At 50.6% G+C, this 143,622-nt stretch overlaps 1 protein-coding gene and 1 non-coding gene across 2 annotated transcripts; both read right to left on the minus strand.

Annotated features, from left to right (window-relative positions):
* Positions 1 to 33,804: 33,804 nt before the first annotated feature.
* On the minus strand, positions 33,805 to 99,060 carry WNT7A (Wnt family member 7A). Its single transcript, XM_045812394.2, has 4 exons — positions 98,887 to 99,060; positions 93,984 to 94,210; positions 74,502 to 74,773; positions 33,805 to 36,229 (listed from the first exon to the last, which is right to left on the minus strand). The coding sequence occupies exons 1-4, from the start codon at positions 98,955 to 98,957 to the stop codon at positions 35,750 to 35,752; spliced, it is 1,050 nt and encodes a 349-aa protein (XP_045668350.1). The 5' UTR covers positions 98,958 to 99,060; the 3' UTR covers positions 33,805 to 35,749.
* Positions 99,061 to 109,468: 10,408 nt separating this feature from the next.
* On the minus strand, positions 109,469 to 109,570 carry LOC123802072 (U6 spliceosomal RNA). The gene has a single exon (XR_006782421.2). It is a non-coding gene; the product is annotated as a U6 spliceosomal RNA (small nuclear RNA).
* Between the last annotated feature and the right edge of the window lie 34,052 nt (positions 109,571 to 143,622).

A 143,622-nucleotide genomic window follows, 5' to 3' on the forward strand; every position in this document is an offset into this window, starting at 1 on the left:
AGAGAAAGAGTGTGTGTGTGTGTGTGTGTGTGTGTGCGTGTAAGAGGGATGGGAGTGATGCTGTACTGGGAAGGACTGGTTAGATTGGGGATATATCTGAGCACGTGGGTACGCATCTGTGAGTATCTGAGTGTGTTTGTCAGGGGTGTGTGTGTGTGTGTCTGAGTGTGTCTCATAGGAGGTTTAGTGTTTCTTGGGGTGCGGACAGCAAAATCACAATACAGATTCCTGGGCCCCATCCTTCCCTGACAGACCCAATCCAAAGCCCCAGGGGACAAAGTTCATGAATCTTTATTTTTGGCAATTCTAATTTTTAACTTCCTCATAGAAGTGACCCAACGATTCGTAGACATCTTAAATTTTGAAAATCACTGCCCGATTCTAGCATTGTAGAATCTTTGGCAGTTTGGGAACTTTACCATGGTCAGATTCTTTGGGCTGTTAAAATCTTTAGAAGTCTGGAATATTCCGATCTTAGGGGGAAGGGAGAATGTTTAGAATTGTTACAACTTCCAGGTGTTTTCATTTTTGAAGAACCATTCAAAGTCTAGAATGTTCAGATGCCTTGGAGCAGGGTTCTGCAAATGTCAGTTACTCCTATACCTCTTCAAACGTCTGCCTTCCCCACATCACGCCTACTATATTTTTTTCTTTTTTGTTCAGTCAGGTAATCATTTATCTTCTTTTTTAAAAAATTTATTTTGGAGTAACTTTAAACTCACAAAGAGAGTACATAGAGTTCCTATGGAGCCTTCACCCAGCTTCCCCTGACGTTGACAATCTTGAGCGTGAGTGTAATTGCTAAAACCAGGAAATGAACACGGATAAAAATGCCATTTACCATTCTGAGGACCTTACATGAATTTTTGCTCTTCCCCCCTCCCCCCTGCCGTGTCCCTTGTCTTGTCCGGAATCTGATCAAGAATCCCATATGGCCTTTAGTGGTCATGCCTCCTTCCTCTCTACCAGTTTGGGACAGCTCTTCAGTCTTGCTGCCTCACTTCTGGTTTGTTCCATGTTTTGAAACAAGGCTGAGCAGTAGTTTGCTGAATGCCCTTCAGTTTGGGTCGGTCTGGTATTTGTTCTCTCATGACTGGAAGGGGCCAGAATGCCACAGGAGAGCTCCTTGGAGCATCATATCAGGGGGTACACAGGGTGTCTTCTCACTATCTGCCTCTGCTATCATGTTTTTACTTAAACCGACCCCCCCCTTTTTGCGTACTACCTGATTTTATCCAACCATCAGAAACAACACCCCCGGGTGTGACAGGTTTCACACTATAGCTGTTAAAATGGAACATCACCTAAAATTGTCTCGCTGGCCTCCGGGGCTCGGTGCACCCCTTTGACAAAAGTTGCTTTAGATTGTGTCGGATCTTTGGAACCATGCAAAGCTGATTTGGTTTATTTTATTATTATTGTCCTCAAGGAGTCATCAGAACCATCAGAACTCTGCCTGTTGATCCAGTCCATCGAGAATTTTTAGAAGATAAAGGCTGAGTCTTCCATGTCCACGTTCCAACCTGGTTTCCTCAGCTCCCCGATTGCCTTGGGGGGCTGTGGCTTGTTAAAACTTCAGATTTCTTGGGGCGCCTGGGTGGCTCTGTTGGTGAAGTGTCTGCCTTTGGCTCAGGTCATGGTCTCGGGGTGCTGGGATCAAGCCTTGTGTCGGGCTCCCTGCTCAGCGAGGAGCCTGCTTCTGTCTCTGGGCCTCCCACTCGTGCGCATGCTCTCACTCTCTCTCTCACATAAATAAAATCTTTTTTAAAAACCCTGCAGATTTCTTGGCACCAAGAAGTTTAGCCTATTTAGTACTTTCGGGATGAGGCCCTGGACTCTGCCCCTTTATCGGGTCCTGCACCCATGGATGAGAACCCCGGCCGTGCCGAAGTAACCCCATCCCTCCAGCGTCCTGCAGAGGGATTTATCACACCTCGGCGGATACGGGGACCTCCGTACAGGAAAAGCGCAGAAGTCTGGGAAGTTACGGGGTTTGGCTCCCCAAAGTACACCACAACATGGAAGCCACCATGTCAGCACGGGCCACTACACCTGCCCCTGCCACGCCTCAGCCACGGCTACTCTGTTCCACATCCTATAGGAATACCGCTGGCCGGAAGCTCTTGACCACACCAGGCAGGGAAGGGACCCTGGGAAGCACTGTTCCCAGACTTTGTGCTGTGCCGAGGTGAGCGATGGGCAACCCAACACAGCCATGTTGTGTCCAGTCAACATTCCAAGGACGGGTTTGACCATATTGCCTTCTGAATAAGACCTCGACAGCACCGCATGTATACCGAGCCCAGCACAACTGCCCTTCAGCCCATGGGAAGGCATGCTCCGCCTGTCTCCCAAGGGGGAAGCGACGTCTCTGATGTCACCCGGTCCCTTCCAGCTGAGCCACATGCCTCCTTATGTGTGTGACTTACAGGCTGAGATATGGGGTACCGCCATCAGTGTACCTTACATCTGGACAGGATGGAGATGGGAGAGGAGGAGGAGAAAACTAATGACTTACTATATACAAGTATATTTGTATGAAAGCAGAGGGAAATACACAAATTCTACTGTCTGCATTTCTGCAGTTAGTCGCGTGGCCTCTGCTGCATCGATAATTCCTTCTTCCCCTCCGGAGCCCGCTTCCCCTTGGTCCTCACCTGAGCTTGGTTCCCGGCCTAAGGCTGTATTCCCGAAGGGGCTAAAGCCACTAGTGGTTCTACCTATATGGACTGCTAGTTTTCTGTTCACCACAGGACACGGTGTAACCGGGGGAGGGGGGTGCAGAGAACCCCTGATCTCCAGGGGTCCGCGATGTGATTCTGCTGTCAACACTCCAGGAGGCCCTCAGAAACCCTCTGCTTTAGGGATCCCAAGGTGCCATCCCACTCAGCCCAAGGCGCAGGGACCAGCCCGACCTGGAAGGGGTCATATGGGGAACAGAAGGTGGGGCATTTTCTGGTGGGTACCGAACAGCAGCCCAGCAGACCCCATCGGTGCCAGGTTGGAGCCCCGCTGCTCTAGGGGCTGAGGGGTGGATGGGGGTCTCTGGGGACTCAGTTGGGCCTCTTTTATCCCACCCTATCCCTGAGCCTTGCCCGAGGGCCACTCAGGAAGCCGGTCCCACTCTGGGGCTGGAGTGTGTGGGGAGGGCAGCCCGGCAGGGCCCACAGAAGGTGCTGTGTCTTGGGGGCGCAGAGGGCATGCGCTATGGGGTCGGGCAGGAGCCAGGGCGCGCGCGCAGGTGGCAAGCAGTGCGGGCCCGGGCATGCAGCAACAGGCCGTGGTGGAGACACAAAGCGCCCATTCACTGTCTCCCAGGGCAGTGGCGACTCGCAGGGGAATCCCTCAGCAGCCTGGGGCTGTGGGGAAGCCAGTTCCCAGGAGACAGTTTCGTGCCCGTGTGGCATGACATCTCGGGTGGGGTGAGACTCATTGGACCTCCCCTCCAAGACTGTCACACACAGAGCCCAAAGCCTAAGCCCCTGCCCAGAACAGTGCCAGGCCCTACTCTCAACACCTTACCTGTGCTTAGCCACTGAATCTTCATAACACCCCGTGACCTGGGAACTGTTAGAAATGGGGAAACTGAGGCCCACCGAAGCCAGGATTCAAATCCATGAAGTCAGGCTCTGAAATCCACAAGCCTGACTCATTTGCTGCTCTGTCTCCATAAACCTGGATACCATGGAGAGGTGAATACTCATGGATGAAGGGCCCAAATGCCAATCCTGGGCTGGAATTTGCTCCCCGGCACCCCTGCAGGCTTCCCTCTACTCCTGCTTGCATTCCTCTCTACCACTGACCCACATACCTTAAGGAGCCCATTTAATCCCTACCTACCTCTAACACTGAGGATGTGCTTTCTTGCAAGGAGCTAGAGTCAACTCCCTGTGACTTTCCTTATAGTTCTGGCTCCACCCAGGCTGGGGTCTGCAGCCCATATCCTCCCCTTTTCTGAACATACTTTAGGATATTCCTGCTTCACCTTCACGGTAGGACTTAGTTCCTTGAAGGAAGACTCTGCATAGTACTGAACAGAATTGAATAATCACCTCCCTTATGCTGGGTATAGCTCTTAGTTAATATGACCTCAACTAGGCACTTCCTTCTTTACAGGTATGGTCCCATTGGTGATTTCAATTAGTTCTCAAGGAGGCCTGAAAATACTTTTCACTTGACATAGCTATGACTTCAAGTTTTGAGAATTTTACTTTTGCCTCTTTTCAGCCCCATCATGCTCAAGGGCATCAGGAGGGCATTTTGGAGGAGGGGGCTGGCTCTAACGTCCTTACCGCAGTGATAACCAACACCGCTTTTCCCACCGGTATCTCATGAACACCCCACAACCACTACATTAGGAGGCATTCTCCAAGGTCGCCCGTCCAGAGAGGGGCAGAGCTAATGGTAAAGCTAACTTATGCTTTTTTTTTTTTAAGATTTTATTTATTTGAGAGAGAAAGAGAGTGAGAGAGCACAAACGCGGGGGGGGTGGTGGGCACAAGGTGGAGAGGGGCAGAGGGAGAAGCAGGCTCCCTGCTGAGCAGAGAGCCTGACGCAGGCCTTATTCCCAGGATCCTGAGGTCACGACGTGAGCCAAAGTCAGACGCAACCCACTGAGCCACCCAGTCGCAACCTTCAAAGGTAAGTGCTTTTTTGTCCCCTTCCCACAGATGAGAAAACCGAGGCAAAGAGCGCCTTAATAATCTGCCCAAGCCGCTCAGCCGGCGTGAGGCTGAGCTGGGATTTGAACCTGAGCGGGCTGGTTCGGGTGCATGCTCTCCACTCCACAGCCGCCTGCCTCCTAAGGCTGTAGGGCACAAGGTGCAGCTCCAATAATGATGCTGGGCCAGGCTGGTCCCCTCCAAGGCACGCTTTCTTCATTGTGATTTGGGAATAACGGTATCTTCCCCATGGGGCATGGGGCAGTATCCACACGGTCCTGGGCTGGCCTCTCGGGGCAGAGCTGAGCACCCAGGGCTAGAGAGTTTGCAATGAAAGAAAAAGAAAAGAAATGTTGAAAAGCCTTTTTGGAATTAGACTGCCTCCCAAGTTCTTTCCAGTTTATCCATTCATTCCTTCAACTGATATTTTTTAAATGGCTGCCAAAGTCTCCCTGGGGCCTCCAAGTCCCCGTGATCCCTCTCACCTCATCCCCTGCACTTAGGCCACACGGTCTGCCTGGTCACTCCTTGGCTTTACCTGGCACACTCGTGCCCCAGGGTATTTGCACCAGCTGCTCTCGCTCCTAGAAAGCTTTCCCCCAGATGCCCCCTTAGCTCACTGCCTCATTTCCAAAGACCTTTCATGGTCTTCGTCAGGGAGGCTTCTGTCAGGGAGACCTCTGACTCCCATGTCTAAAATTTCAACGCTCTCTTCCATGCAATGTCTCGGGTCTCCCATCCCAGCTCCATTATCTCTCTTTAACCTTTATGGTGCTCTAAGATACCACATACATTACTCATTTTTGTGGTCATCGTTCTTTGACTATCAGCTCTGCCAGAATGGGGATTTTTGTCTGATACATTCACTACTGTGAGCTCAGCACCTAGTGAGTGCCCTGCACATAGAAGGGTCTCAATAAACGTGTTTGGAATGGAGGCACACTGTGTGCTTGGAGTAGATCTGGAGGAAGCCATCTCTGTTCTCAAGGACTTGACATTCTTGTGGGTGATGGCAGATGCCCATGCTGGCGACCACCATCTGGGAAGGAGCAGAGCCTTGGGCGGAAGCCGGCCCAGGGTCTCAGAAAAGCCCAAGTGGGCCTTGGGCCCGAGGCTGGCAGGAGAAGGGCATCAGAGTTGGGGGAGGGGCCAAACTTAGAAATTTGACATTAATACCTCAGGACCTAATTCATAAAAACATCTAATTACAGGGTGCCAGTGTTTAATTGTCATTTAGGTAATGACCTGCAACTGCATACAAATTATAGGGTAATCAACTCAAACGTGCTTACAGCTGCTGTAAATGCCATTTAATCTAACACGGAGCTTCCCAGCCAGCGTCTCCGGGGCTCAGACAAGGGCAAGGTGCTGGGGACATCCTCCATTTGGCTTGAAATGGCACAACGAGGTAGATCGCATGAAGCTGGGCTGCAAATGCCAGCTGGCATGAGTTTCTACCCACCCCCCATCCTGCCCATGAACAGTGGCTTCCCCAGAAGCCCCAGTTTGAACCATAGCAAGAGGAATGGAGGTTACTGAATCTGGAACGGGAAGCTCGGCCTCCCGGTTGGCTTGGGGCAGGTGGGGAGCCCGGAGACAGGCATGGCTGGTTTGGCTTCCTCTCTGCCGGCAGGGATTGGACCAAATTAGAGGTCAGATACCAGTGGCCCCTGCCGAGTTTTCCCTGGGCCTCCCAGTGCTCTGGAAGAATGCATCTGAGAGCCTCAGACGGGGCTCACGCTCTCCTGGACCCACATTCCCCGCTGTTCCCTGTTACCTCCCCTGAAGCCCACCTGCTTTCACTTCCCCTCACACCTTTTCCACTGGGTGCTGTTGGCTCTGAGTCGCCTGCCCTTTTTCAGAAGCAGGTGCCCGTGGTAAGAGCAACGTGGGCTTTGGAGCCAGACCCGCAACGGTTGCTCTCTGCAGTCTGTCCCTTGCCAGCTGAGGTGGCCTTGGGCGAGGGAAAGGATCTCTCTGAGCCTCTCCATGGGCCAGAGAGATGACGTACGTATATAAAACGCCTGGCTTGCAGGGTCTGGCCCACACGTTTTCAGCTGAAGGAGGCAGTACAGTGTACTGGGGAAGAGAGCGGGCTCCGGCGCCGACTGCCCAGGTTCGCAGCCCAGCCCTGGTACCTGTGAGCACCCTGAACTTGCACACGCTCCTTGACCGCTCAAAGTCCTTGCTTCTCCACCTGTAGAATGGGGATAACCGTCAAGAGCTCCACCTACCTCTAGAGTTTACGCACGAGTTCGTGAATATGAAGTGCGGAGAATAGTGCCCAGCACGCAGTGAGCACTCAAGAAATGGTAGCCGTGAGCACATCCCGTGCTGAGGAGCGGTGGGTAGTGTGGACGGCAGTGTAGCCCAAGTTCCTGCACTCGTACACACATGTGCACACACACACACACACACACACATGCACACAGTGCATGCTATACTCTCTCCCCTCCGCTCCCCTTGAAAATTCTCCCTTGCCGATCCATCTGGAGAATTCTTATTCATCCTTCAAAACCCAGCTGGCTTCTCCTTCTCCGGGGCAATATCTGGTGGACGCTAGCTGCCCTTGGGTGTCCAGCTTAAGAAGCCATCGGCTTGTCTCTGTCTCTGAGTGGGAGTGTTTGGGGGTATTTGGGGGGCTGGCTTCATAACCACCCTGGGCATGGCACTCAGAAGAACTTGCTAAATGTGGGTTGAACTGATCCTATCGAGTCAGCAAGCAACGAGGACACTCAGAGGACTTCTGTGCCGGGGTTGATGCCTTTTAATTAACTTTTTAAAAAAGGAAATATATGCTCACAGGGAAAAAAAATATATAGCAACAAAAAAGTACCTAGGGTAAAAGTGACATTTTCCTTTTCAACCTCTTGAATGTTCTAGAAGTAGCCGGTGTGGATAGTTTCTTGTACCGCGCTGCCCGCGTATCTCTGCGTCTATGCGCAGGAGGCATCTCGCTCCGAATGGACCCCTTTGTCTGCATCTCATTTTTTCACTTGCTACTATTTCTCGAACATCCTTCTATTTCAAATTTCACAGACCTCCCCCGTCCATTCTATAGCTCATGGTGTTCCATGATTTATGTAGCTGTCCGCTGTTTAGAGGCACTCGGGCTGTTTCTGATTTCTGGCGAGTGCGAGCCAGGCTCGCAAACATCTCTGTGTACACACCTCGGCGTATGTGTCTGCGAGCGGTGACGTGTTTGGTGGTGACGTGCTCCCCTGAACTGACTAGGCCAGACCCCCGACCACAGGGCCTTTTGGTTGCTTTCAGTTCTTCGGCATTTGACTCGTCTTCTGGGTGCCGAGTGCTAATTCTAGACTGCTTTGGAAATAGCCTTATCCCGATGGCTTCCTGCCCCGGTTTATGAGCTCCAAGGTTTTGCTGGGAAACAGCACCAAGAGTGAGAAGACGGACAGACAGGCACCTCTCTCTGGCCATTCCCCACCCCTCGTCTCCACCAACCAACTGTGACAGCTCTGCTTTGCCCAGTTTTCGATGGATTTTTCATTGTGAATGTGGAGTTTCTCAGCTACAAAACCATGTCCAAAGGCATTTATTTAGTCAGGAACCCACTTCCCCCTCCGTGTTTGAGATCCAGGGAAACTGAGGCCCAGGGAGAGGTGCTTTGTGCATGTGAGGCCCTGCCCAGTTGGGGCAGACAGCAGCCGACACCCGCCTTCCCGGGCGACCCCATCGGGGGCCGTCAGCCCCGTCCCTTGGCCTAATCCCGTTTTCTGCCCAGCTGAACAGCTGAGGAGGCTTATTTCTCATCCCATTTTAATGCAAAGGAGGCTGCGAGGCCTGGCTTGTTCTGAGTGTGGTGACAGTGGCCGTGAATGGGGACCCCAGTAACGGGGACAAAAATGTGACAGGGCCCTCCATCATGGCATTGTCCGACAATCGGGACATTATGGTTGCTCCTGGAACCCTCTCCGGGAAGGGCAGGGGCCCCCGCCTAGTATGCTAAGCAGACAGAGGACAGGCCCGCCTTGGGCCACCCGGCCTTGGCCTGGTCAGTAATTCCATTGTGTCAAAGCGCTTGGACCCAAGCAATTCAAAGCGTCCCTCCAGCTGCCTTCCTCCCTCTACCTCCCACCACTGAGGCCTGGACGTCTGGGGTGTGGGTGGAGGGGCTCCCAGACCCCACCTTGGGGAGGCTGCTGGTCCCACTGCCCTGCTGCGTGACCCCAGGACAGGTGTTTCCCTCTCTGGGCCTCTGCGGGTAACAATAGCGGTGACAACAGGGACAATCCCCATACACTGTGTGTCGGCTGTAAGCACTTGACGTGCATTCTCTCTACTAATTCTCACAGTAACCTTGGGGCGGAGCTTTACCACCCCCACCGGACAGCGGAGGCACCCCGAGGGAGGTAACCAGGCCTGGGGTGGGGGTGAGGGGGTGGGGGAGTGGGCACTTGCAGAACGCAAGTGTTACACGGCGCTGCCCGGCAGAAACGCAGCCATGTGTGTTAAAATCTCGAGCTTTCTGGTAGCCATGTTAAACAATGTAAAAAGAAGCAAGAGAAATGAATTCTAATAATAGAATTTATGTGACTCTACCCAAAATATTATCATTTCTGCATGTAATCTATATTTAAAATACTATTGAAAAGACATTTTACGCTACTTTTCTTCGCACTAAGCCGCTGGAATTGGGCGAATAGTGGGCACTCACAGCACGCCTCAACCCAGACTTGTCACATCTCAAGTGCTCAGGGGCCGCATGTGGCTGCTGGCTGTCCTGCTGCACGACGCGGCTCTGCAGGGGACCGGCAGGTACTTCTACTCAGCCTGGACTGCCTTCCTGCTCTGAACGCCCAGGCAGGGAGCTCCAGCTCCCCGGGGATCAGTTTCCTTCTCCGAAGCTCCCTTCACACCCCGGATGCTGGAGAGGAACAAAGTGGTGCCCAGAGCCCTCCCTGGCTCATGGTGACTTGGGTGTCGGCACTCTGGCAAGGCCTCTTTGGGACCCTGGATCATTCGGAGGCTCCCCTGCAGGGCCCTTCTCCCAGACCCTGGCTGGGGCAGCCCCTCCTCCTCTCAGGCCCAGCAGAGCTCACGCAGCTTCTGTACATCGCCCTTCTGGAGTACTGGGATGGGGGCAGTGGGGAATGGCAGGTGGGGGGGGAACTAAGTCGGGGGGAGTCCCAAGACTGGTTTCTTTGACGAAACCTCCCCATGCTGAACCCATTTTGCAGAAGTGGAGACAAAGGCCCACTTACCCAAAGACACGAGGAGGCCGTGGCTGGGTTGCTTGTTCACCAGCCTCTGGTGAAGTTCAGCTAGGTGAGTCCTCCCCGCTCCAGCTTCTTCAGAGATCTACGACACCCCTGCATTTACAAGCGAAAATGCCACTCCCCGGAGTGAAACCCAGGGAGAGGCAGCTGGGAAGAGCCTGTGGTCAGGAACTGGGTCTGCCCAAACTTAGCTCCGGCGGGCTCCGTGCGATGAGCAACTTGCGGTGACCCACTTACCCTCTCCGCCGGGTTTGCTCGCGGGGAGTGCAGGGTCTCTCTCTGCATCAGGGACAGGAAGGTGGGCCCGTGCAAGCGGTTCCAGGTCACAGGTGGAAGGGCAAAGGGAACAAGCGTAGACACGGCTTCTTTTGCTCCCCCTACACCACCCTCCCCAGATCCCATTGATCAGAGGAGGCTCCTGTCCTCAGAACCGCAGGCCCGCCAGCTCTGCCAACCCCCGGCTCCTTTCCATTTGCGACTGGACAACTTCCAGGGCCGGAGTTGGGACAGGCAGTAATGGACCACAGAATGAGTGATGGAGCCCTGGGAGCAGACTGGGAGGAAATGGGGGCTGGGGTGGCAGAGGACAGGGCCGCTGGGCCTCTGTGCAGCTCAGGAGCGGTGTGCCCCCTGTCCCCCACTTCCTCTACATCCCAGCTTCCTCTGAGCCTCCCTCCCTCCAGTCTTCCCTGGTTGGCGCGGCAGCTCCATTTTCCAGAACTGAGGACTGAGGCCTGGAGAAGAGAAGGGGCTTTCTGTCGGTGACACAGTAAGTGAACTCTAGGGTCCCAGAACCTTCTCCTGGTCCAGTGGCCTGTGCCGTGAGTCCTCCCCGTCTGCTCTGGTGCTGCGGAGCCCAGCCCTGAGGCTCCCAAATCTGCTTAGTCTCCAGCCTCGGACTGGGTCTGCCTGATTCAGGATGCTGGTTGCTTCCCAGCTTATGTGCCATGTGCCTTTGGCCAAGCCACTTCTCACTGAGTCTCAATTTCCTTATCCACGAAATGGGGAGCAGGACTTTCGCACCTGCTCCCAGAGCAGTTGGAAACAATGTGAGAATAATTATTAGGGCCTTGGCCCTTCAGGACATGCTTGTCTGAGCCTTGACACTGGGGCCTCCTGTATTGGAGCCCAGATTCAGACTAGGGGTCCTGATGAGCCCTGGGCTAGCCCCAAGAAAGATAAACCTGCATCCCCCCACCCCCGGGCCTCCAGAGCTTCTGGGGCCCAGACCATGGCCTCTGAGCACAGAGACTTTGTGAGCTCTGCTGTGAGTGGAGGGGGGAGAAGCTGTGCCAGGCACAGCATGGGGGAGGGGCCCAGTGGGGGCTGCACAGTGAGCCAGGGGTCCCAAGAGAGGCCCTGCTGGGGTGCCTCCACCCGAGCAGCCACGAGTCAGGGCTCCAGGAATCCCTTTGCTCCCCTTCATCAGCAGGTGGTGAAGGGAGCCTCAGAGGGGAGAGGGAACTGCTCCTGGGAGAGGCAGAGCGGCCTGCCCGGGGTCACGGGGCACATGGGCAGCCCAGGCAGAGCGTGAGCGCGTCCCCTGGCCCTGATGCAGATGGTCTTACGCTGCCTGCCGCACATAGGGACAATGTGGAAGCCACACACGCGTTCTCAGAGCATTTATTGAGCACTTGCTGTGTATTGAGCACCAGGTACTAGGGTAGACCGAGCAAAGCAGTCCCAGGCCTGTTCCTAGGAACACCCAGCCCACTGGGGACCGCATCAGGCAGGTAGGGACAAAGGAACAAAAGGCATCATCGGTGATAGAGGAATTGAAAACCATGCAGGGGTAGAAAAATCACTGAGCTTGGGGGGGCAGGGGGGGAGCAGGGGACCACCCGGAGGGGCTTAAGGAGACCCCTCTGAGAGGAGACTAGAGCTGCCTCAGGGCAGCATAGCTGGGAGAAGCGTGTCCCAGGCAGGGGCAACATCAGGTGCCAGGGTCCCAAAGCGGGAAGAAGCTTCTGGGAGCCCGGGCACAGAATGGGCCTGTGTGGTCACAGCGCAGGGCTGAGAGGAAGGGCAGGAGCGACTCTGGAGACTCGGTGAGGCCCAGGAGAGGAGTCGGACTCCCTTCCCACTGGAGCGGGGAGCACTGGGCTGTTCTAAGCAAGGTAATGACATCTCTGATTGCTCGGTGAGAAGAGAAGCGAGGAGGCTTGCCAGGAAGCTCTTGTAGCCACCTGGACAAGAGCTGATGGTGGCAGGTCCAGGGAGCGGTGGAGGAGAAGGAGTCGACGGAGGCCGGAGCTGTTTAGGAGTGGGAAACAGTAGCTCAAGGGTCAAGCATGCAAGGTGAAGAAGCAAGACAGGTGAGGAATGATGCTGAAGTTTATGGTCTGAGCAGGAAGATCTGGAGTTCACACTGGCCTCATGGACTTGCCTGTGAGACCTTAGAATGGATAGGACACAGGTAGTGGGATGCCTGATTTCACTGGGGTGGATGTTTCATACCAATGGATGATCACCTGGAGACAGACACAGGGAGAGTAGGGAGGATGGGCCCATGGCCAGGCCAACTTGAGCTTAGGTCCTATTAATCAAGGTCTATACCTAGAATGATGGAGGTGACATTTTTGCTTTGTGCTGCTCAGACTCTTCCTGGATCCTGTGCCTGGGACTGGTTGAGAGGAACCCACCAGGATTGGGAGGAGTCTGCAGACACCATTTGGTAAGTGGGGCTGGGGAGAAGCCACGCTCCGTCTTGAGTCTCTGCAGGCTGCCCCAGGCAGGGGGAGGAGGTGGGGCTTAGGGCTCCAGTGCCCAGAGCATAGAGAGGCAGGCTCCTGTGTGGTGTGAAGGAGACTTTCCTCCCAGACAGGCTCTACAGGCATGGGGCAGGCTGACCAACGAGAAGAGAGCTCTGCATTCAGGGCGCTGTGTGAGCTGGGGATGGACAGCCTTGCACGGAGGGTGATGCAGATGGCCTCTCGCATTGGGTGGGGGCTGGACTCCGGAATCGGCAGGGCCCCTCCTGCTCAGCCATGCGGCCTCCGAAGGGGAACAATGTTCCCAGGGAGCAGCAGGAACCACTGCTGATTACAAATTGCTCTGTGATTTTTCTCTCGTTACCAGGGCGACAGCAGCCTGAGCATCTCAAGCAGCAGCAGGATGCAGCCGGCTCTTTTAAAGCCATAGATGATTTTCCTTCAGGGTTCACTTTCCCCGCTTCCTCATCCTCCCTTTCCCCTTGCCCTCCTGTCTTCTTCAGGCCGTTCCCTCCCTCTCACCCGCCCTGTACTCGGCATCAGGGATCCTACCTGTCCCCTGCTCGCCTTCCAAGTACTGTACCTTCTTCTTGTAACTCATGCCCAGGGTTCTCGCTCACGACTTCTCTGGGCCTTGGTTTCCCCATCTTCAGAACAGGAAGGACATGAGCCTGGAGGACCCTACCCACCCCCACATATGCAAATCCAGCTCCCCCGTGGATGTCCAGGGCCGATACTGCCTCTGGCAGGAAGATTCCTGATGTCCCCGCCTGAAGTATGTTTGCGCGTATCGCATGCGTTCATCGGCCTGCGCGGGCCAGCGCCACCGCCTCTGGCCACAAGTGACCCCTGAGCCCTTGAAATGTGGCCTCTTAGGTTTCACGCGCTCAAACATTTGAGATATATTGGGTTAAATGACATTACAATTCATTACACCAGTTTATTTTTACTTTTTAGAAAAGCTTGTAATGACCTACGTGGCTTGCATTCTGTTTCTATCGGAAGCGACCTCAAGCGGACATCTGCGAATGTGGGGTCGCAATGACAGTAGCAGCTGCTGTGGACGGAGCTCGGTGACTCACGCCATCCTGACGAAACCCCGTGACATTCTGTTCGTTTTCCTATTTAGTATTCCTATTTGATGGGGGGATTAACAGGAGGCTTGGAGAAGGAGCCCCGTGTCTGAGGGCGCACGGCTCAGGCGGTGGTGGTGGGGGGAGCCCCCCAGTCACCATGAGAGGCTCGAGGAAATCAAGCCGACAGCCGTGGCCATTGAGGCAGAGGCCGGCAGATTTCACAGCTGGGGGGGCGGACATGCAGGTGGCTGGCAATGGCCAGATGCCGTCCAGGCGTCTGTGGTGTCAGGTCGTGGTAAGCCCTGAGGGGTTCATCACCAACCCTTTACCCCCCTTCTCAGTGCATCACCCCCACACTCCGGCGTCACCACTTCACCCGGGTGGACCTGCCATTCAGGTGCCACCTGCCATTCTGTCCACAGGTTACACAGAGGTGACCTGGCCCCACCCCCGCACAGCCCCACTGCAGCTTGCACGACAGCCTGGTCTGTGTGCTTGGTGCAGCGTTTCTGAAGCTGCAGGTCTGTAGGCTAGGGACAGAACAGGAGGGCCACAGCCCAGCCCGGGGGGGAGGGGGAGCTGCCATCCAGACTGTCCATCTAAACGGCTCCAAAGATCTTGCTCTTAAACACCCTGACTGCAGCCCACTAGGCCAGCTGCTCGTCTTACCCTACCCTAAACTCCCTGCCCTGCTCCACGCTGCTCGGCACCCAGAGGCTGACCTCCGAGGCCCCATCATCCAGGCTCTGTTGCCCTCCTGCTCCCGGCGGGGCTCGGCCAGTGGAAAGGCAGAGGAGGGGCGTGGGTGCGCTTAGTCCCGTCTTTCTCGTCCAAGGTCACCTTGGCGGCCTTCCTCTAGAGCTGCAGCTTGGCATGGGCCCCCTCCTGGGGCTCCAGCCCCCACCAGGCAGCACTCTGTCCTACCCCCAGGTCCGGGGTGCTGAGGCCGCTGCTCCGGCCACGGGGGCTGAGACCGGCCCAAGCCCTGTACGTTGTGCCTCCATCGGGGGCTCTTCAGGCACCCTGCAGAGGGGACGTCGGTGTCCAGCCCGGACTGCGTGAGTCTACCTGCGGCGCCGCACGGCCCGGAGCTGGGCAGGCCCCCTGGTGCAGTCCAACTACGGCAGCCCCATCTCGCTCGCCACCCCTCTGCATCTGGTTTGCTGCACGTTCTGCTTCCTCTTACCGCCGTCAGTTCCTCTGAGTCTTGGCCTCCTCACTGGGTCCTGGCCTCACTCAAGGCCTATAGGTCGTTATCGCTCCATGACAGGGTCCTTGACCCAGGTGAGGGCCTTCTAGAGACATGGTCTGCATCCCGTTCTTTCCCCATTTCCTGTATCCCAGGGCCGGGCGTGCAGGTGACCCCAGTACATTGTGTTCGATGGCTGAGTCAATGAAGTAATACAGCGTATCCACAAAGTCTGCAAGCAAAGACAGGTACGTGTGTGTGGGTACGTGTGTGTGATACATGTGTGTATAGATGCCCGTATCTAGTGCCTACACACCTGCATGCGTGTACATGCCTATTCACACACAAACACACACACACATATGTACGTATGTATATAAAGCGTCGTCAGGGACATCATTTAAAAATGCCATGTAAGGGGCGCCTGGGTGGCACAGCGGTTAAGCGCCTGCCTTCGGCTCAGGGCGTGATCCCGGCGTTACGGGATCGAGCCCCACATCAGGCTCCTCTGCTATGAGCCTGCTTCTTCCTCTCCCACTCCCCCTGCTTGTGTTCCCTCTCTCGCTGGCTGTCTCTATCTCTGTCAAATAAATAAATAAAATCTTTAAAATAAAAAAAAAATGCCATGTAAGTGTCAGACTCCAGCAGCTCCGTGCCCTGCAGATGCCAACTGGATGCCTGTGGCCTCACGGCTTCGGGTTTACTCTGTCCAGCAGCTTCTAGCACAGGGCCTCCTGCACACTCTGCATGAAGAAATGGTCGGGAAATGGACGAACAGACCCTTGCTGGAGGGAGGCAGGATATCCTTGGGACTTTGTGTCATTTCTGGGGCCAGTGCCAGGCCTGAGTGGTCCCCAGGCAGTGCGGCGGGCTAGTGGACCTGTGGGAAGCACAGGTGGGTGTGTGCACCCTGTGGGAGCCCGGGCTCTGGCATTCACCAGCTTTGGGGAGACGCCAGACTGGCTATTCTCCACAAGCCCCTCCAGATCCGCTCTCGGCCCTGCTCTGTGCCCTGGGGCACACCCTGGGGCTGCATCCATGGCCTCCCAGCCCACTGGCTTCACCTGGCCTGAAAGGGGATCAGAGGGTGGGTGGGGCTCCCTGGCCTCCCCTGCTGGGTGGCCGGTGGCGGTGGCTGCGTTCCCCGATGCCTGTGGCCCCTGTCCGGCAGCCACCCCTCCAGCTGCAGCTGCCCAAAGCACGTTCCAAGAAGGGCTGCTCTGCCCCAGGCTTCAGGAGGGAGCAGCTCCCCACTGCTGGCAGCCCCTGGGGGCCTCACCGTCCCTTGCTGGTTTCTCTGACCCTGCCCACACCTCTGTAACAGGCCCCTTCATTTATTATTCATTGGATTGTGCTGTCTGTTCCCTGCTATTACCCTGCCTCGTTTTCCAGGCACATCACTTCCCAGAGTTGAGTGTTGGTTTCTGTAAAATGGGAGCAGCCACCAGATAGGGTAGTTGGACAGGATAAACGAGAGAACTCACCTGGGAGCATGGCCAGCTCATTGCTAGCACACAGGAAAGGGCTGTTGTGTCCCCATGCTATGAGGGGGGGGCAGGGGCTGGGAGCAGGGTAGAGTAGGGATTAGCAGCACGGACTCTGCAGTCAGATGGGCCGGATACAAATCCCAGCTCTACCCCATCACAGCTGTGTGACCTTGGGCAAATTACTCAGCCTCTCTGTGCCTCCTGCATAAAATGCAGGTGGTAGTTAGGCTAATATCTATCACACCAGGGCTGAACACAGTAACAGCACGAAACACTCGAACAGCAAGGGCTGTGACTGCCACTACCTAGTGGCCACAGAATCCCCACATGTGCCGCCTAGGAGTTCAATGTTGGCGGCGGGCCTGGCAGGCTCCTGCCAGCGTTTACACCGGGGTCATTGGCAAACACCACAAATGAGAGTCTCCTCCTCTCCTCGCATGAGGTTTAATTGTCCCTCATTTTCCTGGACTTCTTGTTCCGTGAGGACAGTTGGACCATGGGGTCAAGCAGTCCTGGACAGCGTGTTCATGTCCTCTCCTGAGTGAGTGAGCGATCTGGGGGAGGGGGTGCCCTGTGACACCCGGCACCCACCCCTGCGGCCTCACGGTCCTCACTCGGGGGGCTCAGTCCATCGTGTCTGCCGTGGACATGCGGGGGGGTGGGTACCTGTAGCCGGGCCACAGCTCCCCAACCCGACTCGGCCGGTGCGCCCCCCTCACCGCCCTGGCTGTGTAACCGGAGCCGCAGCCGGGGGAGCTGCTCCTGCCGCCGGATCGCACAGGTATCGGCTGACCGCCTGTGTCCCGTTTTCCTTCGCTCAAGGCGCAGGTAACAATGGCCGACAGTCCTCGCCGGGGGCCCGGCCCCCCCCAGGGAGAGGCCCCGCCATGCTATCGGGCCACACGATCTCCCCCCTTAAAAGACCTGCCCTCCCCGCTGACGGAGCGCACAAACGGGGCCTTCACTCGCTGCCAGCCGCCGTCTGCCGCCCGGGGAGTGTGGGCCGGAACCCGGGCCCCTGTGCCAGCCGGGCCGCGCCACTCGCCTTTCCCTCCATGTGAACCTGCCTCTGATACACCTGCCCATTCTTCTCCCCTCGGCCTGGATTACGCCCCGTGAGAGCCCTTTGTTCCCCCGTCCTGGTCGAAACCGGGCCTGGCACGGCCAGGGGCTGCGCTGCACCTGCCAACGGAGCCATCGGCCCGCGGGCGGCCCCTCGGGCCCCTGCCTGGCTGGCCCTCTCTCCGTGGGAGCTCCGGGCTCGGCGAGCAGACTGGCGCTGGTGCGCGGGGAGAGGGGGTCCTGCTTTGCCTCAGGCAGCCCTGATTCTGTCTCCTTCCTGCCTCAAGGTGCCGGGCTCCTCTGCTCACCAGGTTTCTCTGCAGCAGCCCCCGAGGCATGGTCTAGTGGTCTGGTTCTGCCCCGCTTCCTGGATGAACTGGGGAAGTCTTTGGCGCTCACTGGGGCCTCTCTTCCTTATCTCCAAGGTGGAAATAATGAGACTCACCTCCCTGCGTTGTTTCTAGGAACGAAAGCCCACAGCCCACAGTGGGCCTTCAGGAATGCCGGCTGGAATGGTGATGGCAGGCCTGTGACAGGTGCGACAAGGCCGGGGGACAGGGAGAAGGACTGGCTCGGTGGTAGGCATTGGGCTAGACACCCTTACAATGGAATCCGCTCAGAGGGGTGGGGAGGGGAGGCTAAGGAAGCCCAGTTTCAGGCCAGGTCTTGGGGTTTTTGAGAGAGAATTCAGCCTAAGTGAAGTCACGCTCGCCATATTTGAAGGACTCCATAGCCATGCTTGGCCATGGTCCCAAGCTGGGCAGTGCAGCTGCCCGTTCCCGGCACTGCCACACATTCTCTTGGATGGCGCTGCTGGAGAGCCTGGTGGGTGACTTAATTCAGCACACACTTGTTGAGCCCCTACAGGGTGCCAGGCCCCACCTGGGCCAGCCACAACCTACCCGTCACAGGCACCCTCTGAGCGCTCGTGGCTTGATCTTTCCACACACGTTTATTGGGCGCAGACCATGGGCTAGCCCCAGAGGGAGGGGGGTGCAAGCTCTGCCCTTGGCAAGCTCGCAGAGGGCAGGGAGCGAAAGCTTGGACGCACATCCCAGGAGACAAACCTGGGTGTGAGAAGTCCCCTGAGAGCTGTAAGGAGGAAGGGCTCTGGTGGTGACGTCACCCCCACTAGAGCAAAGGATGCTTCCATTTCTCCATCTGGAAGTGTACCACATGGTCTGCGATTACTCTCCTAGGTCTTCAAATTCTGAGTTAAGCACCCATGATTCCCACTGCCAAGGTTTTAAGTGGGGCTAAGATGTGCTTCCATACATCCAAGGATGGGGAGCTCATTATCTTCACTTTAGCAAAATTTAACCTAATCTAGTGATGGTAGGCAGGATAATGGCCCCCCAAATATGGTCGTGGCCTAATTCCTGGGCTTTGAACGTGCAAATGACTGAAGGATCTTGAGATGGGGAGATTATCCTGGATTATGGAGAAGGACCTACTGTAATAGTAGTGGTCTTATATGAGGAAGGCAGGGAGGGGATGTGAGGACAGAAGCAGAGACTGGAGGGATGTGGAGAGATGTGCTCTGAAGACAGAGGAAGGGGCCATGAGCCAAGAAATACAGGTGGCAGTAGAAGCTGAAAAGTCAAGGAAAGGGTTCACCTCTCAGAGGTTCCAGAAAGATCCAGCCGTGCCGACACCTCGACGTTAGCCCAGAGAAACTGATTTCAGACTTCCGACTCCCAGAATGTGAGGGAATAAATCTGCGTTGTTTTAAGGCACGAAGTTTGCGGTAATTTGTTACCGAGGCCATAGGAAACGAATATACTAGCATCGTGGTTAACGTCATGGGTTTGGGCACGCGACTGAAATAGGTGTGAATCCCAGCTACTACCTTTACTAACTGAATAATCTTGGGGAAGTGGCTCCATTTCAGCGTGCCTCAGTTTACCTTCGCTGATAAATGGGGCTCATAATGAGACCCGCCCGATAGGGTCACTAAGGGACTTGAGAGAAATCATGAAAGCAGATTCTTCAGAAAGTGCTCCCTGCTGGCCTCATTATCATGACCTCGTGAGGAGCAATGTGTAATTTACTGAGAGTGTAGTGACCAGAGGCAGACCATCTGGGCTGCAAAATTACTCAATCCTGCCCCCGTTTTTTCACCTGTAAAATTACAGCAATAATGGGGGTGTTCCGAAGATCACGTGAAATACTGTGCATCCAGCACTGAGAATAGAGCCGGCCCCTGGTAAGCATTTAATCAACACTAATTATTATGATTGATGTTGTACTCGCAGCCCTAGTGCCCCAGCCTGAGGACCGTCCGCCAGGCCTGGCCCCCAACAGCCAGTTCCGTAGGCCAGAGCCGAGGACGCGGTCAGGTAGGCTGCATGGCGATGCCCTACGGGGGCACAGGCAGAATGGGCCTGCGACTAGCCAGACCAGGCCTGGCTCTCTGTTGCTCCACTTTCTCTGCCCCCCACGCCCCTCAAGCTGTCCAAACACTGGCCAGGCGCCCGAGGAGGACTCCCAAGGAACAGCTCTGGGAAAGGATGGTCGTCCGCAGCATGCGGCTGGAGGAAGTGGCCCTTGTTTGCTTTCCTGCAGCCCCAGGAGCTTCCTTCCCTCTGCGTGTTTGCTTTGCTTTCCAGCAGCTGCCTGCTGTGGAGGGCTGGCCGCCCAGCGGACCCAGGTCCTGGAGCCGCAGACACTTCCAGACCCCGAGAAGCGGCTTGGTAACAATAGCTCAATCCCTGGCCTCAGCTCCCAGAATCAACTCTTGGACTGCCCGCCCTGGAAACTAACGCAAGAGCAACCAAAGCCAGCCAGTGTTTGCTGAGCACCCACCGTGTGCCAGGCTCCCGTCTCAGCCTGAGTATCCACGTGTATCAGCTCCTCGAACCCTCGCGGAGACACTAGGAGCCAATACCTTGCTGTCTCCATCTACCAGCTGGCAAACTAAGGCGTGGAGCCGGCAGGCAGTGCGCCCCAGGTTCCCAACACTCCCAAGACTTGGATCGGGTCTCCAGGAGCCCCGCTCCCAAACCACCTGCCCTGTGCACCCCTTGGAGCTTTAACAGAGAATCAGGCTCAGAATCATGACATCAGAGCATTTCAAAACAGAGTCCTAGAATGCAGGCACCAGATGACAGAAATTCTCAGCAGTATCACGGGATCTGGTAATCAAGTCAGAGATCTGTATTCTCAGGCTCGTTACATCTCATTGCCAGGAGACCCTACATGTCCCACGCCCCTCCTTCTGCTCAGTCCCTAAGATGCATTTTCTAGCACAGCCCCCGTGTGGGGCTCTCCTGCCTCCCCTAGCCCGCCCATCCTCCAGCAGCTTCCATCCCCCCTCCTCTCCCTCCTCCTTGCCTGCATCAATTAGCACCCCTGCCTCTGAACATCTGGTGACAAACAGTGGCACTGATTACAAGGCTGTGCACTTCTCGTGCGGATTTCACAGGGCCGTCCCCGGGGAGGACGGGGGAGCTGCCTCCTCAAGCCGGGGCTTGGCAGGAGGCTGCTCCAGCTCCCCCAGCAGGCCCCCAGCAGAGGGAACTTCAGGCGGTGGCCATGAAGGAACCTCATGCGATTCTCAGCCAGAATCGGCCCCAGAATGTTTGTATGGAAATAAAACACGCTAGTGGGAGCAAACAAGGGTTGTCCGGGGCAACCCAGACCTTGATGGAGGAGCCCCCCCTGCAACACCCTGGTGGGTGCTTGTCCAAAGCCCCTGGGATTCCTCCAGCAAAGGAAAGCTCACTACCTCACAGGCCTTCCACGGTTTATCCAGGAGCATCCCGCGGGATGATCAACCCCCTTCTCGGGGGATCCTTCAACATGTAAAAGCCGCCACTGTTTGACCCAGAACCCCCACTTCTAGGAGACGAGAAGACTTTGCAGCAAGACTCACAGCAGTGCTGAAAGATAAATGTTCAAGGACATCTGTTACCATGTTGTTGGTGATGGTGGAAAAACCAACGGAATCCTTTTCCAGATCCATCTACAGGAGGATGAGGACATATATTTGGGGGCCTCCATGCTATGAAATCCTCTATGACTGTTAAAAAGAATGAGGCAGGTCTACTTATGTGTAATGTGGAGTCGAGAAAATAGCTTGGGGAACAAGCATGTCTCAGGGACATGTATGTCTATGTTCGTATTCACACACACCGAGTGTGGTCCTAGCGGCTCCCTCTGGGGGAGCAGGATTTTGGAACGCATTTTCACTTTTACTATAGACACTTCTGTATATTTTTAAACCAGGGAGGGCATAATACTTTTGTTATTAAAAGATAAAATGAAGTAGACATCCTTCCTTACCCCGAGGCAGTGTCTGGAGAGAGCCCCGAGCGGGAAGGGCGGGCTCACTGACTCCCATCTGTCAGCTCATTTGCTGAGACTCTGGGCTGGACACCTGCCTCTAGCTACAGATGGGCGAGGCTCCAATCTTCCTGTTCTAGTAGGTAATTCCAGTTGCTCTACCAGCAAAACCTGGGGATCTTGGTGGCTTAGTGCAATTGAGGTGACCCCTCGTGTTTCTGCAGTCTAGAGTGGGCCTGGGGCAGGAAGCAGGCCCAGGCTCCTGCCACCTTGTGGCTCTTCCATCAAGAACCCACCGGCTTCTTCCCCATGTCGGCTTGGATATGATGCACACCCACTGCTGTTCCCGGTTGCCTGGGGGGACGCAGTCCTGCAGAGCCGTCTCCTAGACACAGGAGGGCTGGGACCCCCGGGAAGTGGCTCTGCTCTGACGCAATGAGCACAAAGGCTCTGGGCCTCTCTGCCTCCACTAGCAGCAGCTCTGCTTGTGCAGATTAAACGCCTTGACTTCAACGCAGGCCGTGGGGCTCAGGAGAGAAATTAAGTGGGCTCACCTAAATATCCACATGGATCTGAGTTAGAGCTGCCCCAGGAGCTGTGTCTGAGCGGTGCTGAGGAAGGTGCACCCGGTCTGTGTTGAGGCTCCTGCCAGGGGCTACTCTGTGCTTGCCGTGGACTTGGCATGTGCCAGGTTCCTCACCTCTAAACCCATTGAACAAAAACACAGGGACGCCTGGGGGGCTCAGTCAGTTAAGTATCTGCCTTCAGCTCAGGTCATGATCCTGGGGTCAAGTTCTCTGCTCAGCGGGGTGCCTGCTTCTCCCTCTCCCTCTGCCTGCTGCTCCCCCTGCTTGTGCGCTCTCTCTCTCTGTGTCAAATAAATAAATAAAATCTTAGAAAAAAAAACCCAAAAAACAAAAACTCCTGCAACATAGTGACCAACGTGCATAAGTGCCAAGAAGAAAAATAAATCTGGGTCCAGGGTTACGGGGCAGTGGGTAATGGTGTGCTGGTATCTTAGGCAGGGCCGTCCATCAGGGGTGGCCTCTGTGTGGAGGTGACTTCTGGACAAGGACCTGCCTGTGGGGAGGGAGCCATGTGGCAGCCCCGAGGTTGGGGATGAGCATGGCAGTGCAGACCCAGCCAGGAAGCCTTGGTTTGAGCCAGTGAGCAAGCCAGGACATCGGGAGAGGGAGGTGCAAACGGGGGCCAGATCATGTGGATCCTCGGGGTTGGCCATGGTGTTTGAATCTTATTCCAGTTGTGCTGGGAAACCGGTAGACGAATGAATGAAGTGGGAAGGTCACAGGGGGAAGAATGCAGCACAGACAGGCCAAGTGCAGGGAACTGCAGGTGTCCCAGGAGCCCCGTGGACGTGTGGCCAGCGCAGGCTTCCTCAGGACAAGATGCCTGTGGAGCAGGAGAGGCCGGCCAGGTAGCAAGCTCAGAAAAGTTCTCCCAGGTAGTGGGCCAAAGACTTAAACAGACCATTTACAGACGAGAAGACAGAAAATGTCAAGAAGCCCACGAAGAGTTGAGCAAACTCCTTAGTAGTAACCAGAGAAGCCCAAGGTATCACTTTGCAATGATTAGACCCGCAAGCATTGAAAAGCCGGGTACTGCCAAGTGCCGGTGTGGGCCAGGCAGAGAGGACCCCCAGGGCCCCTCATGGGGACAGCAGCTGGTGGAGCCAATCAAGAGAACCACCTCCCAGGGCTCACGCAGATGAAGTCACACCTACCCTAGGCACTGGGACACGGCAATTCTGTTCCTGGATACTTACCCCCAGGCATTCTCACCCAGGTCCCTTAGGCGACATCTGATGTGTAAGGAGGCGCCCTGCAGTGCTATCCGGGCAGTGGGCATTACAGCACGGATGCCACCTGTCCGGAGTTGATGGCCACGTCCTGAGCGCCTACTACTTGCCAGACACGGTGCGGCGCACTTGACCTCATTACTTCATTGCAGAAAGAGTCCCTTCCATCCCTGTTTACCGCTGAGGAGGCTGAGGCTTAGCAAGTCCCAGAGTTAGGAGCTAAGGTCTATGTCACTTGGCCTCCCCCAAAGTCAGCTGTCTGATTTCACTCAGCTCCCTATTCAAGGGGCAGCTCCTGCAGAGATGGGGGGCGGGAGGCCAGGCAGGACCTGGTCTTGCAGGACACACCCTGGCTACGGTCAGGAGCCCAGCCAAGCGGGTCTTGGCTCTGCTGCTTAGCAGCCCCATGACTTCAGACAACCCGTCCCTTTGCGCGACATCCTCAGGCTTCACACTTGTGAAAGGGGCACAATGAGACTCACAGGAGAGACTTTAGTGAGGCTTCTCGGGTCAATGTTTGTTTCCCTTCTCCCCATTGCCCAGATGCATAGGGGAAATCTCTCATCACCATGCCAGATTTAAATAAGAAAGGCTTCTCAGAGGGAGCGTATCTAATCGTGGAAACTGGCTTTGCAAAAGTTAGATCGGGGCAAACCGAGCTCTCGAGCTCTCTCGTTCCAGCTGTGCGGCCTTCGAATAGTGCCTGTCCCTCCCCCATTGTTAAACCAGCTGGTCCAGGTGAGCAGACACTCCGACCCAAGAGCTGCTACTTGGTCAGGGGCCAGGAGCCCTGGGGGCTTTCTGTGAAAGAGCCCGGCTAGGGGAGAGGCAGAGCCCTGAAGGAGCATCGATGGATCGTGTGGTCACGATGAAGGGGCTTCCCAGCGGCCAGAGGTGGTGCTGGTGCCCGCTAGGCCCTCATCCCTTCTCTGACCAGTAGACCCTCTTCCATGAAACCTCCCTAGCTAAGATACTAGGGTTGGGCCTGCCCTACCATTAGCCTGGACCCGAATATACCAGAGAGGCCTGGCGTGGAGCTGCACACCCTCCTGGTGGGGCGAGCCGGCACTCGGGATGACAGAGGCAGGCATGAGAACCACCTCGGGCTTCCAGGCCCGGCCCCGCCCCCTCTCAGCAACCTGGGCAATATCTCACCTCTGTACCTCCAGTCCCGCCCTGGGGACAATAGCAGTGCCTACTCACTGGGGTGTTGTGCCCATACAATGGGGCAATCAAGGGGCATTAAGCATAGAGCCTGATAAGCCACAGTCATTGTTATCCTGGCAAGTCCCACCCCTGCCAGAGCAGAGGGGACTGAGCCCTCGGGGTACCCCTCGGGCTGCAAAATCCCATTTGTCAGGACCCTCAGTCAGGAGAGGGTAAGTTATGCTGCTGTAACAAAAGCCCCAAATCCCACTGGCTTAATACAACAAAAGTTTATTTCTCACTCATGCAAAATGTCCCAAATGGGTCAGCTGTGGCTTTGTTCCGCGGCATAACAGAGCAGCAACCACCGTGGGGCACAGGGGACCAGGGAGTTGGGAGGTGCGACCGGCTCTTAAAATGTCCGCCTGGACGTGAGACACATCACTGCCCCTTCCGTTCAAACTGGCCAACGCCAGTCATAGGCTGGCCCTATGAGGGCGCACAACCCTACTACGTGCCTGGAGGATGGAGAGACAGAATCTTTGCAAGCAGTGCCAGTGACTGCCGTACCATCCAACCTTCGTTATTACTATTGTTGTTGTTGTTATTTTCAATATGGGATCGAGGAGTCAGCCCCAGACCAGGGAGCAGTCATCGGCAGAACAAAAGCCATCCCCTTAGTCAACAAGTGTTTATTGAACAGCTACTATGTACCAGACACTGTCTTAGGCATTGGGGAAATCATGCAAAATAAAAGAGTCAAAAAGCTCTGCGTTTAAAACTTTTTTTTTCTTCTGGTGGTAGTGGAGGCACAGACAAGAAGCAGTCAACATAATAAGTGAAGGAGAGCATAAGTGAAATGATAGAAACAAGAGCAAGGGTAAAAAGGTTGGAGTCCTGGAAGGATGAAGGCCCTTTCAGTCTTAAATAGGGCGGTCAGGCCTCACCGAGAAGGTGACACACGGGCGAGGACTTGAAGGAGGTGAATTGGTGAGCCATGGTGGTGTCTGGGAAAGAGCATTCTGGATAGAAGAAGCAGCAGGCACCAAGCCTTGTTTTGTTATTCAATTGACAAACATTGTTTATTAGGGCCCACTCAGGCTGGGCAGGTGCTGAAACCTTGGCACACAGAGCAGAATGAAATAATCCCTAACTGTGAAGACTTCAGAACCCAACAGGGAAAAAAGGATAGGCCTGGTCATTAATGAATTAACCATCCATCCATCCATCCATCCATCCATCCATCCATCCATCCACTAAGCATCTATTCCGTGCCCAGAGTGCCCTGCCCTGCTGGGGCCTCAGTGCAAGATAAGACACAGTCTCTGTCCTGAGTTGCTCCCTGTCTGGTGGGGGAGGCAGGCACAAATGGGCAGCTACTCTCCAGGGTGAGAGAGAGAAGCATAGTGGTCAGAGGAGCCCAGGGAGAGCTGGGAGGCCAGGGCCACAGTCCTGAGGCCCGAGTGGGGAGCAACAGTGGAGGCAATCTTTGATCAGAGGCCAGACATTGTGAATTTCACCTTGTTGGGTGCTGGATATTTTCTGTGCTCCGTGAATCTTCTCAAACTTTATTCGGAGATGCAGTCATGCCACATGGAAATAGTTTGCTTCCTTCGGTTCTTGCTCTTATGATCCAGTCGGTGACCTGGAGCAGTGCTCAGTGTAGAGCTAATCATGCCTCACTACTGAGGCAAGACCTTCCAGAAGGCTCCACCCACCTCCCTGTGAATTGTGAGACTTTCAGTCCTGTTAGTGGGAGCAAGTACTGTTCCCAGTCTTGTGTGACACCAGGTGACCTTGTCTCTAACCCTTTCAGACGATTCCTCCCCTGGCCTCAAGCAGTGTCCTGCGTATGCAGTGATGGCTCTGCTGGGATCTCGGGCCACTCTGCAGATCTGGGCGACTCTCTCCGCTGCTGCTCTGCCCTGTGAACCATGGCAGCCTCAGTCTCTATGGACCCCAGGGAACTCTAGTCGCTGAAGCTCCCTGTCCTGTGCCCCAGCCTGGGAACCCTCAAGGCAGCAAGCTGAGCCACCATTGAGCTGACTACATTTGTTCCCCGTTTTGCAAGGATTATTGTCCTCCACGGCCTGAAATCCTGTGCTTTGATCATCACTGCTTCATGCGTTCTGTTTTGTTGGTTTTAGGCAGGAGGGTAAATCAGTCACTGTGACTCCATCTTGGTCAGAAGTAGACACCCCCATGGGGCGCCTGGGTGGTTCAGTCCATTAAGCAGCTGCCTTCAGCTCAGGTCATGATCTCAGCGTCCTGGGATCGAGCCCCACATGGGGCTTCCTACTCATCGGGGAGCCTGTTCTCTCTCCCTCTGCCTGCCGCTCTGCCTACGTGTGCGCTCTCTATCTCTCTGTCAAATAAATAAATAAAATCTTAAAAAAAAAAAAGTAGACACCTCAAATAATTCTGTACCTTCCTCATCTGAATTAAACTAGATTCTTCTCTCCTCCATCTCCTCTCCTTCTGCTAACTCAGACTGATATGTGCTCTGGGTCAGACCCTTCACTGTGCCCTGAGGGAGGCCACAGGGACGTCAGAGGGCCTCAGACCTGGAGGGGGCCCAGAACCCGGGGAGAAGGGGGAAAGATAGTGCCGTCCTGGTGCCCGGCAGCGTGTACTCAGAAGACATCCAGGAGCCCAGAGGAAGCCTGCTGTGATGTCTAGGGAAGGACTGTCATCCTCCCCGCCTTTCACAGCTGACAAAACAGAGGCCCAGAGAGGGGAAGCCCCTCCCAAGGTCACCCGGCACAGGAGGTCAGAGCAGGACTTGAACCCAGGCCTGGCAGGCCCTGATATTAATAGCTAACATTTGTTGGTGACTTTTTCTATGCCGGGGACTATTCTAAACACTTTCCACGCTCTGCTGTGCAGTCCCTGGCACAGCCCCATCAGGCAGGAATGCCTGGCTCAGTTTCCAACAGGCAATGCTGCTGAGCGTTTCAGAGTAGTGGGCTCCAGAACTGAGGTTTGAATCCCACTTCTAGCTTTTGAAGCATGTGTGATCTTGAACCCATTACTTAAACTCCTTGTCTCAGTGTCCTTACCTCTAACTAGATGTTAAAAGTCAGGTTGTATCTCCCCCCACCCACCCACCCAAATTCGTATGCTGGAATCCTAATATCCAGGGCCTTAGAACATGACCTTACTTGGAGATCTGTCTTCAAAGAGGTGATCCAGTGGAAAGGAAGCCATTTGGATGGCCCTAATCCAGAGAAAGGGGACATTTGGATCCAGAGAATATGGAGGGGAGACAATGTGGAGAGGCTCAGGGAGAAAGCAGCCATCTATGAGCCAAGAAGAGAGGCTGGGAATGGACCCTCCCCTACAGCCCTGAGTAGTAGCCAACCCGGCCCATGCCTCGATGGCGCCCTCCGAGCCTCCGGAGCTGTGAGGAAGTCAGCGTCTGTTGTTTAAGGCCCTGGGTCTGCGGGACTCTGGTCCGGCAGCCCTAGCAAACCCCTATACCAAGGCTGCTACCAAGCTCCTGTCTCATACAGTGAGTCTCACATGAGAGTATGTGTAGGGTGTTTGGGAAAGGGCCTGGCACACACTAACTCTCAGGAATCGTGTGTTGGAAGGAAGCTCAGGCCCAGAGAGGTGGAGCAACTTGCCCGGGATCACACAGCTCACAGTGTCCAAACCCAAACCCTGCGCTCCGGACGACTTGCGCGGCCTGCCCAGACTGCCCTGTAAGCTCTCTCCTAAGTGCACTTTGCCGGAGCTCCTGCCGCCCTGTGCCTCCTTGGCCCGTAGCTGGTGCTTAACCACATTCATCGATCATCCTCTCAGAGGTCAAAGGGGAAGAAAATGAAACAGCAGGGAAGAGGGCCAGGCTGGCAGAGAAAGGATCTAACTCGAGGAAGTAATTACATATTAAGTGAAAAAGTCCACCTAAATCAGCTCACTGATTTAGCCCCGCCGCGTCCCCGATGGCTGTCGGCCCTGGCCGCCTTCCAGTGGCAGGAGCCGTGTCAGGGTGTCTGCGGCAAGTCACGTCTCTGCCACCGTCCAGGTGCGCTGGCCAGCAGGTGGGGCCTGCCAGGTGGGCTGGAGGCTGGGCAGGGCACAAGAAGACATTCCTGTGGAGAGGAGGGCCTGGCGTTCCAGGATGGAGCCGCCTGGCGCCTGACTAAGTGCTAGATGACAGGCCCTGGGAGCCGAGCCTCAGTTTCCTTGTCTGTAGAATGCGTGTTACTGGGCTGGGGAAGCCCCAGGACCGGGGGTGTTCAAGAGCCTGTTGCTGAGTGGCAACTCCCAGCCATGCCTTGTTGGAGGCCAGAGAGGGTCAGGCTGAGGCTGCAGAGAACAGAGTCCTCTCTGGTCACCCACGGTGGAGGAGGAGGGGTGCGGGGCAGGGGGGTGGCGTGCAGGGGGGTGTGATGGACAGTTAGGTGGGTATTGAGAAGGCTTCCCCAGGCTCTGAATTTGACGGCCAATGTTACGAGCATGAGAAGTACCCAAGATCATCACAACCAGCTCCCCCCACCCCTCATCTCTGCCCTGGGAGAGGGATCCCGATGCATGCCGGAGATGGAAGGCATGACAGCAGGGTGTACAGCCGGAAAGTGACAGGGTCGTGCTGCCCGGGGCAGACACCCAGGAGGCTGGGTCCCTCAGCCCCCGGAGGCCCCAGGTACAGTTTGGGTCACCAGATTCAGCAAATAAAAATATAGGATGTTAAATTTGAATTTCAAATGAACAATGAATTGTTCTTGGTATAAGTATGCCCCGTGTTAACATAGGGTACCTGCCTGCGCTCAACCTTTTGTGGCTGGTTATCTGCCATTCAGAGTTCAGTGGGCCTCTCCTGTGCCACCTGACAGCCCTAGGTGCGGGAGGGGCAGGAGACTGGGTTTGAGGAAGGTGGCACTCTCCAGTCGGACTGCATGAGTTTTGGTCCTGACCCCACCACTTAACTAACCCCACAACCCCATCCAATTGCTGGAAACGCAGCCTGGGTTTTCTCCTGTCTTTATAGTACCGACCTCATGAGACTGGCGTGGGGAGTCCACGAGATCCTTCTAGAGCCCTTAGAATGCGGCCTGGCACACAGTCCAGACTCAATATGTGCTCCCTCTTTGCCTTATTGGCTGAATTTGGTGAGCAGAGGAGCTCTAGTCAGTTGCTAGCCATGCGTGTCAGCCCACAGGTCTCAAACGTCGGGGTGTCGGGACCCCTTAACATTTAGAGAAGTGATGGCAGACCCAGAGCTATTCTCTGTGTGTGTGCTTTATCTCTCAGTTGTTACAATCACAGAAACGGAAGCTGAGGAAAAATGTAAACGTCTATGCGTTCATCTTCAATGATAATGAGCCCACTGCGTTCACATAAATAGCACATTTTAAATGAAAATAGCTCCATGTTTTAAAACCGATAAAATAAAGCAGTGAGAAAAGTGGCATTTGTTTTACATTTCTGCCCATCTCTCCCCTGTGTGGCTTCATCGAAGTCGGCTGGGTTCTCACATTGGCCACCGCACCCGGCCTCCTACGCGTCACCTGGCCTCTGGAAGAGCCCACCGTTCATGGGCTTTGAGGGCATGAGGGTGAAAAGGGCAAGTATCTTAGTATTACCATAAAAATAGTTGTGACCTTCTGATCTCCTAATCCCCAGGGAGCTCTGCAGATCACGCGTTGAGAACCCCGTCTGCGGCCCATCTCAGGCAGAGGTCCCGCCGCCCTGGAGCCACCCGCACGCCCCGGTGGCGGGGACAGCATCCGGGCTGGTGTGAGGCAGTGCTGGCGCGGTCTCGGCCACGAGCCACGAGGAGCCCGCCTGCGGTTAGAATGCACTTCACAGCGAGGTCACCAAGGCCGAAGGGCCTTCTTGGCCCAGTCCCTCCACAGTCAGAGGGGGCAGAGCTGTGAGTGGAGCCCAGGAGCGTCCTGGGTGCCCTCCAACCTGCACACCCCTGATTCCCGCCCTGCGCCTGCACCCAACACACACACACACACACACACACACACACACACACACACGCACACACGCGCGCACACACACACGCACGCACTGGGGGACTGACGCCAAGCAGGTGCCAGGGATCATAGGTGAGCGGTGAAGGTCAAGCCCACTTCCAGGTAACAGGTTGCTCAACCTGCGAGCAGCCGCTGGGTGTATGTCTTGTGAATATGACCAGTACCCCTCGGGGTGGCCTGTGTGCACCCCTCAGGGCCTGTCAGTTCTGTCTAGGGCTCCCGTCATGGCGGATGTGTGCCGGCACTTCCCCTTTGTGAGTGCCTGCTCCCTCCGGGTCTCTCGCTCAGTGTCCTGTGTGACCGTGGGTCCGTGTGCACACACATGAGCCTGTGGCATGACGCTCTCTCTGGGTCAGGGGTGGCTGGCCGTCTTGGAGGTTGAGCTGGAGGATGGCGGCAGAGTTCTCCTGTTATCTCCAGCACGTTCTTCTGGGGCCAGGAGCATCGTCGCGGCAACAGGGGCCACCTTGTCAAAGAGCAAATGTGTCTGTGATTGCAGTAAGAGGGCTGGGTCTGTCTCTGCACTCCCAGCTGGCCCCTGAGCAGGCAGGAAGCACTCGGGACCTGCCAACTCTCGTCCCCCAGCTCCTTCGTTCTAGAAGCTCGACTGAGCCCAAGCAGGGGCCTGGCGAATCTGGGAACAGGTTCCAGATCTTCAGTCATTCTGAGTCAACCAAGATTTATTAAGCCCCACTGTGTGCTGGGCAGTGCAGACCCAGCGCACCAAAGACGGATGAAGTCCTGCACTCACAAAACTTAACAAATGTACTGATACCCACGCCTCACACTCCTCGGCCCCGACAGCAAGCCACGCGCTGTGTTTGCGGTTTACGTGTGTTGGTTCAGTTAATCACCGCACTAATTTCATTACTGTTCCCATTTTACACGCGGGGAACTGCACGCACAGGTTAACGTACCAGCTTGCGTAAACCACGCAGCAGTAAACAGCAGAGGCAGGCGTGAGCACAGGGCACCTGGCCCCATGCTCTTAACCGTTAATCTGCACAGCCTCTAATAAATGAGAAATACCATTTCATATAGTGGTATAAGCCACAAAGAAACAAAAATGGTGGATGAAAGGGGCTGGAAGCCAGGGTCGCTGGGGTTATACCACTGAGGTGCTGGCCTTGGAGTTGAGTCTTACAAAAAGCCAGCTATGCCAAGGTCAGAGGGAACAGCCTATGCGAAGGCCTAGAGGCAGACGGAAAATGGCACATTTGGAAGAACGGAAGGAAGGCTGCTAGCTGGAGCCTCGTGAGGGAGGGGCTCTGTGCTGTCACAGATAAATTCCCAAATCTCAGCAGCTTCCACAACAAGATGTGTATTTCTTGGTTGTCCGTGTTCCTGATCAGAAGGTGGCTCTCCTCCAAGTGGCCATTCAGGCGCCATTCAGAGCCCTTCCTTCCATGGTTCCACTGCCCATACTCTATGGCCCCAGTGTGGTTGTGTCAGGCTTACGGAAGGGAAAGAGCCTGTGAAGTGTTGATGGTCTGAGAGTGGAGCACATCGCCCCCACTTCATGGTCCAGAGCCTAGCCCCCCGGCCACTCTCAACTGCAAGGGAGACTGACAGGTGCTCCAGCAACGTGACCCGGAGTAAGAGGACCCAGGCCTGGTGAGAAGTAGTCAGACTCTGCCACCTATGGCTGCTGGGTGTGCCCACACAGAGTGGTCAGATTTGGGTGTATTTACATAGACTAATGGGATTTGCTGATGGATGGGGCTGGGGGTGGGGGTGGAAGAAGACAAGATCCAAGAATGACTCCAGGACCAAGCAGCTGATGGAGGTGGAGAAGCTGAGGCTCTGGGGTAGGGGAGAATGGGAAGATTTGGGGTTCCCTTAGCCAGCTGCCAGGGCACCTCCTGCAGGCCTATCCCTTCAGGGCCCTTGGGAAGGCCCAGATCCTGCCCTACGGAGCCTTGAACTAGGTTTAAACTTAAGTCTGGAGGATGTGTGAGTGTGTGCACACACACGTATGTGCACATATATATGTCTGAACAACAAATAGGAACTTTGCCCCTCCCAGCCCCGCTCCAAACTATTTTGCTGCTGCTAGGGAGCACTGTGTTGATGAAAGCCCTTTCCCAGGAGGTACAAACCCCAGCCTTAATCTTCTTTCCGCTAGACTTGCTGTGTGCCCTTGCATAAAGCCCTGCCCCTCTCTGGGCCTCAGTTTCTCCATCTAAAACAAAAGGTTTGGTCCAAATCAGAGGCTGTGTGCTGGTGGTCCAAAGGCCAAGTTCAGCTTGCAGCCCGCACTGTCCTTGTGGTGTTTGACGAAATACCAAAAAAGTGGGAGATTTTCCTTAAAATTTTGATTTAGTCTCTTAAGATTTGGGCCTTTTTAATGTCTGTTTTGTTGAAAAGCCACTTCAGGAATAAACCAAAGAGGGGAAAATACCTTTGCCCAACACAGAGCCCAATATTTTTTACCATTGTGTTTGAAGAATCTTATCATTATGGAAAGAATAGTAACAGTGAATAATGATTTCATTTATCATTCATCCATTGCTCTGCAACTCAAAATGCCATACAGTCATCTCTTAGGAGGACCCCGTGACATAAATATTATTATCCTACTTTTACAGATGGAGAAACTGAGGCTCAAAGCTCAACTGAGCTGGGGAACCTCAGAGAGGGAGCAGGCCCAGGGTCGGGAACTAAAAGTGCTGAGGGACCAGGGGACAGGCTGGCAGCCCACCTGGCCATTCTCCTAGTAGGCCTCGCTGCCCTCAGGCCAGACACGCTCTTCATCTGGATAGTAAGGAAGGACATGGGCGTAATCTCTGGCATCTTGGGAGGCTGGTCAGAGCCTTCCCAATTCTCAGACACCATGAGGCTAGGAACAGAGGGACTACAAGCTTGGGAACTCTCTTTGCTCGTGGTAGACTCTGGTTTTCTGAGGCAGAGATAAACTGTGACATGGGATCTGTAAGAAGCTTCCGGATATATTCTCCTCCCTTACCTATCCACCCACCCACCCACCCCACTCCCCATCCAGATATCCACCAATCTACTTGCCCACCCCCCTACCCATGCCCCCGTTCATCCATCCACTCACCCATCCATCCACTCATTCCTTCACATCCCTACCCATCCTGACACCTAAGTAAAGAAGAAATAAATGGTCCAATGGAAGAAATCAACCAACCATCCAGCCATTTTATTTGTCCATGCTGTGATCCAGGCCCAGTGCTGACACTGGGGAGTCCAACACAGCCTAGACACTGAGGGGCTCCCAGTGCATGGGGCCATCAGGCTGTGGTCTCAGAGGTATCTGAGTTTCACCAGTGTCTGTGGGCACAGAGTTCAGAGGTGCCATCTCTTGGTGGCTCAACACAATCGCCAAAGGTCCCTGTAGTCTGCCTCACACCACACCTCACCCGCAAGCAGAGATACCCGGGGACCAGCAGACGCACCGGCACACCCACATGCACACCCACCCCAACCTCTCGGGCACATGGAGAGCGACGCATGCATAGCCGGGCATAGGCAGGAGCACCCACAATGCGGGCACGTCAGCGCCCGAGACGTGCTTGAAGTTGCAAAGTCACGTGACTACCCCAAGACTCCCGAAGGTCACACACACACGCACACGCACACGGAAATGCAAACGGACACATATTAGAACACCCACAGCCTCTTGGAGGAGAGCTCTGCAGGGTGACAGGCACTGGATGTGGGTGGACCCAGAGCAGAGAGGCCTCGTCCACACCTCTCTGCCTGTCTGCCCTAGGACTGCGACATCCAGGAAGCCCTGCCGCTCATGGGACCCCTCACCCCAGCTTTTCTGCCCCATAACTGAGGATGGTGCCTCAGCTCTCAGGACACATGGCCATGGCAGGGGCGTCCTGGTGAGGAGCTGGCTCCCTGAGCTGGTTTCTGCCATGTGGCGAACTGTCAAGCCGTGTGATGGTCACCCAATGCCAAGGGCACGGGCCTGCCCACCACACGGCTCGTCACGAGGTCACTGCTCGGTGACCCTGCTCAAAAGGCCTAGACTGGGGATCTGATTCCTTTCCCAGGTAATATCAATGACACTCCAGCCCAGGGAACCAGGGGCCACTTCCACCCACTTGGCCAACAGAACTCGAGAACCCAGCTATGTGAGGGTCCCTGTGGGTACCAGGCCTCGCTCCTCCTTTCCGCAAAGCAAGTACCAGAATTAAGAAGAAGCACAGGCCGTGGAATGATACAGGCAGACTCGATATAAATAAAATATTCATATAAAAATAGTCTCTTACAAAATATTCTCTCTTATCCAGTGGCTCACTTTCCAAAAGATGGAAACTGCTGGGAGTTTTATTATTATCTTTCCTCTCTCTCTGTATTCCAAACAGGATTCTTCTACTGGTGTAAGTTGGAGCTGGGGAGGACTAAAGGATGGGAATCGTAATCTGGGAGACGTCTCCAAATCTGGACCAGCTTAAATTTCTGGATAAGTAGCAGCAAACAGCAAAAAAATAGAAATGTGTGTCTGTACATCTATATGTGTATAAAGGACATCTGCTCTCAAACATCTAGGGCTGCAACGAGGGGGTACTTGCGAAATCAACTAGTAGAAACATCTGCATAAAGGATAATTATGTACAGTTCTACTTGGCTCCTTGTCCTAGCGACAAAATTATCCCGCAAGGAAAGCAAGCAGTCCACTTTGATTGCAGAAAACGGATCCCGACGAGGTGGAAGGATTCTTTTTAATTAAATAAATTAATATTAATTTTTATCAGAATAAATTGTTAAATATTGCTATGTTGAGGCCCCAGGGTCCAGAGCTCCTGGTGCGAGAGGCTCTGCTCCAGCCGAGGAGGGCCCCCCCAGGCGGTGTGTGGGGTGGGGCGGAGCAGCAGTGGGTGTGGAAGTGAACAGTCCAGGGCTCTGGGGAGATCTTTCGCCCGGGCGCCTGCGGAAAACCCAGGAGAGGTGTCCCCACAGCAGAAAAGACAAGCTCAGCATTCCCCCGCGGAGATCCCGGAAGAGACCTGGCAGGGTGACTGCAGCCCAGAAGCTGTCCGGTCCCTCCTGCAGTCTGACTTGCAGCCGGAGGCACCCAGCCGGCCCGAGGGCGGCGCCGCCGAGGCCCGGGCTCACTTGCACGTGTACACCTCGGTGCGCTCGCTGCAGGTGTTGCACTTGACGTAACAGCACCAGTGGAACTTGCAGTTGCACTGCCACACGCGGGCGTACTGGTGGGTGTTGTAGCCGCGGCCGCAGCACATGAGGTCGCAGCCGCTGGCCTGCGGGGCCGTCTTGTTGCAGGCGCGGCCCTGTGTGCCCACGCTGCCCGTCACTGGGTCCTCCTCGCAGTAGTTGGGCGACTTCTCGATGTACACCAGGTCTGTGTCCATGGGCTTGCGGTACGACAGCGGCTTCTTGATCTTCAGGAAGGTGGGCCGCTTGTTGCGGCTGGCGCGCACGGGCTCCACATGGACGGCCTCGTTGTACTTGTCCTTGAGCACGTAGCCCAGCTCCCGGAACTGTGGCAGCGTGGTCCAGCACGTCTTGGTGGTGCACGATCCAGACACACCATGGCACTTACACTCCAGCTTCATGTTCTCCTCCAGGATCTGCAGGGGCGGGCGGGGAAGAGCACAGCGCACGTCACTGCACACAGCGGCCCGGGGCGGCCCCCAGCCCGGCCCACCCCCACCCCGCCCAGCCGGCTTGGGCTTTCGTGGTTCTTTGCAGTGGGGGGAACTCAGGCCTGGATTCAAATCCCTCTCACCTCCGACCTCCGTGTCCTTCTACCTGGAGCCCACTTGCTCCCCCGGCCCCTCCCAACTCCTATCTGGTGCTTAGATTGGTGCTCAGATCAGTTCAGGCCAGTCCAGGGCACACAGAGGGTTCTCTTTCACCTGAACAGGTTTTTTTTTTTATTCTATTTTTTAAATTTTTTAAAAAAGATTTTATTTATTCATTTAAGAAAGCGAGAGCAAGAGAACAAGTAGGGGAGGGGCAGAGGAAGTGGGAGAAGCAGACTCCTTGCTGAGCTGGGAACACCCCAGGAGGGATTGGATCCCAAGACCCCAGGATCATGACCTGAGGCTAAGGCAGATGTTTAACCGACTGAGCCACCCAGGCGCCCCTGGCCTGCACAGGTTTAAAAATCATTATTGAACCAACATTTAAAAACCAGCAGAAAGACCTCCAGGGTTGGTTGGTTGGTTGGTTGGTTGGTTTCTGTGTTTTGGCAAACCGAAAGGGCATCTGGCAACTCTAGGGTGACATTCAAATTGTTTACTAACCAGTACGGCTAAGGGCTGACCTACTGGGAGGGAAGCTGGCCACAAATGTCCGCATGGCAGCCCTGTTCACCACAGCCTCTGCCAGCACTGTCACGTGGCAGCAACACCTGGAGCTGTCCCAGCAGCTGCCTCCTTCACAGGCTGGCATCCGTCAATTTGCCACAGTCCCCACCACTCCATATTGCCTCCCGATCTCGAGTATGTGTTTTCAGAGGTCAGCTGGTTTGACCACATCTGCCGGGCACGGTGAGCACCCAAGGCTGGGAACCGTGGCTCTGATTTAGTCCTCCCTGGCGGCTTTCCCTGACCTCCAAACTATATGGTATGCCTCTTCTTCTGAGTTCCCAGTTCCCCCGGGGGGCTCCCACTGCCATAGCACTGAGACGCAGTACTGTACGGGGAACGAAAAGCACAGATGCTGGATCCTGGGTTTAAATCCCAGATCTAACACGAACCTGCTGTGTGCCCTTGGGCAACTTCCTTGAGTCCTCTGTGCTGCAGTTTCCCTTTATGCAAGATGGGGTGATAATTATAATTAATCGTAATCATACAATGAAAATACTTGACAGCAACAGAAAAGAATGAACTAACACACACAAGAAGAACAGACCTCTAAGGTGTAATGCTGAGTGAAAGAAATTGGATGCCGAAAAGAACATACTGTGTGGTTCCACTGATAGGAAGTTCAAGGACAGGCAAAACTATGGCTGGGTTTCGTTCATCTTTACATACATGGGCAGTGGGGTACAGATGGCCTGTGAGCCCTATTTTGCTGACCCCTGCCCTTGGAACATCCCTGCAAGCAAAGAAGGCGACATTTACCAACCCCCCGTGATACTGGATATTTAGGCTGGTTTCAGGTTTGGGTTTTTTTTTTTTTTAATCCTTTTCCTCCCTCCCTTCTTTCTTTTTTAAAACTATATCATCGAAGGAAGTATCTTCATCTTCGAAACTAAAGCTTCTCTTCCTTTCTCATCATCTCCAGCCTGATTTTATCCCAATAGACATGTATGAAGCTCCAAATGTGTACCAGGCACTGGGATGGGGATGTGCTAGTGAGCATGTTTCTGGGTCCCAGTGTATGAGCATTTTCACGGTCTTCATCTGGACTGTCAACTTCACTTTGCCTGTTATACAGTGAAAAAAGGTGGATTAATGAGTAAATGACTGAACATTTATTAATCACCTGTACACGCACTGGGCCCATGCTTTTGGATGTGGCATTATTTAACTCCATGAGGTTAGCACGATGCCATTTTACAGGGGTAAAAACTGAGGCTCAGCTAAGTCCTGGAGACGGTCTGTGGGGCATTCAGAGGCAAGGGTCTTTCTGCTGAGGGCTGTGAATCAATTGCTGTGGCTGCTTACTTGCTTTGTGACCTTGGAAATGTCACCCCCCCCCCCCCCCGCCGGGCCTCAGCTGCCTTCACTGAAACATGGAATGAAGGCAATTCCATCTTTTTTGGCAAAAGTCAGGGTGCTGGCTTTTGACATTCAAAAGATAGGACATTCAGAATCAGATATTCAAAAGATAGTCATTAGTTCTGCCTCTGGGCCTGAGCCGGTGCAAGTGCTGGGGACACAGAGGTGACAAAATATAGTTCCTGTCTCCAAGGATGGGCTCGTGTTCAGGGTCCTCCCAGTCCCAAGAGCTCTGCTTCCAGGAGGAGGTGACCAGTGCTTGGGTCAGTGGACTCCACAGGAAGGGAGCAGCACCCTGTTTCAACCACAGTATCTGCAATCAGATGAGCCAGCAATGCCATAAGCATCCGGAATGTTCAGGAACAGAGATTCCAGTTGGCTGAATGCTCGGATTGCAGGACACCTAGTGTGACCGAGCACCTACTGTGCGCTGGCGCCCTCACACGCCCTACACACCCATGGTGCAGCTGCCACGCAGTGAGCACCCCCAGATAACACAGATGTCCCTCTCGGTTGTCAGTGAGGCCGTAGTTCCGAAGCGTCCGGCCCTCCTTCCCGCCTTGGCCTGAGACGCTGGGAAGAGAGCAAGGCTCAGCGGTGTGGCGATGCGCTTCCGGGGCAGGGTTAGGCAGCAGGTTCTGGTTGCAATTTCAGCGCAGGCGCAGATTTCAACACACACATGCTGGAGAACGCTCAGAGCGGATTCTGACAGTACGGAGGCTGCAGGGCACCTGGAACCCTCGTCGTGGCCGGCGGGTGTGCCTACACTGCACGGTGTCTAATAAGACATGCTGACCTATGGCTCAGAAATGTCACTTCCAAGGCATACACCTGAGAGAATGAAACGCTTGTGTGCACGGGAAACAGGTTCAAGGACGTTCACAGCAGCAGCACTGATGGGCATATGGAGAGCGCCCAGTGTGGACTCATGGTATCTTCACACTGGGCACTGTCCATATGTCCAGCCATGGTGGGATGGACAAGCTGAGGGGTGCGCTCGGCGGGATGCTACAGGACAGTGACAGTGAACAGACACATTAAAGCACACCAACGGAGGTCAAGTTCAGAAATACAGTGGGGAGGGCAAAAAGCAATCAGAAAAGACATCCACTGAATAAGTTCATCTATACCAAGTTCGAAGGTAGGCAAAAGTGGATTGTATTGTTCAGGGGCACCTACAGAGGGGGGAAGTATCATAAGAAGTCAAGAAATGAGAGTCACAAATATCAAGACAGTGGCTGTCTCTGGGGTGGGGCGCGAGGGGCTGTGGTTGACAAGGGTCACCTGGGGCACTTCTGGGGTGCTGGCAATGTCTGTTCCTTGATATGGGTGCTTTATAATTCTTCTTTTAAGTCAACGTAGATGTCCTCTGTGCTTTTTTGCACATAAGCTGTATCTCACACTTTATAAAAATGCAGTGGTTCCAACAGCCACTAAGCACATAGGGTAACCAGCATCATTAGGAATCAGGCAAATGCAAATCAAAGTCGCAATGAGATACCACTTCACACCCTCTAGGCTGGCTGGCAGAAGAACACAGACGTAGCAAGTGCTGGCAAGGGTCCGGAGAAACGGAAACCTCCACACACCGCTGGTGGGAATACGAAATGGAGCAGCCCTGGGGAAACCTGTCTGGTAGTTCCGCAAAATGTGAAACATTGGGTTATCATGTGGCCCAGTGCTATGACCTGAATGTTTGAGTCCCACCCCCCAAATTCACGTGTTGAAATCCTAATCCCCCCCCCCCAACCGCCCCAGGGAGACAGTAAGTGGAGCCTTTGGGAAGTTCTTAAGTCATGAGGGTGGAGCTGTCCTGAATGGGATGAATGCTCCAGAAGGACCCCTGAGGACACAGCAAGAAGGCTCTGGCTTTGAACCAGAAAGCCGGCCCTCACCAGAAGGCGACCATGCTGGTACCTTGATCTTGGACTTCCAGCCTCCAGAACTGTGAGACATAAATATCTGTTGTTTACAAGTCAGTCAGTCTGTGGCACTTTGTTATAGCCTCCTAAAAAGACTAAGACACCCAACCAGCAATTCCGCTCCTAGGTATATACTCAGTAGAAACGAAAACATACGCCCATACAAAAACTTGTAAACCAATGTGACCGGCAGTATTCCTCATAATCGCCAAAAAGTAGAAACAACTGTCCATCAACTGATGAATGGATAAACACATGTGGCACAGCCACACAACGGGACATTATCCAGCCATGAAAAGCAATGAAGTGCTGACACATGCTACAACATGCATGGACCTTGGAAGCATTATGCTCAGTGACAGAAGCCAGACACAAAAGACACAAATTGTATGATTGTCTTTATAGGCGATGTCCAAATGGGCAAATCTGTAGAGACAGGAGGTAGATCAATGGTTTGGGAAGAGGCTGGGGGACATGAGTGACTGCTAGAGGGTACAGGCTTCTTTCTGAGGTGGTGAAAATATTGGAAAATTATGATGGTTGAACATATCTGAGACTATGTTAAAAAATGTCGAAGTGTATACTTTAAATGAGTGTACTAGACGGTATGTGATATATACCTTAATGGAGTGGATTTGTTCAAAAGTCCCTGGAAGGCTTTAGTGAAAAAGCAATAGGTTGTATTTTTGAGGCTGTGGCACCAACTGTTTTCGTGTGGCGGATGCTGGGCCAAGAGCACCAGTGCCAGAGGTCAGGCTCCGGGGTCAGGCTGGGTGCAGCTGCCACTCCCGCTGCATGCAGCCTCCCGCACATTGCCTCCCTCTTCCTGTGAGGCCACAGCTGGCCTGAGGCCATGGTAGTATTTGTGTGGGCCCCTAATCAGATGATGTCCAGCCTGTTAACCCTGCAAACTCTGCGTTTTCAGAGCCTCAGTGATTGCTTTATATCTGTGCTAAGCTGGGCATAATCACAGCCGCGCTGGCCAGAAGTGGCCACCCAGACAGGCATCCGGATGGGCACCCAGCCCTCTCCCCGAGGCAGGGGACAACAGCAGAGGAAACAAGTATGGGACAAAGCCACGTTCTCTGCACCCCCTGCCCCCACCCCCGGAGGCCAGGCTGGCTCCCAGCTTCTCTGCTGTCCAGAGGGACTTCAGGGCTCCCTTGACACTGGAAGAGTCTGGATCGCGATTCAGTGACATGTAGTTAGAAGGTCTGCGGGCTCTGAAATGACACAACCCCATGCACCTTCCCAGTGCTTGGCCCACAGCAGATGCCCAGGAAATGCCCAAAGGTAAATTCACCAACAGGGTGCATTCAAACTATTCCACGGCCGGCATGCAGGGAGCCTGAGCAACCCCCCTGAATGTTCAGGGTCCCGGGCTGGATGGAGGGGAAGTCCGGAGGATCCCAGGAGCAAGTGTGATGTGGGGAGGGGCGATCAGAGGACTTCGAGCAGCTGGGACGGACCCATGTCAATATTTTATGTCCCTGGTTGCACTGGTGGGTTCCAGCTTGCAGCGCAGCCTCACGAGACTGCTTGCGGTCTGCCCTTTACCATCCTGTGGCGCACAGATGCCGATGCAACAGCAAAGTAAAGGAGAAAATAAATCCGTGAGGCCCGGGGTCTGGCGTCCCAGAGTGTCTCTGGAGAACACGGAGTTCTCCCACCTCCCACCCCACCGGTGGCCTGGGCTCCGAACACAACAAGAGGCCTCAGATTAGTGGGCTGGGGGGACGTTGGGGGAGACAACAAGCGGCTGCTACAGGGTTCGCGTTTTACCTGCTGAGGGGCACGTGTTCCCTTCTCTTCTCCACCTGTGGTCGCTTGTCGGCTGGGAGACGAGATTTATCGTGAATGGACGGGGAAGCCAGTGGAGGCCAGGAACACGAGTCAGGATTTATAAAGACCTCATAGCAGTTATAACAAATGAGCCTGTCTGTGCAGAGAGACTGCGTGTGTGGGGGGCGGGGGGTGTATGCGAGGTCTCTGTACCTTCCGCTCACTTTTGCTGTGAGCCTAAAACTGATTCAAAAAATAAAGTCTATTTTTAAGCAAAAGATCTCAGAAGAGAAGTCGTATGCAGGGACAGTGTCCAGTGCTGAGACTGGGCTGTCGCTGCTGCTGACTGGCCAGGGACCCTCGCTGGCCCTCAGTGTCCCCATTTTGAACTCAAGGGTCTGAACGAGATCATTTCCAAAGCTGCTTCTGACGCCGTCTCTCTGTCTTCCGGCTCTGTCTTGGCTTTGTATCCATACTGCTCTCTAACCTGATACAGTGTTTCCAGAGCCCTGTCTGATTTTCCTGACATTCCCTGGGAGATGGCTGCTATCATCCCATTTCACAGGTGGAGAAAGTGAGGCTCAGAGAAAGGGAAGGACTTAAGCAAGATCAGAGTGTGTGTCTGTACGTCTCTCCAGACCACTGCTCATGCTTCCGCCTCTGGCTTCACGCCGCAGGAGACTACCCGGCCCCTGACCATCGCTATTGGTGACTGGTTGGTTGGGCCTGGTGCATGGGGGTCATGGGACAGTTTGAATGCAGCTGTCACCTCCAAGTGGGCCTGACCAGTGGAAGCACTGGTGGGAGATTAGAGGGCAGGAGGGACGTCCTGACAGGTACTCCTCCTGCTCGCTCCTCACTGGGCCCCTCATTTTCATCTCCCTAGAAATACATTCCATACCTGTTAGGGTCACTCCCTATTTCTCCCTTCCCTTCAGTCTCAGGCAGCCACTATGTAGTATTCTGTCTTTATGATTTGCCCATTCTAGACATTTCACATAAATGGCACCATACAATAGGTGGCCTTTTGAGGGTCTAGTTTCCTTCGTTCAGCATAATGTTTTCAAGGTCCATCCGTGTAGCACGGTGTAGCATGTAGCAATACGTCCTTCCTTTCCGTGACTGAGTAATACTCCCTTGTGTGGCTATGCCACACGCTGTCCCCGGTTCATCAGTCGTTGGACAGCCATCCCTTCCTAAACTCTCCTTAATTTCCTAGTCCGAGTGTGCCCAGTGCACTGGCCGTGACCCCAGCGGCCACGTGCCGCTCCTCTGAGGTGAGCTGAGAACGAGCCCCTTCCTCTTGACTGCCAGGCCCGTCCGTGCCCACCTCGTGGCTCTGGCCCCCTGTTCCTTGCCTGGCTAATCTTTACTGCCATCTCAGAGGCTCGACCCAACAATTCCACCACCAGATATGCACCCTTTAGAGAGGCTCACACATGCGCCAAATGACCGAGTGCCTCACGGAGGCGTTATCTGAAATATCAAAAGGCCACAGAATCAAAAGATCCCCCAGTGGGGACAGGTTATATGAATTCTGATGCTTCTGTGAACTGGAATGTCCTGCAGCTGTTACAGAGAACAGGGCAGTTCTGTACTTCCTAATGAAGGCTGATCTGCCAGGGACACGGTGAAGAGAACAAAGCAAGAAAAGTACGTGTGAGGAAGAAAAGATGTGTGCATTGGTGTTAGTAAGAGCACAGAATAATATCTCTGGAAGAATGCCTGAGAAATTGGTAAGAGTGGCTACTTCTGGGGAGGGCAGCCAGCGCCAGGGGTCTGGGGAGACAGGAGCCTTACTTCTCATGGGATTGCCTTTTGAATATGCTCTCATGTCAGAAAAAAGTCACCTCATCCAAGAAGCCTTCCTTGATTGCCAGTGACTCCCTCATGGTCTTCATGGCTGTCCGAGGCTATTGATACCTGTCACCCTGGCCCAGTGAGACTGTCCAGCTGTCAGCATCTCCCATCTGGCCGGTGGGTCTTTGTGGTGGACACGGAGATATACCATTCAGTTGCCCCTTCAACGGAAGTCGTGGGTCAAAGCTACAGCTAGTGATGTGCTAGTAAATTGGCTCAGGGGAAGAAGAAAAAAAAAAGCCCTTTTGTACCTTTTGTAGTGTTTGCTAATTTCTTTGGCATAAATGTTCCTATCATGGCTGATTTTAAGCTACGAATGATTTAACAATTGGCTCCAAATCCCTGAATCTCTAACACCGGGTCTTATGAGCCCATGGGAGCCAGCTCCAGCGCATCATGGGACCGGGAGTGAAATCAGCATAGAGCCCCCAGCTGTCAGACAGTCCAGGGCCTGACCCAGCTACAGAACTGTGGCCTCCCCGGGTGGGCCGCAGCCAGAGCCTGAGAGAGGCGGGGGTAACAGGTCTGGCCCCGTTGATGGGCAGGACCTGCTCCAGAGTTGCTCCCAAGGCTTTGTCTGGCCAACATCGCGGCACCACCCCGGCCCCGTCCTGCAGCTCCCCTTCCCCTTTGCCGAGCGCTGCTGAAGGCTTGAACCTGCAACTCCATCTCAGCCTCTGCTTCTGGAGAACCCCACCTGTGACACTCCTCGGAGGCTGGGGCCAGGACACTCACCTCCACCTCCCCGGCCTCTGGCAGAGAAAGCCCGGCTTGGAGGGGGTACTCACCAATAGGAAGCAGAAAGAAGGACCTAGTGCATGCCCGTTCATGTTCATTCACTGACTCGTTTTGCATCGAGCACCAACTGTGTGCTGTTTCGTATCACCTCTGCGGCAGGGGCCCTGGGAGGACTGTGATGCAGGGAGATGCTATCCCCGCCTTCGCTGGGCTGCAGATCCAAGCCAGGAGCAGCCATAATAACCCTCCGGGATCTAACTATAACGTGGTGCGTTCTATGAAGGGGTGGAACAGAATGCAAAGAAAACTTTTGATCCAAGAGTAGCTGCTCTTGTGTGCAGCTCCAGGAAGCCTCCCCCAAGAAGGCAGAGGCTGAGCTGGAGGCCAGATAACAGGAAGGATCCAACAGAATCAGCCAAACTTAGCAGGAGGGGGAAGGGCATCTCAGACCAGGAAACAGCACATGCCAAGGCCTGGAGGTAGGAGGGATGGGGCCTGCCACGAGAGAAATGCGAAGGGGCAGGGGGGCTGGCCACTCAGGGCAGGGAGGAGCCTAGATCACCCGCAAGCCAAGGGGTGCCACTGAGGGCCTTTCAGGCAGGGGAGTGGCAAGGTCCGAATGATACCTTTACAGATCATTCCAGACAGAGCAGAAATTAGGTTAGAGAAGGTCAGACTGACAGGATGGAGATGTGGAAAGAAACCGTCCCCATCATCCAAGCCAGAGACAATGGTGGCTCTGACATAGATGGTGGCAGGAGGGGATGAGAGGGGAAAATCAGCAACACTTGGTGAATGATCCACGGGAAGTCTCTTGAGGGCTCAGGGCAACTCACGGGCCCCTCATGGATACGGAGACTATGCACTGAAACAAGGAACCCAAAGAAGGACCAGGCTAGAGGAAGAGCATGCATTGAGGGCATGATGGGGAAATTTCTGGCACTGTGAGTAGCCCGGAAGAGGGGCATCTGGGAAACCTTCTGGTGCCACTGAAAGCTGGCCCTAGTCAGCATGGGTGCCCACAGGAGATAATGTGACTATAGTCCCAGTCAGGATTCAGTCACTTCCACAGACTAAAACACGTGGTTGAAACCAGCCAGAAGTGAGGTAAACACCTATAATCTTTGGTATTAAAAAAAAAAAAAAGATAACAAAAGCAGAGGATAGGAGAGACTAAGAAAGACTGAAAGCTTTCCATGACCACAAGTTCAATATGAACTAATAAGCTACTAAAACACCTGAGGACATATTAACTGAGGTCTGGGGCCCACAGTAAGGGAGGAGATTGCTATGTGATTTTCAGAACTGAGCTACGCCCCAGCAGATAAACAGAGAGTATGTGTAGGGGAAAGGGCTGGAGATCCCATACCGAAGGAACTGGAGCTGCTCAGCCTAGAGAAGACAGTTTCTGGGTGTCCTTGGTCACTGCCCCACCTGCTCTGGCCTGTGCTGGGGCTGGGTGAGTAGAGGGACTGTGTATCTCTCCGGAGTACAGAACTGGGACTCCAGGGGGAGAGGAGTCACAGGATCCCTGCTCAGTGAGACGCCAGCCCTCCTCACCAAGCTGACCAGACCTGGATGGGGGCTGCTGGGGAGGTGATGAGCTTCCCAGCCTGGAGAGTGTGGCAGCAGCAGCTGGGGTCTGCAATGGGGATTCCTGCACAGGGTAGGGTGGGGCTACTCTCAATCTGCTTCTCTGCCCCCCAACCCGACCCCAAATCTGTGTGGACAGCAGGAAGGATTTTCCACACCGCTGGAGGGAGAAATATCCATCTCTTTCTGACAAGTCCCCCAGGAAGTGCCAACAATGTACCAGGTGCTGCCCAGAGCCCAAATTACCCAGGGCAGGATTCTTAGGCCTGGGAGGGGCCTTGGGAGAAACTTGGCTCCAGAAAACTCCTTGATTCATAACACCAAATAGATACCATTGGAATGGGCCTCCTGGGCCATGGCAGACTCTTGGGGCTGCCCAGAGGATCTGGGGATGAGTTTCTAGGAGGTGGAAGGGGTTCTGAGGGGAGGGAGGTCGGACAGCGACCTCGGGCTCCACCCAGTCCAGCCACATGGCACTCCTGTGACAGGGAGCCTCGGTCACCCTCCGAAGCATTTTGAGGGGCATCGAATTTTTAAAAACCAAAAGCTGTTTCTCAGCATTGACTTCCACTGCTCCCCCTCACAGACCCTCCCGCACTGAGGCCACTGGGAAGACCATGAAGGCCCCACGCGGTCCAGGAGGATATCCCATGTCACAGCGGTCCACGGCTCCTGCCACGCCCTCCTCCAGGCGTGTAGCTCCATTCATCCCCCCATGGTCCGACCCCTCCCCAACCCTTCAAGGGCCGCCGAAAATGGCCCTCTTCCTCAGAGTAGCCTGCCCTGCCCACCGAATGCCAGCAGGACTCGGCCGGCACAGATTTCTGCTGCTCCCAGTGCCCTTCTCCTTGTGCCTTGTTTCACAGCAAGGCTGCTGTAGCCTTCAGAGCTCTGCGAACACTGACTCCTCAGTGAGGCTTTCCCAGCCACCCCGACTATAGTCATCCTGTCAGCGATGGCCCCCAGCTCCTGCCGGTCATCCCTCCCAGTTCCCACGCTCATCCCTCCCAGTTCCCACTGCTCATTACTCCCAGTTCCTACTGCTCATTACTCCCAGTTCCCACAGCTCATTACCCTCAGTTCTGACTGCTCATCCCTCCCAGTTCCCACTGCTCATCCTTCTCAGTTCCCACTGCTCACCCTTCCCAGTTCCCACCAGTCATTACTCCCAGATCCCACTGCTCATCCCTCCCAGTTCCCACTAGTCATTACTCCCAGATCCCACTGCTCACCTCTCCCAGTTCCCACTAGTCACTACTCCCAGGTCCCACTGCTTACCCTTCCCAGTTCCCACCAGGCATTACTCTCAGATCCCACTGCTCACCTCTCCCAGTTCCCACTAGTCACTACTCCCAGGTCCCACTGCTCACCCTTCCCAGTTCCCACCAGTCATTACTCCCAGATCCCACTGCTCATCCCTCCCAGTTCCCACCAGTCATTACTCCCAGGTCCCACTGCTCATCCCTTCCCAGTTCCCACCAGTCATTACTCCCAGATCCCACTGCTCATCCCTCCCAGTTCCCACTAGTCATTACTCCCAGGTCCCACTGCTCATCCCTCCCAGTTCCCACTAGTCATTACTCCCAGATCCCACTGCTCACCTCTCCCAGTTCCCACTAGTCACTACTCCCAGGTCCCACTGCTTACCCTTCCCAGTTCCCACCAGGCATTACTCTCACATCCCACTGCTCACCTCTCCCAGTTCCCACTAGTCACTACTCCCAGGTCCCACTGCTCACCCTTCACAGCTCCCACTAGGCATTACTCTCAGATCCCACTTCTCACTCCTCCCAGTTCCCACCAGTCATTACTCCCAGGTCCCACTGCTCACCCTTCCCAGTTCCCACTAGTCATTACTCCCAGATCCCACTGCTCACCTCTCCCAGTTCCCACTAGTCACTACTCCCAGGTCCCACTGCTCACCCTTCACAGCTCCCACTAGGCATTACTCTCAGATCCCACTTCTCACTCCTCCCAGTTCCCACCAGTCATTACTCCCAGGTCCTATTGTTCATTGTTCTCAGATCCCACTGCTCACTGCTTATGGTTCCCATTGCTCATTGCTTCCAGATCCCACTGGTCATTGCCAAGGATAGGATCTTGACTCAAGCCAGTCAGGGCCAATCAGAACAAGTCCTAGGGATTCAGTATGAAGAAAAGATAAGAACTTTTTGGTTATTTCCCACCAGATGTGAAGAAGGACTGCAGGGGCCAGAGCTATGGATAGGCATTTTGTAATCATATGGGTGTGAGAATGGAGTTGACTGGGAAAGCAGAGTTGAGGAAAAAAGAGAGGGTGATGGGTATGTGCAACTGGTTCCTAGGAATATCATCTGCATCCTGGATCAAGCTGGACCTGAATGCATTACCCAGGACCATTCAGTTCCATGAACTGATGAATTTCCTTTGATTTGAAGCTGGCTTGAGTTGGGTTTCTGTCTCCTATATCTTAAAATATCCTGATACACAGCTCCCTTTATCTGTGTAGGAAGGAGAGATGCTTTTGTAAAGCTGATAGACAGTCCATGGGTTTTAAGTCACCGAATGGAGCAGATCGGGGGGGGGGGCGCAAAGACTGGTTTGCTTGAAAGGGCCTTGGGGAGGCCAGGACCTTGAGGGCTGGAGACTGAGGTTAGCTGGGTATCTGTTGCTTCCTCTCCTTTGACCCCTCCACTGTTGGCCAGCTGGCTTCTCAGCAGGAGGGGTCAGTTCTGGACCATTTGCACCCCAAGTAATGAGCAGTGACTCAGGCAATCAGAATCGGTCTCTACATGACAACGTGTTGTGATGGAAAGCAGCCTAAAGCTACCTAGGTAGCCCAAGAGCCCTGGTTCAAATCTTACCTCTGGTCACCGCATGCCAGTGATGACAGAAATGACCAAAGGGAGAAGGGCCCACTCCCTGTCTGGCTGTCCATTTCCGCATCACAACCAGCCTGCCTCTGACCACAGAGGCTGAAAACCCAAGATACCACTTGATAAAAAGAGAGGCCTGAGAGTGACTTCTCGTTTACTATCTTTGGATGCTGTGGTGTGAGAGCATGTTTCCTGGAGCTTAGGCAGCCATGTTGTGACCAAAAGGTAAGAGAACCAGAGGCCGACAAAGTGACAATGGCAGACCAGCAGGAGGGAAACAACCCGGGCCCTCGAAGAGATTGGTGAGCCTCTGAAAAATAAAACGTCATCCAGACTTTACTTTGCAAGAAAAAGCCAAGCCCTATCATTGCAACCACTCCTACAAGATGTTTTGTTACTTGTAACCAAATGCAACCTCAGTGATTCACTCCTTACAAAGTAGGAGCAAGTCGTTTCTCAGAGGGAACAGTGGGGATTAAATGGGAGAAGGGCAATAAGGGCCTGGTGCAGGGCTTTTCACACAACAGCCCTAGCCTGTGTGAGTTTTCCTGTTCCATTCATGAATGCTGAGACGCATGGGCAAGCCCTGGAAGGGCACAGGCGGGGAGCAGTGGTGTGGGGTGGAGGAGCAATTGGCTGGAGGGCCTGGTGCTGCCTCTACCCTGCTGTGTAGCTCTAGGCAAGTCCCTTTACTTCTCTGGGCCTCGGTTTCCCCCACCTGTACAATGAAGGGGCTAGAGAAGGATCTCCAAGAGAGAAGACAGGGACACAGAGGGCCAAGGAGGACATGGGTGGGAAGGGGAGCAGTTGGCTGAAACTTGCCACATACTCCCAGGTGTCCCCAGGTATGTGTCAATTTCAGTGTGGTGCCCTAGCCACATAGACACGGAGGGCACTGTGAGTGCTGAGTAAGCCCCGCTGAAGAGGCTCTGGGCCTTCATCCTCCCTCCTGCCTCCTCCCATAGCTAGGCCGACTCACCCCAGAAATCTGTCTTGTTGTAAACACCCCCAGCCCAGCTCCTGAAGCTTGTCTGTGCTGCTGGCACCCGGCACAGGAACCCAGGGCATCTTTATGAAGCCCCCAAGCTGGCCACCTCTTCTCCCCACACACCACTCACTCCCGGTGCCTGCAGGGTCCCCCCCATCCGTGTTAGCGCTGGTGCTTGCTCCCACTCTCAGATCCTAACCACCCTCTCCCCAGGACACCTGGTTCCAGAACCTTCTCTGGACAAAGCCCGAGTGAGCTGGATCACCTGGGAATGCTGTCCATTGGTCAAGGAGAGGCACAGAAAGCAGGGGGCAGGTCTGCGGGGCATGGAGGCCTCATCTCCCCAGAGCTGATGTTTGGTTTCCACAGAAGGGAGGTGACCTGAGGCAGGATGGTCACCTAGTCCTGCCGGTGTCCTCTCCCAGGCCTCATGCCCTAGCCACCCCAAGTAGCATGTGACCCAAACCACCTGCATCAGCTGAGCTGAACACTTGTCCCTCATCCTCTGTGTGTGATAAGGGGTCCGCCTTACTGCACATGGGCCACTACCTCATGGGCACATTCCCAAGGAGCCCGACAAGATGGGGGCCCTGCTGGCGTCAAAGCTGGCTCCCTTGCTCACCTCCCGTGAGAGCCTAGGTGTGCTGGGCAGTCTGTCTGCCCCCTTCGCCAGCCCGGAGGGTCACCTGTGAACACTACACCCATGGGCCCCTGTTCCCCAGCCTCTGGTCAGGCCCAGCCAGTGAGAGACCCCACAGAAGGCTGGAGGGCAGGAAGAAAGAGAGGCTGGGACAAGTATTCCCCAGACTCCCTCTCTGTGGGGCCATATGGTGGCTCTCACTGCATTCCCTTACCTATAACCACGGCTCCCCTCCTCCAGCTGTACTCTCTCCGGTGACATGTTCCCTTCCCTGCCGCTTCAGGCCTCCAGGGAGTAAGAGCTCCCCAGTGTCGCCGAGCAGGCCTCACGGGATTCCCCGAATGCTGCCCACACCCCTTGCAGCAATCCCTTCATTACACTCTCTTCTGTTACCTGTGTCATCTACCAGACCCTGGCTGGGACACTGGTGGGTAAGGTATACCGCCTCCGTGAGCCTTGGTTTTGTCTCCCCATTCGGTGGAACTCACCCCCTGGAGGCAGGGCCAGGACTGAACGACCAAAGGTCTAGTGCCAGGCCGAAGGAGGCTCTCAGAGATGCGGCTGCTGTTACTCCGACTTGTTAAATTATTTACAGCGCCGCATGACGCTTTGTGTTGGCCTTGGATTAAAGTAGGGACAATTTCTCAGAAAAGAGCTCCGGGCTGGCTTCCCGCCCAAGCTTCACCCGGTCCTCCCAGCAGACCATGAGCCCCCTGAGGGCAGGAAACCATGCTCCACCCCAGTAAAGCCCCTCGCTTCGTTCAGCGGCTGTTCTAAATGTTTCACGTAGAGCCGCTCACTGGCCCGGCACAGCACGCCCCCGGCGGACTTATTATCCTCTCGGCGTCCCACAGGCGAGGAAGCCAGGCACAGGGAGTCACAGAGAGGAAGCGTGGGGACGGGTCTTCCACTGCAGGCAGTGTGCGGGGCAGGTGAACAGAAGCCAGGCCAGGGCCAGGATGGCCTTGTTCCCTGAGGCTGTGGTCCGCAGGGCGGGTTTGTGTGGTGGGCACTGTGCTGCCCACCTGGGTCCTCCTCCAGGACTCATACTCACTGCCCCTCCGCCCGGGCGGTGGCCGCTGATCCTCCCGGGCGAGCTCCTCCTCCCAGCCGCTCTCCCAGCATGGAAGCCACCTCACCCAGGGTCATGCCACTCCTCAGGGCAACTCCAGCCAACAACAGCTTGATGCTGGCTACAAAGACCCGGTCTCCCTGTCTCAGCCGGGGACACCTCGAAAGGGCCACTGCAGCCCCAGAGCGTCTTGCGGGACCAGCCGAAGCCTCTGCTGGGGCTACAACACAGCCCACCTGCTCTCCCTTGCTTCCTTACAGGTGTACCTCCCCGGAGCCCTTCCTGGAAATGCCCTGCACGTGAATTTCCACGTCGGGGGCCCTTTCCAGCGGCCCTGATCTAAGGCAGTGTGTAACTCAGTGGAGAGCTGGCCGTGGACCGTGCCCCCCGGAGACCACCCCCGGAGGTGTGAGCACGGCCCTGGGAGGAGAGGCTGCAGGCTGCCAGCCCACAGTCAACACAGCCTGCACCACCTCCTGCTGGTCCTCCCCCTCCTCCTGCTGGTCCTCCTCCTCCCTGTCCCCTCTTGCCCCTCCTCCTCCTGTTCCTTCTCCTCCTCCGGCTCCTCCCCCTCTTGCTCTCTGCTCCTCCTCCTCCCCGAGCTCCCCTCCGCTTGCGTGTCGATCCATCATGAGCAGAAAGCTGCGCGTCATTCAGCTGCAGCTGTATTCCTCTGGGCAACTCAGATGAAAGAGAGGAAAAGGCAGCTTTTTTTGGTAAACATTTGGAGTATTTTCTTCTCGGCCACATTCTTTAAGTCATATTGGATGCACCGACTTCAAGCAAATATTCCTGTCTGCCGCGGGTGGGGACAGCAAGGGCAAAGCCGCGTTCCGTAGAACAGAGCCACTGGAATGCAAGCAGGTTAGCCCCAACTGCGAGGCCGGCATAGCGTCCGGCCAGGGCCTCAGGACAAGGAATGTCAACCCAAACCGGAGAGAGAAGTTTCCTGGGACCTTCTGAAATTCAGTGCTGGCCAGGTTTCAACTGCTCCAACACCATCTATGGCTCCCTGTTGCTGGAGTAAAAGCCCAGTCTTTTCCCTGGCTCTCCAGGCCTCCACGAACTTGGCCTCTGCCCAGCTCTGGGGACTTGAAGGAAGCCAAGTCTCAGGGATAAACACCCCCTCACCCCTAGACTTGTCTCCTTCTAGGTTCCCACTCTCCCCAGTACACCTGTATGCCGCCGCACAGAGTCACACACGCCCAAACACACCCCACGTGTTACATGCACACACGTCCCCTCATATGCATAACCCCCAACGGTATCCGCGCTGTTCACGCCTCAGTCACTGACACACACTCTATCACACCTGTGCTAACACTCGCCTGCTCCCGCACTCCCAGCCACATGCATGTCTATGCACACTCACGTACACCCCCTCACACCACTCACCCCTGTACAGCGCATGCTCATATAGTCCCTCGCCCACCCAGACACTCCACATGCCCTCCTGCGCTCACACACAGAGCCCCCCACATGCTCGCAGACACACATACATGCACCCCTCCTCATACACGCTCACACACATATATACACATACACCCCCCACTCTCGCACACGTCATACACACGTATACCCCACATGCTCACACACGTCATACACACATGCATTTCCCCACACACGCTCGCACACACACAACATACATGCAACCCTCACACACATGCTTGTAGGCATCAGACACACAAACACCTCCGCTCGCATGTGCTCGCACGCAGCATACACACATCTCAGACGGGAGGGATCCCCAGTGGCGGAGGCCAGCAAATGCGCCCCACTGTGCTCCCGGCCGGGGGCCCTGCACAGGGCTCACCTTTGCTTACCTATAAACGTAGACTAAGGCAACCCCTTCGAAGGGCTGTTGTGGGCATTGCAGGTAGAAACCCCATTTTAGAGGTGGAGAGGACCAGCTCACGGCGCTGCCTTCTCACTAACCCCAGCCCGCCTCTCCCAGACATGCTCTCCTTCTTTCTCCTGAGCTGACTCACCCAGAGGGAGTGGGGCTGACCCAGGGGCAGGGGCTGCCTCCGACGGGGTCGGCCCGAGAGGTGGGGTCTGGCTGGGGGATGTGGACTGTGGCCGGGAGTGAGGTAGTCAGATGACCCCAACCATAGCATGAGGGGCAGGGAAGCCAGCAGGAGGGCGCTGGAGCCACTGAACCCACATGTTCCTCCCAACTTCCGGAGCATCAGTGAATTGGCCTTGGCATGCATGCATTCATTCATTCAGTCATTCAACCATTCATGCATTCGTTCTTTTACTAATTCATTCTTCCACCACATGGTCATTTAATCCCTGGCCTGGGCCCTGAGGCTGATGGCCAGGTGAGCAGAAAGAGGCAAGCCCCCTGCTCTCTGGAAGCTTAAACTCTGGGGGGAAGGTGACCATACATCCAACTGTCCCACAGCCGAGGCCAGCCCCCACCAATGGTGGCTCTGTAGGAAAGCATGCTCCTGCCCCTCCTGTGGTCCCAGACCCAGCCAATCGCCTCCCACAACCCGACCGGAAAATGTTTTTGAGACAATGGAGGAAGCTAAATCAGATGGGGTATCATACAATCTTGAGGAACTGTTCATGTTGTTCTGGGTAATAACAGTACCATTGTTATGTTTTTTAAAATTCCTTATTGACTAGTGAAATAACATGATGTCTGGGATTTGCCCTAAACTGTTCCAGTTTGGGGGAGTTGGGGTGGACACTAAAACAATGTTGATGGCTGTTGGCCAAATGTTGAGGTTATCGTAGCTGGGGGTTGGGTATGTGGGGTTCATTATATTGTTCTCTCTCCATCTACTGCCATCATCCCCTGCTACCTCTGACCTCACCTCCTATGCCACTGCGGTCCAGTTACAATGCGTTCCTTGCTGTTTCTCCAACACACCAGGGATGCTCCTGCCTCAGGGCCTTTGCACTTGCTGTCCCTCTGCCTGGAACATTCTTCCCCACCCTCTCTATATATGGCTCCGTCCCTCCCTTGACCTTTGCTAAAATCTCTCCTTTCCAAGAACACCTTCCCTGACCCTGCCCTGGTTCACCTTGTTCCCTTGCATTAGTAACTGACATAGCACACATTTTCTTTGTTTCGTTTCTCTGTTCTCCCACTGGAACATAAACCGCTCAAGGACAGGGACTTGGTCTGTCTGTTCCCGGCCGTGTCCGCAGCACCTAGGCTGGTGCCAGGACCGTAGCCGGTGATCAGAAAATACTTGCCGAATGAATGAGTGAGAGCAGTAATGGTGGAACCCAACTAGAGCGAGGTGAGGAAATACCCTCCTGCTCTGAGAACTGACATTCAGGACGACAAGGCTGGACAAGAAGGAGGCAAGGCCAGGGCAGGCAGAGAGAACAGCATGGGCAAAGGCCCTGGGGCAGAAGGGAGCCGGGAGCAGTCAAGACACAGGAAGAGGGCCAGCCTGGCTTCCTGATGGGACCAGGGCAGAGGGCAGGGGTGGGGGCAGAGGGGCTTGGTATTTGAGAAGCCCCCTCAGGTCGTCCTGTGGATGACAGCCCGGAGGCCTGAGCGGGTGCAGGAAGCAGTAAGATGGAGGCTCAGCCACGCAGAACCGCAGATGAAGGGCAAGGAAGCTCCCAGAAGCTGAAGGACTGCTTGGCCATTTTCCAGAAAAAGGCCCCTGTGAACCTGCTTTGGTGGTGAACCAGCCACAGCACCTGCCGCCCTTCCTGGCCCTGGCCAGCCCTACGAGGATGCAGAGCCCAAGCTCCCCCGGCACGGCTGGTCCATGCAGCCCAGCAGCCCCGTGCCTCTGCCTGTCCAGACCTTCCTCCTTCACCCGGGACCTGGGCTCCTGCAGGGACAACCCTGAAGAGGGCGAACTTCAAAGACCCGTGGTATCTAATGCAAGGATGGTGCAACGGCCAGACCAGAAACAGGCATCCACACAAAACCTGGATGCGAACGTTCACGGCAGCGCTATTCGCAGGAGCCCCAACGTGAAACAACCCACGCATCCCTCAGCTGATGGTGGATACGCAAAATGGGGCATATTCGTACAACGGAATACTATTCAGCCATAAAAAGGAATGGAGGACTGACAGAGGCTCGACGTGGATGGTCCTTGAAAACACGATGCAAAGTGAAAGAAGCCAGACGCGAATGATCCCCTCGTGTATGATTCCGTTACATGAGTTGGCAAATCCAAAGAAAGCAAGCAGATTAGAGGTTGCCTGGGGCTGGGGGAGCCAGCAGTGCGGACTAACGTTCACCGCTAACAGTGGTTTCTTTGGGGGGTAAGGAAAACACCCTGAAGTTGTTATGGTGATGGTTGTGCAACTCTGAACCCCTTCTGTGCGCACTTCATGCCAGATCTTTCCGCACCCCACGACGTCCATGCCACCTCAGGGCCTTTGGGCTCCTATTCCCTCTGCCTGTGACACCCTTCCTCCGGTTCCTCAGCTCCAGCTCTGCTCTTCAAAGCAATCGTCGCTGGACAGCCTCTCCACGGAGCCCTGCGCTGTCCCCAGGGTAACCCCGTCATAGCACCCGTTAACGTCCTCCCAAGCCCTTGGGGCACTTGAAGATGAGTGGTTTGCCTCTCTCCTCCCTGCCTAAATCTCAGTTCCAGAAAAGCCTGGCCCTCATCTGCCTTGCTCAGGAGGCATCTAGAAGAGGCTCGCCTCACAGGAGATGCCCCGCCAGCATTTGAATGCAACGCAGGAGTGACTGCGTGAGCATATGAGTGAGTTCATCCCGGATCGAGAGCCTCGCTGGCCATCTCCTTCATGGTGCGATCTTGTAGAGGAGGCCCTGACTTCGTCCACAGAAGAGCAAGCCTGGCACCCCAGGGAGAGCCTCTGCAACAGGAGATGTTAGGGATGGGTGCTCCGGAGCATGGAGGAAAAACCCAGCAATGAGGTCTTGCTGGCCGAACGCCCCCTGTGCCCCTGGCCACCCCCAGATGAGCGGTCCTGACTCCAAAGAGGCCCTGCCCAGGTGCCCAGGTGCCAGTGATGCCCTTTGAGCCCTTATCCCAGAACAGAAGTTCCCTTTGTGTTGGTGTCCGGGCACAGGAGCTGGTATCTGGGAGGGTGGGCTGGCCTGGCCTGAGGTTCCATGTTGCCCCACGCGTCCCAGAGGACATGGGCGCAGGGACACCTCCCCTGAGATATGCTTTTTCCTGCCCCTGATGGAGTCAGGTTTTTTCCAGCCAGGCGACTAGGAAAAACACCCTGGTTATCTCTGTGCCAGGGCGGTTTCCAGAGAGGTGGGGTGGGGCCTCCCCCCGGGGCGGAGGGGGGCCAGGATTGAGGCATACACTGCTCTGAAGCTACGAGGAGCTGCCACCGGAGCTGAGACCCGAGGGCTCAGAGGGACCTGGGGTTTTGTCCCAGCCCCGCTATGGACAGCTGCGTCGCTTCTGGGCCGCGTCATCTCGGCCGTCTCTGAGGCTCTGTTGGCATGGCGTGGGCCAGCCCTGTGTGTTCGGGGGAGTGTGAGTGAGCCTGGAAGATCTCCGAAACCACGTCACACCCAAGGAACTGCAGCATCTGACAGCAGAGAGAGGAGTTTTCAACGTCCTGACCGGGAGTCCTAACTCTGTCGCCGCCGGGCTGGGCGACCACAGGAGTATCTTTTAACCTCTCTGAGCCTGGCTCTTCAACAAGAAAACTGGGGGTTAAGAACCACCACAGACACCGTCTCAGGGGGGTGCTAACTGAGGCAGAGTAGGTGAGGTGCCTGCCTCACAGGAGGGAGCTGGAGGACAGGCTTCAAGGGGACCTGGTCGGTGCCGCCAAATTTTTGCAGGACTGCTTCCTGCAGAGGATGCCAATGGGCCTGAGGACCTGGGGAGCAAAGCTGGCTCTTCCTGGTTGTTTTGGAGGGGGCAGCTCCCAACTGAGAGCCTGCAGGACGGGAGTGGACTTGGAGGGAGAGGGCTCGCTCTCGCCAGAGGTATGCAAGCCAGATTCAAATCTGCACCATCCAAAATGCGAGCCGCCGGCCCCACGAGCGTTCGAACCGTGGCTAGCCTGAACTGAAGTGTGCTGTAAGTGTAAAGCAACCGCCAAGACTTCAGACTTTTTGGGGGGGAAAAATAACGCAAAGTATCTCGGTATTTTCAGATTGATTACATATTGAAATGCCAATATTTTAGGTGTATTAGATTAAGTAGAATATATAATTAAACTTCATGTCACCTTTTTAACCTTTTTGATGTGGCTGCTAGAAAATTTAAATTCCATACACGGCTCGTATTAATTGCTTTTGGACAGCTAGCCAGAATCCTTGCTGCCCAAAGAGTGGCCCCAGGACCAAGAGCATGGCCTTGTGGGAGCTCGTTGGAAATACAGATTCTCAGGCCCTACCTGAGACCTGCGGAATAGGAATTTGCATTTCCGCAGGCTCCCTCGGTGATCCGTGTGCATGTTTACGTTTGAGACACCTTGCCGAAGCCTCGCTTGGAGGTCCGGGGGATCCCCCCTTTCAGGCAGGGAGTTGGAGCCAGGGACCTGAAGTCCAGCCTGTATTATGTGAAATATTAATTGATGCCTTCGTCCCTGAGTCATATACTTGGTCCATAGTGTCCTTTAAACCCTGCTTTCTCACCCCAAGAAGGAATTTACTTTCAAGAGAAAAGGGCAGCTTCACGAGGGACTAGTCTCTCTCAGAAACAAACAGTATCGGGACTACACCATTTGTTGGCACCCTAACTTTTTAAAGGCTGGGATTTAATCTCAGAAAATAACTGAAATGTTATGTGTTTAAAAAAAAAACAAAAACCCAACGTAACCAACTCCCCCTAAATTCCTCCCTCTTTTTCTCTCTGAAAACTTGGCCCCCAGGCATTAAATGGCACTAAATATAGAAATGGTAAAGCAAGTTAATCACTCAGAGGTGCCACAGGTTGCCCAGGGCAGTTCACAGTGCAGTTGTAAACCACTGAGAGCTGAGAGCTGTAATTAACACGCTGACAGCCTCCAAACTGTGCATTGGCCGGGAGGGAGCAGGCTGGGAACCCGTGGAGGGCGGCAGGGAGGGTGGTGCCTTTCCAAATGCACATCAGCCCAGGTTCAAAGTCCACCACTGGCTTTCCAGGACCCAAGGAAGAGTAGACCATGCTTCTTACCTCACCGGGGCCAGGAGGTGATGTACCCCACCCCCAGACACTACGACTTTATCTTCTCCCCTCCTCTCCCCTCTCTTACTTAGGGAGAGACTCACTGGACTTGGCCTCGGGCTCTTGTGCCTGCTGTTCCCTGTCTCTCAAATGCTGTTCCCCACATGGATCACTTCCTCACTTCCTGCTCAGAACTCACCTTCTCAGACTACCCTGACTACCTAATATAAAACGCCCGCCCTCCTGTCCTCCCTGCCTCCTCACCGTGCTCGATTTTTTCACTATAGCATTTATTATTCTCTGCTGGTAGATTCTCTCTATACTCGATTATTTGTTTGTCCTCTGCTTTCCCTCTGGAGTGTCACCTCCATAAAGGCACGTACGGTCTGATCCCAGAGCCTAAAACAGTACCAGGGACATAAATAGGCGCTTAATAAACATTTGTTGAATTAATGAATGCATGGATTTCCATCCCTTTCTTTCAGCTGGTCTGGTGATCTCACTGGGAAAATGTCCAACTTGCCAGCAATGAGCTCAGCTTTTCACCCATCCATTCAACCAGCCATCCTTCCCAATAACTATCCATTCATCCATCCATCCATTCATCCACCTGTCCATCCGTATAACCATCCACCCATCGATCCTTCCAAATACCCACCCACCCATCCGACCATCTTCTAATACCTCTCCACTTCATCGTCCAACCGTTCATGCACATGACCATCCACCCACCCGTCCAAAACAACCCCAGATGGTTAGACCTCCTATGCTGGGGTCCCACAATCCCCTACATTCCCCTTTACCAAACTCAGTTCATGCCATCACGAATGCATGCAGTAATTCGCCATTTCCCTCTGTGATTACAGTGTAAGAACGTCAAAAGCAGAAATTGTGTGTCTCATTTAACTCTGATTACCAGCGCCTAACCCTTAGTAGGTGTTAGTGAAGGTTTCCGGAATGAGTATTGTTTTCCTTTCCCCTTATTTACTTGTTCTGCATTCCCTAGCAGCCTGTGAGCTCCCTGATGGCAAGCACCATGTTTTTGGTCATCTGGGGTTCTCTAAAATCTTGCACTTGCCACAAAAAAGACACGCTGTAAATATTTAACAAATGAGTGAACGAGTGAATGTGCAGAAGAGAGGAATATAGCAAGAGTATAGACTCTGGAGCCAGACTGCCTGGATTCAGATCCTGACTCTCTATGCATTAGCTGTGTGACCTTGGATGAGTCAATGGACTTCTCTGTGCTTTGGTGACCTCATTCATACAAGGCGGATAATAATAGTCCTTACCTCACTGGGTTCTTATGAAATTTTTATGAGTTAATAGATATGAAGTACTTAAAATAGTGCCCAGAGTAAGACAAAGGCTACATAGGTGTTTAAAAATGAAATTGCCATTTTAAGCTGGCCCATTGGAACAAATATCAAGGGCACAGAATCTTGAGTTTAAAAGATGGGAAGGGAGCGTCTGTCCGAGCTTGCACTGTTCCCACAGGAGGCCTGCTACAGCAAACACTTTAACTTTTTCCAGCCACACTGGGATCATTTTGCAAACTACCATTATTATGTCAGGTGGTCATAAGTGCTATGTAGAAAAAGAACACATGGAAAGGAACAGGAAGTGGTGAGGCAGATGGGACAGCAGTTTCAAATAGGGTGGTCAGGAGAGGCCTCCTTAGGAAGGTAATATTTGAGCAAAGACTTGAGAAGGTGAAGAGGTGAATGTCTGGAGGGTGAGCATTCCAGGCAGTGGAAACAGCAAATGCAAAGGCCCTGGGGTAGGAATATACCCAGTGTATTTAAGGAACAGTGTAGGTGGAACAGACTGAGCAAAGAGGAAGTAGAGGGAGGTGAGGTCAGAGGGTCACAGGGGCCCAGGTCACAATGTGAGACATTGTGAAGACCTGATGCCTACTCTGAGTGAGTTGGGAGCCACTGTGAAGTGGCTTGAAAAGACTGCAGGGGGCCAAGGTGGGAGCAGGGAGACAAGTTAGGAGGCTGTTGTAATACTTCAGGAAAGAGATGATGGTAGCTTAGACCAGAGGATCAGGGATATAGGTTGTTAGAAGGGGGAAGATTCTGGATAGATGTTGTAGCTAGAACCAACATATTGGATGTGGGGTATGAAAGAAAGAGTCAAGGACAAAGCCAAGCTCTTTGGTCTGGGCCACTGGAAGGACAGAGCTGCCATTTCCTGAGCTGGGGGAAGGAAGCAGGAGCCCATTTATGGGAGCAAGATGAGCAGGGAGGTTTGGGACAGGACACCCTCCCTGCAGACAGCCTTCAGTGGGGAGTGGGAGGCGGCTGGGTGTGGGAGACTGGAGTTGGGGGTGGCAAGTCCTTGGGTACCTGTGTCATGGGCCAGAAAGGACAGGGGCAGGGCCCTCTCTGGAGGTGGCTGCTAAGATGTAACTGACAGCCCCGGATGGACCCTCCTGTCTCGGAGAGCGCAGGATCCGTGTGGCATCGCAATGGCGTGGGCCCCTGGCAACACTTTCCGTTCAGTAGAGTGACAAATCCCAATGACCTCCCAGATATCTCCTTCTCCCCAGTCCTTCTAGCATGCTACTAGTCTGGTATGTGGGAAAAATGGAGATTGAAAGCTAGGAAGATCCTTAGGAGTAGAATATACGGATTAAAACCTCAGTACAGCTTTAAAATGACTACTCTTGCTACCAATAATAACGATATTCATAATAGTAGCTACTGTTTTCCGAGCGCTTATCATGCGGAAGAACACGGGCCCAGCACTCTGTGGCATGGTGACCCCCAGTCTGCACAACAGCTCTGGGAAGTGCCAATCATTGCCTTTCTCCCGGCGAGGAAACTGAGGCTCAGAGGCAGAGGACTGCTCAAACGCCACAAACAAGTTGCAAAGTTGGGGTTTTTATTGCAGCTCTTTCCACAGCTGTGTCATTCCCACCTCTCAGCGTGGAATAAAAGCCCAACACCCCTTCATGAGTCAAGGGCACAGTGTGGCTAAGACCCCCCTGCCCGGCCACCCTGCGCAGGACCCTCAAAGCCCAGGAGAGAGCAACTCCCCACAGAGCCACCCTCCCAGCAGGCTGAGGGGCCTCCAGCCAGACCCTCAGTTGCCTCATCTGCAAAATGGGCACATTTCACCCCTCCCCTGGAGGCAGGTTCTGAGCCTTGGCCATCAACGTGTTAAAGAAAGGTTTTACAGGGGCGCCTGGGTGGCACAGCGGTTAAGTGTCTGCCTTCGGCTCAGGGCGTGATCCCGGCGTTCTGGGATCGAGCCCCACATCAGGCTCCTCCGCTATGAGCCTGCTTCTTCCTCTCCCACTCCCCCTGCTTGTGTTCCCTCTCTCACTGGCTGTCTCTATCTCTGTCAAATAAATAAATAAATAAATCTTAAAAAAAAAAAAGAAAGAAAGGTTTTGCAAATTATAAAGTATTTTACAAATATTGTTAGGGGTGTCTGGGTGGCTCAGTTGGTTAAGCGTCTGCCTTCAGCTCAGGTCATGATCCCAGGGTCCTGGGATGGAGCCCCACAGGGGGTTTGCTGCTTAGCAGGAAGTTTGCTTTTCCCTCTCCCTCTGCTCCTCCCCTGCCCCAGCTCATGCTCTCTCTCTCTCTTTCTCTCTCAAGTAAATAAATAAAATCTTTAAAAAACAAAACAAAAGCCCCCAAATGTTGTTAGAATTATTATTTCACAATACAGCCAGTCCTTCCAGGTTCCCCGCCCCCCAAAAATATATATATGTGCACACACACATTGTATATGTATATATATATATCACCACACGTATACAGATATAATATACCCACACACAATATACACTATTGTGGGCTGAGGAGAGGCTTCAAAGAGCACAGGCTACAAAGGCAGATGGCTGAGAAGGAACCCTGACTCAGACACTTTCCACCTGAGCAAACTCAGTGTACCACGTAACCAGTCTATGCCTCAGTTTTCCTCATCTGTAAAATGGGAGTGGTAACATAGGCCCTACCCTGCGAGGTCATTTGTGGAGAGCACTTGGAATGGGCGGGCACATGCTGTGTCAGGACTTGAGAGAGGCGTACAGAGCAGCTGAGTGCTGTTTTCCCACTGCCTGCACCTTCCTGGCCCAGGGCCTGGCCCCACCTCGCATGTCCTGGGGAGACCCTGAGATGAGATCACTCATTCTGCTACCACTGGGACTGCCCAGGAGCCTGAGATGTTGCTCAGGTCGCTGCCTGGACTTCAGCTGTCCATCTGTAGAATGGAGTTCACAAGGATTCCCCCCCACCCCAATGCCCCAGGGTTGTTAGGCCAGTGAAACGGATTAACTCCTGTAGACAGAGTGCTGGGACAGAACAAGCACTCACTACTGTGAGCAGTGTTTGTTATCTGCATCTCAAAGACACGCTGCAAGGCCAGGATTTAAAAAAGCCCCTCTGTCTGGCAAGGAGCCCTTTTTCAGGACACACTAGCATGTGGATTTCTCCTTAAAGGACATGCAAGTGTTCAGGATTAGGGAAAGTGACCTGCGTGCTCCCCCACATCCCTGGGCCCCACCCCACTCCTCCTTCCTTCCCTCCAGGACCATTCCTGCCCTCCCCACCCCTCCCTGTCTTCACCACCACTCAGCTCCCCCTCCTCTCATCCCAGCAGATTTGATAACACCCAGGAGTCCCAGTCCCCCTCCTGAGGACAAAGGCAGCAATTGTCCCTGGTGGGCGCCTTTTGACTGGGTCTCACCACGGTGAAATCGAGCCCCCGAGACTTCACCTCACTTGGGAGGCCCCTCAGGGCCCCCTCCTCACCTCAGGTCGGTTTCAAATGAGCCCCCTGGCTGACAGGCCAGCAGCCACACTGGGAATTCCTTCCAAGAGAAGTCAGATGGCCACTATTTGAGAACCCTTTAGGCTGGCTAGGGGCCAGGAGGTAAAAGGACTCGCTGCCACTGCTGCCGAGACCTTCCCGAGCCCCTTAATAACACCACCGATGTCTGTGCCCACTGCTACCCTCAGCTGGTGGGTGCTGTCCAACAGACCTCCCTGCGATGATGAAACTGTCGGTACGGTAGCCACGAGCCACACGTGGCTCCCCAGCCCTTGAAGTGTGGACTGCAGAACTGAATGTTTCTTTCTATTTGTTTGTCATTAGTTTAAATGTAAATAGCCACACATGGCCTGTGGCAACTGTATGGGACAGCACAGTTATAAGCACCCCACGTCACTGAGAGCCCCTACTGTATGCCAGCCCCCATGCTGGGCTCTGGGAGATGCCAAGGTGACCCTCACAACTGTCTGGAAGGACGAGGAGGATTTGGGAAGGAGAGACTATGTGGCCGCCAGGCTACCTTCATAGGCTAAGTCCAGAAACCCTCTTAAAACAGAAGGTGCCCCAGGGCTCTGCACAGGTGTGGGCATTCCTGGGCACGGCCAAGTCTGGGCATCTCCTCATCCAGTGGCATCCTGAACCCCCCACTATGATAGCCCAGACCCCCTCCCCCCTAGGGAGGGGCAATATGCAGAATTCTCTTCGCACAGCCTACTCCCCTCCTAAATTGTCCTCTCCCAGCAGAGGACGGTAGCCCAGGACTGGCCCAGGGCCATGGTGCCCAGAGTGGGAAAGGATTCAGTGCCTGGGTAATTTACAGCCCCCGAACTACCAGACACTGGGGTCTTTCGGGGCCTGAGGATTGCAGAGTGTCCAAGTTCCCCAAAACAGGGGAATCTGAGAATCTGAGGAAAAGATCTTTGAATCACGGTGTGACAGAACTAGGGATGAGGATAAATGCATCCAAGCCCAAGAACCCCAGGGGCTGTTGAGACAGTTCAATGGTTAGGAACTGAGTCTGGAGCCACACGGCTAGGGTTCAGATCCGAGGGTGGCACCTGCCAGCTGTGTGGCCTTGGACAAGTTTCTTAACCTCTCTGTTTCTCAGTTTTTCCCTTTGTAAAATGGAGACAACAACAGAGAATGTAACCTCATAAAACTGTTGTGGGATTAAATGAGTATATGCATTTCAAGAGCTAATAGAACCGTGTCTTTATTCTCCCTGCAAACACACACCTGCCCACCAGCCGATCTCACTTTCTGGTAGCCAGAGCATTCACACCAGAGCTGAAACTTACATCTTCCCATATTCCTCCATTTCATGAGTCCTGGTCCTGCCTGCTACCCTACCAGCATCACCCCTAACCCATCCTTTGTGACTGGGGTGGGGAAGGGGGTCAATGACAGCTCTGTGAGGCTGCCCACTCCAGGCTGAGCCTGAGCTCCTCCCAGGCCAAAGCATCCAGCCACCTCCTCTGGGCCTACCCTGGGCTGCCTGTGTCTATTCCCGGGTCAGGGCAGGGAGGTGGTCTTAGCAGCTCACCCCGAACAAAGGGGGCTGCCGGGCACCAGGCTGCACGGAGCTGGGGACCTAGAGATGTTTGTCTTCTATGTGCTCTGCCCCTGCTCCCCGTCCTGTGGCCTCCCTATTTCATCCCCTCCCTTCCCCAGCACCATCCACGGCTATCACCGAGGCATCAGCGACTAGACCTGGCTGGGCCCTGCCCTTGCTGTGTCATCAGAGAGAACTGGAAAAACCTCAGGCCTCAGGGGCATCCTCCACCCGGGCCTGGGCTGGTTTTCCTCTGACCCCCTCCTCAGCAGTTTCCACTCCAGACCTGCCCTGGCTCCTTCCTGCAGGCCCATGGACCCCAGCCCGGTCATCCCAGAGAGCTATCCCCGATGGACCTCCTGGCCCCCATCTCAGCCCCTCCGCTAGCCCACCTCCCACCTGGGCCAGCCACGGGGACCAGGAGCGAGGCAGAGCTGGGACCCAGGCTCCAGGTACGCACCCTATGCCTCTACTCTCCTGGCGTGCGTGTGGTCTTGGCAAGGGCATTCGACATCTGGGGTCAGTCTCTCTTCTATTAAATGGACCCAAGGAAGGGAAAGTCTCTGTTCTAAAATGACTCTAGAATTCTCCTCCACTGTCCTGAGGCCACTGTCCTCCATGGAGCAATAGGGGCTGGGTAGGATTGCCAGGTTGCCGGGTTGAGCTCATCAATATGCCAAAAAAAAAAAAAAAAATGAGCCTTGACCTCAAACACACACCTTAAACAAAAGTTAACTCAAAATGGATCAGAGAACCTTTAGGACACTTTGCTCAGTGAAATAAGTCAGTCACAAAAGGACAATACTGCACGATTCCACGTGTGGTCAAATGCATAGAGACAGAAAGTAGGATGATGGTTGCAGCGGAGGAGGAATGGGAAGCTGGTGTTTAACGGGGACGGAGTTTCAGTTTGGGAAGGTGAGAAAGTTCTGGAAACGGGTGGTGGTGATGGTTGCTCAACGGGTAAATGCACTTATACCACCAAGTGTACGTCTCAGAATGATGATGATGGTGAGCGTTATGTATATTTTTACTGCAATCAAAAATAAATTTTATGGGGCACCTGGGTGGCTCAGTCAGTTGACCAGCCAACTCTTGGTTTTGGCTCAGGTCATGATCTCAGGGTCCTGAGATCGAGCCCCATGTCGGGCTCCACATTCAGCGCAGAGCCTGCTTCTCTCCCTCCCCCTGTGCCCCTCCCCCTGCTTGCGTTCTCTCAAATAAATACATAAATAAATAAATCTTTAAGAACAAGCACACAAATAAGTTTTTTAAAAATTGAAAAAAGAAATAAGCCTTTGCTTATTTAAAAATAACTAGTTAATTAAAAAAACGAATCACAGACTTCAATGTAAAATGGAAAACTACAAAAGCTTTTAGAAAAGAACACAGGGGAAAATCTTTGGGGCCAGGAGTCAGCAAGTTCTTGGCCACTCCCAAAAGCAGTATCCACAAAAGGGAAACCTGATCACTTGGGCCTGATCAAACTTTAAAACGTACTGCTCTGGAAAAGACCCTGCAACGAGGACGAATAGACAAGCTGTACACTGCAGAAAAACGATGGGCAAACCATGTGTCTGACCAAAGACTCGCATCGAGAATATATAAGGAGATCTCAAAACCCGGACGTAGAAACATAAACAATGCAATTAGAAAGTGGGCAGAAGGCATGGACAGCCATCCCACCGGAGACGGTCTACAGAGGGCAAGTAAGCCATGGAAAGCTGTTCCACATCAACCGCCCTTCGGGAAACACTCGTTCGGACGGCAGTGTGATATCGCACACACCAACCAGAATGGCGAAAGCAAAAACCAGTGACAACGCCCAGTGCTGGTGAGGATCCGGGGAAACTGGACCCCCCGTACATCGCTGGTGGGAATGCACTTTCTCACGGAGCTCAACGTACGACCACCATGTATCCCCCATTTGCACCCTGGGGCATTTATCTCAGAGAAATGGAGCCTTGTATTCACCCAAAACCTATACACAAATGTTCAACACAGTTTTGCTTGTAACAGACCCAAACCAGAAGCCACTCAGACGTCTTTCAATAGGTTAATGGTGATAACGAGACTGCGGCACAGACACACTATGGAATCGGTAATAGAATGGACTATGGATAAACCCAGCACCTTGGATAGATCTGGACGGAATGATGCTGAGCAAAAAAAGCCAATCCCAATAGGTTAGATGTTGTAGGATTCCGTTTATACGACCTTCTTGAAATGATAAAAGTGTAGGAACGGAGACGAGATGAGTGATTGCCAGGGATGAGGACAGGGTTACGGGAAGGAGGGAAGGAGGGCAGGAGATCCAGCTCAAAAAGGGTAGCACAGGAATCCCTGCGGCGAAAATGTTCTGTGTCCTGACTGTACCAATATCAATATCCTGACTGTGATATCATACTATAGTTTTGCAAGCTGTTAGAGAAAGCTGGCAAAGGCACACAGGACCTTCCTGGGTTCTGACCACTGCGTGTGTATTTATAATATGTCGACACATGAAATTTAATTTAAAAATACAAGAAACCCAGTAAAATTTGAATTTGAGTTAAACAACAAATAGTTTCTTAGTGTAAGTATGTCCCACATAATATCTGGGACATACTCGTACTAAAAAATAATTTGTCACCTCAAATTCAAATTTAACTGGGATTTTATTTGGCAATCTTACTCCTGGGAAGTTCCCCAAGAGCAGATACTTGGCATTTCATTCATTTACTCAACAAATATTTCTTGAGCACTTACTATACGCCAGGCACTGTTCTAGGCACAGGGAACACACCTATGAACGTACATCATCCCTACCCTGTGATGCCGACATTGTAGTGGAAGAAGACAGGCAATAAACACATAATGAGCTGTGTAAATAAGGTGATTTCATATCACGGTAAGTGTTACATAGAAAATAAAGCAGGGTAGCGTACAGAGAGAACTGAGGTGGACATAGGGGAGGAAAGTCAGGGAGAGGGCCTCCCTGAGAAGGAGACATCTGAGCAGAGACCTGAAGGAAAAGAAGGAGCTAGTTAGGCAAAGATTGAAGGAAGAGCATTCCAGACAGAGGAAAGAGCATGTGCAAAGGCCCTGAGGCAGGAACAAGACTGGCAAACTCCAGGAGTGCGTGGCTTCAGACAAAGTTGGTGTCCACTGGTCCTAAGAACCCTTTGTCTTCCCCTTCCCTACACGTCAGATTTAGAAGACCCTTCTGAGACCATGGATGACACTGAAGCCCTGGAGGTCAAGATTTGCCCAACACCATCACTGGCCCATGTCCCTCAATTTTGGCTAGAAGCCTTTCCTTCTGGGAAGGTGAGAACCCACATTTGTGCCTGTAATCTGGGGCAGAAATGGAGGGCACGGTGGCCTGAGGAGGACTCCTCACAGCCTCACCGAGTCAGCCAGCTTCAGACCAGGCAGGGCTTGGCTCCTCTGGCCCTCAACGTGCCACCGTGGACCACTCTATCTGGTCAAATATGCAAGTGGCCCTCGGGAAGGTGGAGAGGAGCATAGCTGAGTAAGCCTTATCTGGGCCCCGCCCCGCCCCACCGGCCAAGTCCCCGGTGTCCCCTGACTCACAGGCCCTCCTGCAGCCAGGGCAGGGTGGGAATCCAGCTCCTAGGAACAACCAGACCAGACGGGGCAGGGCAGGAAGGGACAAGACCGACCCCCCTCCCTCCCGTGAGCAAGAGGCTGGGCAGGGCCTGGAAGGTGACTTCTCACTCCGGTGGAATTCCATCCCCCTGAGCTCACCCCCCCTCGGAGCAAGCGGCACATTCCAGCAGGGCTAGCCCCGTCCCAGCTGGGCCCCCATCCCCAGCGCTGCCTCTCTGGGGCTCAGTCACCACACTCCCAGGAAGGGATTGCTGGGGGCCCCTCCCTCCCTCAAGGCCCCCAGAGCTGTGGCACACTTCCCTTTGCACAGCAAGACCTTGGACTTCCTGCCCTGCCAGGTGCAATATCCTTGTGGGGACTCTGAGAGGAGGGGCCCCTAGCTCCCTGGCTGGGGTTCCAGAGCTGGGACCTGGCAGAATGCCCCAAGGGGGAGCATTCTACCCAATGCAGGGGAATGAATCTAGAAGGGGGCACCCCTGGCTCTCCTTCCACCTCCACAGCTGCTCTTTTGCTCCCCTTAGCCCTCCGGCCCAGTGCTCGTTTCCCCAGGGCTGTGCCCAGCTCTCCCGCTTTCCCACTTGGCGTCCTCCCTCTGGGCAAGCCTACCAGACGCCAGGGCTTCTGTTACTGCCTCCTGCTGGTGCCTGCAGGGAAGTGGCTCCAGCCAAGACCTCTCTCCAAAATTAAGGTTCAGGCATCCAGGATGCCCCTGGGCATCCCCACTTGCAGCCCACAGGGTCTCCCAGTCCTACAGTCACCCTAATCATTTCCCCCAAGACTGGTGTCCCCCTGCCCCAGGTCCTGACCCCAGTGAGAAGTGGCACCCGCCCATCCAACCCAAACGCAACTCAAGGTGAGTCTTGTCTCTTCTGCTTCCTAAATGGCTCCCGCTCCCCACGTCCCTGAAGCCCCTCTCTGGGTTTGGGCACATGCTGTTGCCCTGACCCCTTCACTCTGTTCTCAATTCTGCCTACGCACTCCCCCACCAAAGCCCCTTCAGGAACCTCCTGCAGAAGGGGAAAGTCTCACTCCCTGAACTGGCATTCAAGGCCCCGCATTTGGTCCTAGCTCCCTACATAGCCTCATCACCTAGTCCCTCTCTCCCCGGACACACAGAGCACCCCACTGGACCTCCTGAACTACGCTCTTCCTTCCCACCTACCTTGTGAGTAGGACTCCTACTTATCCTTCAAGGCTCTGCTAAGGAGTCCCTTCTTCTTTCTAGAGGTCTCCAGACTAGTTCATCTCCCCAAAAGGCTGGAAAGAAATCATGCAAAGCCACAGACTCCGCCATCCAAAGATTTCAGCCCAGCGCTTCCGACACCTCTCTCCCTCCCAACCAAAGTGCCTATGATTCCAAACCCCACACGGGAGGATGTGAACCTAATATTCAACAGTCCCAACCCGAACAGAGTCTGGGATTTCAATCCAAAAATATTATGGCCCTAAAATGCCAGTGGGCAGAGACTGTCATTCTAAAATCACCTTCCCAAAAGAGCTGTGGGCTCCCCCAGCTCTACCTTCTCACCTGACCACTCTAACACCACCCTGCAGACCACACAACTGCATGAGACTATGCGCGGAGGGAAAGCCTCCTGGCCCGCAGCGGGCCCTTCACCTCCCCAGGCCCAGGCCCACATCTGCAGGTGAGCGCCTGGCTTTGTCCGGGCTCTCACCCAAACTGGAGACCTGTAAGGGCAGGGTGCCCCATGGCCTTTCCTCTCCCTCATCTGCCAGGGGAGGCGGTGAGCTGCCCTGGATCTCCCCTCACCAGGCCTGCCACCACCTCTGCCCCTTAGGACACGTACCGTACCCCCTCCCCGACTTCCTGCTCCTTTTCTCTCTCACCACTGCCAACAGGCCCAGAGCCTGCGGTCAGGTTGAGTCTTGTCTTCTCACAGCAGGGGCAAGGGAGCCAGCGATAAACACATCTGTGATCCTTTCCAAGATGCCCAGCCAGGAGCGGCTGCGGGCTGGCCTCCTTTCTCCTGTCAGCGCCCCACCTCTGCTGTGCGTGGGGCCCATGGAAGCCTATCATGGGGGTGGCCCTGTGGTGAGACCCCATGCCTTTGAATAATAAATAGCACACTGCAGAACCCTGCGGCCACCTCCCGCTGGTGTCCTCACCTGGCCCTGACCAGCACCTGGGGATCAGATGGCCAAATGGAGGCCTCGGATAGGGAGGGGACCCAGAGATGCTACACACCGAGCCTTACTCACGCCAGGCTAAGTGGCTGTCCCTCTGACCTCTTGGATCTGTGCCTGGACAGCCGGGGTGCCCCGGAGCAGGTTGTGAGTGTCTGGCCACCACAGGGCTGGGCTGGGGAGCTGCCTTCCCACCGTGCTCTGCCTGAATGGTATGGCGGCTGCCCTGGGTGGCCTCTGTTTGCACCCCGCAAAGGGGCCAGACTGGCGGTTGCTCAGGTCTTTCCCTGTGTACACCGGGAAGTCCCAGATTCCACCTCTGAGCTCCGGAAAATATACAGTGCCTGGGTGAACGGCTGTTTCAGGAAGGCAGCCTCACGGGTCCCCCAAACCAGAGTGGAGTTGGTAGGCGTGGAGAACATCGCTTCAGCTGCGTTTCCCTGAGCGAGGAGAATCATTCCTGCTCAGAAACGTCAAGCTGGACCCGGCCCACTCCCTTCCTAGACCCTGTTCCTGACCCTATCCAAGGCCTCACTCTGCCTCCCCGGAGTCAGTTTCTATGACTTCTGCACCTCCTGTGCTCCAGAACCATCAGTGGCTCCCCAGTGACCATCGGTACTCAACCATTCACTCCGCATGTATGTAGAATGCCTCTGTGTGACAGGCCCTACTGTGTAGCCATGAATGAGACACACAGGGTCTCTGCCCTCGTCAAGCTTATGGTCTAGGGAGAGGAGGAAGCCCCAGAACAAGGCAACATCTGAGGAAAGGCTAGGAAGGAATTGAAAGGGAAGCTTCTCTGGGGAGAGGACATCTGAGCTGAAACTTGAACAGTAGGAAGAAGGCAGCGACAGGAAAATCTGAGGGCAGAATGCAAAGCCCTCACTCCTTAGCCTGGCAAGTGACCTCGCAGACTTCTCGGCTGCTGTTACCCCTTCAGGGACCCACGGATTAGCCTCTCTGGGCCCCTGAACTGGCCCTAAGTCCCCACCTCTGGGTCTTTGGCCACTACGTCCCCACACCAGCCCTGGGTCATCTTCACCTCTCTTCTCTGCCTAGCCAAACCTCACTCATTTGGGTGGCCCACCTCCTCCAGGAAGGCCACTGAGGTTGGTTTGCTGACCTCTGACAGCTCCCAGCATCTGCATCACCCAAGAGCTGCCTGAAACAAGCAACCACAGCCTTCATACCTGCTGCAGTGGTATGGCTTCTAAAACCCTCTCCCCTATGATACACACAGAGCCTTTCTTACCCCAGTCTAAGAATTCTCTCCTTTAGTTCTCTCAGGGGCCCAACCAGGTAGGCACAGGCTGCAAGAGGGAAGCCACTTGCCTTCCTTCCATCCACCTCCAGGGCGTGAGAGCTACTAGGGCAGGAGGGAGCCTGAGAGTTGTGACCTCAGCCCTAAGGAGTGATCTGACCACAGAAACAGGAAAGAATGAAGAGCTGAGAACCCTGGAGGGGTGCGCCAGCCCCAGGCAGGAGCTCCCAGCCACAGGACTGAATAGGCAGGGCCTTACACCTTACCCCAGGACATCATCCTGGGGGGGCCAGGTGAGCAGCTCTGCCTGCGTGACTCACCGTGGCAGCCTGGGCGGCTCTGACACACAGGATGTGGCAGGAGGCTGGAGAGGAGGAGGGTGGGGGACCTGAAGGCAGCAGGAAGGGCCAGCTGGCCTGTCTCATTCCTCTGCACGCCAGGGCGCTCGCTTCCCTGCAGGTGTGCGGGCTACCCCCAACACCACTTGCCAGACAGACTCCCTCGAATGTGACACACGTTTGCACACTTGTAATCACACCCAACCTGTGCCAAGGACTAACTAGGTGCCAGGCCCTGAGGTAAGTGCTCTCCACCTCAGCCCTGAGGACACACCTGCCAGCTCTGCTTCCTTCCCGTGAAGGAAGGACTGACAGAGCCAGAATGTGAACCCAGGCAGCCCGCGCTCGACCGCCACGCCGCGGGAGCGCGTGGCGAAGCAAAGAAGGCCAGCTCGAGAGCCAGACACGCTGGGTTCGAGTTCTGACTTAGCTCCTTAGCCATGGGACCCTCCGCGTGTTCCTTCACAGCTCTGTGCCTCCACACCTTCACCTGTGAAGCAGGGACAATGACAAGACCATTCACAGGGACACCTTGAGGGCTATAAGTGAGCTGAGACAACCAGAGCCAGAAGCCACCAGTTCCATGGACGCGCTCTCGCAGAACAAGATCCGGGCCACGTAATCACCTGTCCCCCAATGAGAAGCTCGAGGCCCACACTCTCCCAAGAAATGTAGGTGTCTGAGCTCTGGTGATCTTTCTTTTCATCTTTTCTGTAGTTTTTAAGAGTTTGCCAGTGACCACCAGTTCTCAATGCCAACACTTAAAAATGAAGCAATGACATGTAAAGTCTGAGCCTGGCCACGGCAGGCCGGCGTTCCCGCACAGCAGGCGGGAACCAAGCTGGAGCCTCATAAATGGGGCCCGGGTTCCCTGGTTCACCATAGCCCCATGCATGGTCTCCCTCGCTCTTGTCACTCCTGCTCCTGCCCGGCCCCCGTGGCCTGCGGCAGTGCTCACATGGGTCCTGTCCCTGCAGGGGTCCGTCCCCCACCCAGGTGGCATGGAGTCCCCCTCGCTATCTGCCCTGGCTCACGACGCTTCACTATGGAGCTCCAGCCAGTCCCCAGAGACTTTCTTCCCCTAGCACCTCCAGGGCCTGGGAGCTCCTGGGTGGCTCCGAGCACCCTGGCCTTCACAGGCACTTCCAGAACCCATTCCCAACCTCAGGCCTCTGCCTGGGACACTGCCCATGCCAGGCAGCACTAACCTGGTCAAGCTGCCCGTGCTTGAATACTTCCTGGGACGGGGAGCTCACTTTCTTAGTAACTCAATCTGTTTCTCAGTGGCTGTGGCTTGTCCTCACACTGGCAGTGACACTCACTCCCCACAGGCCCTCACTCTGTAGTCTAGGCCTGCACCCCCATGTGCTCCCTTGCCTTGGGACAGCCAGCTCCTCATGGGACAGGGTGTCCAGCCCTCTTTCTATCCCAGCCACCTCTGGTAGAACAATCCCGAAACATCCTTGACTTTCTTCTAAGCTGAGCCCAGAATCCAGGAGAATCTGAGGAGGCAATAAAGATGAAACAGTCACCTCCTTTATTTTGAGCTCCAAATCTTGGTTAAGGTGACCGAGGACATTTTAGCGGCCCATCCCAGGGATGATGCCTACTGAACTCACCTCAACCCGTCCCCATCGTCAGAGTTGTGTAGAGCTGATTTTGTGGACCCAAGGATAAGACTTCACATCCGTCCCTCCCTCTTTCCATTTTACCGGGTTACATCCAATGGATTTCAACAGAGATTCAATTATTCGATCTCCCCAGTAACCAACATGCTGCAGGCCGTACACAGATCCTGACCAGCAGCAAACTGACAGCAGAGTCAAGCAGAATGAGGCTAAGGGCAGAGCCTTGTGGCTCGCCACCGGATACCCAACACCAGCCGTCAGGAAAACGCTGTTTTGCAGCACGTCTGCGAGCACTGCCCGGCCCCCCTCCCTGGCTGCCTACCTTTCGGCCTGCCTCGTTATTGTGTAAGTTCATGAGAGTCCGGGCATTCTGCTTGATCTCCCGGGCATCCACAAAGACCTTGGCGAAGCCGATGCCGTAGCGGATGTCGGCAGAGCAGCCACCCCACTTCCAGCCCTCGTCCCGGTGGTACTGGCCTTGCTTCTCCTTGTCGCAGCCACAGTCACTCAGGTTGCCTTGGGTACAGGCAGCTGTGATGGCGTGGGCCACGCCGGCGGCGATGATGGCGTACGTGAAGGCTGCCTCCCGGCTCCCTGTGAGGAGAAGAGTAGGAAGATGGGGGTCAAGTCCAGGGCACCCTGGGAGAAGGCCGGGCCGGATAAGAAGGGGAGCTGAGCTCACGGAGCACTATTCCCGACCTTCCAGAAAGCTCCATCGTGGGCTGATGACACTGCCCAACACCCCACAGCATGCACACACCCAGCCAATCCTGTCACCAAATGCCCTTGGGGCGTCAGCAGAGCAGCGCAGGAGAAAGGCACACGGGGCTGGTTGTCCAGCCTCTGGAAGGTCGGATGAGGGGACCCCTCTGTTGGTTCCCACCCACTCCCCACCATACTTGACGTGGCTGTAAACCGTGCACGCGCACACGCTCACAGCATCCGGCGACACACCGCAAAGCAGCATTTCTTAAACACCTACGGTGTGCACAGGCCCCGGAGCCAAGGCCTGGGCTTAAATCCCAGGAACAGCAGTCCCTGGATCTGTGACTTTCCGCCAACCACGACCCCTCCCTGAGTCTCAGTCTCCTCAGACGTAAAATGGGGACAGAGCGATCGTATCTTTTTCAGAGCCACGACAGAGAGCATTAAGAGTTTGTCTGTATCAAGCTCTCAGCTCCATGCCTGGCTCGTCGAACCTGCCCGACATGGCAGATCTTGCGCTCATGGGCCCTATTATAACTGCTCTGCGTCACCTGACGTTTATAGGTCCAGCCCCTCCTCTTCTCCATGGCCCTCTCACTAGAAGGCTGGGACCTCGCCCCCTTCACATCTGTGTCCTCGGGCATCAGTCTCATACAGAAGGCAAGGGCTAGGGAAAGAGAGAGGGACAGCCCCTAGTCAGGGTGGAAAGGGGTAGGAAGGAACCTGGACAGGAAGGTTCAGTGGGGGAGGGGTCTGGGGAACACTGAGCTATGTTTTCCCACAGTTATTCCCGGCTGTTTGGAGATGGTCCTGCCAGGAGGCTGGGAGCTGCCAACAGGATTTACAAAGGCTCTGCAGGATGGTGCTAGGGTTTTAAGTGGGAGTGGAGGGGTCCTGAGCAGTTGGGCACAGCAGCACTGCCACCCTGCCTTTTAGCCTCTCTGAGCCTCAGTCTCTCCACCTGCAAAATGGGTTCGAGACCAGTGTCTGCTCTACAGGATGAAGATGAACCCAGGCATGGGAAGCCCTAAGTGAGCCCTCAGCAAGTTTGCTCACAGTGGAGTGGGGAGGAGGTTCAGGGAGGGCTCCCTGGAGGAAGAGGCCCCATGCCACCAGGCAGATGAGGCAGGGCTGACCATTCACGAAGGGGCAGGGAGAAGAGTTCCAGGGTGTTGCGATGCAGATGACCTCAGCAGTGGGTGAGGAATGGGTGAGGCAGCCTCCAAGCTGCTTTGGGCCTCAGGTCACGCTGACCCACACTCAGGTAGGTGATTTCCCCATCCACCCCTCATCCACTTCCAGGCCTCCCTCACCCAGGCAGGTAAGACACAAACAGCCTGCCCCCCACCCCATCTCCAACCACCGCTCTCCCACTCTGCAGACGTGCAGACCTCTCCACCTGTTGGATGGCTTTACTAAACCAGGGCCCTTTGCTCTGACACTCGTGCCAGCCCATCTCTGGAGCCCCTCCAATCCCAGCTCCACCAGTTCCTGCCCATGACTTAAGCAAGTTCCTCCTCCTCTCTGAGCCTCAATCTCCCTGTTTGGGAAATGCGGATGATGCCAGCGTCGACTGATAGGAGCCGCCGAGATGTTACAGGAGTGGTGCGACATGCTTAGCCAGTGCCCGGCTCAACAAACACCCCTACCCTGGGCACTCTCTCCTCTGAACTGCTTCTAAACCTCTGGGGGGTGGAGAACGGTATGATTTGAGCACCTACCAGGTTCCTGACTCTGCACACATTATCAATTGTATTGGTATTAGAAACCATATGTGTGTCACACGTGCCCTGCAGAAGGCTAGGAGACAGGATCGACAGGAGGCAGCCACAAGGTGGACACAGGCGCGGGCTCAACCTCCGGGCAGGCTGGGTACCTGACAACGCCTACGTGAAATGAAGAAATGCTGCGTAAGATCTTCCAGTGCATGGCTGGGCTCATGGGAAGGCAAGAGAACCTGAGGGGAACACGTGTTGGAGACAGAACTGATCACCAGCAGGGCAGGTAGGAATGGAAGGTGGCCATCTCGTGTTGCTGGGCTCTGCAGAAAAGGATGTTGACGAATGAAGGCCTCAAGGACCAGTGATCAGGCCTTGAGGCACAGTGGGGCACGACGCTGGAAAGGAGTTAGCACTGGATGGATAGACTCCCAGAAAGAGGGTAGAATGAGAAAATCACCCCCCACACACGCACACCTAGCAAAGCTAGACAACAAGAAAGCAGGTCTGATATGGGCCAGAACAGGAGGTGGGAGGGTGAGGGGCGAGGAAATCAGAATCTCCTGGGAACTGGGAGCCTTGTCCCTGCCTTTGAGATTTGCCTCCCACTTGTCCCTCGGCATGCTCAGGGGCTCCCAAATCAAGGCGAAAGACTGGCCCCAGGCTGGTGATTCCCTAAGACCCCTGGAGAAGCAAAGACAAAGCCCCCAGGCACCAGCTCACCGCACAGGCTATCACACACACAAGAAAATAATATACTGGAGACAGCTAACAGCGAGATGAGACCCTCAGTGACATCAAAGAAAAGAATCATCAGAGAGAGGGTATACAGAGAACAGGATGAGGGGCCGGGGTCATCCCTGTCCCACCACTGTCCAGCTGTGTGACCTCAGGTGAGTCACCTATATATACTCTCTGTGCTCCAATTCCTCCGCTATAAAATAGGGATGGCATCGACCCACTTTCTTAGGGTAGCTGAGAGGTTTAGAAAAACTAACAAAAGTAAAGCATTTAGCACAGGGCCTGGTCTGAAGAAGGGGCCCCAAATATTGGATTAATGACAATTTCTATTGGTGACGGTACTAATGGTTCCTTATGAGAGGTTGGGAAGGTAAAGGGTAAGAGGCTACATTGATCTTCATTTATGGTGAAGGAACCGAGGCCAAGAGAAAGGTCTGGCTTGTCCAGGCCGCCCAACCGGTGGGCAACAGAGAGAAGCTGCAGACCCGGCCTCCAGACACCCCATAGAGATCAAGAGCGGTCCCCAGGGATTAAATGACTTGAGGTGCAGTGGGCACCGCCGGCAGGCTCCTGAAGCTGAAAGGAGACCGTGTCCCTTTATCAGACCAAGAATGGTGTATGCAAATTAAGGAGGCGGGGAGTCAGGCCTGTCATCTGAGCCATGCCCTTCTCCCAGACTCCTCCCTGGGGTGGGGCCAGAGGCAGGTGGGGAGGGGCAGGACCAGCATGGTGTGTGCAGCTGCTCTACCCCCCCTCCCGCCCCCCGTGGGTGATGGTCCCCTGGTCTCTGAGCCCCGGGCAGCGCACAGAGATGCCGATGACGCAGACGGTAAGCAACAGACAGTCAACTGAACGTGGCTTCTGTTCCCAGGCACATCCCCTTAGGCTGGGGAATGGCAGCTGCACCCCGACATATTTAACTCCCCTGAGTTCAAGGTGGACCCCCCCACACCAGAATGAAGTCCCACGACGATGGGTCACGGCCTTCCCTTCCCTGCCAAGCTGGCCCTCACCTCAGCACCCACTGCCCCAGAGAAGCAAAGGCTGTGGCTTCAGAGCTCCCAGGAACCCAGGTACTGGCTGCTCGAGTCCAATGCCTCTGGATGCTAAGGGGTCACCGTGAACCCCTGCCACTGACCTTGACATTGGGCTTGCCCACCAACATTAGACTGGCACTGCCCAGTCCCACCCCCGTTTCTCCCCCACTGCCCACCTGACCACTGAGGAAACTGGCCTGGACATCAGGCTGGTTGCATAATTCACATCAGGTCTGTTAACCTCTTGAAGCCTCTGTTGCTTCCTCTGTGAAATGGGCATAATGACAGCATCTAGGCATCATGGGCTACGCAAGCAGACTGAACCACAGAACGAGCGGAAGGTGCTAAGCACAGAGCCCGGCACGTAGTAAGCGTTCAGGAAACGCCAACCACCGCGGTCGTTTTTGTTATTATTACTTTCAAGTCCCATTTTGCCTCATCGTGCTCCATGATGCCCTGGAGGACAAGACAGCCTCGCACAGAGGCAAGCGCATGGGGCTGATCCAGCCCAGTCTGTCTGTCTGCTCAGCCACGCTTTGGGTTCACAAGGGGACAGGGACCATGTCTGTCTTGCTTCCTTTTTTTTTTTACAACTCCCACCACGGTGTGTGAGGAACGAATGAATGAGCAGGCCTGCACTCCGGCTGCAACGCTGCCAGAAGCTGGATGACCTTGGGCAAGTCACTCAGCCTCTCTGCGCCTCCATGTCCATGTCTGTTAGTATCATACTCTGTAGGAAGAAATCTATACCACCCGGCACACAGCTGGTGCTTAAATAAAGGCCAGTGAGTGTTACAGTGATTATAATTGATGAACTTACAGGCACACCACTGGGAGGTATAGAAACCCCTCTACCCCAGGTCTAGTTTTCTCCATAGCCCTCCTGCCCTTTTAGATTTTTTGTTCATCGGCTGTTCCTCACACACCTACCACTCCCATAGCCCCGCTGGAAAATAATTTCCTTGAAGGCAAGCACTCTGTCATGTTCCCCATTGGGTCCCCAGAGCCTGACACATAGTAGGTACTCATAAATTCTGTTGCATGGATGGATGGATGGATGGATGGATAGATGGATGGATGGATGAATGAAGGCGCCAAACAGTGGCCAACAAACACGTGACCTTTATTTAGGGCTTATTTGCCAGGTTCCCTGCTAGGCACTTTGGAAAAATATGTTCACCTATTTCTTAGGAAAACCACCCCAGGTGAGATTCAGAGAGGGTCTGACAGGCAGGTGGGGAGCAGTGATGAACTCAGTCCATTCAGCCTACTTCCCCCAGGGTATCCGCACAGAATTAGCCAGAGCCTGGGGGGGTTGGTGGGGGGTTTGCAGTGGCAGGGAGAAGGGTGCTGAATACACTATGGGCCAGGCCCACACTTGGCTGTCTATGTGGTATCTCCCCAAAGCCCCTTTGGTAGACACCATTCTCCATGGTGTTACAGATAAGGAGACCAAAACTCTGAGAGGCAGACGTGATTCACTGAGGCCACCCACCTACCAACTGGCCAGAACTGGGACTCCAGGCCCAAGTGTCTTTTCTCAGTCCCACCCACCTCCCTTCCTGGCTCCTCACTGCGTCTGAAAGCCCATGTGGTAACAGAGATTCCTTTGGCTTAAGGCATGGATGCTTATCAAAATGCCTTTATTTCTGTCAAGAGATGCCATTCAGTTATCAGTTAAAATGTATCAATAAATAATTTATAAGACCATTGAAATCAGATGGCTTGCTAAGCTAAGAACAAGTTTTGATGGCAGGAAGAAGGTAGAAAAGAAACCCCAAATCTTTTTTTTTAAGATAAAATATATATATATTAGAGAGAGAGGGCACCAAAGAGAGAGAACAAGCGTGAGTGAGGGGCAGAGGGAGAGGGAGAAGCAGACTCCCCACTGAGCAGGGAGCCCGAGGCGGAGCTCAATCCCGGGACCCCGGGAACATGACTTGAACTGAAGGCGCACACTTAACTGACTGAGCCAGCCAGGCCCCCCAAGGGTCCCCAAATCTTAAAACCTCAGACTCTCAGGGTGAGAGGCCATGTTACACTCCATCCACCCGTGCCTCCTGCACGCGTCCCACATAAGTAACTCCTTATTTTATCAATGGGGCAACTGAGGCTCAGGAAATGGACCTGCCCAGGCAAAGCCAGGATGCAAACTTGGAGGTCACCTGCTGCCTCCAGCCACTCCAGGGGACTGCTCTAGACCCTGACCATGCTCAGGACCCCCCGCACAGCCCGTCTCGGCTGCCTGAGGAAGCCCCTTTCCCGAATGCCACCTTGTTTGTCTCTCATGCGACATCTGCAAGAGTGCGTCTAGGATGTCTGTTTTATTGCTGCAGAAACTACGCCCAATGGCACAGTTCATAATAAGCATAGCAAAGTCATAAAATGCTTACTATTTTCGAGGCTCTTCCCTAAGCACTCGATATAGATCAACTCAATATTGGCAACAACCCTATGAGGGGTGGACCATTACCATCTCCATTTTATATATGGGGAAACTAAGGCCCAGAGAGGTGATGCAACCTGCTAGGATTTAAACCCAATCGGCTCGGCTCCCGAGTCCAGCCCACTCTCCTTGCCCAAGGCCACGATGCCCACTCAGCCCTACTGACCCCAGCCCGGGCTCTTTCCTGGGTCTTCCACACAAAGCCAGTGAGCAGCACATACTGGGCTCGGCCATTGCTGACCAAGTGCCCTCAAAGAACAGATCTGCCCCCTCTCTGCCTGGACCCTCCATCTGTCCCCTCTACTCAGGGGCAGAGGAAGAACCTCCATTAAACCTCCTTGACCAAGCCATGTACCCTGTTCCTTCACTCCACAGACATTAGTTGAGCACCTACTAGGTGCCAGGCACCGTGCTGGCGGCTGGGGACACCAGGAGGAGAGAGAGTCAGACATGGCCTTGTCTTCGTAGGGGGACAGACAGCAAGATCACATCACTCAGGGGCAGCCCAGGACTCTGAAGAACATAGAACAGGGCAGTGCTGGGAGCAGGGGGCCCCTGGGGTGGAGACGTTAGAGCTCAGAGGAGCCAGCCACACTCTCTCTGTGGGGAGAGATGGCTCCTGGCCCAGAGGTGGCTCAAGTGATGACCCTGCCATGGTCCAGCCAGTGGCAGAAGCAGATGACCCAGGGGCACAGGGGAGCTGAAGCTGGCTCCACCAGCCTGCCCTGCACAGAAGCGCCACATGTCCCCAGAATCAGAGAATAGACTCCCAGAGCCACAGGAATAAAGCCCAGGGGTTCCTCCTGGAATGACAGGTTCATGGAGACCAGGAGACTTGCCCAAGGTCACCACTGATTCAATGAGACCAGGGGGACTAGACCCAGGCTCTCCTGGCTCCCAGCATAGAGTCCCCACTCTCACCTCCACCCCATTCTCCTTAACTCACAGTGCAGGTAAATTTTCCATCCAGAAGCCCAGGTGGCTGGCTTCAGCTCAGAACTTGGAAATGACGGGGCTTCTCTGTCCCTCCTCTCTATGCCTCATTCAGCTGGGTGACCCTGAGCAAGGGCTCTGCCTCCTTGAGTCTCAGCGTGCCCATCTGTGAAATGGGAACCGCGAGGAGGACACTGCCGAGTTGCCATGAAGTCAGTGCAACCTCTGGGTAGAGAGCCCAGGCCCCAAGAAAGTGCTCAGTAAAGAGCCGTGTTATCACCGAGGAGAAAATGGGGAGCCTGGCTGATGCCCTCCACACAGCCCAGCTCCACAACGATCCCAGCGGGTACAGAGGAAATAAACTGATGAGCAAGCCTGCCCGAAAGATTCCATTCCACCGCCCTGTGCAATCGCTGTAAATGGCTTGCACCGGAATATTATCTGGGTGTATTTACGGTATCTTACTGGAAACCACAAAGTGCATTGTATTTTTTTTTCTTTTGCTATTTAAAGCCAGTGGGTCAGAGAGTGAGCAATCTGCAGTGACACGAGCTGAAATATATGATGATTTGGAAAATATACAGATGGAAAAAGGTTGCTTTTGCCAGTCCCGTGGCATGGCGGCTCACAGCCCTTCTGGGCTCAGAATGCCACAGCGGGCTGTCTCCATCCAGAGGAAGCAGAGAGCCTCCTGATAAACAATTGGAAGAACTGGGGGTGTAGGGAGTACCTGTCTGGGCTGAGGCTGGCTAAGATAATAGGCACACAGAGCTGGAAACTGGGAGACGGGCATGTGCAGGCCCCTAGTCTCTGCCCTTCTCCCCTGCCTCGATCCCAAACAAGCGTCTCGGTTCCCACTGGGCAAGGCCGGCACACACCACTGACCATCCACGAAGCGTCAGCACCTGCTCCTCCTGCTTCCACGCCTTTGTGTGTGCTGTTCCCTCAGCCTGGACGTGCCCTTCCTCCCATCTGCCTGGCGAGGGGCAATGTAGCCAGGTGATCCGAGGCAGGGCCCTGGAGACTAATAAATCTGGGTTCGAATCCTAGCTCTGCTTGCCAGGAGCAGGACCTTGGTGAGTTAATTGACCTCTCAAGGCCTTAGTTTCCTCCTTTGCAAATTGGGACTACGATGACCTTCTAAGTTTGTTTGGATAGTGAAAAAAAGCCAAAGCACATGACAGACTCGGTCCACACCAGGTAAGGGATCAATAAACAGTAGCTCTTACAAGATGCATGCTTGGTTAACCCTATCCTTCAGGGTGCAGCTCCAGCGTCCCCTCTCTGAGGGACCTTCCTGATATCCCCTCCCTCTGCTTGTGGCCCGGAAGCTTTGCTTTCCTTACTTTGCGTGGAATTGAATTCTGTCTCTTCCCACTAGTTTGTGGGGACCTGGACTATTTCTCTGCGAAGGCTCCACAGTTGACGAATGAATGACAGTGCGTGTAAAAGCGTGTAAGCGTGTGAGTGTGTGTGTGTGTCTGTCTGTCCACCATATGAAAGCTGGAAAGAGAACATTAGAACAAAAGACTCATCTCAAAGAATAGCGTCAGGAGAGCTAAAACCCAGGATGAACTGAGGCTTGCAAAAAAAATGCAAACGAGACAAAAAGTCCTTTGTTAGCTGCGTTCTAAGCAAGAATAGGGAAAGAATAGGTCTTTCGCTGGGGCAAGATGGCGTATTGTTAAGAAATGGCAGAGAGAAAGTGGAGCTGGCCCGCCCCTTGCTTCTGTCTCTCTCACTCACTGGAAAGGCCTTCGAATCCATCCCTCCAAGCAGTCATTAGCTCACCAGACATGTGCTCTAGTCTCTCTCACAGCCTGAAATGGGTAAGGCGCGGATTCCCAGATGAGGGATCCGAGAACCAGCAGGCCACCCCAAGGAGAGAGGGGGAGCTGCTCAAGTGACTGCTTTCTAGAAGTGGTGACAAATGCCACTGGAGCAGAAGTCCAGAAACGCTTCCAAGTCACTGGGTTTGCAGACGCAGGAGGGTGGTACTCCCCTCCCAGGGCCCAAATCCTAGGTCATCTGTGCCCATCCCTGGAAAAATTCTGGCGGGAGAGTACCAAACAGGAGGTCGTGAGTATCTGGAAAAGAATGCAGCCGTCCCCAGGAGCACAGGTCGGGAAATCACCGTTTCTTTGTTGACAATAATGCTGGGGACATTGCAAATTTCTATATGTGCTAAGAATGTGATTATCTTCCCACATCCTGTCTCTCCCCTGACACAGGGGAAAGAAATTCTTCCGACAGCTCCCCTCCCAGGAAAAGCCCTGCAGGACTGATTCATGTCCACCTCTCTCTGCAGCCCCTTTCTGCACTTCCTACCCTACACCCTAGCGTCCAGGGAGCCTGGGTCACTCTGGACACCCTGGCTCCAGGCTGGGTCACACCTGCAAGCCTCTGCTTCTCCCCTGCCACAGCCTTCCCTCCCGCGGTTGTGGGCCAGCCCATCTACAGTCCACTTGCTCCTCTGCCCCCTGCCCTTGTCTCTCCTATCAGATCCTGGAGCACATTTCAGCCCTGGCTTCGCTGTCTATCCCACCAAACCGTGACCACCCTAAGGGCAGAGCCTGTGGCCAATTCATCAGTCTAGATTTTAGGAAATATCTGCGGGACAGTTAAGTGAATGAATGGATGGACACACGGTGGGGCAGGGGGAGCTTGCACTGTGTGATCCCGTGAGCATTTAAATTATATAAATTCAACCAAAAACCCCTAGGGAAAAATAAATGCAAATACTGTACGCGTGTGAAGCCACCGTGGAAGACGGTGTGGAGGTTCCTCAAAAAGTTAAAAATAGAATGACCATATGATCCAGCAATCCCACTTCTGGATACATACCCAAAGAGAACAAAATTGCTCTCTTGGAAAGATACCTGCACTCTGTGTTCACTGCAGCATTATTTACAAAAGCCAAGATGCGGAAACAACTGACGTTTACATCAGTGGATACATTGTACATTAACTGTGCGTTAATGGATAAAGAAAATGTGAGATATATGTAGATAGAGAGATAGAGACAAAGATAGATAGATAGATAGATAGATAGATAGATAGATATAAAATATACCATTTTATAAAATGGGATATCATCCAGCCATAAAAAAGAGAGAACTCCTGCCATTTGTGACAATACAGATGGACTTTGAGGACATTATGCTCAGTAAACTTAGACAAAGAGAAATGCTGTATGATCTCATTTATATGTGGAATCAAAAAACAAGGGGCGCCTGCGTGGCTCAGTCGTTAAGCGTCTGCCTTCAGCTCAGGGTGTGATCCCAGGGTCCTGGGATCGAGCCCCGCATCGGGCTCCCTGCTCAACTGGGAGACTGCTTCTTCCTCTCCCACTCCCCCTGCTTGTGTTCCCTCTCTCGCTGGCTGTCTCTCTCTCTGTGTCAAATAAATAAATAAAATCTTAAAAAACAAAACAAAACAAACCCAAAAACAAAAGCACTCTAACATGTATACTTAAATTTTAGACTCCTACTGTTCATTCTATACTGTGCATTCCTTCCTATACATTATACATTCATATGAATGCTTTATGGTAGAAGACAAGGTATTCTGAATTTTGTGGCTGATTTAAGGCACTTTCAAGGGTAATCTGACTTGAATACGTTTCACTGTGCATGCCGATGTCAGAAGCTAAGACGTGCCGCTGCTGTACCGTTGGGGAAAGATGGAGGTCTTGGTGAGTGAACACACCTAGGACAATTCCTAGCTAGTTCCAAACCATATTATGAGCATGGTCAACCTGTGAGATTCTCCAGAGTGCTCTGTCTCAGTGTGGGGGCCTCTGAAGAGCAGTTCCACCAGATGGTCAGTGAGTCCAAGGTCAGAAATGAATGGACCCTCCAGCAGAAGCTTGTTCAAGCTCCTCTCCTGTCTATAAGACTTTTCAGAGCCTTTAATACGTGGGTGGGCATTCTGGCTGACCTCAAGCAGGGAGCATAGCATTCTGAGTTCCCCAATTTATCATCCAACGAACACTCCAGAGAAGCGGGTGGAGGGAGGGAGGAAAGTAGCGAGGGAGGGAGGGGACCCTACCATTCTGCTGAACAGACCCTGGGAACAAGTCCTCTTGAATCATGCTATGGGGAAGGGGTCTTCCCTAGGCCTTGACCTCATCAGCATTTTTATCCCATTTAAGCCAATGCAAAGGTGGAAGGGAGAACCAACAGAATGCCAGGCTAAAATGGGTTAAAATGAAATGTACTGGGGTCAAAATGAAAAGCATTCACTCACACAACGGAGGGAACAGTGTGCTTCCTGTGAGCAAGGTACAACCCAGACCTGGGAGTCAGAAGAGAAATAAGACCAAGGCCTTGTCCTCTGGGGCTCAGAGCTGCTGCTGGCACACAGGGTAAAGAGGAGCTTCATGGTGGTGCATTGCTTCATGTGTTTCCTGAGCACCTACTGTGTGCCAGGTCTTGGGGGTGTCCCAGGAGAAGATGATTGACAGGCCTGGGTTCCATGGACACCCCCATGGTCAGGGAGAAGACTGATATTGGACACATCCTTGCAAAAGTAAGCAATGTCACTTCTGAGAGTGGTAAGTCCTGTAAAGACATCAGCATGGGGTGACCAACCTTGATGGTCAAGGAAGGCCTCCTAAAGGAGGTGGCATTTGAGTGGAGAACTGCATAATGCCAGGGCAGACAGGTTACCTGCTATCATTTGGCTGCTTCTCCCTCTCACCCTTCTCTTCCATGTCCTGCTCCAGAGGGAGTTAACGGCAGGTACCCAGTACCCAGGGAAGACCCTTCTGTGCCCATCTGTGGTCACCATGCCCTCCACATGCCAGGTGCTGTGTCAGAGGCCTCTGCTTCCTCACAGAGCTGCCTTCTGGCCCAAGACATAGAAGAGAGCAACACCACAACTATGATTTCCAGAGCACATCCTGTGTGCCAGGCACAGTTCTGAATGCTTCATGGGGAATAAATGATCTCAACCTATAGGACACAGCCTGTGGAACAGACACTATTATCATTGCTGTTTGGTCAAGGTCTGCAGCTAGAAAATGGGGAAGCCAGGAAAAGAACCAAGCAGGTGGCCTTGGGGTTGAACTGTTGTCATACAGTGCTGCACAAATGAGCCCTGGGGTAGTGATGTGATATGAAAAATCCGGCAAGGTAAGGGGCAGACAGGGACGTGTGATCTGTGCTACTCAGGGGTGTCCTGAAGGCTTCTCTGGGGAGGTGACACGTGAGCCAGGAATGGAAGGACAGAAGGGAATCCAGCCAAAGAGGACAAGCCAGGGCAAAGGCCTTGAGGTGGGAAGGGCTTTGGCATGCTTGAGGGTCAAGAGAAAGGCAGAAGGACTGGGGTAGAGATGGGATGGAGATGGAGTGAGATGGGGTCTGGGTGCAGTCACCGACGTCTGTAAAGAACCAGGGAGCCTGTCCGTATTTTATTCCCAGAGGAATGGGAAACCACAACAGGGTTTTACAAGGGGGCCGCCATGATCACAGTAATGCTGGAAAGATGCTACCTGGACAGCTGTGCGGTTGGGGAGGCAGGGGTGCATGAGGAGGCTGATGTGGCTGTCTGGGCAACAACTCTCTAAAGATGGAGGTTTTGAACCAGGAGGTGCTGGTGGAGGTGGTGAGAAGTGGACGGTCTGGCAGGTACATTTCACAGGTAGAGTCAGAATGGTGAGCTTGGATTAGCAATTGCACCAATAGCATGTCCCCATTCTTCTCTACACCTCCCCACTCTACTGCACCAAGAATAAAATCTAGTGCCTACATGCCCAATCCCTTGAGCTCACCTTCATCTGAGATGGACATGTGAGCCTCCTGGGAGAGGCAAAGGGATGCTTTCTGATGGCCCCAATCTGTAGGTGTCGGGGTCTTAAATCCTGCACAATGTTGGCACCTGGCAAGATGGGTCATGTGACTCCCCCATTCTGCAGATGGGCAGACTAAGATAGGAAAGGTGGGGTACTCTCTCAGAGTCCTAGTGGCTGGGCTGGGATGGAAACCTGGCCATATGACTTTGATGCCAATGTTCACTTGGCTGCCACATGGCCCAACAAGAAGACAAGGTTCTCAAATACATGTCAGCCTGGAGAATCTGAAATCTGGCAGGCTCACACAAACAGAAGAATCTCCCAGCAGCAGGGAACTCACTACCCACCTCAGCTCTGACACAAAAGAGCCATGTGACTTTGGTCAGCCTCCACCTTGCTCAGAGCCTGAGATGGAGGTAGACAGACCTCCTTTCTTGGGACAGATGAGGCTATGCATGAGGAAGGGCTGTCGCAGTGCCTGGCCCCTACAGATCCTCAATGAAAAGACAAAAGACAGGAGAGTGAAGCCCCATATGAGCCACCACCCCTGGGGTGCTGCCTGATCCAGCCTCCCTCCCCTGCACCATGACTCAGTACTACAACGATGATGGCCAAACCTGAGGGAAGAACACACACTGGATGGAAAAATGGGCAAAAAGCATGAACAGGCAACACACAGAAAAGTAAACATGTACACCCGGTAAATATAGGAAGAGGGTTCACCCGAATTACTTCTCAGGGGAATGCAAATCAAAACAACAGTGAGGAAGCGTTTTATACCTGTTCCCTAGGCAAAAATGAAGTCTGGATAATGCCAAGTGTTGGAGAAGCTGTGGATCAACCCTGCTGGCTGGCAGGAGTGGCACTTGGCACAGTCACTGTGGAGATCAGGTTGACATTCATACCCTGTGACCATCAATTCCATTCCTCCATATACAACCAAGAGAAACACACACACATGGGCACCAGGAGACGTGCACAAAGAGGCCTGTGGTGGCAATGTAATAAGCAAATGCTTAGAGGTGACCCAGATGCCCCACAACCAAAAGTGCAGAAGCATAGACCGGAGTCTATTACCACAACCAAAAGGGGTCAACAATAGCCAAAGGAACAATGAAGATGGGTTTGATTGCTAGTGAGTGACAAAAGTAAATCCAAAAAAGATTAGATATAGGGTGATGTCTTTTTTTATAAAATTAAATACAACTAAAACCAATTAATTTACTTCTGGGGACTACATCAATATGATAAAACAGACATGAACAAGCATGGAATGGGAAACCCGAGATTCAGGATAGAGAAAGCATGGCTTGGGAGGGAGAGGCAGGGGGCGCACAAGGGATGGTCACAGTAGCAGGTGTAAATTACCCATTCTTGTTCTAGTTGTGTTGGGTGGTGGATTCAAGGGGGGTTCATTGTGTTTTTTAAGAAAAGGAAAAGGCAGAAGGGGGGTGAATGCTTTCTCAAGCTGCCGAGGGCCACACTGGGCAGCAGTTGATAAAGCTGGTGTGGAGTCACGCAAGGCAATCTAATAATCTCTGGCATTTAAGACCCCTGAAGAGTTGGCCTGCCATCTCATCTGAGACTACTGACCCCCTGAGGCTGCAGACCCCTGTTCAGGATCGTCTTAGCAAGCCAATGTCTGTGTCATTGCCCCACTGTTCCCTCAGCCAGGGACCCCACTTACTGGTGAAATTCTTCCTACCCAGATCAAGGGCCATCTCCACTGTCCAGTCCACTTCTCCCAACCTTGGAGTCTCACCCCTGAGCACCCACCACACCCTGTATGCCTTTCCCTAAAGCACAGAGCCACTCTGCTCTCTGGCTGCTCATTGTTATGAGCTGACTTGTGTCCCCCACCCCTTCATATGTTGCAGCCTTAACCCCGGGTGTTTCAGAATGTGACAAGGGACAATATGTATTTGGAGGTATGACCTTTAAAGCAGTGATTGAGTTGAAAAGAGGCCATTATGGTGGGTCCTAATCCAGTCTGACTAGTGTCCTTATAAGCGGAGGAGATTAGGACACAGAGACATCAAGGGCATGCGCACAGGGAAAGACCATGTGAGGACACAGGGAGAAGGCGGCTATCTGCAAGCCAAGGAGAGGCCTCAGAAGAAATCAAACCTGCTGATACCTTGATCTTAGACTTCGGGCCTCCAGAACTGTGAGGAAAGAAGCATCTTTGTTTGAGCTGCCTCGCCTATGGCTCTTTGTTACAGGAGCCGGAGCTGGCTGATGGACTCGTGAGCAGTCCCTCTCCCCTGAGAGATGGTCTAGGTGGGGCTCCCAGGTCTGGCCAACAAAAGCACTGCTGCCTTTGGCCACTGTGATTGGTTTGGGATGCACACATGTCCCAAAGTCAAGCCCTGTTAGCTGATCCAGTCGGGATGAACCTTAGGACTTCTGCAGGTGCCCCCAGAGAAAGGCTAACGCTCTTTCTTTCAAAACTAGAACCTGGAAATTGTGGTGCTGATGCTTTCAGAGCCATCTTGCCACCCCCAGAGGCAGGTCTGGGATTGGTAGAAACCATTCCAAAAGTCAGCACCATCCCTGATTTTGCAGTGACTTAAGCAGACATAAATTCCCCTTTTTGCCTGAGGGGGTTTTGAACTGAGTTTCAGTTTCCAGCATCCAAGAGGGCTTTGTCCGGTACATGCCCATGGCCTTCTGAGATCCAGACAGTAAAATCTGGAACATTCGGGAGGGGAGACAGAGCCATGAAACACAGAGCTGGAGCCCAGAGTGGCTAAGGAGGTGGTAGAAGTTGAGCCTTCGGGTCTCAACATGAGATGAAGAACTGTGGGGAGGGGGGAGCTGCCCACCCCCATGTCAACTTTCCCCTCCCTCCTCAGTCACAGACTCTGAGCTGGTCTCAGAGCTACTCTTAATAGAAGACTACACTTCCCAGCTTCCCTTGCAGCTAGGTGTAGCTGGCAGACTGAGTTCTGGCCAATGAGATGTAAGCAGAAGTATAGGGTTGGGGGTGGGGAGGCGATGTTTCCTGCCGTCTGGAGTGTAGCCTTGATGGCCAGAGCTCCTCCCAAAGTCAAAGACTACACTCTTGATGCCTCACCTACAAGGCAGCCTTGTTGGCTGGTCGTTGCCAGGAAGAGGCGATCCCATGAGGGCTAGAGCACCGAGGGCACTGAGGAAGAGCGCAAGAGCCGAAATCTGAGGCTTGCTTCTTGGTGTCCTCAAGCAGGCTATGTTTACACATGAGGAAACCAAGGCTCAGAGGGGAAGTGACTTTTCAGACCCCTGGGAGTCTCCTTTGGGCCTCCTTGTCCTCTGCTCCACCGCCACCACCTTTCAGGTTCCGGGTCAGGGTAACTCCTTGCTAAGTGGCCTTCAGGTCGTCAGTCCCCCTCCATCCTCAGCAGCTCACTTCCAAAGCAGATCTGCACTGCTATCACTCAGGCCATAGCCAGTGTTGCCTCCTGCCCGGAAGACTGGACCGGACTCCGAACTCTCACCCTGAGCCTTCCACAGTTCACTCTATCCTGGCAGCTAGAGCAAGGCTGCGAGGTCCAAAGTCAGAGCCTGTCATTCCCTTGCTCTCCATTCCCTGGAGGAAAACCTGACAGATGTCACGCTGTCAGGCACCTGGCTCCTTCTCTGACCTCTGAGACTTCCTCCTCCCCCTGCTCACTGTCCTTCAGCTCACTGCACACCAGCCCTCTCACTGTTTCTCAAACTGCCAAACACGTTCCTGCCTGGCGGGCCTTTGCACATCCATTGTTTTGCTCAGCATGTCCTTCCCCCAGATATGCCTGTGGCTCACCTCCCTCATATATCCAGAGGCTTTCCTTGACCAAACAGGCTGGAGCAGCAGCCTCCAGCCATGGTGGGCACACAGTAAATACTTGGTGAACGTGTGAGTTAACGAATGACGTAAATAAACGAATGAATTTTATAGCCACCCCTTAATGAGTCTTCCAGAATCGCTATTACGTTGGATCATGTGATGTTGCCATTTTTGCAGGCCAAAAATCATGGAGTAGTGGCTATTTCATACAGTATGACCTTACTTTGGCAGCTATGCCTTGCTCAAAATTCTCCAATTGCTCCCACCACCTAGAAACTCAAACTGCTCAGTGTGATGCCACATGCCTCCTGGTCCTGGCTTGCACTCACTTCCAGGCCTGTGGACCTGTTGCCCTAGCATTGCTATGCACCGCGTTTTCTTCGGCTCCTCTCTTTGCTTGGAATCCCTGAGGTCATTCAATGTGCAATGGATTCCCTCAATTCTACAACTCTGGTCAGCTGGGACGATGGCTGGACAGCAGGGCCTCCTGGCACCATAGCCCTCCACTGCACCCCAGCACGCACTATTATAATGCCAGGCTATGGGCTGGGTTTTCCAAGGCTGCAGGCCGTGCTGGCATCAACCCAGTCCTGGGACACCCTGTCACTCACTTTCATGGACCTTGGACAAGTCTGAGCCTGTTTCCTCGCCTGTAACATCTCATATGTCAGCACACACAAGTTTAAAGTAATGCCAGAGCCCAGGCCTGGCTCCCCAGGAACAGGGCACTGGGGATGTGAGCCACAGACGGCAGAAAAACCATGGGTGCCAGCAGAAGGTTCACAAGATGGGGATTTCAGGACCCAAACTGGACTCCCAGCGTTGATGCCACCTCCAGGTCTGAGCCAGGGCAGCCCTGCCCTCTCTCTGGGCCCCGTTCTCCGCCTGAAAAGTCAGCCCCGAGGTTGGAAGAGGGAGAAGAAAGGGCAGGTGGTACAGGGCAGAAGTCTAACCACGAAGATGTCAGAAAGGGCATGGATGTGAAGAGAAGTTCTATAAGAGGAGGCCGCCACGCCCCCTGCCAACCTCACCATGAAGCTGGGGTCTGTCCCCCTCAGGCGTGAGTAAGCAGGTGCCTACAGAAGACGGTGACCAAACATGACCTGCTCAGGACCCAGATGACACTGTTCTTCCTTCCAAGAAGGAGGAAGGAAACATCTGTGGTGAGTGTGACGGGGAGCCCCAACTCTCATGAAGCTGGTATTCCCAAGGGGTGAGGAATGAGTCACAGTGCCAAGTGCTTGGGAATAAAAGGGGACTTAGACCCCGGTGATCAAGGGAGGCCTGGAGGCCAGAGGCCGGGAGGGAGAGATGCGCACAGAAAGCAGGGGCTCTGGGGTGCTGGCTGTGAGAAAGGATCTGAGGCAGAAGGAATGTGTGGTGCTGGGCCCCAGGGCAGGACCCAGCGTGGTGTGTTTGGGAAAAAAGACAAGCCTGGGTGGGCAAGGGGGAGGGGGAGGATGGGAGCAGATGGGGGCAGAGGTCAGCAGCATCTTAAAATGAGAGGAAGCCTCCGTGGAGTTTTAAGCAGGGAAATGACATGATCTGATTTTCATTTACAAAGGAGGGCCCTGCCTGCAGGAAGGTCTGCAGAATAGCCAGGGGGCAGCAGGATAATGGGGGAGCCAGGGAGTCCAGAGGCACCAGCTGTGTGACCTGAGGGGGAGGAGGTAAGGACACTGAGAAATGACCGGACTCAGGGTGGATCTTTTCAATATCCACTGAACTTACTGATGCTGGGGCTGAGGGGGAGAGAGAACTCAGGGGTACTTTTAGAGCAGTTCAGCAGGCTGGGTGAACCACTCCAGCCCAAAGAGACCTGAGGCAGACTTATTTTCAGGGAAGTTCACAGCTTGGTAGCAAGTCTGCAGACTTCCCGGCCCCCTAGTCCAGACACACACAAGAAAGACACACAACATGGCCTTTTCCACAAATATCGGGGCCTCCCAATGACCAACCCCTTTTCCACCAGGATTTTCTCACAATTGCTTTTGAAAACCAAATGTGTGACCTGACACTTTGTGCATGTCTCTGTGTATCTGTGTGTGTGCACACACACACCCATGCTCCTCTATGCATGTCCAAGAAACACACGATTCCCACAAAACAGGGGTTGCAAATTCAAATGCCCGCAGTGTCCTGGTGAGTCATAAAAGGGGGTTGGGTGATAATAGGGAGTGGTGGGGACTATGGCAGTGGCTCCATTTAAAGGAAGCTTCATTCTCAGCTTGACCCCATTAGAACTATGTAGGCACATACGTAAGTTATCAGTAGATCTGCCGATTTTTAAAAAGAAGCCAGAAATTCATAATTTTAGGTGGAAAAGCTTTTTTTAAAAAATTAGTTTTCAGTTTAAGAAACCTCAGTGCTATATCAGCCAATTAGCATTTAGGCCACTGGTTGCTGGTTTTCAACTTTGCCATAAATGGTTGGAGTGGTCTGGATTCGAATTAGAGAGCTGACCCTCCCCAGGAGACCTGATTCAAGTCCCGACAGCTGCAGATCCCATACTAGGGAGCTTTTCAGCATGGGGCAGGTGAGAGGGTCGCGGAGGGATCCTGAGGGTATTCTGATCCCCCACAGCCTCTAAGACCTTGCGAAGTTGTCTGGGTGAGCACATACCCACTTTGAGCTCCTTCCCGAAGACGGTGCGCTCCCCCAGTGCTGAGCAGTTCCAGCGGCCATTGCGGAACTGAAACTGACACTCGTCCAGGCCCATTTGCGAGCCTTCTCCTATGACGATGATGGCGTCGGGTCGGCTCTGGCAGATCGCCCGCTGTCTGGGAGCCAGGCCTGGGATCTTGTTACAGATGATGCTCGCGCCCAGAGCTACCACCGAGGAGAAGCCACTGGAGCAGGGGACACAGAGAAATGGAATGTTAGGCCAGCAAGGTGGGGGGCATGGCCTACAGGCCCTCCCAGGGTGTCTGACACTGTTATCCCCACTCCCTACCCCTACCCACCCCTGTTGCTCCCAGCAGGGGTCTCCCAACTTTTTTGATACTGCACCCCTAACCCACACGTATTCATTTTGTATTCCATATCGGTACTATTGTAGTGCGGATATTCGATATTAGTGAGGCTCGATATCCTTTTAAGATTGACACAAAAAAGATGACATACGTCACAAATATAACACTGTGCCCAAAGCAAGTCGCCTTCGGATTTACGGTAGGGCTCAACTGAGATGAAAGCTAAAATCATGCAAACTAAAACCCAATATTGTTTAGGAATCGTGTCTACGTGGTAAAACTGCAAAGGCAAGCAAGGGGATGAAAACTACAGAGTTTCCTGCAGCCGTTGCCCTGAAAGGTAGTGGGTACACGTTAAAAAAAAACGCAACTGCTTGTACATTTATATATATACTCTCTGGTGTGTACGTATATGTTGTATTACAAACAAAATCTTGGAAAAGTAATTGCAAATAGGTCTACTATTTTCTTTCTGCACGCCAATGCAGCATGTGTACCCCCTCCAGGCATGCCCGGCCTAGAGGATGCCTGTGACCATTCACGCGGTTCCCATCTTCCTAACTCATTCTCTGCCTGGATACGTACTGGACACCTATCAAGTACCAGGCACCATGCTGGGAGAGGAAAGAGAGAGGGGCCACTTTAGCTGGGGTGGTCAAGGATGGCCTCCCTGGGGAGGTGCAGTGCAGCAGGGCCTGAAGGGCCAGGAGCCAGTCCCGGGAAGGTCTGGGGGAGAGTAATCTGGGCAGAGGGAGCGGCAAATGCCAAGGGGAGGGGAGCAAGCTTGGGATCACCAAGGAACAGAAAGATCCCACAGAAGCTGGTGCAGGGCTTAGGGAGGGGAGAGTCTGAGGAGAGAATCTGGTAGAGGGCTAGAATTTTCTCAGGTGCACCAGGGAGCACTGAAAGGCTGTAAGCAGGAAACTGACAGGATCTCATCCCTCCAGGCCCACCGGAAAGAGGAATGCGGAGCGCCAAAGCAGGAGCAGGGAGAAGGGACAGGCAAGAGGGGGTGGTGGCTGCAGATGGAGCCGACCAAACTTGCTGATGGACTGATAGAAGGCTGGAGCTGAGGGGAGGGATGGGGAAGGGTACGAGGGAAAGACAGGCATCAGTGTGACTCCTGGGTATCTGGCCGAGGGTGGGGCTGTTTCCTAATATCAAGATAACCCCAGACAAGCTCCAGGGGCAACCCTGATGGTGCAGGTAGCCCTCCCTCTACACAAAGATGGTCCACAGGCCTGGAGCTTTTCAAGAGAAGACTCACCCCTGATGCCTCACTCTGGTTATAATAATAAGAGCTTCCATTTATTGAAGGCCACAGCCAGCCCTGGGCAAAGTGCCTCACACTTTCCATCTTGGGACTCAGCTACAGGAAGTTGCTCTGCAATTGGAATTTCTTAAAGCGAGTCTCTGTGTACCACCAGTGCAGGAGATGAGGTGACCCCACTCCTCTCCAAGCACATAACTGACCACTCCTACCCTCTTGCCCTCCAATCCTGCCTCACACCAGCCCTCTTCCTGCCTCTGGCCCTTTGTCCTTACCAGTCCCCTTCCCTAGAATCTCTCCCCTTCCCTGAGCTTCACAGGCTTGGCTTCTTGCCATCATTCCTGTGACTTCAAGGGACATCTTCCTTGACCACCCCAGCTAAGGGAACCTGCCTCCCCATCCCACCCTTCATAACTTTGCATCACAGTCTCTGTTTTGTTTACCTAATTCTCTGGATTACTTATGGTCTTCTGAAATGTTTTAATGTACATGTTTGGTTCTGTGTACCCACTTTGTTTATCACTTGTCCTTCTCATTAGACTATGAGCTTTTCGGGGGCAGGGACTCTGTCTGCTGGTTCACTAAATGACTACTGAATGAATGAATGAATGAATGAGTTACGGAGCTTCCAAAATATCACTCAGGGTTAGTACCTAGGACACAGCAGGCACCCCCCCCCCCATATGTGTTGAATGCATCAGTGAACTTTTGCAGCATTCCTACCATGCCAAGGCAGTAGACAGGTGTTGCTGCAAACATGAGATCCTGCCTGGTGGGCAGGAATCCCCATACCCCTTTCACATATCTGAAAACTGAGGCTCACAGAGATTGAGATCTAGAGGCTAGTGGGTCACCGATCTGAAACCGGAGGCTTGCTACAGCTCTCATTCATTCATCTCAGCCACTGAAAGAGAGTTGCACACATCTAGAGCTAGAATGTTTGAAATGTTTGAGGAAGAGGCAGCATGGAAAGATTGTCAAGCGGAGATGTTTTGCCACAAGTCAGGGGGAACCTGTGAACGCCTAGCTGACCACCAGGGAATCCCTAGCCCAGCAGAGTATAATGATATATTAGAGTCAAAAATTCATAGGAACAATAATCCAGCAGCTAAGGTCTAGGGGACCATCAAAGCTTCCTTCACCCACTAGCTGTGTGGCCTTGGGCAAGTTACATCACCTCTCTGTGCTTCAGCTTTTCCATCACTAAAATGAGGATATTGGTCATTAGTCCTCATTTCACAGGGTTGCTGTGAAAATTAAACGTGTTAAAACAGGGAAAGTGTTCAAAAGTTGCCAGGCACCTAGTATGTACTCAATAAATGTGCTGCTGTTGTGGTTTTTATTATTATTGGATTTGATTGTTACAGGGGATAGTGCTTGAGTCACGGAAACTATCCACATTAATAAGAAAACCGCGGATGCCCTGCCATCGGCCCTGAGCAGGAAGGAACCATCTGGGGAGCCGGAAGGCTTCTTAAGGACCTTGGGACTTTACCCCTCACGCCCATTTTACAGATGGATAACCCGAGGCTCAGGGAGCATCAGGGCCTGGGCCAAATTCACCCTGTAACTCCTCTTCCTGACCTGGACCTCTTCCCGCCCCAAAGGGCGACTGCGGTGCTGAAGGCCAGCGCCCTCCGTAGCTTCCTCCCACCCTGCAGGGCAGCTGGGCCGCCGCGGGGCCAATGAGGTCTCCGCGCGCCGGCGGGAGGTCCGGCGGGCGGGGCAGCCAGGGGAGGTTATTTTCTGTTGTTTTCCCTTTCTCTCTCCCTTCCCCGGTCCCTCCGCCCCGATTCTAATTAAAAAGAAGATAAAGCCTCACGCGGCCAGCGCCAATCAGCCCGACCAGCTTCCTGGATGCTGGATGCGCCCGGGGTGGCGGGGCGCGGGCCAAGATGAAGATTAAAGCAGGGAGAAAAAGAAAAGCCACCCAGACGCGGATGAATCAATAACACTTAGAACACACTCGCAGGCAGACAGCGCGCGAGCCCCGCAGCCGCCTCTCCGCCTGCGGTCGCCTCTCGGTCCGCGGTCGCGGCTGGCGGCCGCCTTGTCGGCTCTGCGCGCACCTGCTTGCAGCCGCGGCGGTTCAACTTGCGAAATGCCCGCTACGGAGACGCGGGGTGGGGAAAGGGGAGGAGTGGTAGTGGCAAAACACAAAGGCTCTGCCACACACACCCCCTCGCCGCAGCCCCCGCAGTCTGCCCCCTTCCCAAAGCCGAGCAGTGGGGAAGTGCCCCCCTGGAGGTGGGAAAGCAGGTCGTGTGAAACCTGCCAAGGTGGCCCTTTAGCGCCAGAACCTCTACGAATCCCTCAAGCCCCCCACCCCCACCCCTCCGTGCTTCACGCGCATTATCTCCTAAGTACAAAGGGTGACTGGTCCTGCAAATGCAGCTCCAAGACGCATCCCGAGCCACCCCCTCCCACTTTCCAGCCAGAGCGCCGCCCCAGGCCCCACCTCCCTGGAAATGCTGGAGTGCAGCAGGGAGGGCTGCTCCGCAGGCGCGCCGCCCGACTCCAGTGCCCAGTTTTAGGGGGCGGGGTGGCCCGCCTCTCTCTGGCGCTGGCTCTTCGAGCTTGTCTCTCTGGGTGTCTAGGGCCATCTCTCGTCCTACCTTTGTGTGTGTTCGTTGGGGATGGGAGGCGCTGTCCCCTTGGCCTGAGAAAGGGCTCTGGGAGTATTGAGGGTTCTTGGAAATCGGGTGGTGTCAGGGATCTGAGCAGCGGTTTGTTTTTTGCCAGCGAAGGTCCCTCCCTCTAGGTACCTGTTCCCTGTTGTAAGGACCGGCCCCGCCTGCCACCCGGGGACTGCCCTGTCTCCAGGAGTGGCTGTGCCCGCGCCTCTATGTACAGAGTTCCTCTCGGGCTCTGGGGGCTGAGCTCTTGGGAGCGGCTGTCGTCCTGACTCCCGGCTCTGCTGTTCCTGTGGGACCTGCTGTTCCTCTGCCCGTGTCAGAAGTGTCCCTAGGAGAGGCTGACCTTTGCAGCAGCTAGTTCTCCTCAGAGTCCCCCAAGCCGGACCGTCCCCACTGGCTGTCTCTGGTTCTGGGGGCTTCCAGAATCAGATATCCTCAGGATGGCCGGACCTCTGCCCAGTCTCTAGAGCTGTGCGCGCCCCTGGGGCGCCCGCCTGCGGGGGGCCTTTGTGCGCCCACAGCGCCCGCACCGCGCCCACCCAGCCTCTCTGAGGGGCCGAAGAAGTTGGTGGCCGGCGGCCGACCCCCTCCCAGGGCCAAGCCAACTTTGCCAGGACACGCGTGCAGGGGATGCGAGCGGCTCTTACCCGATCCGGAGGTAGACCATGCCCAGGCTGAGAAAGAGGTGGCCCAGGCAGCGCCGCGCTTTCCGGTTCATAGTCCCCGCTGGCCGCCGGGGCCGCGGGCCGGGCTGTGCTGATCCCGCGGGCCGGCCCCGGCGGGGCTATCAACATAGCCCGCCCCGGAGGCGCGGGCCGAGGCGTCCCGGGGGCCGTCTGTCCGTGCGCCCGTCCGCTTGCTCCGCGCCTGAGCCTCGCCGGGAGCGCGGGAGCCACGGAGCCGGAGGAGGGAGGGAGGAGCGAGCGCGGCGCGGGGCGACGCCGGGCTGCGCGCAAGCGGCCGGTGCAAGTGAGTGAGGCGCGGGGAGTGCGGGGGCGCTGCTGCCGCCCGCCCCCGCCCCTCCCTCGCTCCCTCCTTTCTCCCGTCCCTCCCCCGCCCCCTCCCTCGCCCGCCTCCCCGGAGCGCCCGCCCCGCACCCCCGCGCCCGCGGGACAGGGCCGCCAGCTCCAAGGGCGCGCTCACGCCTTGCCCCACGCGCTCCCGCGGCGCCCCCTCCCGGCTCCGGAGTGCGGAGCCGGGCAGGGGGCTGTGGGAGTCCCCTCGACCCCCACGGGTCGCTAGCTCGCAAGTTGCGGTCGACCTGGCGCCCAACGACTGCCCGCGGTGTTAAGATCTAGGCTCAGCCGAGAATCCCCGCGCCCAGGCTTGCCTCCTCGTCCTCCCCGCCTGGCCGAGCGCTCAGAGCTGGGGGTGTTAGGTGGCACCCGGGTTCCCCCTTTCCCCAGGCTTCCGAGCCCAGCTTCAGAAGAGGGCGCCCCCTTCCGCGTAGCGGGGATAACTGGCTCAGCATATTCCTCCCCCACCCCTGTCTATTCGAGGGGGTGCGGCAGGTGGGCGCCCAGGTAGGGCAGCCTCTTCTGGAATGCCGCTCCCAGCGGACAGTCGAAGTCGGGCTGAGGCCAGGATGCCCTGCACGGGACCCAGACATGGGCCTCCGGAGCCGCCCGAGGGCGCCTGGCGCGGCGGGCAGCTCAGCGCGCGCTCACGGCGACACCTGGTGGGCGCGGCGGGTGCTGTAGGTCCGCCTAGCTCCCCGAAACAGGGTGCTCTGGTTCTAGCTGACCAGAGGCACAGATCCCTGCTTATGATGTACACCCCAGTCCAGTGAGCTAGCGGCTGTTGGACTCACGTTTCAGCTGAAGAAATTGAGGCTCAGAGACGCGAAGGTGTTTTCCCAAAGTCACCAGCTAGAAAGTGGGAGAGCCGGTTTAGAAACAGCACCCCCCAACCACACACACATTAAACACCACCTCACCAGGCCTGCCTATCCTTCAGAATTGCTTTTCTAAATCTTCTCTGAAAACCGCTGTTCATGCCTTCATTCACGTTACACAAATGTCTGCCAGGCGGGCACCAAGGATAGGAGGAAAGGACACAGGACCTTCTCTCTTGGAGCTAGTGAGGGAGACAGACCAGAGGTAAACAAATACGTAATTTCAGACATCACAGGGAGAGGTGACGATAATAAAACAGAGTGATGATGGAGACAACATTGGGTGCCCAGGGATAGTTAAGATCTGAGGAGGTGGCATTCGAGTTGAGACCTGAAGGACACAGGATCTGGGGTCCCAGCATTTCAAGAGGGAGGACAGCAATGCAGAAGCATGGAGGTGGGCATGAGCCCCAGGAGGGGCCGTGGGGCTGCGCTCAAGAACCAGAAGGAAGGCCAGTGGGGTGGAGGGGAGAAGATGGGGGTTCACAGATCCCACAGAGCTGTGTAGGCATGTCAGGGAGCTTAGATCTCAGGGGGGGCGTTCAGCGGGAAGACATTGGAGGGATATGAAGAAGGGTGACTCATCTGACATGTGTGTTCAAAAGCTCCCCCTTGGCTGCCCTGCAGAGAATCCAGGGAGGTGGGGGGTGAAGGGTAGGGCTGGGCAAAGTGGAGCCAGGCTGACCACAGAGGAGACTACCCCATGGGTCCAGGTACTAGGTACTGGTGGTTTTAAAATGGCCACACAATTACTCCACGTGCCTCCCATTGAGAGGTGGGCTTTCTGTGCTCTCCCTGCTTGAATCCGGCCGGGCTTCTGTGTGGCAGGAGTGATGATGCAAGGCTTTTGGGCTTGGTCATGAGAGGCAGTGCAGCTTCCACCTTGTTGGCTGGAACACTCCTGCTGGAACCCTGAGCCACCCTGGAAGGAGTCTGGGGGCTGCCATGATGTGAGGAAGCCCAGGCATAGGTAGGGCTTCAGTCCACGGTCCCAGTTCAGCATTGGAGTTATCCTGGCCCGGCGGCCAGACATGTGGGTGAAGGAGCCTCCAGATGATTCCAACCCCAGGCCAGTAGGTCATCCCTCCCTTTGAGTCTTCCCAGCCGAGGCACTGTGGACAGGGGCTTCTGCAGTCATCCCCAGTGTGCCCTGTCTAAATTCCCAAGCCCCATAACTTGTGAGTAGAATGAAATGATTGCTTTATGCCACTACTTTGGGGGGAGTGCTTGTTACACAGCAACATAACTGGGACAACTAAGGTAGAAGGGGGATGCGGGGAGAAGGGAGGACGCTGGGCCTAGGTCTGACAGGCAGCTCTGACAGGACTTGGAAGGTTCCAACTGAGAGAGGGGAGGGAAAGAGAGAGAGAAGAGAGGAATGAACAGTGACCCCTAAGCTGGCTGGAGCCCTCCTGTGGATGAAGGTAGCAATGAATGACAGTGGGGGAGAGAGACTGGAACAGCTAAGGGGTTGAGAGGGACAGTCACAAAGTCCATCCTAGCCAACCTTTTCCTCTGGTATTCCTCCTCCTCCTCTCCCACCCTCAGACGCAGTCAGTGCTAAGGTCTGAGCAGTTTTCCTCCAAGGCATCACCCAAAGGTGTCCCCTTTTTCCTGTATGCACTGTCATCCTCTTAGACCAAAGATTCATGCACGCCACAGACGTTGGGGGACGCTCATGACCAGGATGTTGGGGTGAAGTGCTGGGGATATAACAGTGGGTCAAATAAATCCAGTGTCTGCCCTCCTGCAGCAGCTATTCTGAGGGCTGAGTTGACAATCAGTCACATAGGTGGCACTTACTGTGTGCCAGGCTCTGTCATCAGCTCCTGGACTCATTTAGTCCTCTAACAATACTGTGAGGTAGCTGCCATTCTTTTTTGTTAATATTTTTATTATTAGCATCATCTTATAGAGTGGAGAAGGTGAATCATGGGGGGATTAAATAAAATCCCAAACTCCCACAGCTGTCACATGACAGAATTGGGATTTGAACCTACAGAGTTTTGACTTCAGTGTCTGCTCTTAATCCTTCAATTATGCCTCCTGTTTAATGGAAAAGAGAGGCGGGGGTCACTGCAATAGAGGAGAAGGTATTAGGCGTCAAGGCAGGAGATGCACAGAGGACTGTGGGAACACAGAGACAAGGACTCCAACTGGGTAGGTCATGGAAGACTTCCTGAGGGAGGTGTTCCTAAACTGGGATCCAGAAGGAATGAGCTGGAGTTCACCAGGCAGAGTTTTCAAAGCCAGAGGAAGCAGGGCCTATGGAAGTCTGAGGGGCCTGGTGAATGGAGTATCAGAGGGAATAGGGGGTAGGGAGGATTGCAGAGATGAGACCCAACAAGGAATCTGGGGACACGGGGCATATTAATTAAGTTTGAGCTTTATCATAAAGCAGGGTGTCACACAATCAGATGCATGCTTCAGAAGGCTCATGGTGGCTGTTATGGGGAATTGAGAGAAGGGGGCAGCACACGGAGGCAGGAGGTGTCAACTGATATGCAGGGCAGGAAGGCCAGCCCCCACAAGGGCGGTGACAGATGGCAAGGAGAAAAGTGGATGAATTGGAGAGCTGGTTTGAAAGGAGAATAGACAGCATGATATGTCCCCAAAGACAAGATTCTGTCCTGGAGGCACTGTGACTGGTGAGGACAACACAGAGATGGAACAAGCAGAAGCAGGTCTGAGGGTGATGAGTCTGTGGTTACTGAAGGGGCAGTTGATGAGTGTGCCAGGCACTCAGGAGGGCGGGTGTGGGCTTTTAGGGTGACGGTCTCCACAGTGAGAGGTGTGCAGTCCTTCAAGTCAAGGCATGGCTGAGACGTCGGGGAGGCTGAGAAGACTGAGTGGGGACAGTCCAGCACAGAGCCCCAAGTCAGTAAGATTGAAAGAACGAACTGGGGAGGAAGAAGGCAGGAGTGGGCAGGAAGTTTCTCAAAGAGCTAGAGAAGGAGCAAAGAATTTGCAGGGTCAGGCCTCGCAAGGGAAGCAAGAATTGAAAAGGGTCCAAACTCATCAACTCAAGCATCCAAAGGTCTTTACAGGCTGGTTCCAAGTCATCTCTCCAGCCTCCACTTTTCCCAAATCCCCTGTGTCCATATCACAAAAAATTAGTGGGTTGCCACTAATATTTACAAAATGGAAATAGCCCAGAAAATAACAGAGGACATTGTACATAATAAGGCTCCAATTGTGTGTGTACACTGTGGGTTGGAATAAAAACAAACAAATTTGAGACTGTTACTCCATCCTGTTATTCCTTTTCATATGTCTGGAATGCCTTTCCCCTCTTTTCCACCTGGCCAACGCCTTTCATCCTTCAAGGTCCTCCCAAATGTGAACTCATTTGAAAAGCCTTCCCTGATTAACCTTGCCTCTGTCTTAGGCACTTGATCTCTTCCTCTTTCATTCACCCGTCCATCAAACATTCACTGAAGATTAAAGTGTGCTGGGTATGGGCTCCAGCAGTAAACACAGCAAACATCACCCCCTCCTTTGAGGAGAGCACATTTTAATGCGTTTTTTCCCCTTGTGCTCCATGGCCCTTTAGCTGATCCTGGCAGAGCCCTTCCCACCGGAAGGATGTCTGGGCTCACGTGCCTCCCTTTTCCATTAGGACTTGAGATCCTTGCAGACATGACCCTCTCTCCTGCATCTCTGTATCCCCAGCACCCAGCATCGACTGAGGACCACCATGGCTTGATAAAAAGACCACAGACTTTGGGGTCAAAAAGGCTTGGGTCTGAATACCAACTCTGCCACTTAATAGCTGCAAAATCCAGGTCAGTTTTTTTTTTTTTTCTTAAAGAGTTGTTGGGCTTTCTCTGGGGCTAAAAATCTTTCACTCGACTGAGAGCTCCCCCAGCGGGAAGTGTATCTGATTTATTGCAAGACCCCGAACCAGATGTGACTAACTGCTTCATGACTCAGTGGGACCTACTACAGAAAGTTCTTTGGCAGAGCTATGCTAAGCAAGAGGCTTTCTCACCATTTGGCTCTTTCTGCCTCCATCAAGGGAGAAGGGTGTCTCTTTGGCAGGGTGCTGCAACCACACCAAGCATGCCAGGGTCAGGGGCACAGAGGACCCTGGCCTTTGGCTCCCCCTGCTGGATACAGAAGGAGAGGCTGCCTGGGTCCCAAGGACAGCATCGTTAGGAATATGCACTGAGCTCTGCTCCTTACCAGACCCTGTTGTAAATGAAGGCTCTAGGTGGTTCAAATTCTGGCTTCCTTCTGTTATCTCTGTGACCTTGGGAAAGTTACTTATATTCTCCTTGCTTCAGTTCCCTCATCTGTAAACTGGGGATGATAACAGTTTCTACCTCCTAGGGTTGTTGTGAGGTTTAAGATGCCACGTGTAAAGTGCTTACGGTGTGCTGTGTACGCAACTATAGCATTAAATTAACGGAAAGGCCACAGCCACCACTTGCTGCCACCGCCGATCAGGATAGGATGTCCGTGTTTAAGAGAGTCTCCATCATCAGATTCCCGGGGTTCGGGTTGTAGCATCTTCCCATGTGCATTTGCTTCTTTTGTTTTTGCCTTTGTGCTAATAAGAAAACTGTAGCAACACAAACCAGAGGAAAAGCTTCTATAACTAAAGCATTTAGAGCTGCTGGGGGCAACTGGGAGGAGCAGAGATTCCCGTGAACCAGGCCCCTGGTGCTGGGTGTCTGGGGAAGGCTGTTGGAAAAGTGCGGGTTTTTCAGCAAGGGGGAACTCTGGGACCACAGAGCATGGAGCAGAAGCTCTTCTAACGAAGCCAAAAGAATGAGGTTCTCCCTTCAGCTTTGTCCCTACCCTGTGTGGCTTTGAGAAAGTCCTGAAATGTCACCCCTCTGAGACACCTTCCCAGGTCACTCAGTCTAAAGTAGCCTCACCTTCAGCCACCTTCCCTCCCTCCCCCATCTACTCCCCTCACAGCACTGGCCACTGCGGGGACCCTGCTTTTCTTCCTGTGCCCTGTCTCCTTCTTGTCTGTCTCCCTGTGCTGGAAGGAGTATCTCCACGAGGTCAGGGACCAGCACAGTGCAGTCTTAATAAGGAGCCTGAAAGAGAGTGGCTTGGTGGGGCCTCTTGGCCAGTGTGGCCAGAGAAGACCTCTCCGCTGAGAACCGAATGACCAAAAACACACTTTGAGATGCAGTTCCCCTCCTCCAGAAGCCGTCCCTGGCAGACTCCTCCACCAGGGATCTTAATCTCCACGGGGCCCCGCGCTGGCCCGTCACAGCAGCCAGCTTGCTGTATCCCCTTGGCTTGTGTGCTGGTCGGCCCCCGTCACCTCACATGAGCACTGCCAGAAGAAGGTTCACAGATATCACTCTAGGGTGATGCTCTCAGGACCCAGAGTAACCAGCCCGTGGAGAGCCACCAGTTGGGAGCAAAGGAGGAGGAGCTGGAAAGAAAGTTGCCTAAGCCGCTCAGGAGTTGACAGTAAAGGCCTGTAGGCCTCATTCTGTGGATGTGGGAAGCCACTGGCAGTGACCCAGTGCTGTGTGGGTTTTCACGAGAGAGGGAGCCTCTGCTATCTTGTGGCTGTCCGGTGTCCACCCCCGTGTGACTGGCACCACAGTCTCCACTCGGGAAGGCTCCCACTGTGTGTCAGGCTGGTGGGCCTTGTGCAGCCTCTCCCACAGAAGTCTGCCTCCTCCTCCTGCTTGGGGCTGTCGATCCTGGCCCTCGCTCCCAGGATGGGGGCAAGTGGAATGAGAAGGGGGTGCCTGTGGGCCACATCCCCACAGCTAGGAAGCGGCAGCAACACAGAGACCTCCCACCTGATAAAATAAGGAAATGGTCCCTCCCTCTGAACTATGACAGCATTCAGCATTTATTAAGCACCCACTGTGTGCCAGGGTCCCTGATGGATGCTCCTAGTTCTTTGCTCCCTGGAAACACTCCTCCCAGGTAGTTTTATTGGTGGTCCCTTACTTCGTGTAAGCGGTCCCTGGCCATCCATCCTGTCCCTTCACAGCACTCTACACACATCTTACCCTGGCTTTATTTTGCTTCCTACCATTTATTGCCACTGTCTCCAACTTTGCACGACGTGTTTCTTGGTTGACTAATTTTCATAAGTCTGTTTCCCGGGCTGCACCGTTAGCCCTATAAGAGACAGACACTCGTCGCTTGGCTGCTGCATTTCCTAGGACAACAGCTGGCACATAATCAGCCCTCATGGATGATTGTTGGATAACTGAGTCATTGAATGGGTCTCATTTACTCCTCATAACCACCTCATTTTCCAGAAGAGAAAATTGAGATGTTGTGAGGTTAAGGTGCTTGCCCGGCAACTAGCTGAGTGTCTGGCACGCAGTGAGTGCTTAATAAAAGTCACCTCTCAATTCCCTTGCTGTCTTCCCCCACATCTCCCAACCCCTGTCAACAATGGGGGCCTCTACACTGGTCTCTCCCCACCCGAGCCCTCCCACTGCTCTGCATGAGGTCCGCTCACTCCAGGTCAGTGATTCAGGGCTTAACACAACAGGCCAGGATGACTAGGGCCAAAGCATCCTGACTGGGAGGAGCTGGAACTGGGCATCAGGGCTGGAAAAGCAGCGTCTCACTCCTCCTGCTGCCAAAGTCCTGTTAACTGCTCGGCTGGGCAGCAAACCCAAAGGTCTGTTTGCAAATTTGGGGCAGAGCATGAAGTGTGCAAGGACACTGATCATCCCACGGATGGGGAGACTGAATCCCAAAGCAGGTACTAGGGGCTCTCAAGACATAGCTGGCTTGGGGAAGTCATATACGAAAGACTCCTGAGGCCCCTGGAGAAGCAGATCCAGCCTTGAGTCCCGGCTCAGCCACTGGCTGTGCTACCTTAGGAAAACGATTAACGCCCCTTGGCCTCAGTTTCCTCCTCTGCAAAACAGGGATGATAATAATGAGTCCCACCCACTCATATATGTAAAGCATCTAGCAGAGTGTCTGGCGTATATCACGCACTCAACGCATGTTGGTGTTTGATGGTGGCGGCGGTGGTGGTAATGACACATATTGGAACCCAGTCTTCAGGACCAGAAGGAATCTTAAAGATCATCTATGCCAGTGTGTCTCAAACCTCTTAGTCCATGAGAATGACTTGGTTACAATAGGGATGTCCAGGTCCCCTCCACACCAAGCAGGGCTTCCTAGCAGAGGCGGGAGTCGACTTTCCGCTTCTAGGCAGCTCCCCAGGTGCCAGCCGTGCCTGGCTTCATTGGAGCAGAGGCTGCTGAGGGTCCAAATACTAGTGCAATGCCCAGACCTGTGGCCTGGGAGGCAGGAGTCAGAGGGCGTCAGCCTCTGACAGAGTTACTCCGGAATCCTGCGTAAGCCCTTTGCCCTCTCTGAGCTCCATCCTTCCCATTCACACCTTGAGGCGTTTGGACTGTGCCTCAACTAGACACAAGCGTGAGACCTGAGGCTGAGCTCGCCATTATGAGTAGAGCCCGGTCATTTTGTCTGTGAGGCTCTGGTGGAGAGAGAGGGCAGTCGCGGTCTTAGCTTCCTGCTTTGGGGAGGCCTGCTGGCAGCAAGAGAAAGGCAGGCTCCCCTTTCAAATCCCACCTCAGCCGTGTGACCTTGAGCGAGTGACTTAGCTCGAGCTCCGTTTTCTCATCCTGAAAGTGGAGATGTTCATCCTCATGGTATAAGGTCTCTGAGAAGTCACTCTGGCAATGCATCTGGAGCTCGTGGGCCTTCTTCGAAACATCTGAGTGCTCCCATCGCACGTGGCCTGGCTGATCACCGGCCAGCTGACCGCGGGCTCCTGGTCACCTTGGGAGGACGGTGCTTATCACAATTCCACCCCCAAGGTCTTCCTCAGGATAATCTGTCCCGGGTGATTCATCTCGTGGGCCGGGCCCTTCCTCTCAGGCCTGAAATATCTCCCTCCCTTCACCATTCCTGGGTCAGGCCTGTGCCCCCTGCCATGTGACTTCCTCTGGGGACTGGCCCTGGGCCCCTGCCCGCCTGCCAGCCCTCCAGTCCCTGGCTAGTGACCCGTTCTGGGCCTGACATATCAGGCAGGGCTCAGCTAGGGAGGAGGAAGCCCGCAGCTTGTTGTGCTGGGGAAAAAGTGCATCCCCATGTCCGGCCCCCACCCTGGCCCAGCCACACCTCTGCCTTCAGCAGGCTGGGCTTCCGCCACACATCCTGGCATAACCCGACCCGTTTATCACCCAGCTTCCACGTGGTGCCCTGCCCCTCAGGCACACACATTCCCAGCGAGGCTTCTGGGCTGGCTGGAGCAGAGGGGTTGGCCAGTGTACCCCACAACTTCATGGAAGTCACCTTTTTCTGGAGCCAAGGACAGCTCTTTGGAGAAGGTAAACAGATGTAGACACACATCCCAGCACCACTGTGGACTTGCTGTGTGACTTTGGGCAAGTGAGTCTACCTCTCTGGATCGTAGTTTACCTAATTTTAAATAGAGAGAAAAATACCTCCATCTCCAGTTATTGTGAGGACTAAATAAGGTAATACAAGCTTACTGATGCCTGGTCTTCACCTTCAACCAGTTAAATCAGAATCTGAGGGATAGGTCCCAGGCATTGGACGCAGCCAGGGAGGGAAACCACTGGTTTCCACTGGTGTGGAAAAATTATTAAGAGCCAAAGCTTTGGGGGAGACCACCAGGGTCTGGATTTTGGCTCTGTTATAGAATATGGACCCTTGAATAGATTATAAGCCTCTCACAGCCTCTTTTTACCTATCTGTAAGATGGGGACAAGTACTTAACTTCCAAGTGCTGTTACAAGAAATAAAAGGAGTATATCATGTGCTTTGCACATAGTGAGCACCCCAAGTGACACATGTGAGCAGACCCTTGTCACATCACCACGGTACACACAACAGCAAGCACTGTGCCTGACCCACATTTGGCCCTTCCAACAAATATCCATAAATGATAGGTGTAGCTGTTACCATCATAGCTTAAAAAGCATTGAAGACACGTCTGTTACCATGAGACAAAGCTTCTGCCTTTTGACAGACTTACAAAATGACATATCCCAGCATCTGGGGCTGCTAGGAGTGGCCAGGACTCTGTTGTGGCCAGAGATGTAGGGGGAAGTCACAGGTTCTTGGTCCCTTGAGTTTCCCCTTCTTGGTGGTCCTCTGGCTGCCATCTTGAGACGAAGGGCAGAATGGAAAGTGAGAAGGACCCTTGGGCTTGCCAGCATGGATAAGCTGCCATTGTACCCACACTGCACCTCTGGGCTTTCATTTTTCCCCCAAGTGAAAGAAAAATAGACTTTTCTTTGTTTAGGCTCCTGGTTGGGGAATTTTTGTTTCTAATAGAAGGGAAACAGATGCTTTGGGCTTCCTTATTATTCTACTGTCTTTTTTTTTCTTTAAATATGGAATGCTTCACAAATTTGTGTCTCACCCTCACAGGGGCCACGCTAATTTCTGTAGCGTTCCAATCTTCGTATGTGCGCCCCCAAAGCGAGCACACTCATTGTTCTACTTTCTGTCCATAGTCATCAGACTCCAGCTAAATCTATGCCAGGAGGACCAGCAGCCTGTGTCATTAAGTCCCTCCTCAGCCCTCTCAGAGGCACCGAGAAAGCCTGCGCAGCCCCTAAACTGACCCCCTGGAACAGGATAAGCTGCAATCCTATCCAGGCTCCTCTGGCCTTCCTAGAAGGTTCCGGAAGAGGGAGTACTGCACTCCATCCCCCCAAGGCTAAAAGCTCACAGCTCCCGTTGCTCTCCTGAGCACTGTCTCTGGAGTCGGGCGAATATAGATGAGAATCTTCGACTCCTGCACTGATTTGCCATGGGCAAAGTGTCTTTGAACAAGCCTGATTTCATATTTACAAGTGGGACTATGCCAACCAAGATATAAATTTAGACAGGGAACTCGGAGAGGAAAAAGAAAGTAACAGGACCAGAAGTAAGCAACGCTTCCAAATAAACCCAGAGCTAGGTCTAAACGTCCAAGGGAAGGGAGGTGGCAGAGTAAACGTGATTATCACAGACCTTGGCATTATAAAAACAATAGCCCAGCAGCCGCATGTTGGGCGTGGGCAGAGAAGAGAGTGTGAGGGACTTAAGTTTTCTCATCCTTCACCGTAAGGAAAAATAGAGCTGAGGGTGAAACATGTAATTTAAACAAATACATGACCCCAACTTGTTAATGTTCTTCATAATCTTAGGGGGACTTGTAGGAGATAATATGATACAGTAACAAAACAATAGGTAAAGTTAGCAACTGCTTTTATTTCAATTAAATTCTTTTTCTTTCCTTAGATTTGAGTATAAATCAGCTCCATATTTTACTTTTAAAGTTTAGCGCACAGAATAAGAAACAGGTGTATTGTGAAGAAGCATCACGAACAAATGCAAACGAGGTGGATGTGTATCCAGCGAAGACTTTTGGAAATGTACCTAGCAAAGAATAACTAAGCAATTAAGTTACACCATACTCACGGGTTATTAAAGTCTTAAGCGAAAACAATGGAACCCCAACATACTAGATGAAAACAGATGTGTCTTTTTAAGTGGTATGAAGGTAAAATGGAATTTTCTAAGAAACAGGCAATGAAAGAGATCACAAAGGAAAAAATGATTAATAAAGTTAAAATTTCTGTACATCATAAAAAACAAGCTCAAAGCTATAAACAATATAAAAGTAAATATTTAGTTGGGCAAATATAATTTTGACAAGAAGTAGCTATCCTTAAGACATAATAAAAGGCTCTAAAAATCACTATTACTCTAATAAAGAAGAACATGAATAGACAATTATGGATTGAAAAAACATTAACTACAAAAATATATTAAAAATTACCAAACTCATTGCTAGAGAAACATGCAATAGAGACACAATAAAATACTATTTATAATGTGTACAATTGACAAAATATACTTTAAATGTAATTCTCAATATTCCCTAAAACAGGTACTCATGCATTATTTGTGAGGTTATAAATTAATATTAATTTCACGAAAGCAAACTGAGAATTTTCTCAAAAATATTCATAGTCTTTAAATCAGTAATGCTACTTCTAAAGAAATAATCAGAGATAGGTTCACAGATATATATACAAAGACGTTTATTGTAGTGTTATTTATAATAGTGAAAATTAGCAATAATCAAAATATCCAACTATAGGTAAATAGTAAAATAAATTATGATTTATAATTCATAAATTTGATAGAATATTATACAGCCATTATAATGCTGCTTCCAAAGCATATTTAAAGTCCTGGAAATTTTTCATTAGACAGGGTTACATGAAAATTCAGGACTTAAACTTGTATTTGCAAAATTATTAAAATAAACATTCCAAATGGAAATGAAAATTAGCATGCAGAGTGTTATCCCAATTCATAAAGTTCTTTCTTTTCCTTTCTTCCACCCAAACTTCCTCCTTCCTTCTCTCATTCTTGTCTCCTGCAATATATATGCCTTGAAAGATATCTGGAAGGATGTGGCCTAATATTAATCCTGGATATCTGAGATACTAGAATATGTCTGATATCCTAGCCCCTCTCATTTTACTAGAATATGTGTGATATCCTAGCCCCCCTCATTTTTGCACCATATAGCTTGAATTCTTTATAAAAGCATTTAGCATTTTTATAAGAAAATTATTTTCCAAAGAATTAATAATACCTATTTTTGTAGGGTTTTTGTGCGCATTGAATAAGATGACCAGGAAAGCACCTGGCACAGTGTGGCAAGCAGAATTCTGAGTTGCCCCAAGATTCCTGCCCTGTGCTGGACATGACCTGGACATGCAGCTCCTACCTGGAAGGTCCCCTTCCCTTTCCCTTTGGCAACTTTCTATTCATCCTTCAAAACCTGCTCAGGTCAACGGGAAGACCGTCCGGACACCTATTCCCCATTAATCAGATTGTCTCTCCGGACACACAGAGTCCAGCAGTGAGAGCCCAGTCAGACAGCAGAGGGGCTGGGGTGCCTTCATACACCAGTAGTGTCCAAGAATGACTGTTCAGAAGTTTTGGGTACAAAACCACCTGGGGCAGCCCAGCTCCTTCTTCACTGACCCTTGTCTTCAGGCTTCCGTTACTCCACTATCTCCCTGGTATCCTTCTAACAATTGTTTTTATTTAAATTAGTGAATTCCGTTTCTGCAGCCTGCAACTCAAGTACCCAACCGTTGCCCTCTCCCCCCATCACTGAGTTAAAGCTATTAAATGTTTCTGGAATGAACCTTAGTTACACGGAGGGTTGTTACGAGAGACTATCCTTGCCCCAATCCAGCCTTCTGAAGGACGGAGTATGGGACTGACACCTGAGCACCTCCATTCTGAGATGTCTCGGACTGGAGAGCAGGGTGAGCGCAGATGATTCTTGCTTGGGAAATGAGCTATGCCTGCCTTAGGGAGCAGAAACTTAGGGGTTCAATTGCGTCTAAGTGACGTGCTCAAAGCCACACAGCTAGAGAAGAGCACAGGGCCTGGTCTTCTAAAACATACCCTATTTAGTCTTGTGTGCTCCTGGAGAATGCGGGGCCAGGATCTCCTCTGCGTCCACACTCGCTCAGCACACGGAGGGCGCTCAACACGTGCTTACAAGCTCCCTGGTCCTCCCAGTAGCCCCAGGAAAGCGGAATTATCCGTAGCTTCATTTTGCAGATAGAAACTGAGACTCAGACGGGAGAAGCGCCCCCAAGGTCATCCAGTTGCGATGTGGGGGGCCTGGACGCCACGCGAAGTCTGCCAAATGCCAGAACCCAGGACCGTCCCTTCGTCCGCCCGGCCTCTGCGATGATGGAAACCCTGGGAGACCCTTGTGGGGTCATGTTGGACCAACTCCCCCAGAATGCCTGGTAGGAGAGGAGTTGACAGGCGTACAGGGGGCTTCGCGTGTGACTGAAGAAGGGGACGAAGTGCGCCTGGTGGCGCTGAGCCGTGCGCTGCACAACCAGAGGTGGGTCGCGTGGCGCGCCTGGCCCGACTCAGCACGTGGCTCTGGGTCCAGATGCGGCGAAGGTGAGAAGATAGGGTGCTCTACTGGTTGCAAGAGGCCAAGTACGTGGGCCGGGTGGGGCCAAATGGGGCCGAGCGGAGGCGAGCTGGTGCGCAGAGTGAGTCGAGCAGAGCCGAGTGAGCCGAACTGGACCGAGCGGGACCGAGCAGAGCCGAGCGGGTGGACGGAGTGAGCCGAGTAGAGCCGAGTGAGCCGAACAGGACCGAGCAGGGCGAGCGGAGCGGAGCGGGTGGACGGAGTGAGCCGAGCAGAGCCGAGTAAGCCGAACTGGACCGAGCGGGACCGAGCAAAGCCGAGCGGGTGGACGGAGTGAGCCGAGTAGAGCCGAGTGAGCCGAACGGGACTGAGCAGGGCGAGCGGAGCCGAGCCGTGGATGGAGCCGGTCCGGCGGTCGGGCGGAACCGAGTGGCTGCGCAGAGCAGATGCCAGCGAGCCAAGTGGGTGGGTGACGGGACCGGGGCCGCGTGGGTCGTGGCTAGTGGAAGAGGTGGGAGTGTGCAGCGGTGAGGCTGCTCCGGAAATCCTGTGGCGCATCGCGTCTGGACCCCTCCTTTCTAGTACGAGCAGGAAAGCTGCGCGCTCCGGTTTCCAGAGCCTGCGAAGTGACTCTCAGAGGCGCTCTCTTCCTTTGCTGGCCTCGGTTTCCCCATTTGTAAAATTAGGGCAATGGAAGGGGACAGAAGACACTAGTGCGTGCAGCCTTTCTTAAGCCCTCCGCCTCAGGGGATGATACAGACTTTTCCTATTTTCTAGTGGGACTGAATGTTGCCTCCGTCGTTGGGGTTTGTCCTGGGGAACGTCACTTGACATACTTTTTCTGGAGCTGTAATTGTCCCTCACGCTTTTCAGGGAACATTTCCGTAGCGTGCAGCAGATGCTGTAACCCGGCGGTCCAGCGGGTGCGGGCGTGACACCAGTGACACCCCAAAGGCCAGCGTATTTACGTGAAACAGGCAGGAGGGCGCTCTCTGGGGCCTGAGCCGAAAGAGTCGCCGATGGGGAGAGAGCCTTGGCCCTTAGCGGGCCCACCTCACTGAGCCTCCTTGTTTTCCTCCGTCAGGTGAGAAGAGCGACGCCTGCCCGTCAGGCTGGTGAGAAATCAGAAGCGTATCCCTTATTCTCTAAAAAGGCGCTTTGGAGATGGATGGGGTAGGGGATCTACATTTTGACGGTGTTATCCTGTCATGTTTATATTGTAAAATATGCCCCTTGTATTTTTTGATAAAAATTACTATGTACTAGGCGTGGTTCTAGGCAGGGTGGATAGAAATGTGAGCAAATCAGCCAATAATCCCTGCTTATATTCTGGTAGAAGGCCTATGATCATAGATTCCTCTGATGTGGCCCAAGAATTGAGACAGTGAGCATAGTCTTGCTGGTGCTGACCCCATAAGCATCTGATGCGTTCTGGAAGCCCATGCCTGTGTGCCTACAGCTGAATCGTTCTAAAACACACATCTGATGACATCACTGAGGTGCTCACCCCCCTTCAAGGCCTGTGAGGTAAAGGCTTTCTTCAGGGGCTGGCCTCAGCCTACTTCTCCAGTTGCATCTCCCTTCCCTCCCTGAATTTTCTGGAACACCTGGCTACTCACCCCTCCCAGAGTAGATCAACTCCTTCATACTTCTGCTGTGTATTTGTTTCCTTGTTTGGACATGCTGATCTCAATACTAGACACGAGATGGCGCCGATACTGTACCCAAAGCTTTCTCTAGTAGCCACTGAGTACTGGCTACCTGTAAACTGGCTTGGTTGTTGGAACTTTTAGAAAGCCCCTTAATGGCTTGTTTTATAAACAGCTTTCGTGTTTTTAGTACAACTCTTGGTGAATTTTATGTATCTAATCAATGTTCCAGATATAAACAGGAATGGGAGTAATGAAACTTATCTACCCAGTGTTTCAGTACTGTCATCCATCCTTGGACAGCAAGCCACATAGTTGGACTCAGAAGCTAGTTCAGGTTCTGAATTCACACGCAGCTTCTTCCTACAACCTTTGTTGCCTGGATGCTTCAGGGACCTTGGCCAGGGTTGAGGGGACATCCCCTTCTCTTTGCCAGGCTCTGTTTTTCATAAGCCAGGAAACAGAATTCAATCAGGAGGATTTTTTTCCCCCAAAGTCCCATTTATTTTCCACCCAAGTAGTAGTAGGTAAAAATCAGATAGTATTACTTGTACTGGTTTCTCAGTGAAATTTCTAACATTTCAAATGTGTGAAATTGTAGGTCCCTCCCCCTCTTAGGAGGGGCCACAAAATGGACTTTCATCTGATGTCAAAAACACGTCATGACCTGGTCTCTGCTGCCAGGTCATGAGGGGATATGCCATCCTTTTATAGATGAGTATTCACCAAAAACAGTCTAATAGATTGGAAGGAAATATTAGAATGGTTTCAAGAGCTATGATTCTGCCTTGCCTTGTTCATATTTCTATTTCTGGTCATGTTGTATAATATGTGTAAGAAATCTTAGTTGTATTCATCAGGACTGTGTTTTGCACAGGGCAAATGGCCAAGAGTCTCATTGGTTTGTCCCAAGCTCTTTTGGCCCGAGTGGGATCTCTGGAACTTGAGTAGTGCCTCTTGGAGAGTTTTGTCTTTCTCCACCTCTCAGCCTCATTTTTTCATTTATGAAATTGTGCTCATAATCCCTATTCCATGGAGTTGTGAAAATTCGGTAAGATCCTACAAGCCTTTTCAAAGGCTTTGAGAGCTGTGGTGTTGGAGGAAGGATAAACAGGGCTGTTGTTAAACTACACAGCACATTTGGGAACGTGAGAAAAAGGCATCGCTTTCTCCTGGTAGACCCAAACCTGTGCCAGGGTGCATGGCTTGGTGGGTTGAGCTTGATTGGAATTCAGCCCTATTTGCCCTTGTGGCCAGGCACACAAGGACACAGTCTATACAATGGTTGTGGCAGCCCTGTGGGTGAAGTCCAAATTCATATGGGGGCGTTTGCCCAGAGTGCCTCTCCCATGCACACACCCTGTGTTTCTACCAAACTGAAGCCATGAGTGCCTTGAAAGTAGAGGATCATTTCACCCCTCTCTGCCTTGTACATGTGGGTCCTGCTGCCTTGTGTGCTTCTTCCCTTACTCTTGCTGTTTCATTGAGCTCCTGCTCAGCCATGAAGACCCACCTTAGGCAAGTCTTCTTTAGGTGCTCCTGATGGGATCCCTTCTACCTTTGTGGCCTTTCCCCTTGATCTGAGCACACACTGCTATCCTAGCCCCAATGCAGTGATCTCTTCTCTTGCACCTCTCTGCTAGCTTTGGACAGTGATGAAGAGACAGACCCAGAGAGTGGGCTCCCCTGTATCCCAGACAAGTCCCATCTCCAGCATGGGAGCTTGTTAATGTGGCACAGAATGGTCACTCTAAAGAGAAATTGCCAGACTATGGGAGCTGCCCAGGATCAAGGAACATGACTCATTTATCTCCTGGTGCCCAGTTTGCAGCAGCCCAGGGCCCAGGGGATTGGTGTTGGTAAGCGTCTGTTGACTGATTCACTGACTGTGTCTCATAGTTCCTTTCCTGCCCTAGCCCTGAGCCAGGACCATGGAGCCGAGGGAATCATGGAGGTTAGCGAGGGAAGGACAGTTGGGGAGTAGATGGAGGTTTCCAGGAGCAAGAGGAGGGGAATACAGCGATTGTCTTTTAAATTTGTTACCCACACCTAAAATCTATATATTCATTATCTTTATGAAAATGAAAACACTGTAAATTCGACTGAGGTTCCCCTTGTCTGATGCACCCAGTTCATGCACTGTCACAGATCGATCTCCACATGTGCTTTTTATATGTGTCCATTAGGGTACAAGGTGGCTGCAGTGCCAAAAAAGCTCCCAAATCTCAGTTGCTTAACATAGAAAACTTTATTTCTCATACTGCATAGTGTGATGTGGTCGGGAGGCAGCTCTGGGCAGCAAACCCAGAACATGTTTGGGGGTCTGGTCTGGAATGGCTTGTAACTGCCAACTCCTTGACCCCTGCTTCTCGCCTCTGAGAGGACCATTGAAGGGGACATTTCAGGCTGGAGGCAGCATATGCTACTTGTTTGCGTATTCCAGCAGCACGAACCCAGTCATCTGGTCTGAAGGAACTGCGGGGAGACTGCGAAATGAGTCTTGTGTGAAGAGGACTCGCGAGGGCCTAGCAGATCTTGCCACCACAGAGATGGGTGTCAATAGGGCATATGTTGTATGATATCAGACAGGTGAAATAGTGACAGTTCTCCTGGAGTGTTCCAACCCAGTTCTTTCTCCTCCATTGGTTGCTAGGCTGTAGATTTTCACCATGACTGCTAGCTCTTGATTTTCAAAGATACCCACAGACAAGGAGAAGAGGGTGCGGGTAGAGCAATTTCAGTGCCACAGAGCCTGCTGGGCTTACCCACATTCAGCCACCTTTCTTGAATAAATGCTCTCTTACTACAAGCCTTTGGTTAATTTCAAGAGTCTGAAAGGGTTGGTTTTGACTGTTTTCTACAGTGTCCTCATTGCTTTTATGAAGCAGGGTATTGGAAGTCCTTATTCTTTTTTTTTTAAGATTTTATTTATTTATTCGACAGAGATAGATACAGCCAGCGAGAGAGGGAATACAAGCAGGGGGAGTGGGAGAGGAAGAAGCAGGCTCCTAGTGGAGGAGCCCGATGTGGGGCTCGATCCCAGAACGCCGGGATCACACCCTGAGCCGAAGGCAGACGCTTAACCGCTGTGCCACCCAGGCGCCCCTGGAAGTCCTTATTCTGTCATTCTCCCTGACATCTCTCTAAGCTCCTTAGTTTATAGTAACTCTCCATTCTGTGTACTTTATCTCTTATTCTCCTCCGTTTACTTCTTGTGTGTGCTTTGTGGATTTTCTGCATTATATAAGATCATATCTGAAATAATTCACATGTTCTCTTCCCCAAATTGTCCATTTTTGTAGCAATTGGCTTATGACAGGGACTTTTTCAGATAGGAAAGGGATTATTTGCACTTGAGCTCTTTTTAGAGCTCTTAGAAGAGTAGACCTGAAACCAGAGTATCAGACACACAACAGGACACTTCTGACCAAGCATATGCATAAATAGATTATAAAAATATTCACAAAGAGTAGTTATTTATACAATTTATGGAAAAGGAGATTTCAAACCACTCATTGCGTTCATTTTCAGTAAAGCATTGACTGTGGAGGAAGGACACGAATATGGTAAAAGAGAAAAACCAATTTCATCTGAGCTCAGAGCTTTTTCCTCTAAGAAAAATACCCCATCATCATTTGAGGGCATTTCAGATGTAGTTGTAGACAAAGACGAGAGAAGCTGCTAGCATGAATTCTTACGAACATAACGAATGTGGGAAATTATTCTGTAATAGCACAAGCCAGGCAGGAGTAAAACTTTGAAAATGTAATCAGTATGGGAAAACCTTCAGTCATAACAAACCTCATAAGATCTCAAGGGATTAATAGCAGAGAGATTCCCATAAGTGTAATAAATGTAGGAAGGCCGTCACCAGGGAAGAGAGCAGACAAGTCATACCGTAAAGAATTTCTCTGATTTTAATGAAAGCGAGAAGCTATGGTGCCAGGAGTTAAAACTCCTTAGCCACCAGAATTCTGCAGAGATGATAATCCTTATAAATGCAGTGAGTGTGGTAAGCTTTCTTCAGTGAGTCACACTTTATTACACATCAGGAGAAAACCCTAGTAGATTTCTAGGGTTGCCATAACAAATGACCACAAACCAAGTGACTACTTAGCAATACGTTTTCAACATCTGTAGAATATGTTTGGCATCCATTGATTGTGTTCATCCCTTAGAATTGGTCACATTTTCCTGATACTTTGTATATGGAGTCACTTGGAATTATATTTAGACATTGTGAATGTTACATTGTGTTCTGGGTCCTGGTATATGCCTCTTGAGATGTTGCTTTGCTGTAGAAGGCAATCGACCGGGTTTGAGTCGGTCAGCCTGTATGGCTAGTTGAGATTCTGTGTATGAGATCAAGTAGCTCTTGTTTTATATGTGTGCCGAATATGCTCAAGGACTAGGCTGGGACACCTGCAGAGACCCACATAGAATTAGGACCCCTTTTCTGGTTCTCTCCTCTGTAATTCCCTCCCACACTCGTTTCCTGTATCCACTGGCCAAGGTATATGGTTTCTATTACTACTTCTAGGCCAACTCAGGAGAAAAAAATCCATGAGAGCCAGGAAATGGGAAACTCACCCCCATGCATATGTATCTGGTTTCTTTTTAAAGTATTTTTGATCTTTGCTCATGGTGTAAGTCTTATATTCATGTGTTTAATGTTTTCATGTTTATATGACATATGTGGTCATTATAATATCTGCACTGTTGGTTATTACGACGTCAGGATTCTCAATTTCAACAGAAATTAAGTTTATGAATGTCCTGAAAATTTAGATTTTTTCACTCATATATACTGATCTTACTCTCGGAACTATTTTATGAATGATTTATTATTTGTTTCCTTCTTGTTCTCGAGGAATAACTGGAGAATGTATTCTGCGTCACACACATTTGTAAAATTCGAAGTCCAAACTACTATAAAGGAAAACTTCCATTACCATCAGATCCATATGAAAATTACAAAAATAAAGTGAAAACATTCTAAATTGAAATTTGGTGGAAAAGTTCTGGTTCTGCTCTGGTGAAACCTGTTGCTCTTGCTAATTACAGCTAAAATCTTTGGGAAAAACAGACAACTCTCCAAGGACTGTGAAAAGTGAACAAAAGCAGGCCAATTATGGAGCGAGCCAGAACTTGGGAGATGCATCCTGCTAGAGGGTGAGTTCCCCATTTCTTTTCTCTCATGAAGAAATAATAGAAATCACGTTGCTCTAGTCAGAGGAAACAGGGGAAGGGGACTTTGAGGGTCAGAAGGAAACTGACACAGGCTACAACTTGGACAAACCTTGAGGACATGGTGCTCAGTGAAATGAGCCAGTCACAAAAGGACAAATACTGAATGATTCCACGTATATGAGGTCCCTGGAGTTGTCAGATTCAGAGATGGAAAGTAGGCTGGTGGTGCCAGGGGCTGGGGGAGGGACAGTGGGGAGTTACGTTTCATGGGGACAGGGTTTCACCTACACAAGATGAAAAGAGTTCTGGAGATGGACAGCGGGGATGGTTACACAACGGTGTGAATGTGCTGATGCCACTGAACTGTATACTTAGCCACAGGGAAGATGTTAAATTTTATGTGTTATGTATTTTATGCCAATTTTTAAAAGGTGAAACATTGCTTTGTCTTTATGTCTGTTTTACCTGACATTACAGCAGCCACCTGAGATTTCCTCTGCTCGCTTTTTATGTAGTGTGTCTCTCACTCCCTGATGAAAGTATTCCTATTTTAGAAAATATATAATATGGACTTATTTTTCTTAAATCACTCTCAATCTTTGCCTTTATTTGGATTGTTGAGATTATTGATGTTTTGTATAATTGTTGATACAGTTGGATGGAGATCTGTCATTTCCTTACCTATTTTCTATTTGACTCTTCTGATTTTTATTCTTCTCCTCTCCTGCTGCTTTCTTTTGAATTATCTCAATAATAGTAATATTCTAATTTAATTTATCACGTGGCATTTTGGCAATATGTCTTTGAACATTTGTATGTGTTGTTGCCCTGAGGATTATAATATACACATCTAACGTTTCATAATCTACTTAGAATTAACTAAGTATCATTTTAGGTAAATCCTCAGTACTTTAACACCGTATAGCTTCATCATGACACCACTGCTGCCTTAACGTGTTACACATACACATAGTGAAACTGCCACTAATTTGTGTTACAGATTTTGCTTTAAACAGTCCTGTTCATTTTAATGACAATCTAGGAAGAAATAAAAAGTAATATTTCCTCCTTACCCAGCTATTTGCCAATTCTGGACTCTCCTTTAATTCCTGAGGTACCAGCTTTACCTCTGGCTCATTTCCCTTCAGGATGAACTGCTTAACCATTTCTCATTGAGAACGTTGGCTGGCAAATAATTCTTCGAGATTTACTTTAATAGAGAATTAATTCCTTTTACCCTTATTCTTGAAGGATATTTTTTTCTGGGTATAGAACAGGTTTGGGAGGGGTTGTTTTTTGGGAGGGGTGTCTTTTTTTTTTTCCCTCTCATAACACTTAAAAATATTTTTCCAGGGGCGCCTGGGTGGCTCAGTTGTTAAGCGTCTGACTTCGGCTCAGGCCCTGATCCCAGGGTCCTGGGATCGAGCCCCGCATCAGGCTCCCTGCTCAGTGGGAAGCCTGCTTCTCCCTCTCCCACTCCCCCTGCTTGTATTCTCTCTCTCTCGGTCAAATAAATAAATAAAATCTTTAAAAAAAAAATAAAGATATTTTTCCACTGTTTTTTGACATCTGTTTTTTCTGATGAGAAATCCATTGTCATTCAAAGCATTGTTTCCCATTATGGAATGTATCTTTGATCTCTAGCTTCTTTCAAGGTGCTTTTATATTCAGGTTTCAGCAGTTTTATTATGATCTGTCTAGGCATGGTTTTCTTTGAATTTTTCCTGCTTCGGGTTGCTAAAATTCCATGTCTTTAAATCACAATTGGGTAGTTTTGTGACCATTACTTTGAAAAAATTGTTTCCCTCCCATCCTTTTCCCCTCTCTTATCATGATAACCACTTACAAATATTTTAGACCTTTCGATATTGTGTGACAGGTCGTTGAAGCTCTGTCCATGTTACTCACTCTCATTTCTCATGTTCCTCAGTCAGTCTGTTGTCAAGTCTGCTGACGTCTCCTATCCTCTCCATTCTGCTATTGAGCGGGGAGAGCAATCTTATTTCAGGCATATAGTATTTTCTAGTTCTAAAATGTCCATTTGCTTATTTTTGTAATTTTATTTTTTCTACTGAGAAATCCTGTCTTCTCTTCCTTTTTAGTTATTTTCCTTTACTTTATAGAGCATAGTCATAAAATCTTCCTGAAAATCACCAGAATTTCAACCTCTGTGTGAACATAGGTTTGGCCTCTGTTGAATGTATCTGTCCCTTAGAGTTGCTCACATATTCCTCATTCTTTGTGTGGTGGGTAATTTTGCATTGTATCTTGGACTTTCTGAATATTCTGCTGTGTTCTCAGTCCTATTATGGAGAATGCTGATATTTTTGTTTTAGAAGACAATCAACCTGGTTGGTCAGTTTCAGTCTGTAAATTCTGTTTTGTCTTCTGTGCCCAGTGGCTAAATCTCTGCTGTATTGGTTTGAGTCTTCCCCAAACATGTTCAGGGGTTAAGATGAGACCCTTGCAAGGACAGGTATGAAACTGAAGAACCCCTTCTCTGGTTGTCTCATCTCTGGCTCTCCCTCTCACGCCCTCTATCCCCCAAGGGCTCCTTTCCTTGTTTCTTCTGGTCGGAAGAGCATGACTTCTATTACCTCCTCCATGCCATTTCATGAGAAAGAAAAAATGCATTATAAACAAGAAATGGGAAACCATCCTCTTTGCAAGATGTATCTCCAGCTTTTGGCTCACGGGACTGACCTGTTTTTGTTTACGTTTGGGTCCTCAGTGGTTTTTTAAAAAATATTTTGTCCAAATATATTAACTGTAATCAGTGAAGGGCCCCACCATGGCAAAAGGAGAACTTATGCATGAGTTTTAATATCACTATTAAAAATTTTCATTTTATATCTAGAATTTGTGTATTTACTTTTATGAGACTTTTACTTCGTTTTTACTTTTTTTTTAAAAGATTTTATTTATTTATTTGACAGAGATAGAGACAGCCAGTGAGAGAGGGAACACAAGCAGGGGGAGTGGGAGAGGAAGAAGCAGGCTCATAGCGGAAGAGCCTGATGTGGGGCTCGATCCCAGAACGCCGGAATCACGCCCTGAGCCGAAGGCAGACGCTTAACCGCTGTGCCACCCAGGCGCCCCCGTTTTTACTTTTATTGTCCTTTTATCTTTGTTCATGTTTTAAGCCCCTTTAAAAAAAACACCTTATATTGAAGAAATTTGGCAGATAAAGGGAAAGGAGATGTAAGATAGCTAGATGAACTGTTTGTTCAAGAGAAGGTTTTTTTGGGTAATGGAAGACTTTTTTATATTTTAAGGAAAAGAGGAAAAGGGCCAGACTGGGAAGCAGGAGAACTCTGGAGGGGGGAGGTGTGGGGGGGTGGTCTTCCCAGGTCTGGGAATCTGGTTAAGTCCCGTTTTAAATTTCTTTAATGTTTGTCAATATCTTCAGTATTGGAGACCTAGTTCTTTCCTCTTCAATTTCTATTGAAATTAGGTTTTGGAATGCTGTGCAACTTTATTTTTTTATATAGATATATACATATATTTTTTATTATGTTCAGTTAGCCAGCATATAGTACATCATCAGTTTTTGATGTAGTGTTCAGCGATTCATTAGTTGTATAAAACCCAGTGCTCATCATAACATGTGCCCTCATTAATACCCATCACCCAGTTATCCCATCCCCTCACCCCCATCCCTTCTGTAACCCTCAGTTTGTTTCCTGGCGTCCAGAGCCTCTCATGGTTTGTCTCCCTCCGATTTCTTCCCCTTCAGTTTTCCCTCCCTTCCCCTGTGGTCTTCCGTGCTATTCCTTCTATTCCACATATGTGTGAAACCATATGATAATTGTCTTTCTCTGCTTGACTTATTTCACTTAGCATAATCCCTTCCAGTTCCATCTGTGTCAATACAAATGGTAGGTATTCATCCTTTCTGATGGCTGAGTCATATTCCATTGTATACATGAACCACATCTTTATTCATTCACCTATTGAAGGGCGCTGCAGCTTTAGATTTTGTGCCCATGGATAGCTGAGTTTAATCCAGGGAATTTTCTGAGAATGAATTTTCATTTGCTTCCTCCCTGCTCTGGAGCGTTAACACTGGATGTTCTGAATAACACATTTGTTATATTCGCAATCCAAGTGGACTTGAAGGAACTCTCATCGGTACCAGATGTAAGGCAGAGAAGGGCTGCTTCATGGTCCCACGACTGCCTGTCACTTTTCTTAATGGGCCTGCTTTCCATTGTCTCTCAATATCAACTTCCCACCTGTTACGGACCCCAGGCCTGTGCCCCGCCCTGGCAGAGCAGGCAAAAACCCGTTATCCAGGTTATCACTCGATGTCTCAAGACCAGCACAGGCTTTCAGCTCGCTTAATATCCTGGTCTGAGATCATCCTGCATATTTGGACCCTGGGATTACATTTATTTTAGTAGATGCCAGTAGGTATTTAAAGGAACATTTGCCTTAATTTATCCACAGTTTAAAGCAAGAGGTATTCATACTGACTAGCCCATCTTATCACCTACAGGAACAGTAGTCATGTTACATGGGTCAGGAATGTGATTTTCAGACTCTTCACACAGACAGTGTATTGGAAGAAAAAAGTATGTTGTCCATAATCTTGACTTTGTGACATGTTCGTTCTGTGTTGCTTACAATATTATGTTACAGGAAAAATAATAATTTTAATGTTTTGATTACATTTTTTAAAATGAAATAACACCATGCGGTGCCTGGGAGACTCAGGCGGTTAAGCATCTGCCCTTGACTCAGGTCATGATCCCAGGGTCCTGGGATTGAGACCCGCATCGGGCTCCCTGTGGGGAGCTTGCTTCTCCCTCCCCCTCTGCCCCTTCTCCCAACTCTGGCTCTGGCTCTCTCTTTCTCTCTCAAATGAGTAAATTTTTTAAAAATTAAATTGAAAAATCTTTAAAAAAATGAAGTAACACCAGAATTTGATATTATATATAATATAATATTATATATAATATAATAATGTGAAGATATAATCTTCACATTACTGAAGAGATATAACAGTAGTTAAAATTATTGACTTCCTGGTTTCTAAATCTGATGTATACAATTAAAGATTTGAATTCATATTCTATTCTGCTTCTTTGTACCTAAATTCATTTAAATATATATATATATAGTCTCTAGGTTTTACATAAGGATTTATACATTTGCAAGGAGATAAATAATTCTTATATGTAAGCATTTTGCTGTTATTTGCTGATATTATAAATTATGTCTGGATCATTAAGACTGCAAGACTTACTATGAAATATGTGGAGATTTCTCTGACCTTGTACATGCTCACTATTTAAAATTCTCTCATACAAATATATTCTGTGCACACCTATAGACACACACATACACATGCGTTATTTTAATATGTTATTAAAGTCTTCAGATTGGTTATCTAGGTTTTGTGTTCTCTCTCTCTCACTTTTTTAACAACTTACTTGAATTAGCTGATCTATAACAAACTATACCTACTTGAAGCATACAAATGGGTTCTTTTCCACATATATACATGTCATGAAAATATCACATCACCCCCCAGCATTCCTCATGTCCTTTTGTAAATCTTGCTTCTGCTTTTCTTGTCCCTGTCCTCCACCTGCCGATAATCACTGATCTCCTTCCTATCACTTCAAAGTTCATTACTGGGTTAGGGGTCCAATTCCTGTGAATGAGATTCAAATGAAACCCCTGAATTATGTCATATAGGTATATTGTTAAATGATCTACTATGTAGTTGTGAGCCATGTATACCAAAATAAACAGACTTAACAGAAAAAGCCTAAGTCCTTATATTTCAAATAACCCAGGGAGCACACCCTTTAGACTATGATTAATTGTTTTGAATTCAGTGCCTCGGATCATCTTTTAAAGGCATTAACTGTCACAGAATAATTACACATTTATTGTCATTCCACCCACATGGATTTTAAGAGCTTGATTATTTGTTTCTTGGTGCTGATTAGGACTGATGGTGGCATAGCCATTTCCCACAAACATTTGGACACACAGACACACAGGGTCATTGTTCCAGAACATTCTTGAAGAAGAGGAGACAATACAGTCTAAAATGTACATGACTACAAAGAAACTCATTAGTCTTGGTGGCCTTTTTTTCTGAGGACGCTTTTGGAGAAAGATTGGTGCTATGAAGATGCTGGTACAAAGGAATCTCACTTGAGAGGGCCATGAGCTCCATCAGGAAGACTTCTTGGAATATCACCAGTGCAAAATATATGTACCGAAGGAAGTAACTCATGGGATAAAGTGAGCAGGATTCAGGGACAAATAGATGGGCTGAGGTCACATTGGGGGGTGGCAAGAGTGGACATTAGGAAATGACCACTAATGGCCATGTTAAAGACCCATAGGAAGAGAATGCAGTGTATGTTTTGATGTGATGATTTATGTTCAAACTTTACCAGGTAGGACCTTTTGGGACTCAGGGTGAAGGCCTGGGTGGCACTCAACAGGCAGGTAGTACAAAAAATAGGCCCCTCATCAATCTGTACAAATAGATAACAGATTTACATTTTATGTCACCCCCAATTTTTTGGGATCCCAAGATGTCTGTAGCCATGAATCCTATGGTTAGTAGCATGACTATATGGATTAGGGCCAAGTGACCAATGATCAGGTCAGTTGGCTTAGGCCTGTGCTCAAGAAACAGGGTGTTGATGTGGAAGACAAGAAGAATGGTGTTGACTATGATCCCAATTTCAACTTTGGAGAAAAAGACATTCCTTATGTCAATAAAACTGGAATGCTTGTTATTTTTATTCATGTTTATGGTGGAAAATAAGCATGTAGTAGATGCCTGAGGAGAAGCTCAAGAAAACCTCTTTATCACAAATATGAACAACATCATCAGTTCAACCAGCACTATTGCCGTTCTCAAAATAGCTGGAGTAATTCCAGTGTGCTGCTTCCTACACTTTAGTGCACAAGACCACTCGAACATCCTCCTGAAAGCCATCCCCTGTATTTCCCTAGTTTTGTCACTTCCCAGTCTTCACTGGATTGTGTATTCCATTGCTGGGCTCACATAGTACCTGAGTTTTCCCCTACAGTAAAAATAGCCAATTTGCCTTTGTACCTACAGAAACCTCATAAAAATGCTGGCTATATAGTAAGAGCTCTATAACTCTTGTAGAATTACAGTGAGGGGAATTGCCTGAAAGTGGAAATTGGGCCCTTCCAAGCAAAAGGAGTCAATGAGATAACCATGCACACAGTTACATTAGTTCACCACTGTCTTTATTCTGATTCTGATTTATTTCCAGACCAAATAGTTTCCATATATAAAGACTAAATGTTGGTAAGAATGGTCGTAAAGTCAGCAGCTTGAACGTAAATGTATGATTTCTGATGTTTGGTGCAGGTGTGACCCTGATCAGCCACTTTAACACATCTGAGCTTCAGTTATCTTGCATGTAAAACAAGGATAACTACAGTACCTATATCCTAAAGATATTATGAGAAGAAACAGATTAAGTCAATATATCAAACATAGACAAGTGCCTGATGCATAGGGATTGCTATAGAGATGTTAGCTATTATTTTTATTATTATTCAGTTCCTCATACGTGTGGCTTAGGAGAATTGATGCAATTCTTTATTAATTCCCTAGCTCTGTCCCTGCCTAGAGAGAGAGGAGAAACAATTACCAAAATAGTACATCGTTTTAACAAACTATGTTCATAGGACATTGGTGGAATTTTACTCTTTTCTCAGAATCCCCCAAGACAATTTCACATCTTATGTGTATTTTCATTATTATGCCAGAGGTGGGGGGGGGGCACTTTTAAGTGAGCGGAATCAAGTTTCAATCATTTTCAGGAACACATTCCCAGAATTCTTTTCTTTCTATTCTTTGGCACATGGTACCAGGGTAGGAAACATAACAGCAATTTAAATAGATTCCGGGTCATTTTCTTGAAAGGTTTTAATCAGAAGACTGGTATCCACCCCACCCTGAAAGCTGTTTCTCCACAGAAGTTCAAGCATGCAGTTCTCTTTCAAGTAACCACTGGTATCTCATGAGGACCAAATGTAATAAAATTTATACTAGAGAGCTAGGTGATGGCCCTATTCAAGGAATATTTTCCCTGTGCAATGCAAGTATTTACTTTAATTCAAGCCTTAGAAATATGAGGTACATAACATTGTAAAATGGATCTAGACACATATTTTCACAGATTTGTCATCTATAAATCAAGAATGTAAGGCTCAGATATTTTCACAGGTACTCGACAAGTACTTCTATTATGTGTAGTTGCTATCAACATAAGATAGCATTTAAAAAGTCACATCTAAGATGGGCACTTGTTTTAGATCCTTTGGGAATTTTTGATTTTATAAAACAGAAATTCATTAATAGCATTAGAAAAAGTTAATCTTTCTCTTTTTTTGTTCCAGCCCCTCCACATCTATTTATTTTTTTTAATTTAATTAATTAACATAGAGTGTATTATTAGTTTCAGAGGTAGAGTTTAGTGATTCATCAGGTGCATCTTACACACACTGCTCATTACATCACATGCCCTCCTTAATGTCCATCACCCAGTTACCCCATCTCCCCACCCACCTCCCCTCCCACAACCCTCAGTTTGTTTCCTATAGTTAAGAGTCTTTTATGCTTTTTCTCCTTCTCTGATTTCGTCTTATTTTATTTTTCCCCTCCTTCTCCTATGATCCTCTGTTTTGTTTCTTAAATTCCACATATGAGTGAAATCAAATGATAATTGTCTTTCTCTGATCGACTTATTTCTCTTAGCATAATACCCTCTAGTTCCATACATGTCGTTGCAAATGGTAAGATTTCATTTTTGACGGCTGAGTAATATTCCATTGTGTGTGTGTGTGTGTGTGTGTGTGTGTGTGTTTCTCCAAAGTATTGAACAAATAAAGTGATACAATTTTCTCCAATCACACATTCAGCAAATTAGAGTTTACTCCTGTGATATGCCCAGAAGAAATAACAGAAAAATATTAATCTAATTTTCCAGCTGTCTCTGAGTTTTACAGTCATGATGATATCATTAAGCACACAGCCCTAAGTGGTCTTTAATGTCTTTTATGTACTTATGAAATATACATATTTCCTATAAATTGTTTCCTGTATTGAAATAGATACTGATAACATTTTAAAAGAATAATACTAATTAGATATATAATAATGTTTAAAGGATAACATTTTAAAAGAATGGTATAAAATAAAATGAAAATTATAAAATTCTCATGTGTAATTCCCGTGAATACAAGCTTTGCTTTAATTTAGTTTGAAAATTTATAAATAGTTTAAAAAGAGTTTTATAAATATGTAACATTGTAAAAGTGGTCAAGTAGCATATTTCAATCATCTCTATTAGGGCTTAGGACTCCCATTATTTTCAGTGTTATTAAGGGGACTGCAGGTCCTACAAATAGAAATGATTAAGAAAGGCAGGAGCGTGTAGTTGCCATGAACTTGCTCTAATAGTCAGGAAATCATGGTTTAGATGGTCATTGCTTTAGAACTACTGGCTCCTGCAGCTAATCTCCTTCTCTGAGTCTTCCTCCCGGGAGGCCAACCTGTAATAAGGGGGTCTAAAAATAAACTCCTAGTTTTCATTCCTCCTCATGAATCAGCCTGATCCCATATGTGGGCAATTGCACCTATTAGAAGTTTCTTATTCTGAAACACAATGATCTTCTAGTAACCTGTGGTCTTAGTGTCTGCTCATTGAAACCAAACAGAGCAAATCTATTCCCTCTTCTTGTAGCATCTTAAATTAGCAGAGGATGACTATTATGTGCCTACTAAAGCTTTTTTTTTTCCAGGCAAAGAGCCCAGTTTTCCCCACTGTTCCATATAATACACAGTTTCCAGATTTGTCTCCATCCTTGTTGACCTCTCCTGTTTACCCATCTCTTTTCCTTTACTACTTGGTATATTGAAAGAGACCCTTTTCCTATGAGTAAATGATATGATTGCTTAAAAAAGAAGAAAAAGACCACTGGAAACTCTTGTTTTTTCTACAGGAGATATCCCATAGGAAGCACAAGAAAAATTAATCTCCTTTTGCCCAGTATCGATTAAGTGACATCATTAGATGCACTCATGAGCCTCCACTTGTATTTCCTCCACGAAGTGTAGGAGAGACAACAGAAAATATTACTCTAATCGTCCAGCTGTCTCCAAACTTGGTGATCACACAAAACTATCGACAAAGCACGCCCCCCACATATACACATTTTGTATTTGTTTGCAAATATTATAAGGATGTATAGCTGTTTCTGTGCAGTATACTATATTATTTTTATTATAAAGCATTCTAGTAGATATGAACATTTCATAAAAGCAAACTAAAAGAAATTCCACTAGTGTGTCCTCTCGTAGCCATGATTCATTACCTGAATTCATACCACTGTTTAGGAGATCAGGGTGCCAGAAAATAATCTTTTCCCCATTAGCAGAATGATCTAGGAGACCTTTCTCAAAAGAGGCTCTTAGGAATAATTGATGTTGAGATGGTACCTGACTTACCAATGTACCAGGCACCAAAAAATCTCATTTTATATAGTGGAGAAAACTGAAATATAGTGGAGATACTTGAAATGACATACTACCACAGAGAAAATAAAATGGAAGAAAATTTGGAATAGGTCACATCTGGAGAGGTCATTTTGTGAAAGATGAGGGAAAGGCTATTAGCAGATTAGGGGAAAACAAAATAAAACAAAATGCAATTGAGTAAGAAATGCCAAATAGAAATCTAAGCATTCAGGGGTGCCTGGGTGGCTCAGTCAGTTAAGTCTCTGACTTTTGATTTTGGCTCAGGGTCAGGAGATCGAACCCCACATCAGGCTCTGTGCTTAGCGGGGAGTCTGCTTCAGATTCTCTCTCCCTCTGCTTCCCCCCCATCCGTGCTCGCTCTCTATCAAATAAATAAATTTTAAAAATCCTTTAAAAAAAAAGAAAAGAAAAAGAAATCTGAGCATTCATTTTGAAAAGTTATCACCAAGAGCTCTTGAACCTGAGAGTGAAGCTGTCAGAAAAGTATGGATGGCAGTTAAGACTCTCTAATACCCTGATCAAAAAAAGCAATCACTGTGAACATACTGCATTTATCCAAATCGTGGATAATCATATGATAATATCATCAAGCGGGTCACCAATTAATGAAGAATGGTAAATTCATTTCACTGGATCCAGTGGTCACAAAGGAAGTGGAGGGTATAATGGAAGGAGGAACCCCTTACTAAGACCCCAATACAAGTTTGTGTGCTCTTGGTCTTTTGGGTGGAACAGATTACAATGTGAAGGGAAAGAAGGAAGGGCACACACACTTTTTCATGTGTACCATGAGAATAATAATGTACATCTACTAGGGCGGAGATGATGTATAAGTAATATGATTAATGTCAGCACATATGAATGTGCCTTAGATTTATGAAAGAGCATACTTTGGTTCGTCATTATTATATGTGTCAAATTCCCCACCATTGTCATTACATCTGTCATCTATAAATTAATTTAAACATACAAAAGGCATTTATAAGGCACAACTGATCATGCATTGGGTTTGGGGCTATGGGTATATTAAGTAATATTCTCTACCGGAGGCACAATTTTAGCTTTAGAACTATGACGAGAACTACAGGCATAACTTGTTTTATTGCACTTCATAGATACTCCATTTATACAAATTGAGGGTTCAAGACTTCAGGGGAGGAAGAAACTGCAGATTTGGTGGAAATAGCAAGAGAACAAGAATCAGAAGTGGAGTCTGATGACATGACTGAATTGCTATTTTGGTCTTTTAAAGTATCTCCCAATAAATTTGTGGATTTTGGTGTACAGATCTTCCAAGTTTTGTTAAAATTATTCCTAAGTATTTCATGTCTCTTTAATGACGCTTTCAATGGTTATGATTTTTTAATGTATTGCCGAATTCTGTGTATTCTTTTTATGAATTTTTTGTGTATGTTCATGAGGAATTTTAGTTTATTTTTTTTTAATGTCCTTGGTTTTGTATCAAGGTAATGCTTGCCTTAAATAAGTTGAGAATGTGCCCTCCTCTTGTATTTTCTGGAAGATGTTTTATTACATTTGTATTATTTCTTCCTTAAATATTTGGTATGGTTCACCACTAACTGCATCTCAGATGGATTCTCCTTTGTGGGAATTTTTTAATTGTTAATTCAATTCCTTTGATAGCCATGGGCTAGTCAACTTATATATTTCTTCTTGAGTGACCTGTGGTGGTTTATGTCTTTTAAAAAACCTTCTCCATTGCCAAATCTGTCACAACAAAATGTTTGGAGCTTGTCTCTAAACTAATTTTAAAGCAAGTTTATTGCGGTGTCTGGCTGGCTCAGTTGGAAGAGCACGTGACTCTTAATCTCAGGATTGTAAGTTCAAGTCCCACATTAGGTGTAGAGATTAGTAAATAAATAAATAAAACTTTAAAGCAAGTTTGTTGATCTCCATAGCGCCCGTACCAATTTACATCCCTACCAACAATGTACGAGGGGATCCTTTCTTCCACATTCTGGCCAACATTTATCTGCTTGAAGATAATCATTCTAACAGGTGTGAGGTGATATTTTATCAGCATTTCTCTGATGATGAGTGATGCTGAGCATCTTTTTATGTATCTGCAATATGGAGGTTAAAATAGATCTAAAAATGATCCAAAAATTCCACGTCTCCGTATATACACGAAGAACACAAAATCAGGATATCAAGATATATGCACTCTCATGTCCATTGCAGCATTATTCACAATAGCCAAGATACAAAAACAACCTAAGTGCCCGTGAATGGGTGATTGGATAAATAAGATTTAGTATATATAGGTATACAATGGAATATTTGTTCAGCCATGAGAAAGAAGGAAATCCTTCAACTTGCAACAATGTGGCTAGATCTTGAGGATGTTATGATAAGTGAGGTAAGTCAAGGCAAATACTGTATGATATCACCGATATATGGAATCTAAAAAAAGCCAAACTCATAAGAACAGAGTAAAATGGCAGTTACCAGGGGCTGAGGAATGGGGGAATAGGAGAGATGTTGTTTAAGGATACAAACTTGCGGGGTACCGGATTGGCTCAGTCGGTTAAGTGTCCGCCTTCAGCTCAGGTCATGATCCCAGAGTCCTGGGATCAAGCCCCACATTGCGCTCTCCACTCAGCAGGGAGTCTGCTTCTCTCTCTGACCCTCCCTCTCTCGTGCTCTCTCTCTCTTTCACTCACTTTCTCTCAAATAAATAAGTAAAATCCTAAAAAAAGGGATACAAACTTGCAACTAGTAGCAAATAAGTCTTAGAGATCTATTGCATGATAGATCTTGCATATAGTGAACTATTGCATATAGTGAACATAGACAATGTTGTATTATAGTCGGACTTGCTATGAGTCCAGATCTCAATTATCCAACCCACACACAAAAAAATATAATTATGTGACAGGATAGAGATGCTAACTGTTGGTACAATGGCAGTCATCTTCCAACATATAAATGTATCAATCAACATGTTGCACACCTTAAATTTACACAGTGTTATATGTATGATATATTTTTTTAAAAGCACACATGTAATAAAGATGTTTATAGCATTGTAAAAAAATAAAAATGATTCAGAAAAAGTAAGTTCATTGAGGTATAATTCATATATCATACAATTCAACATACCATATAATTCATATACCATACTAATTAAATGTACCCATTTAAAGTATACTATTCAATAGATTTTAATATATTCACTGAATTATGCACCCATCACCACAATTAATTTTGAAGATTTTTATAATCCTAAAAAGAAATCTCTTTTCTTTAGAAATAATTTCTCATTTTCTCTCAACCCTAGAGTTTCTCAACCACTAATCCATGTCTGTATTTATAGATTTGCCTATTGCAGACATTTCGTATAAATGAGATCATATAGTTTATGATGGTTTGTGACTGGCTTTTTTCACTTAGTATAATGTTTTCAAGGTCCATCCATGCAGCATGTATCAGTATTTCATTCTTTTTTGTCTGCGAATAATATTCTATTGTATGGATATACCATATTTTGTTTTTCCATTCATCAGTTGTTCCATTGTTCCATTTGAATTGTTTCCTTTTTTGATTATTATGAATAACACTGCTATGAGCATTAATATAAAAGTATTGTTTGAACACCTGTTTTCAATTCTCATGATTATAAACCTAGGAGTGAAAGGGCTGGGTCATATGGTAACTCTACCAATATATGTTCCTTTTCTTTCATCACTTACACATTTGATGGTGTATTTAAGAAGGCTTTACCTAGGGGTGCCTGGGTGGCTCAGTCGTTAAGTGTCTGCCTTCGGCTCAGGGCGTGATCCCGGCGTTCTGGGATCGAACCCCACATCAGGCTCCTCTGCTGGGAGCCTGCTTCTTCCTCTCCCACTCCCCCTGCTTGTCTCTCTCTCACTGGCTGTCTCTCTCACTGGCTGTCTGTGTGTCAAATAAATAAATAAAATCTTAAAAAAAAAAAAAAAAAGAAGAAGGCTTTACCTAACCTAGAGTCAGGAAAATTTACTATAGTATCTTCCTCGAAGAGGTTTATGCTTTCAGTTTTTCTTATGAGATTATGATACATTTTTTTTAATAATAATTTTTTATTATGTTATGTTAGTCACCATACAGTACATCCCAAGTTTTTGATGTAAAGTTCCATGATTCATTACTTGCGTATAACACCCAGTGCACCATGCAATACGTGCCCTCCTTAATACCCATCACCGGCCTATCCCAATCCCCCACCCCCCTCCCCTCTAAAGCCCTCAGTTTGTTTCCCGGAGTCCATAATCTCTCGTGGTTCATTCCCCCTTCTGTTTACTCCCCCTTCCTTCTTCCCTTTCTTCTCCTACTGATCTTCCTACTTCTTATGTTCCATAAATGAGTGAAACCATATGATAATTGTCTTTCTTTGCTTGACTTATTTTGCTTAGCATTATCTCCTCCAGTCCCGTCCAAGTTGCTGCAAATGTTGTGAAATCGTTCTTCTTGATGGCTGAGTAATATTCCATTGTATATATGGACCACAACTTCTTAATCCAGTCATCTGTTGAAGGGCATCTCGGCTCCTTCCACGATTTAGCTATTGTGGACAATGCTGCTATGAACATTGGGGTGCATATGGCCCTTCTCTTCACTATGTCTGTATCTTTGGGGTAAGTACCCAGGAGTGCAATGGCTGGGTCATAGGGTAGCTCAATTTTTAACTTTTTAAGGGACCTCCACACTGTTTTCCAAAGTGGCTGTACCAACTTGCATTTTCACCAACAACGTAAGAGGGATCCCCTTTCTCCACATCCTCTCCAACAATTGTTGTTTCTTGCATTGTCAATTTTTGCCATTCTAACTGGCATAAGGTGGTATCTCAATATGGTTTTGATTTGAATTTCCCTGATGGCTAATGATTTTGAACATTTTTTCCTGTGTCTGTTAGCCATTTGTATGTCTTCATTGGAAAAGTGTCTGTTCATATCTTCTGCCCATGATACATTTTGAAATAATTTTTGGTTATGGTGTGATGAAAGAGTCCAACTTAATTCTTTTGCATATAAATAGTCAGTTGTCCTAACATCATTTGTTTAAAAGACCATTTTTCCCCAAATTATTTATCTGGCAGGCTTATTGAAAATCCTTAATTATTCCTTAATAATTATTGGCTCTGTAGTAATGTCTCCCTTCCCATTCCTGATTTTTAGTCTACTCCTATTCTTTTTGTCCTCGTCTAACTAGAGCTTTGTCAATTGTCTTGATATTTTCAAAGAATTGACTTTTGGTTTTACTAATTTCTCTATGGAATACCACCCCCCATTGATTTCTGTCTTAGCATTATGATTTTAATCCTTTCGCTTAAACTTTAGATTTAATTTTCTTTTCTTTCCCAGGTTCTCATAGTAGAAACTTACATCATTGTCTTAAGACCATTTTTTTAATAATATAGCTATTTAATATTATACATTTCTACCTGAGCACAGTTTTAACTTCATCATACATATTTCCATTTTCCTTCATTTATAAAAATTCCCTAATATCCCTTTTGAGTGAATCCTTGTATCATGTGTTATTTAGAAATGCATTTTGTCATTTACCAATATATGAATATTTTCCAGGCATCTTTTGTTATTGATTTCTTGTTTAATTCCATTGTGGTCAAAAAACATAATTTCAGCCTATTAGATTTATTGATATTTGTTTTATTCCTCAGAATCTATTATGTTTTTTGGTGAATATTCTATGTACACTAGAAAAGAATATATACTCTGCTGTTGTTATGTGGAGAGTTCTATCAATGTCAGTAACATTGTATTAGCTGACAGGGTTGTTCACATCATCCACACACTTGATAATTTTCTGCCTACTTTTTCTATCATTGATAGAAGAGTTTTGAATCTTTGATAATAGCCTGAATTTGTCTTTTTCTTCTTTCTGTTCTTACCATTTTTTTGCTTTAGTATTTCGAAGATTTAGTTAATACCTGCATAAACATTTAGAATTTCTACTACTTTTGATGCAGTGACTTTTTTATCATTGTGAAATGTCCTGCTTTACTCTTGATAATAGTTGTTGTACAGAAATCTAATTTGTTTTATATCAATATAGCCCCTATAGGCTTCTTTTAAGTGTTATTTTCATCCTTTTACTTTAAACTTACCTTTCTGTTCAAAAGAGATTTCTTAAAGACAGTTTGGAATTAGCTTTGGCTTTGTAAATCTAATTTTTCAATTTCTGCCTTTTAATTGGGTGTTTCACCATTACGTATAGTGAGATTATTGATATTATAGGTCTCAATCTGTCATCTTAGTATTTGTCTTCTACATGTCACATGTTTTCATATGTTTTTTCTTAGGTTCTCCCCCTTTTTGCCTTTTTTGGGGGGCATTAATTGTGTATCTAATGAATCAATTTTATCTTCATAATTGGCTATTGGTAGTCCTCTTTAGTTTTACACAGTGTTCATTAATCCAGGGTTTATAAGATACATCTTTAACTCATCACAGTTCACCTTCAACTGATATGATGCCATCTTTTTCTACTGAGGTGTAATTGACATACGACATTGTATTAGTTTCAGGTGTACAACATAATGATTCGATATTTGCACATACTGCAAAATTATCACCACAATAAGTCTACCTAACATTTGTCACCATTCATCGTTACAGAATTTTTTTCTTATGATAACTTCGCAATTTTCAAGTATGTAATACAGGATTATTAACTAGAGTTCCCATACTGTACATTACATCCTTATGGCTTATTTATTTTATTTTGGAAGTTTGTACTTTTTGACTTCCTTCACCCATTTCTCCCACCCGCACACCCCTATCACTGGCAACCCTCAATATATCCTCTGCATCTGCGAGCTTGGCTTTTGTTTTTGTTTCTTAGATTCCACCTACAAGTGATATTATATGGTATTTGTCTTTCTGACTTATTTTCACTTACCATAATTTCCTCAGTGTCCATCCATATTGTCACAAATGACAAGATTTCATTCTCTTTATGGCTGAATAATATTCCATTGTGTATATATACACCACAATTTTTTATCCATTCATCCATTGATGAGCTCGTAGGTTGCTTCCATGTCTTGGTTATTGTACATAGTGCTGCAGTGAACATGGGGTGCAGGTACTTTTCAGGTTAGTGTTTTTGTTTTCTTCATATAAATACCCAGAACTGGGATTACTGGATCATATGGTAGTTCTATTTTTAATTATTTGATGAACCTCTATACTGTTTTCATAGTGGCTGCACCAATTCACATTTCTGCCCACAGTGCAGGAGGGTTCCCTTTTCTCCATATCTTCACTAACACTTGTTATTTCTTGTTTTTTAGATGGTAGCCATTCTGACTGGTGGAGGTGATATTTCATTATGGTTTTGATTTGAATTTTCTGATGATTAATGGTTTTAAACATCTTTTCATGTGTCTGTTGGCCATATATGTCTTCTTTGGAAAAATGTCTGTTTAAGGCCTCTGCCCATTTTTAATTGGATTGTTTGTTTGTTTGTTGCTTTTGAGTTGTATGAGTTCTTTATTTATTTTAGATAGTAACCCCTTAACATATACATCATTTGCAAATACCTTTTCCCATTCAGTTCTCCTTGCTTAAATTTATTCCTAGGCACTTTATTCTTTCTTTAAGTTTTTATTGAAATTCTACTTAGTTAACATACAGTGTAATATTAGTTTCAAGTGTACAATATAGCAATTCAACACGTTCACACCTGGTGCTCATCACAACAAGTGCGTTCCTTAATCCCCATCACCTATTTAACACATTCCCTCCACCCACCTCTCCCCGTAACCAGTTTGTTTTCTTTGTGTGTGTGTGTGTGTGTGTGTGTGCGCGCGCATGTGTGTGTGTGTTGTTTGTTTTGTTTTTACCAGTTTGTTTTCTATAGTTAGGAGTCTCTTTCTTGGTTTGCCTCTCTCCTTTTTTCCCCCTTTGCTCATTTGTTTTGTTTCTTGGATTCCACATATGAGTGAAATCATATGGTATTTGTCTTTCTCTGACCGACTTATTTTGCTTAGCAAAATACTTTCTAGCTCCAACCACATCATTGCAAATGGCAAGATTTCATTCCTTTTTATGGCTGAGTAATATTCCATTGTGTGTATATACACATATATATACCACATCTTCCTTATCCATTCATCAGATGATGGACATTTGGGCTGTTTCCATGATTTGGCTATAGTAGATAATGCTGCTATAAACATTGGAGCGCATGTATCCGTTTGAATTAGTATTTTTGTATTCTTTGGGTAAGTACCTAGTAGTGCAATTGCTGGATCATAGAATGATCATGTTAAACTTCTTGAAGAACCTCCATACTGTTTTCCACAGTGGATGCACCAGTTTGCCTTCTCACCAACAGTGCAAGAGGGTTGCAAGAAACAACGGGTGTTGGCACTTTATTCTTTTAGATGTGACCGTAAATGGGATTGTTTTCTTGATTTCTCGGATACTTCATTATTAGTGTATAGAAATAGATGTATTTTATAGAAATTCAACCAATTTTTATATATTAATTTGGTATCCTGCAATTTCACTGAATTCACTTATTAGCTCTAACAGGTTTTTTGGTGTGGTATTTAGAGTTTTCTGTATATAGTATCACGTCATCTGCAAATAGTGACAGTTTTGCTTCTTCCTTTCCAATTTTCATGCCTTTTATTTCTTTTCCTTGCCTAATTGGTTGTGTAGGACTTCCAATATTATGTTGAATAAAAGTGGCTAGTGTTGGCATTTTTTTCTTGTTCCTTGATCACGGAGGAAAAGGTTTCCGTTTTTCACTGTTGAATATGATATTAGCTGTGAGCTTGTGATTTATGGCCTTTATTATGTTGAGGCCAGTTCAAGTACTGAGAGTTTTTATTTAAATGGATATTGAATTTTGTCAAATGCTTTTTCTGCATCTACTGAGATGATCATATGATTTTTACCCTTCATTTTACTAATGTAACTTATAACATTGATTGATTTTCAGGTGTTGTACCATCCTTGCCTCCCTGGAATAAATTCCAGTTGATCATTGTGTGTGAACCTTTTAATGTATTGTTAAATTTTGTTTACTGATATTTTGTTGAGGATTTTTGCATCTGTGTTCATCAGGAATATTGGCCTCTAATTTTTGTTTGTTCTTCTTTTTCTAGTTTCTTTAGGTGTAAGTTAAGTTGTTTATTTGAGATGTATTTTGTTTCTTGAAATAAGCCTGGATTGCAATGAACTTCCCTCTTAGAATTGCTTTTGCTGTATCCCACAGATTTTGGTGTGTTGTATTTCTGTTTTCATTTGTCTCTATTTTTTAATTTCTTGTTTGATTTCTTTTATGACCTAATAGTTGTTTAGTAACATGCTGTCTAATCTTTACATATTTGTAGTTTTTCCAGTTTTCTTCTTGTAATTGATTTATAGTTTCATACCATTGTGATCAGAAAAGATGCTTGATAGGATTTCAGTCTTTCTGAATTTATTGAGACTTGTTTTCTAGCCTAACATCTATCCTGGAGAATGTTCCATGTGCACTTGAGAAGTATTCTGCTGCTTTTGGATGGAATGTTCTGTATATATACGTTAAGTCCGTCTGGTCTAATGTGTCATTTAAGGCCAATATTTCTGTACTGATTTTCTGTCTGGATGATCTATCCATTGTAAGTGGAATATTAAGCTCCTCTACTATTATTGTGTTGCTGTACATTTCTCCTTTTTTTAAAAAAAGATTTTATTTATTTATTTGACAGAGAGAGACAGCCAGCGAGAGAGGGAACACAAGCAGGAGGAGTGGGAGAGGAAGAAGCAGGCTCCCAGTGGAGCAGGGAGCCCAATGCGGGGCTTGATCCCAGGACCCTGGGATCACGCCCTGGGCCGAAGGCAGACACTTAATGACTGAGCCACCCAGGCACCCCGTGTCCATTTCTCCTTTTAGGTCTGTTAATATTTGCTTTACATATTTTGGTGCTCCTATGTTGGGTGTGTATATATTTATAAATCTACTGTTTTGATGGATTGACCCCCTTTATCAGTATGTAGTTTTTTATTACAGTCTTTGTTTTAAAGTCTGTTTTGCCTCATAGGAGTATAGATACACTAGATTTCTTTTCATTTCTATTTGCATGGAATATCTTCTTTCATTCCTTCACTTTCAGTCACTGTGTGTCCTTACTTCTGAAGTGAGTCTCTTGTAGGCAGTATATACATATGTCTTGTTTTCTAATCCAGTTAGCCACTTTATGTCTTTTGACTGCAGAATTTAATCCACCTACATTAAAGTAATTATTGATGGGTATTTATTCATTGCCATTTTGTTGCTTCTGGATGTTTTTGTAGTTCCTCTCTATTCTCCTCCTCTTTCTCTCTCCTTGTGGTTTGATGACTTTCTTTAATGTTACATTTAGATTCCTTTCTAATTTTCTTTTGTGTATTTACTATAAGTTTTTTTGTGGTCACTGTGAGGTTCACATATATCATCCTGTGTATACGACTGTATATTTTAAGTTGATAGCAACTTAAATTTGAACACATTCCAACACATTTCTTGTAAGGCTTTGTAGTGATAAGCTCTTTTAGCTTTTGCTTGTCTGGAAAACCCTTTATCTCTCTTTATATCCTGAACTCTGTATCTTTATCTCTCTTTATATCCTTGCCATAGAAGATATATTCTTGGTTGGAAGTTTTTTTTTTTTTCCTTTCAGCGTTTTTTTTTCCTTTCAGCGTAGGCTATGCTACTGTCTGCTGGCCTGCAAAGTTTCTGCTGAGTATCAGCTGATTCCCTTATGGGTTTTCCCTTGTATGTAACAATTTGTTGTTTTCTTGCTGCTTTTAAAATTCTCTCTTTAACTTCTGACATTTTAATTATAGTTAAATTAAATTAAACTAATGTCTTGGTATGGCTTTTTTGGAGTTCATCTTACTTGGAACTCTCTGGGCTTCTTGGATCTGGATGTCTGTTTCCTTCTCTGCGTTAGGGAAGTTTTCAACCATTACTTTTTCAAATAAGTTTTCTGCCTCTTCCTATCTCTCTGTTCTTTCTGGGACTCTTACAATGTGAATGTTATTCTGCTTGATATTGTTCTAGCGGCCCCTCAAGTTATCTTCAATTTTCAAATTTCTTTTTATTTGTTTGTTTGCTGCTCTGTTGTGGTGAGTTCCATTGCTTTGCTTTCCAGCTCGCTAATCCATTCTTCTGCTTAACCGAATTTGTTGTTGAACCCCTCTAATGTATTTCCCATTTCAGTTATTGTGTCTTCTGTTTGATACTTTCTTATGTTTTCTGTCTGTTGAAGTTTTCACTGTGTTCGTCCATTCTTGTCCCAAGTTAGGTGAGCATCTTTGTGACCATTACTTTATTTTATTTTTTTTTTAATGATTTTTTATTATATTATGTTAGTCACCATACAGTACATCCCCGGTTTCCGATGTAAGGCTCGATGATTCATTAGTTGTGTATAACACCCAGTGCACCATGCAATACGTGCCCTCCTTACTACCCATCACCGGTCTATCCCATTCCCCCACCCCCCTCCCCTCTGAAGTCCTCAGTTTGTTTCTCATAGTCCATAGTCTCTCATGTTTCATTCCCCCTTCTGATTACCCCCCCTCTCTTTATCCCTTTCTTCCCCTACCGATCTGCCTAGTTCTTATGTTCCATAGATGAGAGAAATCATATGATAGTTGTCTTTCTCTGCTTGACTTATTTCACTTAGCATTATCTCCTCCAGTGCTGTCCATGTTGTAGCAAATGTTGAGAACTCGTTCTTTCTGATAGCTGAGTAATATTCCATTGTATATATGGACCACAACTTCTTAATCCAGTCATCTGTAGAAGGGCATCTCGGCTCCTTCCACGATTTAGCTATTGTGGACATTGCTGCTATGAACATTGGGGTGCATATGGCCCTTCTCTTCACTACGTCTGTATCTTTGGGGTAAATACCCAGTAGTGCAATGGCTGGATCATAGGGTAGCTCAATTTTTAACTTTTTAAGGGACCTCCACACTGTTTTCCAGAGTGGCTGTACCAACTTGCATTCCCACCAACAGTGTAGGAGGGATCCCCTTTCTCCACATCCTCTCCAACAAATGTTGTTTCTTGCCTTGTCTATTTGTGACCATTACTTTAAATTCGTTATCAGGTAGGCCTCCGATCTTCATATCATTGAGGTCTTTTTTGAGAGATTTTGTCTTGTTCTTTCATTTGGAACAAGTTTCTCTGTTCTCATTTTGCTTGACTCCCATTATTTGTTTCTGTATATCAGGTACAATAGCTACTTCTCTATCTTAATGAGTGGCCTTTGTAGGTAATGAAACTTCTCACTCAACCTTGCCCTAGCTCTTGGTTGTCTTTCAAACCTTTGTGACTGTCTAAACCACCTGATTTATTCTTGATATGGTCCCATTATTGAGGGTGTGCTAAGACCTGCCAGTGTTCCAAGGGGAGGAGTCTCTTTTCAGGCAAAGAGCCGACTCTCAGGCAGTAGCTTTTAAAGTATGCAAATATATATAGTCCTTTGAGGCCAGCTATATACAGACCTGTGTTATCTTCTTGTTGAGTATTAAGGGTTCTTGTATGTTTTGGTCACAAGTCCATTATTATATATGTTATTTGAAAATGATGTGGCTTATTTTTTATTCACTTAACAGTATCATTCAAAGATCAGAAGCTTTTAATTTTGGTAAAGTCTAATTTTTTTTCTTTCGTAAATTATGCTTTTGGTGTTGAATCTAAAATCTCATCACCAAACACAAAGTCATCAGATTTTCCTCTGTGTATTCCAGAAGTTCTATATTTTTTACTTATATATTTAGGTCTGTGGTCCATTTTGAATTGACTTTTGTGAAGGTGTAAAGTCTGTATCTAAATTAATTTTTGTCATATGAATGCCCAGTTGTTCCTGTATCAAGTTTTGGAAACATTATTCTTTCTCCACTGGATTGCCTTTGCTCCTTTGTAAAAAATCAGTTGACTGTATTTTTGTTGGTCTTGTTCTGGGTTCCCAGTTCTTTCCCATGAATCTATTTGTCAGTTCTTTCACCATGTCATCATGATTACTTAGCTTTATAGTAAGACTTGAAATTGGATAGTGTCAGCCTTAATTCTTCTTCTGCAGTATTTTTATGTTTATTCTGGATCTTTTTAAAATTTCCAGATAAGCTTTTAAAAAGAATTTGTCAATATCCATGAAGTATTAGC

The sequence above is a fragment of the Ursus americanus genome, chromosome 14 (genome assembly GCF_024610735.1).
Source record: "Ursus americanus isolate L20-20 chromosome 14, mUrsAme1.1.p, whole genome shotgun sequence".
NCBI classification, from domain to species: Eukaryota; Metazoa; Chordata; class Mammalia; order Carnivora; family Ursidae; genus Ursus; species Ursus americanus.

Excerpts from the sequence above, each read along its gene's own strand:
- WNT7A (XM_045812394.2), bottom strand. The coding sequence starts at position 98,957 with ATGAACCGGAAAGCGCGGCGCTGCCTGGGCCACCTCTTTCTCAGCCTG. Across the intron at positions 94,211-98,886 it reads ATGGTCTACCTCCGGATCGG|TGGCTTCTCCTCGGTGGTAG; the intron begins GTAAGAGCCGCT and ends CCCCTGCTCCAG. Across the intron at positions 36,230-74,501 it reads ATAACGAGGCAGGCCGAAAG|ATCCTGGAGGAGAACATGAA; the intron begins GTAGGCAGCCAG and ends CCGCCCCTGCAG.